This window comes from Populus trichocarpa, chromosome 1 (genome assembly GCF_000002775.5).
Source record: "Populus trichocarpa isolate Nisqually-1 chromosome 1, P.trichocarpa_v4.1, whole genome shotgun sequence".
In the NCBI taxonomy this organism is placed as follows: domain Eukaryota; kingdom Viridiplantae; phylum Streptophyta; class Magnoliopsida; order Malpighiales; family Salicaceae; genus Populus; species Populus trichocarpa.
Genome location: NC_037285.2, coordinates 14,298,466 through 14,442,644, shown reverse-complemented (window position 1 = coordinate 14,442,644; position 144,179 = coordinate 14,298,466). Strand labels below are relative to the sequence as shown.

The window sequence follows — 144,179 nt, the reverse complement described above, 5'->3', positions numbered from 1 at the left end:
AAAGAAAAATTATCTAACAAAGCCATAAAATGTCTTTTTAAGGTTCTTATAGACCTTATTAACTATAATATCTCTTAACTTAGCCTCTTCTATTATACCTCTCAATTCAATCCTTCTTCCATCCTTCTTAAATAAGATCTTCATTTTTATGAAATTAAACAAGATAGGTAAGTACAATCTCAACTAGTTTACCCTCAATACCATGTCATATTTATCTAACTTCCAAATCCTAAGATCTGCATGAAACTCATAATCTTGTATGAACTATTAAAATCCTGGACTATAGGCATCACACTTCATAATGTTTCCATTAACAATAGTAACTATCAACACTGTTGTTTTTACCATCACAACCTTAATTTGCAGCATCGCTTGCTTATCAATGAAGTTATGAGTGTTTCCACTATATATTAGTATTACCAGCTCATTTCTTTGATACCCACCCCTGATTCAAATAGTATTATGAGTATATCTATATGTCAAAGCATGTAAAAATAGTCTATATTCCTCAATTCCATCTTCTTTTATTTTTCTATTCTTCTACTTTAAAAAAATATTCTTTACTATCCTTTAATCCTTTTATTATATTTAGTCTTTTTATTACACATCTATGGCCAAGAGTAAACTTCTCTCCACACTTAAAACACAATCCAAGTTTGGATTAAAAGGATTATCATATGCTTGTTTTGAGTTTGTCAACAATTCTCCTTTATATTGATTAAAAGGTTTCGATTGGTAATTACCTGACAATCTGTCAAAGCCATTCACTGAAGAAGTTCTTAAGATCATTATATTTCTCTTGGTGATTGCGTCATTGGATTTTTCCTGCCATTTAACCTATTCAAAGGCTTATTGTAGTGTAGTTGGCTTGAGAATCTTTAACATAGGCTTGATATCTTTATTAAGTACACTTATAAAACTAGACACATAATAAGCTTTTGGTAGAGAGGGATTGAGTATACTCATTAAAGACTGAAGTTCTTTAAACTTCTCTACATATTCCTCTACATTTTTTTTCTTGTTCTAGCTTGTTGAACTCCTCTACCACATCATTTTGATTTCCAAACCTTATACACATTGCCTTAGTGAATTCATACCAGTTGGATAAATCATCCTTTCACACCAAGAATCCTTCATACCAAATATCAACCTTGCCTTCCATGTACAAGATAACAATCTCTACCTATTGATCAACAAGTATGAAATGTATTTTAAAGAATCTCTTATATTTTCTTATCCAACCACGAGGATTATCTCCAGAAAAAATAAACAATTCTACCCTTGGCAATATTGTTCTACTTTCTTCTTAAATTCCCAGAACATCTCTCCCATTGCTATTATGGTGAAACAAATTGTGTCCTTCCACAGTGGCTCCTTCCTTCCATGCTGACCATCCAAATTAGCCTTGAAAGAATTCAAAGTTGACAACACCGTGTCCAATTGTGATTGCAATTGTTCCACCTTCTTGCACAATTCATCTCCTTACACTTTTATTTTTATTCGAATCTCCTACATTTCTTCGTTGATATGTTTATTGTGCTCTTTTAGAGCTCTTAGTATGTTATTGTCTATCATGGTGGGTTAGAAGTCTTTGTGTGGATCTTCTTTGACTTTGAACCCAAATTGTGAAGGAAGGCCTTGACAATGGAATTAATAGAAAAGAAAGATTGAGAGATAGATAAGTAGAGAGAAGAAGCTTGTAATTTTTATAGAAAAGGAGTTCTCATCAATTACTTGCTTAACATATTTTCTTCATCATGTATTTATACTAGCACAACTCTGTTTAATATTTGACAGCTAATGTTCATCCTTACTTCCTCAACATATTTTCTACATCATGTATTTATACTAGCACAACTCTGTTTAATCTTTGACAGATAATGTTCATCCTTAGCTGCTACTATTGCTTTCTTCTAGCTTATGTAACAAAGTTTTTAATAGTAAGTATTTGTTATTGAAAACCATAAACTTATTGAGGGCGGATAATGTTAATTATAGGAATGCTGCACCAATTTTGCATAGCAGATAGGAGAATGTAAACTTCTCCAGGTGGAGCTAATTTCCGTCAATCAATCATCAGAAATTTAAGAGGCATAAGAAGTACAAAGGTGTCATATTGGAGCAATGGTTTTCAATCATACTTGAGAGAGATAGCTTGGACTCCTTGTTCAATTCAAAGAGAACAAAAGAGACAATAATTTTCATTCCTGTGGACGATGGATAAATTTTAATACAACGAATCCAAGAATTAATCAAGTTCAAATTGTATGTCCTCTTTGATAAACACAGATTAAAAGATTTTTTCTCCCAGATTTCAGATTAAACAAGTCAGTACTGGTGGTAGTAGGGAATGGACAACTCATTTTCCTGAACATATTGGTTGATGGGACCCCTAATATGTATGGACTAGGCTAGAATGAGCATGCAGATGCCAAAAGAGAAATACGTTTCTGCTAGTTTCTAATTCTGCAGTTGTGGAGCCAAAAGCACATGTATATTGAACATGCTACCAGTCAAACAAGCAAGTCTACAAATCCCAAACATGTTTCTTTCAAGGGAAAGAGCAAAATAATGATCAAAGGAAGCAAAAGACAGGAATCCTCTGGTGGCCCTACATTATTAATCCCACACCTTCAGAGCGAACAAAAAAAAAAAAAAAAACCCTTCCCCCGGGCACAATTTCATCATTTGAGGCAAGAAAGGCATTGATGACCCACGAACAAGTACTGTTTTCGTCATATTACAAAGATCCATTATTGAGACTTCAATCATCTGCAAAACATAAGTATCCTGTTATACAAAGACAAAAAAAAAAAAAATAATAAGGTACAAGAAGCTAGAGTAACACAAATTAAATTCGTTTACTATATTATTGAGATGATATTATTCTTACCAGAAGTGTGAGGTCTTGAACTGGATGCAAGATCAAGCCAAGAGTCTGCGTCCTTTGGTTCCCATTCATCAAAGAAATGGTGCAATGGCTTCAGGGTTTCAGTTTCTTTCTCCAACTTGATTGACCTTGTTGCTGATGACTTGATAATATCAGTGCCCAAAACAAAGCAGTGCTGCCCTGGTTGTTGCTGCTCTTCTTTAGAAGTATCAGCAAAGGTTTGAAACTGTGACAGTGAGTAACCTTTGTAGGAACTCATTGTCAATTGGTTATATGAATCTTGAACACCTCTTGCACTCCCTAAACCATCTGGAAAGAAAGCTCTCTCATCCACATCCTCCCTCATTCCATGATAATACCTTATAATTCATGCAAAAAAAAAAAAAAAAAAAACTTAAGCCATCATGAAAACAAAGAAATCAAAATATGCATTAGATTTGTTTCCTGAACTTACACACACCTGTGCTCTTTGTCAACTTGAGGAGAAGATCCAGACTCCAAAAACAGGTTGTGAGGGGTGCTATTTAGAGGTGAAAAACCAGAATCAGGAGGTCCAGAAGATGAAGAATGAGGATAAAGGAAGGGGTTAAGGAAGGTTCCATGCGAAGGGTTTTGATGGGCATAAACTTCAGATTCCGCAGATGAAGGGTGAGAGAAAGAATAAGAGGAGCTGGAGGGTGAAATAGTGGGGTTAGAGAGGTTTCTGTTGATTGATGTTAAAGGAATTGTTGTTGCTGTTGTAGTAGTACTTGAAGTAAGTTCCACAGGCTTTCTTGAACGGCTTCTGCCTCTGTGCATGTGCCTCTCACAATATTTTGAGTCTGGGTATGCTTCCTTTGAGCACCTCCATTTTTTTCCATCCGTTCTTCTGCACCTTCCTGGCTCTGGGTCTGCTTTTCTGCCAAAACCCGCCTGAAAACAACCCCACCCAACTGCAAAAACACACAGTCCCAACTTTCTTTCTGAACACTTGCTTTTTTAAAAAAAAAAAAACATTCAAAGCAATAGGTACAGATCAACTTACTAGGTTGGTGAGGGAAGAGTCTTGATGCCAAAGAAGATCCCAAGCTTCTTTTGACAGAATAGAGGAGTTCTGGCGGGACAGGAACACCAGAGACCATGTATTTGTAAATGAGAGCTTGGTGTTCAAGCTCTTGCCATTGAGTTGCAGTGAAAGGAAACCTATTTCTGGAAATTGTTGTATTCAACATATTTGAGTGAAAAAAGATGCCCAAAAGAACCAATTAAAAGGATTCGCAAGTTGTCAATTATAGAGAGATTTCAGAGACAAAAGGAGGGTTTTTTTTTTGGTTCTAGTTGGCCTGATAGTTTTTAAGGGTATTTTCTCAGTCAATTACTTGCAGAATCATCTTCTGTGAATGAATAGAGAAACTAATGGCTGTGATACATAATACTGCTGCCACCTCCTCTCTCCCTCTAGCACTGAGTGAGTCTGCTCTTATTTACGACTGCACCTCTGTTGCTTCTGCTGCTACTGTTGTTCTTGTCCCTGACATCGTTGCATAAATCCATAAAAAAATGACCAAAAAAAGTACTAAAATCTGAAAACAATTAAATATCGAGCTTTAGGGTTAACCTTGTAAGCATCTTTGGTTTTGCTTTCTCCACATTGTGGAGACATGGAAATGAGTGCCGCGTCTATTATCTGTAGGAGTGCATTTAGCAATCCTTTCCATCGTGTTTAAGAGAAGGCATAACGCTTGTGTCATATCTACACATCCTGATACATATGAGAGATTTGAAGTATGCTAGCTAATGCCAGACTTTAGTTATTGTACAGACCACTAGGTTGGTGAGTTTTTTCATTTAATTTACATTTCGTTTTTTTCACAAAGAAACCTTGTAGACAGTATGTGTGGTTACATACGAGCATGTGATTGTGCTGTTAAACTTTTTTGTTCATTAATTACATGTTTATGCACTATTCAGCTCCACAGCATTTGTCCTAATTAAAGTTCACCAGTTTTTGCAACTCAGTTAACTAGCAAAGCCAACGATTGGTTTAGATCATGAATATAAATTGAAGTTTAGAAGTGTAGTTTCGTAAACTAAATGAATGTAATTATTTGGGTTGCAAAATAGCAGCGGCAGTGGGTGGGGGAGTGAAGATGCCATAATATTGCAAGGGAGAAACTGTTGGTTAGAGGGAGGTCTGAACTTGTTTAGCAGAAAGCGAAGGACCCTTTTTTCTCTTCCATAGGTGGAAGTGATTGGCGGCAGGTGGCAGGGAAGTGCACTGAGGAGGAGGAGGAGGAGGAGCCGAGGGGGGGACAGTTTACTCTTCTGTACAGTACTGTTTCTCTGCCCCAAACACATGCCTGTCCTCCTTTATTTTGCCTCAACAACTCAGCTTTTCATTCATTTACCCAAGTTTTCCTGAATTAGTTTTTCTTTTAACACATCTCTTTCCATATTAGCTACTCAGTCTTCCTTCACTGTGAAGCACATTTTTTGTAGGGTTGCCTGTAAGTAATTTGCAGTCTCGCAGATACAGGTGTAGTGCTCACCTGGGATCTTTTGACTGGGAGCCAGGCCTTACTTAGTATGTTACATCCCTGCAAACAGCAGCATTCTTTCTTCAATCTCACAGCACAGTCAAACAAACACCTCTATTCTATTCTATTCTATTCTACCAAAAAGACAAAAACCATTATTACTGTACTGGGATTTGAAATGTCCCACTTATAGTTTGGTTCCTCCTTGACCATCCTAGTCTTTTTATACAGTTTTTCAGTGGGTTAGAACCCAAATTATAATGCGAGGAGACTCACCATCTAAATCAATAATTAAAAATCGAGTAACACTGTTTCTTTCTTAAGATGAGTTTTCATGACAAAGTTCTCAATATGGCAGTCAAGCTACATGCTACACATATGACTTCTCTTCTATCCCAACACCCACAATTCTTTATCAATTATTATGTTTTGGGCTCTGTTGGTTTTAATTTTTCCCCATCGGAGTCTTGTTAATTTGATCCCGCTGCTTTATCAGCAGATCAGATGCTCAATAGAATTGTTTACTGAAAACTAAAAAAATGGGATTGCCTTGTGAAGGTATAATTGCTGCATTTTTAACGTTTATCCGAGAACTATATTTTATCTTACACTAAATGATCTTGTTCAAGAGAGTTTGGCTAAGAGTGGACGGTGGGATGGAATTGAAATCAAAGCTTTAATTCTCACTTAGTTTTTCATAGGCGCGCCATTTACTTCATCAAATTAATGATTTGGCATTTGGGTTTTTTAGATAAACTAGTTAACGATATAACTAGAGCTAGTTAGGTAGATCTCTCATTGCTAGTAATAAATTCTGACATTGAGATCTTTATTGTTTCATCCTTTTAACGGAATGAGAAGAGAAAACACAGGGAAAGTGTTCATGTTAATATGCTTTAACTAGTAAAGTTACTTACAGCTGTTTAACCTTGATTTTAGTTAGTTAACCTGTGTTAGGAAAAATAATAATTAATTATAGTTAGATTAAAAGGTGATTAAGATGAATAAATGTAAGGTTGAGATGTGTTAGTTCTTTGTATATATATATGTTTCAATGTTCTGGAGGTATGTATGGAAAAATAAAAGGAAAAGAAAAAAGTTACAGTGTTTTATCTCCCGTTATTCATGCTATCATATCTAGCAGAAAATTGCAGACTTGTTTTAATCATTAAAACCTGCATTTTGATGTTGTTTTAACCACATACAAGCTAATAATTTAGTCAACAGTAGTAGTATCAAGTTATGGTATAGAGCTTAGATTGAAGAAAGATGAGTTTGCAGGTGAAATCAAGTAAAATAAACTGATTTACAAGAGATGGCCAAGGCAAACAACTTAAACTAGAGTTCTGTCCAGCCTTCTATGTTTGCAAGAGAAAATTATGAATTTAAAAGCATAAAGATAAAGAATTTGCTCATTTCACTTGATTTGTGAGAGGTGATATAGACTGAATTTGAGGAGCTTGAATCAATAGAAAACTGATCCATAGCACAAGTTAGAGTTTTAAAGGATAGAAGGGGTAGATATGAGATGAATGATATGGGGTGCTATATTATTTTTTTAGTATTGAGGTTTACTAAGATGATGGAGGAGTTTTTATTTGTCAAAAGAAGTTTGTTAAAAGAATTTTAAAAAAATTTAGAATGTTTTGTTGTAAACCTGTTGATGTGCATTTGGTGGTGAATTCAAAGTTAATAAAAGATAATGAAAGAAAAAAGGTGAAAGTTATTTTTTATAGAAGTTTGGTTGGAAATCTATTGTACTACTTGACAATTACAAGACATGATGCAATGTTTATAGTAAGTTTGCTTTCCAAGTTCATGAATTTTCCAAGATGCTTTTATGTTAGAGCTGTTATAAGAATGCATAGATACATTCAAGGCACTATATAGTTTGGGATTATATTTGACAGAATTTCTTAACTAAAATTGATTGGATCTTATAATAGTGATTGATGTGGATGTGCTAATGATATGAAATACTTTAGGCTATGCTTTTTATATATGTATTGGTTCTGGTGTGTTTACTTGGTGTTTGAAGAACCAATAATCAGTGGCTCAATCATCTGTTGAAGCTGAATATTTTACACCTGGTTTAACTACTCAGCAAGCTATTTAGTTGAGAAGAATTATGAAAAATGTAGGTGAAAAACAATAAGAGCTTACAAAAAAAATTTGTGATAATAAATTATTTATAACAATGACAAGGAATTCATTTTTTCATAGTCCAAGCACATTGCACTTAAACATCATTTTATTCATGAAGCAATTGAGGAAGAAGAGAATGATATGGATTTTTACAAATCAGAAGAGTAAGTGGTTGGTATCTTTATAAAAGTATTGCCAAAGGATAAATTTTAAAAGTTCAGAAATGTATTAGGAGTTCAAGTTCAGCATATTTAGTGGGGAAAGTTAAGGTTAATATATTTTAACTAGTAAAATTATTATGACAACTATTTAACCTTAACTTTAGTTAGTTAACTTGTGATAGAAAGAAAGTAAAGCCATATGCCCAGTAATAGCCAAACAACTCTGAAAGTTTAGGTCAATCAATCTTTACACATCAAAAAGAAAGGTGAGGAGTCTATCCAATGTCTTCATTACATCCAATCCACCAAGCCCTAGTATGGACTTTCTCTATAGAATAGTCTTCATTATCCCTCTTTTTTCCTCACTTAGAATGGGAAAACAGAAATAGACATAATCCAATTTAAGATTGGAGAAGATATCTTCCACCCTAGTAGATGTAGGAGCTTGGTTGGAGGACCCAGGAAGCAAGTAAATAGGGCTCATGGGAGTAAGAATGCTATGTGGAGGAGGAACAATATCAGAATTTGAGGGGATGAAGACCCTCCTTTTCTTCCATTAAGAGGCAGCCTCCAATATGACCGAGATTGGTGTTAGCACCCCGGGGGCCCTTGATATGGGAGAATGAGACCACTATTTTTCCTTTTGGCATACCTCATCAACAAGAATGCTAGTTATAGGGATGTCCCTAGTGACATCCTTAGTTTAGATCATTGCGATCTTCTTGATTTTCATTTGAATTGAAGATCTAAATCTTCGCCTTTGTATTAATAGTTGATTATCTTCATAAGAGGAGATGCTAATAGGAGAAGGCCACTGAATTCAGATCCAACGATCCCAAGTAAGGATCATGCACAAAGAAACAGTCAGGAAATGAAAGACATAGAAAAAAAACATATAAATGCAAGATTACTTAAAGCATTGTATAGCCTTTTAGCCATACAATCGATATCATATTCAGTATAGAGGTTGTTCAACCTGGTACACACCATCTCCTCCTTCATGCCCAAGAAGGGTTTCTCATTCACACCCGCTGAATGATGGGTACAACCCTAGATTGGACTATATTCATCTTAAGGTCTGGTTGTGTTATCAAACCTCATTATCACTCATTGCTCTCTTCATTTTTTTATCGAAGGACTTTCTTCTTCATAGGCCTAATTCATCAATTCATAAAAGTAAAAAACCAAGGGATCGTATGTCCCCCTTCAATATTACTAATCAAAGTATAACACTACCCAAATACCCTGACTATAGGCTTCTCATTCAAAATCCTCAATAACTTTTAAATGAGGATTAAATGATCCACCTATTAGGATGAATCTGAGCAGGACTAAGGTTGTAGCATCTCAAACATCCCTTACAAATCCTTGTAAGGGAAACGAGTACCCAAAATTGTATAGACATATGGGGCAGTAATGATAATATTACCCCCATCATATTTGTTGGTGACCTGAAAAATACGATCACCGGTTTTAGGGATGACCACTGTATAATCTCTTGGCTGACTAGCATTGGCCAAGGTTACTTGGTCCTAAGTCACTGAACTTCGTATGTCATCCACAGATGTCATAGGCAACCTCAATTGTCCCATCAAATTTGAAACCTTTTGGAAATGTCATCAACCTATTTCCAGTAGACGAAGGTTAAGTATCATCCCTCTCAGATCTAGGGCCAATCCTTATAGTCGAAGATTTTCGATGAGTGATTTTAGTTTTAGGTCTAAACTTGAAATTACCTTCAAGAGATACATTTCTCTTCCCTTTTCTAGAAATCATAATGGTAGAGGGAAGAAAAGATTGAAAGAGGTTTTAAGTAAGCAAAATGAAAGTAGATCTAGTTTATCTAGCTAGAGACATCCTCTATGCTGTCAAATGACTCTTTTCTTATGAAAAATTGGAAATTTCTAAGTCAGAGAATACTGGAAAAAAGGTTTATCAAAAGTAAAATAAGGGGAGAAAGATAAGAATGAAAGACATAAGGCACCGCATTATAACCTAAAGAGGGCCAAAAGCCAGCGATATTTATTATGCGTTGCTGGTTGGTCTTCCAAAAACAAATTATTTCCTTTTCCTTAGAAAATCTTTTTAAATCAACAACGCCTAAAATGCCTCTTTCTAAAGAAAGATAAGATGTGTATTGACCAATTATCTCCCTAAAAATCTCTTAAGCCTCTAATATAAGATTACATATTAAAGTCTTATGGGGCAACTGAAGAGTCAATATTTTTTTGTTATAGATTTTTATAAATAGAAATAATCTTAAAAACAAAATAGGTTTGGCGAACATGTTAGACCCAAAGAACTTAGACTTAGTAGTTAGCTGAACCTAATGTAGTATGGGTATGGTAAACACGCCAAACCCAAAGAACTTGGCTTGACAGTCAGCCAAGTCCAACGTAGTGTGGGTTTGGCACACATGTAAGACCCAAAAAACATGGTCTTAGCAATCAGTCAAGCCCAATATTGTATGGGTTTGACAAACATGCTAGACCCAAAGAACTTGAACTTGGTAGTTAGTCAAGCCTAAGATAGATTGGGTATGGAAAACACGCTAGACCTAAAGAACTTGACCTTGGAAGACAGCCAAACCCAAGGTAGCATAGGTCTGGAAAACACGTCAAACTCAATGAACTTGAACTTGGCATTCAGCCAAGCTCAAGGTAGCATGACTCTAGTAAACTCGTCATACCCAAAGTACTTGGGTTTGGCAGTTAGGAAAGCCCAAGGTAATGTGTGTTTGACAAGTATGCCTAATCTAAATCATATGGATTCAACCATCACCAACTTTTAAGGCTATATGCCTAATTCTAAACGAACCCCTAAAATAAAGATATTGAAAGCATGATAAACTATTATGTCTTTCCATCTAGAATAATTATGGGAATCATTCATATCTGATGTAATGATTTTCCTATACTCATAGGTGTATACAAGATCTCTTAAGGGACCTCCTATACTTATTATTTCATTAATGATATATAAGAAATATTTGTTCCCCATTAATGTTGCCACAAGCAGGGGACTTTCATGTCCTTTTCTTTTCTGAAAACAATAAAGTTTAGATGGTATAAACACCCATAAACCATTCAGGTAAAGGTTTAGAACATTTTATCTCTTGAGATAAACTTATATATATTTCAAAGCATTAGCCATCTTAAAACTCAAGAATAAACATCTTTGTTCCTTGAATTTAAAGCTATTTTAAGTCATTTATTGTCTTTCCTATAAATATATTAACTTTATCATCGAAGGGATTTTTTAAGTCCCCCTGATTGGGACTATTTTTTGTATTTACTCAAGCTTTTACCATAAATCTGAAATTCCTTAGTCTAAAGAGAAGAAATTCAAGTATCTGAACATATTGATTAACAACTATCTCAAACACTAAATAACTCATACTTTATTTATCTTGGATTTCATGACATCATCATAACCACAGTAATTGCCTGCAACCATTGTTGATTTTTAAGTGATAAATTGCACCTACCAATATAGAAGATGACTAGAAAGGTAGTTCACGATATGCCATGAGCCTGCTGAAATCTTTTCCATTGTAAAAAAGAATGCTAAGGAAACACAAGTGTTCCCAAAAAAGAAAAAAAAATAGAGACTAGGGTCATTAACTTAATTGGATTCAATAAGCTTGCATAATTTTTATAATATGAATAAAAAATGCAATAACAATAAAGAAAGTAATAAAAAAAAGGTAAAAAAAACCCAACACAAACCCATCTGGGTTAGCTTGTCAAATCTGCGACTTGGTCATGATGATGGGGTAACCTCGTCGAAAGCAAATTAAATAAACCAATGCAACTCAATTATTAAAAAACTTAATATCAAAGGGGGAAATTAAAAAAAAATGTAATGGAAAAAAAAAGATTTGAGTCAGTTTAATCCATTGACATTACCACTTTTGGTATTAAATTAAGATAATCCCATAAAAAAAGGCAAAAAAAACAAGGCAAATAGCAATTCCTAGTAAATTAAAAGATGAATAATGAAATGAGGAAAAAAATCAAATTTAGTAAAGAACCTAAAAAAAAAAGTTGAAGTCAACTCGTGTTAATATTTGAAACATATGACCCAGGTCATGAAGCCGGGACTGACCTTATAAAAGAAAAACCCTAAAAAATAATGATTAAAATTCTCAAACACAAAATAATAAAGGATCAAATTGAAGAAAAGAATAATAAAAAAGAATCTACAATAAAACAAATAGTAATAAAAAGAAAGATGATCAAATTTGACATAAAAATAAATTGAAATAAAATGTTGAGAGATGAAATTGAAAACAAAATTCAATTAGGAAAAGGATAAAAAAGAAATAAATAGCAATTAAAAGATTGAGGATAAAATTTGATATAAAAATTAAATGAAATCAAATGATGAAGGAAGAAAATGAAGAAACAAAATAAATCTATAAAAGATAAAAATAAAATAAGTAGCAATCAAAAGAATAAGAATCAAATTATATATATAAAAAAACAAATAAAAGGAAACTTTTGTATTTTACCAAGGAAAATAGAGGAAAAAAAAAGGGATAAGAAGAAAAAAGTTCACTAAAATCATACCGTCAGTCCACTACCGATACATGCCTTGCCATTGACACCAATAAGATCTCAAAGTGTTGCTCCTAGCACCATCGAGGAAACAACAGTGTTTGACCGCTGGAGAAGCCTACATGCACCGTCCAAAAGCAGAGGGCTCCTCTCACTCGCTAACACGAGCTTTTCATGTGCCAACCACATTTTCTTTTAAAATATATTTTATATATGTTAAAACACCCAATTTCCTTTGAGTCTATTTAATAATTATATAAAAAACCATATTAAAATGATGAAAACACCTTTGGATGAAAGTTAAAGAAAATAAAATTTCAAGGGGAGTTAACTAACCATGTGCAAAAACAAAAAAGATGAAAAGTAAAAAAAATCCTTGTCCCAAGTTAAATTTATTTATTTATTTTAAAAGTAAATTAGTAATTCCACTGTGTAACAAAAATATGAAGATATCTATTTATCCCAATTTAACTTGATAATGCAAATTGAACCTCATGAAAAGACTATTTTACCCCTCATTTTGCTCTTCTTTTACTTATACTATGGAGGGAAAAATGCATTACACTATAGCAATCCACAATGCAATAAGTCTTGCTTCACAATACATCACTAATGCCTCGGGTTTTTTATATAATTTGAGAAGTTTTTTTTTCTTTACTTTTATGCATGAGTTTTTTTGAACAATAAATATTTTTCTTAGTTATTTTTATTTCTTCTTTTTCAATAGAGGAATTTTATTTTTTTTCTATTTTATTTTTCTTATTCATTATTACTAGGGTTTTCTAGTTTTACACACACACACACACATATAAAGAGTTGAAATAGCATTTTAAGAAGTGAAACATGAATTAATAAAATTAAGTATTTTGAAAGTTTTCTTATAGTTATGGTGTTATTGGTAGTAACACCCAATTATTATTTGCTTCTAACTATGTTAGTTTGTATTAGAACCCAATGATTCCTAGTGGTTTTGGTTTTGTTATGTGCTGTCGAATCATCATGATTGGAGTCATAAAGGATGTGTATCATACCTCAATGATTTTAGTGGTTATTTGTTGTATGATGTTATTAAAAATCTTGATGGTGGGATCTATGATAAGACTACGCATACTCAAAATGATGTTTGTGGTGGAGGATAATTTCTGATGAGATCTAAACTCGAAAACAAGTTCTTTCTAACTCGATGGAGACTAATGCAAGAAATTTTTTAGGAACATAAATATTTTCCCTAGTTATTTTTATTTCTTCTTTTCAATTTAGGAATTTTATTTATTCTATATCATTATTCTTTTCTAGTTTTCATATTTGAAGAATAATTTTTCTATTTTATTTTTCCTAATTACATGTTAATAGGTTTTTTTTATTTTTTCTATATAAATAGTTGTAATAGTCTTTTTACATGTAAAACATGAATGAATAAAATTAAATATTTGAAGAGTTTTCTCATAATTATGATATTCTTGGTATTTAATCATTTTAACTTATAACAAATCTCCATAACTTTTTGTTATCGATGTATTAGACCGTCTAAAAGATAAGAAAAAAATGTATAAGGAAGAAGAATAGAAAAGGAGGCGCTGAAATGTGATGAATCTGAAAAGTCTAGCAAAACAGCCAATAAATAGGCTAAGCTACAAAGATGCAAAATATATCTAAAACTATAGAGAGCTTATGCAAAATATATCTAAAACAACCGATAAATATGATGAATCTGGAAAGTGAAAGAATGAAGTATGGTATCTCACTTTATGATTATCCACACAACTATGTATGTGTTTGATGTCCTTCATCCAACATCTAAAAAAACTGTTCGAAAGTAAAAGCATGAAGTATGGTATATATCTCACTCTATGATATTGAAGGTTTTGATGAATTGAATATGAAATTATTATATTTGGATTGTGTGAAAAGCTTACTAGATATGTTTTTATATCATATGGATAATTTTAAGTTAATAAAAAAAAAAACATGGTTATATTAAACGATATGTTTAATAAAAATAATAATATTTTTTTATCTGACTATATTGAATCGATACCAAATTTTTCTAAAAGGTTCAACATGTCCAAATCTATAATAAGCTTAAAAGATATTATTTTCTTTTAGTTTTATTATTTTCTCATTTAATTTTATATTCTTGAGCCTTAACTTCAAATTTTATTTTTATTTCTCCTATCTAATTAGAGATTTTAATTATTATTTTTTTCTAGTGAAGGTTGGTTTTTGACGATTGTAATTCTCTTTCAAGGGATACAATGCTACTAATATAAATATTTAGTAATAAAATAACTATTAGGGTTATTTTTATGTTAAGACTCTTTTATAAAGTATTGTCATTATTGTTGTAAAACTCACTGTAACCCACTTCCCTTTTCCAGTGCCATCTTTCACTCTAAGAATATTATCACCTGAAACGTTAATATTCATCCATCTGTCTTTCTTAACACAGGATTGCATTACATCGTTAATATAAATTATATTTTAAAAATACATCTAATAATATAAAATATTAAATTAAATTAATTTTTTTGATATAAAAGTTATTATAACTAAATAATCACGAGTTTAAATCTTATTATTTTTATTTATTTAATAATATAAATTTATACAAGTTTTAAATTTAAAAAACTTTAATTTAAAAAAATATATTAGTTTATAAATAATATCAAACTACAGCGAATAATTTAAAATTTAAAGATTGAATTGATTCTACAATTCCTCAAACCTAACTTAATGATTTCAATACTGTGTGCCTTCCTGTAATTGCTTCAAAGATTATAATCCTTAACCATCCTGCTCCAAGTCTCTTCAAATTCAAAAATTTCTATGAATTCATAGTTTCATACACGACTCTCTTCGACATCTTCTTTGTTGCTTTGTATTGTGCGAACGCTCCAAGTTTCTCAAGGATTTTTTTCATAATATGCCAAAGAAAATGACAATGATGAGAATTCGGAAACTATTCTTTAACTGCATCTTGAATAGCTGGACATTGGTTATGGTAATAATTGCTTTTGAAGCATGAACTGACATACGTTGCAATCATGGCACCAAACCAGATGTACAATGTCTTTGTCTTCCTCTGAAAGTAAGTCACATCCAAGAAACACTGTGTGCTTATGATCATGATTAACTCCAGAAAATGCAGCAAATGGCATGTCGTACCTGTTAATTGAGTACGTTGTGTCAAAATAGATGACATCAACGAATGACTCACAGGCTGCAATCGACCCAAATTACGTTCTTTAATCGACCGTCAGCATCCATATCAGACAAATGCAAGAAAATTATATGCATGGGATAAAAAGAATTGCTTGTGCCTAGCTTGATCATTTATCTCTTCAACTGTTAATGGATGAAAACCCTTCCTCCAAGTTATATCTGCTTTATCATTCATCCCAAGTCTTCTCTTGATGTGGGGATTCATCTTATTACAAGGATAAAATCGTGCCTTCCGTACTGGGCTAAGAGCATGATTATGTTCGAAACAGACCAGATAAAGTGAATTTTCTATTGCTGTCGACGATTATGACATTAATCCTATCCTTTGAAACCTTGTTTAACCGATGGTGCTGTAGACACCCTTTTCCCTTCTCTGGTTCTTGCATGAGAATAATTTTTTTGCTCTCCGTCATCCTTGTAATGCCAAATCCTTCTTTCTGACCATACTCCACGTGAAAGTGATAAACTTTAAGGGTTTTCGGGAGTGAAATAGTTTGGTAGTGGTTGTTTTTTAAAATATTTTTTGTTGGGAAAAAGATTAAAATAATATATATTTTTTATTTTTTAAAATTTATTTTTGAAATTAAAACATCAAAATGATCCAAAAACACTAAAATAAACTAACTTAAACCAAAAAAAAATCAAATTTTAATTAAAAACAGATTGAAACTCACTCTTAAATAGTACTTTCATCTTTGAAATTGAAACAATCCGAGTCTTTGGATAAACTGCATCATTAGAATTTTATTCCATGTAACTTTATCATATTAAGCGCTATCAAGAGTTTTGACTTGTAAAAAATTAGAGAATTGTAAAGGTTTTGATTTGTAATAAACTCTGTTACCATTTGTTTCTTATTTGTGATAATTGGTTTCGGATTCTAATGATTATTGGTGGTTAGTTGTGAGCTGTTATTGAAAATTGTGGTGATGGAACTTATGACAAGGTAATCAACATAAAGGGTTAGAGATCAATAATAAGATGACCCATATAAAAATATTGAAAATCCATAATAGGATGACTCACACATAAAAGAATCATTGAGTTTTTAACTGAGGAAGTTCTACTCAAAGAAGGTTTTGTTATTCGTCTTTATAGTTTCAACTGAACAGGTTCTACCTCACGAATAATTTGAACTCGAGCACAAGTTTCTTCCAACAAATGAAGATTGATGAAGGTTCTTTTTGGAAAATAAATATTTCCCTTAATTATTGTTATTTTTTCAGATTGGAACTATATCGAGCAAATTAGAATAATAATGAAATCTTAAAAGCCTAGCAAATTACAAAAGAATAAAGATAAGAATAAAAAAATTATATAAAGATGTCAAGTGTAGAGTGATAAATATTTAAAGTGTAAAAAATAAAAAATAATATTTTTTCCAAAAAAAGTGTAAAAAAAAGGAAAAACTAAAAAAAAATATTACAAACAATAAAGATAAGAAAAAAATGGTGATAAATAAACCAAGTGTAAAATGATAAAAATATCAAGTATAAAGAGAAAAAAACTTTAAAAAAAAATTCTAAAAAAAACTTGAAAATTACAATTTTGCCAGCCGCCACAGTAAAACAATTGGTAAAATCTATAATTATATTATTTTTGCAGGAAAACATCATTTCCTTTTAGTATATGTATATTTTTTTTCTTTGATTTTCCAATAGACCTTGGATTATAAAGCATAAGTTAGTTTAATTTTGCCCCTGCAATCCTCATGAATTGTTAAAGAAATCCATCTTGACTAGTTTCCGCCCAATCTTATTTTATTTTTATTTTTATGTTATCAACAAGGAGAAGCGGTTCTAAAAAAAAAAAAAGACTAAGCCCAAAATTACAAGCATAGAGGCCTGATTGAGCCCTACTGGTCCCAAACAAAGGCTGGTATCATACAACAATACCCAGCCCAATAACGATCACACCTATTAAGAGATAAGCTAAACCAATTTCATGGAGGTGCGTCCAAACCAGGCTACGATTTATTAAACAATTTATAAATACACTAGCTGCGTTTTATTGATATGAGAAATCTAATATTAAAAAATAAAATTAGATTTAAAAATAAATAAGTTAAACCAATTAAATTTAATGTTCCTGATTCTAATTAATTGCATTTTATGTGTTTAAAAAAAAAACCCGAGCTAATTAGGTTAACTACCAAGTTCAAGATTCACGTCATGAAAATAGAATAACCTGATAAAAAAAATATAATATTAAAAGATAAAATTAAAAAAAAAACATAAATAAAAAATTAAAATAAAAACAATTTGTGCAAACAAGGTTAAAGTGAGGTTTTCACTATAGATTACTATAGTGAAAACCCATATATTTTAGTATATTATACCAGCTAACAAACCCGGCCCGTGTTATGCTGTGGGTTAAATAAAAAGTTTTTTTACATCTAAAAAATATACAGATCAATTTAATACATTGTATTTTTAATTCATTTTTTAATTAATTAAGTGATTATAATTTTATTGTATTTGATGACAAAAATTATTATTATTATTATTATTATCAGCATAGTAATAACACTGAAAAATATAATCTAGTTTATTAAAGAACATAATATAGTCTATTAGAGCATAGGTAGCCACTTCTTAATGAATCACTGCCCACAAATCTTCCCCCACCACTCCCAAAAGTCCCCACTATCCATGAACAAAAACATCAATTAAATGCATTTGTAATCCTATTTGAAGACTACCTACAATGATCTGGCCTTCGCTTGAAAGGGAAAAAAAAAATTATACGATTAATTAGTTCCGTTATCGATTTCTCCCCAACTATAGCAAGAAAAAAAACACTAAAAGAAGATTTGAAAGCAAATTAAACATTTAATGGGTTGAGTTCCCTTCATGCTAAAGCGATGTTCCTTTAGAAAAGCCAAAGAGTCTTATTCCCATTTACCATTTTCCATAATCATGTGTATAATTTTCCCATAATCACCACAGCCATGGATTTTTTCTTGCTGCTCACTGTTTCATTTACTATAGTATTAATTCAATGTATTCTTTTTCTATTATTAATGTAAGTGTCTGGGTCAGCTTATACGTATTTCGACTATTTCTAAAAATTCTGAAGTTAACGACGATGTAAGTCTCAAGTAACTCTAAAAAAACTTGAACTTATAATCATTAAAAAATAAATTTAAGATTTTACCAGTTAAATTAATATATTAAGAGTTAATTCAATGTATCCTTAAGTTAGGCATGACATGTACTTTTCATAGAAACTTATACGGGACCATACAAATGGCTGCTAAAAGCAGAAGGCCTAATTGCCTATTATGGTGAGTTTGTACTATCATCTTATAAATCATCATCAGCTAGGATCAACATATGTTTTAATCTTTTAAGAAATATTCTCGATGTTGACTTTCAGTGGTCCTGGGTGTTTTTAATCTTCATAGTTGCCATTACTCTTCTAGATTAAGGTAAACTATCGCTATAAACATCATTTTACCTCTTGATAAAATTGATTGGTAATTTAGAATCCAACCCAAAAGGTAGAAAATTAATACCTACCCCGCGTAGAAGAAGACGACACAATAAAGAGTTGCCGCAATTGGCAATGGTATAGACGCAATAACAACCCTAAATTTTTCTATAAAAGATAGACTGCAACACCATAAAAAAAAATTACTATGTGAACAATATAAAAGGTTGAGGAAAAAAAAAGGGAGCATTTTCATAAGGACATGATAAAAATAGAATCTAAAAACATTGATTATTGCGAGAAATGATGTAGACCCCGTATAAATGTAAGATTGAAAATAGTAAGATCTCGATGAGAGATGAAAATCGAGATAAGAAAGAATAAATAAATAATGATAATAACAATAATTGTGATGTATAATGGAGGAGATGACCTACATAAAATGAATTTTAATTTAGAATTGATCATAACGACGACGAAACCGGTAACGCGTTTTGATTGATAAAATAATAACAAAAATGATAAAATATTTCTAAGAAATAAGTGAGGTAATAAAGAATAAACTATAAGAAAGAATAGTGCAACGAAAAAACAGGACAGAAGGTGCAAGCACTAGTTAAAAATCAGTGACGTTACCTTGCAACAATAATAAGCCTGATAAATAAATAAAGGTCGGAATTTTAAAATAAATATATTTCAAAATAATAAAACAACCCTAAGGGTTTGGAGGATAATTGATATAACTTATGTGTGGATCGAACAAGAAAACTTGGATTGTTGATGAAAAGTCATGAACTGATCAATTTTACGCTAAAGAGTAAAGCTTTCAATCCAACTGTCACATCAGGATGAAATTCTGCATGGAGTCTATTAATATGTTGTCCTACCTTGGTTTTAGATCTCAATTGAATCAGAGTTTGGTAAGGACTAGCGATTTAAGCAGAAAACCGGATAGTTTACTTGAAAAATAAAATAAAATATATAAAGGCATAAATAAGGAACAAAATTGTAGTTAATGAAACAATTTCCTTTAAAACAACAAAGAAGTTGGATGAGCCAACCTATAGGAGGTAGTACGCTCGGCCAATCACATCTCTAGCATCAACCATTGAATTGTGCTTTGTTTTGGATATATTGTTCTTTTCACCGGCCTCTATCATATGATCGAAGGGATTTTGCAAGATCATTTTCTGTTTGGTTTTGGAATTGTGTTGGTGTTAGAATTTATGGAAGATATAGTGGTAAAATATGTTCTTGTTGTTAATATTGCTATGTATAAATTGTGTATTTTTTGTATGAGGAGAAGGATGATTATGGTGTAAGAATAGGAAATAACATTATTATATGAACATGTTGAATGATTAAAAGGCTAACTTGTATAGGTTGTGTGGATGTGAATGGGATGGAACCATGATTAAAAGGTATATTAACCAAATATTTTTTATCCAACCTTAATCTCAACTACAGTTTTAACTATACATTTAATTTATAAAATGAATTTTAATTAAAACTAATTTTTATAAAACTAATTTTTTCAAACTACAACTATAAAAGATATCAAACACCTTTATTCCATAAATTAGCTGATCAAGTCCGGGCGTCGATTGGCTAAAGTCAAGTTAGGCTCATTGCATATCAGACATATATCAGACATGCAAGCAATCGAGAGAATATATTGTGAAAATGGGAATCCACCGAAAACTTCATAAAATAAACATCAAATTTGCGAGGGGAAAGTAAAAATAAATAAATAAATAAATAGTTCATGTCAAGGAGAGTGGTCAATTAATTATTTGCAAATAGCCTTTTTTTGGATTCGAGGAAACCTCACTATTCGAAAAACGTATTTTGTGGGCCTAGTGAACGAGTAAAACTCCAGCTGTCTCATGTTCTTACAAGAGGTGCACGAATAGCCGCTCCTTGGTCCTCCTGAAAAACCAGGAAACAATGAAATCCCAAACCTGCTAAACACAGTTATTTCAGCGCAGTTTTGCTCACTCCTCATCGAGGAGATCAAGTTGTGCAGATTAGCTAGCTAGGGTCTGCAGATTGATGCTCTTACCAGAAAACACCCATTTCATCAGTGCATAAAGCAAGCAACTTCCCTGTCAAAATATGACCAAACAAATTACCATTCTTCATCTATAAACAATAATTCTTAGCCATTTTTACTGCAGTTTTACCGTCTTTTAAAAATTAGAAGCGGAAGAGTACGTAATTATGTAATAAAATTACTATATATATATAATAAAATTACCAATTATTTTCCAACTCATCAGTTATACGGAATTGAACTCTATATCCTAGCTAGCTAGCTAGCATTGTCCATTCACCGTTAATGCAGAGAAGCTCATGCCAAGTAGTGAGCACTGTCTTCTACTATCCTGGGTGGATATAAGACTTGGCATGAGTTAGGGGAATTCTTCCAGCCACTCAAAATTTCCGTGGATACTATTTAGTACAGCAAGACTTTAATGGATGCTATCTGGGCTTTTTAGCTGTCATGTTGTCTTGTTAGAACTCACTCTTTCCTTCCCATGTGCTTGCTATATATTGGACCACAAATTGATGATTTCCTAATCACCTCTTCCCTTCAACTAAAGTACTTCAGTCAGAAGCTGCACTTTACTGTTATCCACAAAAATTAGTTGATTAATTAAACTAGTAAGCATGAATTGTTCAATTTATTATTATAAGAATTTATTTAAAAAAAATCAAGAAAAACAGGTTTAAAATTATTAACATGTAATTTTACATATCTTGATAAATTTATAATCAAATTCAAAATTCAAAATCACATAAAAAATTTAAATACAAACATGGCATACATACTAATCACATAATATATCTATGTTTGAATTAAGATAAAAATATTTTTGTGATTGTTGAAATACTTTAAAATAATAAAGTTTTTATTCTTATTAAGGATGAATTTTTTTGACAAAATTACTAGTATTAATTACCCATTATAAAAACAAAATTAAAACCTTAACCGGTAAAAAATAACCAAATTCATGCTAGTGCCCATGTTCAAACATGCATGTGTGGGTTAATTAAACTCATACTATTTTGTTTAAGTTTATTTATGACTTTCCAACTTTTAAATAAATAAACTATCACATATTTTTGTATTTTTTCTAAGTGAAATAGAGAGTTTTGAGTTTCACAATAAACATCCTAACTAAGGGATTTTAAGATTTATTTTTTATTTATCCATGATTTATTTTAATTATATTAATTTTTTTATGTTAAAGAACTTATATAAAAAAATAATTTTGAATAAAATTTTGATCCAAAAAAAAATAAATAAAACCTACTTTAAATTGGATCTCAAATATACCAATTAACCATCTTCTATTAAAACAAATCCCAACATATTTGTCCAATCATAAAGGAGAATTTTCAACTCTATATATACATATCATCACAATATTAGCTTTGCAACACTCTAGCCAAAGAATGACTGTATCATTCATGTCATTATATATATAATTGACAATTGTTAGCCAAAATTCCTTTAATTTTTAGCAATGCCTTGTTAGAATTGTATTTTCGTTGAGACAATGGTCTAAATCAGGTTTTTCCAAATGCTTAATTCTTCATACCTCTGATATTATTTGATGAGTAATTGAGTAGCCAACAAACAAAAGGAATAAACCTTTTGAATTGATTACAATATATTATTATTAATAAACAAAAAGAAAATTCTTGTTGTTTTGCATAAGCATGAACGGGACTCCCAGCACAAATTAAAAGTGTGGTCCTAGCATGTCCAATTTGCACCATACCCATGCCAGGATGGCAGTTGTGTACAAGTTCTATATAAACCTAACAAAACATCCAGAAAACACACTCAAAATCCAATAACCAATAGCATTTTGGTGAAAATGCTTCTCTTTGTCTGTCTCTTTGCTCTCCTATTTTCTTCCTCCTCCCATGCAGCTGATTTCTGTGTTGCAAAACTAAAGGGTGCAGGAAATCCTGCAGGGTATGCCTGCAGAATGCCCTCAAAGGTCACAGTCGATGATTTTGTGTTTACTGGCCTTGGCGTTGCTGGTAACACTACCAACATTATCAGTGCTGCCGTGACCCCAGCTTTTGTACAGCAATTTCCCGGTGTAAATGGGCTTGGTCTATCCATGGCTCGACTAGACCTAGCACCAGCTGGTGTTATCCCAATGCACACTCACCCTGGTGCATCCGAAGTATTATTTGTTGTGCAAGGTAAGATCACTGCTGGATTCATCTCCAGCTTGGCGAACACTGTATACGTAAAGACTCTTAAGAAGGGTGATGTTATGGTGTTTCCACGAGGACTGCTTCACTTTCAAATAAATGATGGTGAGATAAATGCAGTCGCTGTTGTTAGCTTCAGTGACCCTGATCCTGGCCTCCAAATCACTGATTTTGCGTTCTTTGCCAATAACTTGTCCTCAGAGTTGTTGGAGAAATCCACTTTTCTTGATGATGCTCAGGTTAAAAAGCTCAAGAAAGTTCTTGGTGGGACTGGCTAGGCTAGCTTACTAAAAACTGTTTCATCCATTTCTTCATGTGTTTTCATTAGACTAGTTAATGTGGTTGTGTTCTCATCAATTGTTTTTCATTTTTTGCAATTTTGTTTCGTTTTAAATTTGAAAGCTCCAATTGATCTAGTGTATACAATGTTTCGCATAGCCAAAATTTAGAGCACAAGAATCTAGTTTCTATTTTATATGGACAGTCCCGTGTTCCTTCCAGCAAGAAAGAAAAGAGAATGCTGCAGTTTTATGTTAGATTCTTCAGGAAATGGAAAAAAAAAATCCAAGTACTGCTGGATTCATGTATTTTCATGCAAGCTAAGACAATACGAGTACAGATTTTATTGGAAAAGAAGTTAGGCAATGCTAGGCCACTGGATAATGATAAGCTTATCCTTTCTTTTTATGACTTGAAGCGACTATGCAATTGAAAAGGCATTATAGAGATAAGGATATAGGGCAATCAATTCAGATAACAATTTCTAATGGTTATTGTTGAGTAAAAAATACGATGTCATGTAGATCATCAGTAGGCATGGATAACCCTAATGCAGCTTGGTAGGTCTACTGAGGGGGTGTTTCGAATTGTAGGTTGACTATGCTTTTGAAAATATTGAAAAAAAAAATTGGCAATAAATTAATTTTATTTTTTTATATTTTTGGATTGTTTTTAATATGCTGATATCAAAAATAATTTTTAAATAAAAAAATTATTTGGATACATTTCCAAAAAAAAAAAATTAAAAATAATTAACTTCTATCACACTCTCAAACAGACACTTATTATAGGAAGTTGTGTAAGCTTATTATAGGAAGTTGTGTGAGCATTTAATACTAAGTTCTAATCGTACAAAGAATAGATGGAGGAATTTTTTATATATGTTCTGATAAATTGTATGAATGTCATATAGAGAGGACTTGATACTTTCAACTTTGTTTATATATTGTGAGGGATCTGACATTTACTTAACACAAGTTCCTTTGCATTACTTTGATATTATTGAAATGCATTATCCAAATCGGGTAATACGATAGTTTGAGCTATCACAGCATATAACGGATTATGTTGATACCGGAGATAAGCTACACAATATTAGTCGCTAAGGTAAGCACGGAGAGAATAGGTTGGTAATTTACGCATTTTACCTTGATCTCTAGGATGTTAGGAGATATCGTGTTTTCAAGGATCAGTAACCAACGATTGATATAAATGCATACATGACATGATATATGTTCATTACATGTCGTTTCATTACACCGACCTAATCGCGTTTCCTTAGACATCCACGTAACCCGATGCATTATGCCCCTGGTATCCAAGATAGAATCAATTGGTATGTCATATTGTTTTACATTTATTAAATAGAAGAATAATTTTATTGTGGATGATGATTACTAATTTATTTTTAATGTATGTGTATAGATTACTTACTTGATACAGAAAGCTCGGAAAACAGCAACAATTATCCGTGAAGGTGTCAATAAGATGGGATATATTGTGACCAACACCATGCTCAATTTATGTTATGGCAGACTTCAAGATTTTAGGAAGGTTGAGCGTTTTGAAGCAACATTAGCAAAAGATGAGATTGTTTATCACGGGATTGTTGGAGATGTTGGCCCGTCCAAGAGCGTTCCAGACCTGTCCACGAGCGACCTAGGTCCATCCACGTGCTGAGATGATATAAGTCCTTCTCAAGCCTATATGAATATTACAAACCCGACTTCAAGTTGAACGAGCTGATGAGATTATTAGATATAATTACATATTATTATATGTTATGATAATTGTGAATAGATATATATTTAATTTAATTTTTAATAAAATGTTATGTTGTCTTAATTATTAGTGTACATTTGTTATTTGCGATTAAATATGTTATATGTTATTTATGTGAATTATGTTTTAATGATGAAAAACTGGTTATTTGTGATTATATAAATTTTTGTCTCGATCCTGGACCCTTTTGTTAAAGAAGTTATAGTTATCAGCTGTAAAACATAAGTTGCAGATGTCACGACTCTCTAACTAGATTCCTAATTATTATTTTTACCTATGTTTACAAATTAATTTATTTAAATATACTAACTTACCAAAACACAGGGGAAACTGGGGTCAAGGACTTTTTGTCCAGGCTTGTAGCTTCATGTGCATCTTTGTTTATGCTTTGCAACTTCAGGAGTGTGCTGCCTGGGTTACATGGACACCCCAAGCCCAGTCTGAAGATTATACCAATGGCCAATATAATGTGTGTGGACTCAAAAGAACTCGGGTCTTGGATGCCTGCATGGAGAGGATTTGGTCTTTGGGCGTTTTCTATGTCTCATGGACTTGACGGTGAGGAATGCAAATCCTAGGCCCAATCCAGAGTCCATTAGTGGGGCAGCGATCTTGAGCCGAATAATGTGATGCTGATCTCGGGCTCGTCAATATTTTTTTTTTAATTTAACGTGGGTGTCCGGGCCAGCTTGCGCGCACCTGAAGTTAACGACCATGTAAGCCTCCAGTGGCCATCATATGAGCAACCACAGGGCTCGAACCTGAGACCACAGATGGAGCAAACCTCTTGATCCCAAGTTCTTACCACTCGTCAATATTTTTTCTTTTAATTTGTTGTGGTTGTTGACGTTCTTATGATTTTTCCTATGCTTAACCAATATTAATTCTTTCCGTAGAACAGTGCAATAAGCCTAAATATAGAGAAAAAAAATTCCTTAATTTTAAAAAAATATTTTTCACTCAAAAACACATTAAATAATTCTTATCTAATACTAGAAAGATATAGTAAAATGACATTATCAATCTAAGAACTTATTCGAGAGTGTAGTAGTTGTGTTTTTTACTTGAAAATATATTAAAATAATATATTTTTTTATTTTTTAAAAATAATTTTTGACATTAGCACATGAAAACAATTCAGAAATATTTAAAAAATTAATTTTAAACAAAAAAAATCAAGGTTATGAGAAATATAATTTTAACTGTGTTATTAAACAAGATATATATATATATATATATATATATATATATATATATATATATATATATATATATAAACAATTTGGATCTTAAGGTTAAAAATTCTACAAATCAACCTAATGCATAATTATTTATAAAGAAATCGATAATATTATCATAAAAAATACTTGTTTGAAACAATGGCATGATTATTTTTTTCTTAGCAACATGTTTTTTGAATAAAAAACAATGATAATTAAAATAAAAGTTTGTTAAAAATTCAATTACGTAGAAGAAATATAACTCTTCAATCTAAATCCTATTTCCTTATTAATACATGGTCTTGTTGTTTTAACAAAAGCAATTTGAAACACTGATTTTTAAATAAAAATTTATTATGATTTTAAAAGTAAATTTAAATGAAAATAATATCTGAGTATTTTATATGTAATTAAAGAAAAAAAATCAATTAACATAATAAAATCATATCAAAATTCAATTAAAAATAACAAAAAAAAACTACTTTCATTGTTTCAATTAAAAATAATTGAACATTCATGAACACATTTTTATTTTTCTTTTCATATTATTTATATAATAATTAAAAACAATTACTTAAATACTATGAAAAAATAATTTAAATACCATCCTGATTGAATCTAGCTGACTTTAATGTAATGAAATGTAATGATTGGGTTTGCTTGTCTAACAATTCAAAGTTACAAGAATATTTTGAACATTTTCTTTATAATTTGCTTTGCTTTTCTATACAAGCACCAGATGCTTAAAGCTTCCTTCTTTCTGCTAACATAATCCCTTGAAAGAAGGGTAAACTGTACATAATCTCCTTCAACCATTGCTGAAATTAATTTTAATTCCTAAACTAAAAATTCCAGATTTAACTTAGTCTACTGTTAAACAATCTGTTCAAGGATGAAATACCTTGCTTGCATGTCGGAATTTGGAACACTTTTTCTCTGCATTCTCTTTGCTTTAGTACTCCTGAAAGTGCACAAGACAACCAGCCATCATACACGCTTTCGCTGCTGCTATGAGATGCCTTTTTCAGTTTCACACTCAATCCCATGATTCCATATCAAGCCGCAAGGTAAAGCTTGACATTGCCATGGAAGAGTGCTTGACAACTTGCTATAAATCAGATGCAACTACGGAACACCTAGAAGTGAAACCTTTCAGAAACTGATCATAAGCAGACCCGTCCACTAAAGTTGAGCTTCATGCCCTGTTTCCATCACTCCCCAGATTCCACATCGGGAGTGAGTGAGGAAGATCTTAGCTGTATAAATTCCAGGAAAAATGACCCTCAAAGCGATTCATGAGCCTAGCAATTGTGGGTTCCGCGGTGCTGAAGTTCACCAGTGGTGCACAAAGCTGAAGATCTTTGGACACCTTTCCCTTCTCTGGCATCGTGGCTCAGGGCAGACACAATCATACTGCTTACTCCCTGGAAGACAACAAGCTGTGCTTAAGACAAGTGCTTGGTTATTACTCAGAATTGCAGTGCCTCGGAACTCCAATTCCTCTTGTTCTTGTCAATTCCACTGTTTATTTCTGGAATTATCAAGTATGGAGAGAAAACTTGGGTTCTCACGTGCTCAACTACCAAGCAAATATTAGAAACTTTCACTCAGCAGCTTCTTTGAAGGAACCAAGGAGCCAACATCCTCCTACTGGTCAATAATCTCCATCAAGCTGCTTACTCAAAGTTCGTAGAGGTTGAGCTCGGATTCATGTATGACATGCTCTACGTACATTAAATTGTCCATTGTTTATTCTCAACCGGGAATCTTTCTTCATACTATTAGCTTCTCGTCCTATATTGCGGCATTTCTCAATCATGCCTCCTTGCAAGAGGAGACATGTCTGTGACTTGTTTCTGGAGGAGGCTTCTTCTAGGGAAACTATCCTCCAACATAAAATATTGGATCAACAATCCACTAGTGGAGCTTTAGTTCCGGCAAGCCACATTGCAGATATAATTTACCTTTCGATTTCTGTAGTAAGGATTCATGATCATAATCCTTCAAATTTCCAAGTGAAAGTACATTTGTTGGTATAGAATATTAGAGCAGACGTGAAAATTTATAGCCTGTGTTGAATTAAAAATATAAAAGACCATCATCCACCAGCAGGTTCTTGCTCTTACCGACCTAGAATACTGTCTAGTTGAAGAAGGGAGCATGGCTGCATACAATAAATGGTGGAAAATATCTAGAGCAGACAGATTATCTGCCATGAGTATTCACTCAGACACAATATCTGCCATACCAAAGCAAATCTACACTGATGCTTAACACTGCTCATGAGCTAGTTATTAAGTTTCTACCTTTGTTTTCTGTTAGTGGTTCTTCTTGAGCCTCATAACCATTGTTTCAGAATAAGTAGCCTCCTAATCTGAGGCAAGCTTCATGTCATGTATAGATTTTGTTTTTTCATGCTAATTGCATACTGAAACCTTTATGTACTTGAATGATAAAATGGGATTGAAATTTTCTGTTATCATACCTTGGCAGATAGAAATTAATTCAATTATCTCTGCATTTACTGTGTTTTTCTTTTCTTTCTTCTTCTTTATAGAATATGACCATCTTCGGGAAGAAAGTGTTACAAACAAAGCTAAATCAAATTTTACCCACATCTCAAGCAACTAAAGTTTACTCAAAACAGCGAAAAAATGTCCGGGTTTTGAGAGTTCCTGATGAATACAACACATTTAGAGTATGCTGCTCAAACATATATCTTTTACAGAAATGCTAAATGATCACAAGACTTGACATCATCTGTTCTTTCAGCCTGGTAAGAAAAAAGAAATGAAATCTGTTCATCAGAAAAAGGAAAATTACGATCATTTGAAGTTTCTTGCAATGTTTAGTTTTATTCGAGAACCTCAGGCAACAAAAATTGGAATAAAATAAAAAAGAAAGGATTTGATTACAGACAGCAGGTTACTATTTACCTGAAAATAACAAAGCAACAATGGAAGAGTCAAAACTGAGAATTGATTTGGTCGAGGCTCATACCACTTTGGGCGGGCTCCAGTTATAGAACAAGAGGGCTCTTAACAAATTCTAAGCAACAATGGGGTATCTTCCATGGCAGTCCAAAACTAGAAACTTGGTTGTAGTGGATAGGTCTATTTCAATCCAGAGACAAAACCATACCACAAATGGTACAAAACAGAACCAAACATGAAGTTGCAATTTTAAATTAGCAAAGACCGAGTTTGCCGTCTCTTGAGAATCCAAATAGTCAACACCAATCACAATTCCCCAAGGCTCTTTCTGCGAACATCATCGTTGCATAGATCTCAACCACTCTGACATAACAAGAGAATAAGTTAATAACAAAAACAAAACAAGAGTTCATGTTCTGTAATCTCTATCTCCTATGGCTTAAATAAAACATCACAACCTCCAAATGAACAGCACACCGAGCCCTATAGAATATGCTCTCTACCGTCTCCTTCCAGAAAGAGAAATTAAGTCTACGAGATCTGTCCTCTGTTCCATTGCACCTTTTCCATCCTGTGTCAAGCAGAAAATGACCATTGAAGAATCAGAGCCAAGCCATACATCAGATCACGTATTGGATTGGCTAGAGGATTCAGTATCGTTCGTGCCATCTTTCTTTGATGATCCGTACAGCACAGCCGATACCAATCCCTATCAATGGTGGGATCAAGCAGAAGAGTTTTACCAGGATCTAGTCAACACCAACGCTAGTCTCAGCAGCAGCATAACCACAAGCACCACCACAAATATCAATACAACTAGCCTAGTACCACCAATTACTCCCACCTTATCTAATCACCCACAATCGACCACTTCAAACAAGAAACGGAAAGATCCTGAAGACCCGGTTACCAAAACGTCCCAGAATCATCATCAGAGAAAGAATCCAAATAATTGGATAAACAAGAAACAGCAAGATGGTGAAGCAGTGGTAGTAGTGAAAAAATCAAATGGAAATAAGAAAACCACCAACAAGGGTACAGGTATTAACGGCAATAACGGTAACAACAAGGAAGGGAGATGGGCAGAACAGTTACTCAATCCTTGTGCAGCCGCTATCCCTATTGGAAACATGTCACGGGTGCAGCACCTTCTGTATGTACTCCATGAGCTAGCCTCATTAACTGGCGATGCTAACCACAGGCTAGCAGCTTATGGTCTTCGAGCACTGACTCACCACCTATCATCCTCCTCAAGCTTGTCCTCAGCATCTACAGGAACCATTACTTTTGCTTCTACTGAGCCAAAGTTCTTTCAAAAATCTTTACTCAAATTCTACGAGGTGAGTCCTTGGTTTGCCTTCCCTCACAACATTGCTAATGCATCTATCCTTCAAGTTCTTGCACAGGAACAAGATCCTAGGCGAAACCTTCATGTTCTTGATATTGGGGTATCCCATGGTGTACAGTGGCCTACACTTCTTGAGGCCTTGACTCGCCGTCCTGGAGGACCTCCTCCTCTAGTACGCATCACAGTCATCACGGCCGCTTCTGAAAATGATCAAACCACTGAGACCCCGTTTTCAATAGGTCCACCTGGAGACAATTTTTCCTCCAGACTACTAGGTTTTGCCAAGTCTATGAACATCAATTTGCAAATCAAAAGGCTTGATAACCACTCATTACAAAAACTTAGTGGACGAATAATAGACACCAAACCCGACGAAGCATTAATAGTTTGTGCGCAATTCAGACTCCATCATTTAAACCACAACACACCAGATGAAAGAACTGAGTTCTTGAGAGTTCTGAGAAGGTTGGAGCCAAAAGGCGTGATACTCACCGAAAACAATATGGATTGTAGCTGCAACAGTTGTGGGGATTTTGCAACAGGATTTTCAAGGAGAGTAGAGTATTTATGGAGGTTTTTGGACTCAACAAGCTCAGCTTTCAAAGGCCGAGAGAGTGTCGAAAGACGGATGATGGAAGGCGAGGCAGCGAAGGCCTTGACAAATCGTGGAGAGATGAATGAAGGAAAAGAAAAATGGTGTGAGAGGATGAGAGGGGTGGGATTTGTTGGCGAGTTGTTTGGAGAAGACGCCATTGATGGAGCTCGAGCACTGTTGAGGAAGTATGATAGTAACTGGGAGATGAGAGGGGAAGGGAAAGATGGCTGTGTGGGGTTATGGTGGAAAGGGCAGCCTGTTTCTTTTTGTTCACTATGGAAGTTGGATATGAAAGGAAGTGAGTCGAAACTTTAGCAGTATCTTGTTCTCTTCATGTAAATGTGTGATGTTTTTCTGGTAGACTATGGAAGTGCTTCTGTTACATATCGTCTTTGATATTTTTAGTGATGATATTACACAAGTGCAGCACAAAACATTTGCTCCTTTCCGAGCACTATGTAACCTACTCTACCTTCTCCTTCGACAGGGGTCGATAACAATGACAAATTCCCTTCCAATCTCGACCTTTCCCATCATAGATGCAATTACGAAAAACCAATTAATTGGCTCTTGAGACTGTTTTCACCGACCGAGATGGCTGATATCTGCCAGTTTTTCTCAAAAAGGAAAGCAGTACTTGCCTTGACAAACGAAGAAAGTGTCATTGATGAGAAATCGAGAACAGAAGAAAATCCACCAATATAGCTACGAACAAGAAAAATAACCCAAAAATTTGGTAATGTTTGGAAGAGTAGTTCGACCATGCCTTTTTAAATTAGTAATTTTTAAGAAAATATTTACATTAATATATTTTTTTAGTATTTTATTATTATTTTAGTATGCTGATATTAAAAATATATATATTTTTTAATGTATTTTTAAATAAAAAAACACAAATTCTAAACATGACGTAAATCCCCTGACAGTACGCAAGGACGGGCTGTTCCAAACACATTAAGACCACAATGGCCCTTAGAACTTGGCATAAAATGGTAGGTCGTCGGGTTTTTCTTTTCTTGAAGTCATTTTCGGTTTTTCCTGACTAGTATTATCATCATCCTTGTAGTGTTTCGTTAGGGTAGTTTAAATGCGAGTAATATGGACCGAGCTCTATTCCTAGACATGGAAATTAATTGAGCTACCTTCTATACCATAGATATACTCTTCATACAGCGTTATGTTACATAAAACAGTAATTCTCTGTCACTCAACATTCAAAAACCCTGATAGAATTTCGGATTGCCTGCCTACAGAGAGGGCATTTGGGGGATACCTCACTTTCAACTGATATAGCACAGAAATGACAGCATGCAAGATGCCCACAGGGAATGAATGCAGATCGCCTTCTCCTCGTTAAGCAGATCACACACAACTGTCCATCTGGCACATCTCCTGCTTCATCTTCATCAATCCGAGAGACATCTGCATCAATGGTAGTATGGTTCGGCAGGTGAGAGTGTCTTTGCCTCCACGCTTGCCATTTATTCCAGTTCCTAAAAACAAATTGTTCTTAATGATTAAGATAATGAATCAGATCTGATAGCTAGAACTTGATTGATTATTTCTGTTCATAATTCAGCCGTGACAGATAAGCATCAATTTTTTTCCCTATTGACATGTGACTGAAATAGAAATCCAAGTGAAAGGCAAGAAAAGGGGCAAACACTTCTGCAGCAAATAATCTTTAGCAGAAACTACTATACCTCATAACAGCGAAGCCAAGGACCCCAATTGAAAGTGAACCAAGAACAATACCACTCCATAGCTGTATTTTCGCCTTGAAGGCAAGATCTGCCACCATTTGATCTTTGGTAATGTCAGCCCTGCAACAACCCAGAAGAAAAGTTATTTCATTGACAATGCTCCAAGAAGAGGAGAGAGAATATAATATCATTGATTTCATTCAGATACTCAAGTCGTGGACAATAGGAGACTGATTGAAAAAAACATTCAATGATCCACCATGGCTTCATGGGGTAAGCACCCCAACATAGTTTTTGAACCCAACAAGTAAATTGTCATTCTCACGCACCACCATCATCAATGTTAACAGCAATGAATTAATGTAATCTCAACACAATCCCATATGCAAGGGGAAGATGTAAATCACAATTGTAATGCATGTCTAACTACAAAACCCAACAGGCTATTTTCCAAACTAAGTCACTTACAGAAAATAGGGAAGATCCTTGCAAGATTTTATCTCAGGAATTCCTTTTTTAGAATTGCAAATGCCAACAGCACTGATACACTTCCCTAATGGCAGGATTTTCTCCTCGTGAAGCACCCCAACCTTCAAAACAGAACAGATTATGCTGTCAGGCCTAGCAAGGACATCTAAAGGAGAAATGCAACAGCAGAAATAAAGCAATACCGAAAGCAATATGAGTTAAAGACGCATTAAAATTATTTTAAGAAAGATAAAGCAGCACCTAGAATTACCAAATTTGGAACTCACAGGGTATTCATGACCAAAAAGTGCCTGAATGAATGTATAACGAGAAGCAGCAATGCGTTGCAACTGATGATAAACAGTTGTAAGAGGTAGGGGGTGTGCTGATCCGACCATGTTCACGATAACATAATCAGACCGTGGCCATTGAGCACCTTCAACTAGTATAAAAGGAACCTATCAAATAAACAACAATGCATAAGGTTAGTCCTTCCCATCAAATCCACGAAATAACCCACTTGACAGACACTCAATCCACTGAACAATCTAAGAGAAGCAAAAATCTCCATAAAATGACCCAAGGAAAGAAAATTGGCAAGTTAAAAGAATTCACCGTTCTTAATAAGGTTGTTTCTTGTTCTTTCAAAGATCTGCCAAAGATAGCCCGCAACTCGGAAGTCCATCCTAAAAAGCCCTTCCATTCGTTGTATATACACTGACAAACATAAACCGAAAACATGTACATATGTATATTAGCCTTTCTTGCAACTTGTGAAATAATCAGAGAAACAGCCAACAAGACTCCCAAAACAGAGCTTTCGACTTCAGTTCCTTGTCAATCTAAACAAATGCAAAACTTTTAGTCCTGCCCAATAATCAAGTAATGCCTGTGTAACAATCTAAACCTTCCTTATATACACAGAATCTTACAAATATCAGTCTCTATCACCTCCCAATTTCTGTTCTGTTTTTTCTTCTAAGGAAAAAAATGAAAGCCGCAGCAGACTACAAATTCTGGGTTGCAAAAAATAACAATAAATAAACATTAAATAAATAAAAGAGTACGTACAGTTTGAGTTTTTTGAAGAATAACCGCCTTATAAGCAGAATTATGAGAAAGCAAGACCTTAGGGGGTCTAAAGCTCTCCTTCCATGTCCATTCAACGGCTGATTTAGCCTCAACGATTCCTTTGACAATTACGAGGTTATGCTCATGGTCCTGGTGGTCTTGATCGTGATTTTGAAGGAGCGATCGGAGGTCGGAGACGGAAAGAGTGGGTGCCTTGCTGATTTTGGCAAGGGATTTGGAATTTGCAGTGTAATTGAGAATTGCACGTACGGCGGCGTAGGCAAGAGCTGCCCCGAGAATTGCTCCGTCGAAGGAGAGAGCAAGTTGGGATAGCAGGGCGGCCAGTGCTTGCTCATGGGAACGTGATGACATTTTTGTTTGTATAGGGGCTTGTTGTTCATGTTTTATTTATTTATTTATTTATTTATTATTACGGTGGCATTGGGAAGAGGTGTCTTGCGTCGGATGGCTATGATACAGATTTCTTGATATTTATATTTAATATATTATTTATTAGGTAAAAAAAATCAATATTTATATGAATTATTATTTATTATTTAATAAAAATAAAATAATTAATATATATAGTTGAGTAGGTATCAATTAAATTCAAATTAAATTACCCCAAATACAAAAAGCATCTATTTTTTCACTAAAAAACAAAATAATAATTTTACTTGAACAATCAACAGTAATTTGTGGGGGTGAAAAACACACACCATAGGTTTTTGTTAATAAAGTAGTAATACCACTTCTGTTTTTTCTTTTATGGTCATAGTTGGGGCCTCACAGCCCAAGAACAAGACAAAAATTCAAACGATAGTTTACTGAGATTTATAACAGCAAGATCATCCTTCCCATGCCATTCTCAACCTCAGCACGACAAGAAAGAGTAAATCGGTTTGATAGCAGAAACCCTTTTGTCTTACTGGATTATAATCTGGTAGAAAAATCTTACATGATATAATTCCTAATACACTTGACTGAGACTGGATTTTTCAGAAACTGATGGGATATCCCATTTGGATCGACCCAAAACAAATGATGTTATCAGATCATTCACAGCATCGGGCGACTCTATATTGGCCGCATGGCCTATATCCTTGATTATCTTTACCCTTGATTTTGGTCCCAGATGCCTGTGATCAACAACAATCAACAATGGAGTTTTAATAATGGTCACTTCCGAATGAAATTCGTAAATGGTGAAGGCTTGAAAAACTAGCACTAATGTGTATACAATTTACCTCTGCAATTGATAGGCCAAGTTTACTGGGAACACATTATCCTGATCACCCCATATTAGCAGTGTTTCCTTGAAACAGCGAATAGCAGAAAATGGAGATTAATTAACAGCAGTTGTTTTCACTCGAAATGATTCCTAAAAGTTGAAAACAAAGCATACCTGTGTTAGAATGGGAAGGCTTATATCAGCTTTTTTGGCCAGCAAGTGCTCCAGTAGCTCTAATTTTTCCTTTCTCTGATGATTAACCATTGCCTAGAAAATTAAAACCTGAGGATTTTATCAGTTCTAAACTAAATCCCACGGTAATTATCAACAAAACCATATTCTAGCAGGCATGCATCAATTAAACATAGAATTATGTAGTTGATCTAAACTCAACCCACATTGATAAACTCCTGAAGGAATATATCAGGAAGCCACCTCAAGGGCTTGCACTTGTATACTGATAGGTTCACTAAGAACCTTAGATCTTGTGGATGTTCAGGCAAAAGTATCGCTGCTGGATCTCTTCCAATTTTCTTGATCTGCTCCTCTATCTGATCATCACTGGAAACTACCCCACTACTCACAATCACGACCTTCTCCACCTCCTCTGGAAAAATTTCAGCAATCCGATATGCCACAAACCCTCCATAGCTAATTGAGTACACAGAGAACCTGTCTACGCCCAATCTTTTCAAACATTCAGCCAAACACCTTGCTTGAAAAGTATCAGTTCGGCCTGATCTCTTCGAAGAAGACTTGCCGAAAAACAATAAATCTGGAACATACAAATTAAAGTTTTGCGACAGAGAACGCACTTGATAGACAAATTGCCACCGCGCATCACCACCATAGCCATGGATCATGACTAGATTAGGTTTGTTGAACCTCCTATGATTGGAGGTCCAAAAATGCATCGTGGTTTGATCGTCTAAATCAATGGTGAAAGGTGAAAGGCCACATAACCTGAAGTACAATGAAATCACTGTATCAACTATGGTGAAAAAGATCGGAATCCGTTTCAGGCAAAAGAAACCGGTTTGGAGGTACCGAAAAATGGCCACCGCGGTGGAGAGATAGAAGGTGAAAGGGTGCAAAAGCTTGGTCGAGTCCATGGAGAGATCTTTGGGATTGGGATTAAAATGTTATGTTGTACTCTTATTAGTAGAACTTGAAGCCAACATGATGAGGTGGATTGATAAAAGAAAAAATTAATCTGATGGGCATGCGATTGCCAAATACTATCAAACAAAAATAAAACATAGAATACTCCATGAACACATCTACTTGTGTTCGTATCCCATGATTCCTTCACTCCTGTCAGGAACATGTCTCAAATATATATAGTAAGCTATATTTTATGTACTTTCTTTTATGCAAACCTTACACGTTTTACTTTTCACCAGAAAAATAACAATAACAAAAAACGAATATTTGAATAACTAAATTATTTTATATACTAATTTTCAAAAAAATTGCTGATTAAAAGTGATGCGTGCAATACACTTAGGAATGAACCCAAAAGTCATGCAAACATTACAGGTTCATCTAACTTGAAGAAATGAAGAAACATAAAGCCGTGATATCATCAATTTAAAGGGTACGGCCATATAGATTTTTACATATAGAAGATTATGTTCATATCAGAATAAAATTTAGCAGAAGTTTATGGTAACTTTTTTTATTTTCTGTGAAAGAGGCATGGTGAACTCATAGATTAATGAGGAAACGATGTTACAGTGAAAACAGAGCCACGGGAGCATTGAAATTTATTGTAAGTTTAGAGTAACATTTGTCATGTCCTGCTCCACGGTGATTTGCCATTTGGCATATTCAGAAAAAAATCAGCACCAAAACTGCTCAGAAATCTGTGAAAACTGTTTTCAAGTTTCAACTATTCGATTGCATTCAAAATAGAACAATGGATATGGGGGATGCGGGCACCGGGCAGTAAAGAGTCCACTTGGCAATGTTTCCTCAATCATATACTGTGTCTTTGGTGGGTTCTAACTATATACAACCTTAAAAAGATTTAAGTTGAGTGGTGCGCTTTATGGACTTGTTGTAGGAAAACTCAGTTTGTGACGAGGCAACATCCCACTACTTTTGCTTTGTTTTCTTCTGAGCTACTTAGAAGAATCCTTTAACTTCGGTTCACCACTTTTGGTTTGTTTTCTTCTAAGCTACTTAGAAGTAGCTTAGAAGAATCCTTAAACTTCGGTTCACTATTTCAATTTGATCATATGTGTAAGGATGATAGGCATTGCTAAAATTCAATTGAATTCCCAACCCCCCGGAAGACTCTTTCAAAAATTATTTATAAACTTGGTATCCTATTAATAAATTTAGGAGTCTTATACAAATGAATAGTCATTTTTAAAAAGATGATGAGAAATACAAGAAGCATCCATAGTTTTTCTACATGCAATAAAATAAGTCATTTAAGAAACCTACTAGATAGGTTGTCTGCGCATTACCGCGGACTACTTCTAGAAACGCATGCTACTTTTAATTGTAAGATAATTGAAAGAAAAAAAATATTTTCTAAGCATGCAATCAAGAAATGATAGTATTAAAAGGTATTTGATTTGGTTTTCAAGCAACAAATATATAACATACAAAAAACTTGCTTAAACTATCTCGAATTTCATATAAGAATTAAATTGTAAAATGTTAAGGGACAACAATCTAACATAGTTATTATTTGAGCAACTCAACAAAAAGAGTATAAAAGCCCAACTTTTGAGTGAGAAGTGAAGTCTTAGTGACTGTTAACAAGTAAAGAGTAACAAATATTTGTCAACTTCTTCTTACTACAAGGACATGAATAACTTAGTTAAGTGTCTGCAAAAATATTTTATGTATCTATCTATGTGTCTAAACTCAATATATAAAATGAGTATGTATATACCTCAAACACTCGTCCTAGAAAGTACATTTTTCTCCTAAAAGAAAGCAACCTAAAAGCACCTAAAGCCTTTAAACTTTCTTGGACAAGCATTGGTCAAATAGTTTCTTCCACCAAATTCTGCATATATATCAAAAAAAAAACTCTTAAATGTAAATAACTCAATAACTATTGTGTAAAGTAATGGAAAAAAATCATCAACAATAAACAAAAATAAAATTGAGAAAACCAAGTGAGAAATGAAGATCAAGATATCTAACATCGCAACACGGGTAATTTATCTGGTCATGTTTAATGAATTCCTCTATCAAAATAAATTTATAATAGAAAAACACATAAAATTTATAATAGAAACCAACACACACATAAAATTTATTAAACAATAATTAAAAAAAAAACAATGCAAGGCTACCTCCTAAAAAATTATGCAAATTATCAAATCACGTAAAATAAAAGTTCAAGGATCATTATAAAAAAATTTAAAAATTCATTCACAATGAATTGTTGATACACAATAAAAAAAAACTAATGAATTTTAATTTTTGTTATAATAATTCAACACACAACCAAAATAGAATCAATAGCATGTTGGGTACAAGCAAACCTAACATCAAGTCAATGCTAACATCCACTGAATGAGAATTTGATATGGGTAATGAGTGTACAAAACAACATTGATGAGAGTGTCATTGGACTGTTAATAGATATTAAATCTCTTCATAAATCACGTCATAAATCACGTCACTTGACTCGATAACTTAATACAATAAGAGGAGACCAAGGCCAGCATCTGTCACGTTCAAGGTGACCCTTGCAATTCAAATCATAAATAATATTTTTCCAATGGAAACATTCTAAAACACACAACCACAAACTACAAAACAAGGAATCATTAAAAAGTATGCAGTCATCTCACTTGCCATTACCAACCACCTTATAATAAATTTACCCAATGGAAGAATCTCTTAGGTATAAATTCTAAAAAGTATCAAAACCCATGACCTTACCTTGATGAGCATGGCGCCGAGGAGAAAAATGACCTTAGGATACCTATCGAGCATGCCACCAACTCAACTTTTAGTGCTTATTGATGTACTCTAACGGCTTACGATTAGTGGTAAGGATGCAATCATTATGCACCAAATAATGTTATCAATACTTCATTGACCGAGCAAAAGGATAAAACTTAAGATCATGGATGGAGTAGTTCTTCTTGGATTTTGATAGTTTTTCATTGAAAAAACGACATGGGATATCCCTCTTAGTCAGGACACCTCCAATTCCTAAACTCGAGGAATCATAATCAACCACAAATAGCCTATCAAAATCAAAAAGGGGAAAGGACAAGAGTTTCAATCTTTTGCTTTACCTGCTACAAGGTGGCGTTTTCTATCTCCATTAACTAGAAAGTACACCCTTTGAAAAACTCAACGATAGGTGTGATCAAAGAGCTGAAATTATGGATGAACTGACTATAAGAAAAGGTCAACCCGTTGAAAATCTTTACCACTTGCCATTTTTTTTTAGAACTAGAAAGGTTAGGATTGCACAAGGGTTCATAATCGTCATATTGTGTCCCTTTTTCAGAACTCTACCACTTGTAACTTTGTAGACTTTTTAGTTACGTTGGTTTAGACAACAAGCTCTTTACCCATGTTCGTTTCAGCCATATAAACCACCCCTTTTTTTAGGCGATAACACCAAACATTTCTGCTTTCAGTTCTGACAAAAAAAGATTTCAGAATCGGAGTGTCCCATAGGGAGATTAGGGAGCTACATGACCGAGTCTCGGTGGGCAGGTTCATCATGCATCAGCTAGGCAGAATGAAACCATAGGTTTCCCGTTACGTCAATGAAAGAAATGTCTTTCTAACAGGCTAATGGCAATTTTTTTCACACGACCAAAGGTCATTGCATTAATTTTATGAGAAATTATTAGGTGAACTTGATTGTTAATTGTTGAAGGATATGTCATTCTATTTAGCAAAACATCAACTTTAAATAAACAAACAACTACAGTTATAAACAAGATCAAGGGAGGGAAATATATATATATATAATGAGTGATTAATTTATTTTCATGAAATTCTCTTTTTTTATTGCTGTTATATTAATGAAGACAACATCAGCGTTAGTTGGGAAATAAGCTTATGGTACCGAACTTCAGGAAATAAGCTTAAAAAAAAAACAGTGTGTGCTAAAGAACTCCAGAAGAAATTATAGAAAAATTAAAAAGACTTGGCAAGATTACTGAATTGCAACTTTAACATTAGATGAAGCCCAGGAGAATCCCCTCATTCGTGACTGAACTTTTTGTCGTTGAACAAATTTCCTGTAGTGCCAACGTCCTGGGTAAAGGATCATTTTTTTCAGCTCCTTTGCGTGCTTGGAACTGAAATCAACTCCCTAATGTGAAATCTTCAAGGGCTCGACAACTGACCTTAAGATGTTTCATCCCATGAAAAACTTCAAGATTCAGCTTTTTCAGACGAGGAAATGATGATTCCGTAAATAAGTCCAAGAGGGACGATTGTTCATGCAAATCCACCAGCGAAAGTGACAACGTTTGGAGTGATTGAAACCCGCCAGTCATGACTTTGGAAGGAAGTAATTTGACACCAGCTTCAAGATTCAGAGATTTCAATTTGAAAACACATAAAGAATAACTCCTTATTTGTTAAATAATATTTATCTAAGATTATTAAGGGTAGAATAGTATTTTCAGTTTAACCTATATATAATTCATTCGTATTTAGGTTAACTTAAGCACTCATAATAAACAGATTATTGAGAATTTTAACCTTCTTTTATATTTGATCTGAATTAATTTAACATGGTATCAGAGTCTAGTTGATCGAACCCTTGGCTTGCTAATTTTATGGAACTCGTTGCCCCTGTAGAAATCATGTTCACCAATGTCAGAGTCACTGCTAGTATCAAAATCGTTATCATCATCCACTTCATTCCATGTAGGATGTTCCAGCACGCTCAATGCATTTCTTTGAAGCTTAACTTCAAATTCATTTTTCAAAACATCAGACATGGGTTGTTTGACATATTAAAAGATGGAGGATGAAGATCAAGTTTTGTGCTTGCGGCTGAAAAATTAATATCTGAACCTTTATTTTGGATTCTTCAGCTTCTGCAATTTGGTATTTCTGTCATGTCTCTGCAATTGTTTTGGTATTTCATCTTCTCTTCAATTTCTGCAATTTGGTATTTGCGTTCAGTTTCTGTAATTTTTTTTGGAGTGATATTTTGTCTTCCGTTTTTGCAAAATCTGGTATTTCGACTTTCCTCCAGCTTCTGCAATTTGGTATTTTTGTTCTGTCTCTGCAATTATTTTGGTATTTCATCTTCTCTTCAGTTTCTGTAATTTTATTTGGAGTGATATTTTGTCTTCCGTTTCTGCAAAATCTGGTATTTCGACTTTCCTTAAGCTTCTACAATTTGGTAGTTATGTTCTGTCTCTGCAATTGTTTTGGTATTTCATCTTCTCTTCAGTTTCTGCAATTTGGTATTTGGTATTTCTGTTCTGTCTCTGCAATTGTTTTGGTATTTCGTCTTCTCTTCAGTTTCTTCAATTTGGTATTTGCGTTCAGTTTCCTTCAGCTTCTGCTATGGCATCTACTACCAAAGAGATTGTTTGGTTACATTGGTTACTTGTTGATATGAGAGTTTTCTTTTCTCATCCTACTCCTATGTATTGTGACAACCAGAGTTCTATTCAGATTGCTCACAACTTGGTTTTTCATAAGCGAGCTAAGCACATTGAAATCGATTGTCATCTTACTCATCATCATCTCAAGCATGGCACCATTACTTTGTCTTTTGTTCCTTCTTCCTTGCAGATTGCATATTTCTTTACCAAGGCACATTTCATCTCTCATTTTTGTTTTCTAGTTGGCAAACTCTCGATGCTTGTAGCTGCTGCATCATTAGTTTGAGGGGAGATGTTAAATAATATTTATCTAGTCTTATTTATTAAGGGTAGAATAGTATTTTCAGTTTAACCTATATATAATTTCTTTGTATTTAGGTTAACTTAAGCACTCATAATAAATAGATTATTGAGAATTCTAACCTCCTTTTATATTTGATCTGAATTACTTTAACACTTATAACCTCACAGGGGAAATTAAGGTAATCATCAGTAGTAACCTCCACATCAAGTTCATGAACATTATGCCTAATTGCATTATTGATCAAACAATTTAGATGCAAAGGCTCAAGTATGCTTTAAACCGAAGGGTTCTTAGACCAAAATGCTTGTCCCGGTGGGCTAAAACACTGGTGATGATGCTCAATGACAGATTGATATGATCTTTTTTAGTTAAGTTTTGTTGGATAACAAGCGGCAATAGTAGGGCTCATGGTGGTGAAATCAAGATCAGGGAATGAAGACCATAGAGATCTCCATATATCGTTTTGATAAGATGCTGGTTTGAGCAATGAGTTTAATAGGAAGTGAGAGCGGAATGTGATGGAGGGTAGGGTCAGGGAGATCACTGATTCTGTTAATGTAATGGTTACCTTCATCTTTTGCCGCAAACCCAATGAGCTTCTTGCGTTTGGAAGGTCTTGTTTCCATTACAGAACAATGCATTAATGGCGGTTTGTTAGATTGATTCTTTCATGAGTTGCAGATTCTTATGGTTTCCAAAATACGTAGTGTTGAATCTCTCAGCGTTTTTAGCTAGTTTAGATTAGGGCTTGAAAGTTTCCAAAGAGTGAACTCTGAGGTAGGAACGTGAAGAGCGCATGAGCATGTTTTTTCAGTTTACACTATCCTTCATTTTTTAAAGTGAAAAGAATTCTTGAAAACAATTATAATGCCTCGTGTTGTAACCTTCTTCCTCTCTAATTCTAGAATATAAATTATACTCAATATGCCACATCCAATAATTTATTTAATAAATATAATGAGATTTGAGTTTTTCACGTAGCAATATTAATTAAATCAATTTAAATAAAAACATATGATAAAAAGATAGATTAGAGAATAAACCTAAATTGAAGAACAAATTACAAGCAATTAAATTAAATTTAGACTTATTCTAAAATATAAGAACAAAGTAAAGTAGTCTTTCTACTTTATATTGATTGGATCTAGCTAGCTTTATTAGCTTTACTTAAAACAGATGTATCTTTCTCAATTGTTTTAATAAGATGATTGATTTTTATTACAAAAATATGCATATGATTCTGAATTATAATATGGCTAATTAAAATATAAAATTATAATTTTAAAATAGAACCAACAAAGTTGAAGTAGAAAACATTGACCAAGAAATATAAAATTTATGCAACTGGCTTTAATACATGATATAAATTGACAATTTATCAAATCAATTTTTCTTTTCCTTTTTTATTCACCAAACTGAACTCTTTATTTTTCTCTTTAAATGTTTGGGTACTTAAAAATTAAGTTTTTCTTTCTTGCAAGATCAACAAGCATTAGACAACTCTAATTCCTACCTTATCTCTCGAATCATTTGTCACTGTATTATTGCTTCAGCAAAGCATTTTGATATTAGAATTTATTTGTTAAACATGGTTTTTCTCATTTTTCAATGCAAAACAAATATTAAAATATAAATTAATAGAAAAACATTCTTTTTACTGGAAGAAAAAATATTTTAACTTTGTAGAGATGAAAATAATTTCATTCATATTACCAGCTCGTAATATTCATAACATCTAAACTTAATATTATTTCAATAATTATTAACAGCACCACCTTCAACACTACCAGTGTGGTTGCGGTTGCTTTTCAAATAACTTTTCGTGCCGAAATGCATGTCAATGATGTTTTTTTATTTTTAAAAAATCATTTTTGACATCAGCACATCAAAACGATCTCAAACATACAAAACATATTAAATTTTAGCAAAAAAAAAATTGAATTTTTTAGGAATGCGGTTTGCACTGCGTTCCCAAACGGTTTCTACAACAATAACTATTCCACTATCAGCTCCACTTTAACATCATCATCATCACTCCATTATCAACCACCACCATCAATGTCATTACAAATACTATTTCTTTACCAATATAACTACTATTTTATCATCATTCTATCATAACCCTCCAACACCACACTATCATCAAAAGAACAACCAACAACAACAACATTTGGTTATCAATGTAACCATTACATCATCACTATTTTCATAATTCTTATATATTATTACTTCAACATTATTATTATCGTAACAACAATCTCTATTGCAAATCTTTGTTGTCGTCATTACTATCTTTACCTTATTAAATTAACCACCAAAATAATCATTATTTTATCACCAGTGTCACCATCATTATTCTCACAAAAATCATCATCCTATAACTACCACCACTATCATTAATATTATCTCAATCACTACCACAAATGCTATCACCAACACCACTACTATCATTACATATATCACCAAGACCACAAGTCCACAACTTTTCTCATCTTATTATCATCATTCAAAAACCATCGATGAAAAATAATTTATTTTATAGAAAAATATTTTTCTCAATATGTTCAAATAATGATAAATAACTTATGAAAAAAAATCTTTTTAAGAAAATATTTTATCCAAACAAATAAACATAATAAATCCCCAACACTAACAAAATCTTTCCCCAAGCACTCCTCGATAAAACATGAAGGCTTTAACAAGAATTTTACATCGTGATAAGACCAAGACTCCAATATTACCTAATTTATCCGCACAAGAGGATTAAGTTAATCAACTTTTTTTTTTTCTTTAATAAGATGATTAATTTTTAAGTACAACACATGTATATCATTCTACATTATAATATCGCTAAAATATAAAATTGAGATTTTAAAATAGAACCAACAAGGTTAAAGTAGAAAACATTGACCAAGACAACAAAATTTATACGATAGACTTTAATATGAAAGTCACACATGATCCTTCTAGTATAAATTCACAATTTGCCAAATCAATTTTTTTTTTATTCTATTATCTTTTACAAAATTAAACTCTTTATTTTTTGCTTTAAATGTTTGAGAACTCAAAAAAATATCAACTCCTACTTTATCTTTTACAGCTTATCTCTTAGTTACCCAATAGGATTTAGTCGACTCCTGACTTATCTCTTACAGTTTGTTTGGAATCAAATCACATGTGAAATTGAATTCAATTTCACGTGTGATTTGAATTTAATTGATAACTTATTACAATTCTTATATTTAGAATAAAATACTAAATCACATAATTGAATTCAATTATATTGTTTGGAATGTCTATGCAATTGAATTGAATTAGTAATTTTGACTATTTTTCCTTTAACTTATATTCAACAGGACTAGAAAGTTATTTATTTATATTTTGTATTACAAGAGATTTAGTTATCTTCTCTCCACTCCAAAAGAATATTTTTCCCCCATCTTTGTAGCATTGACAAATAAAGAAGCTAGTCCTTTAAAAATATCAGTGAAAAGGGCAACTAACAATTTTCCTTTGAATTTATTCACACTGAAGGTATTGTTTTCTTGAAGAACTTGGCAATTCATTGCATACAAAACCTTCAAGTTAGGTGATAATGATAATAATCTAGAAACTGCAATAGGACCAATATCAGTTCTTGAAACATCCAATCCGATCAGTTTAGGCAGCTTGTACCAAGGATGTGAGACCACACCACACTTCATATTTGATGTCCCAGCAACAAACCTTGAAACCATGGCAGCACCAGCCCATAAATGTTTAGTGGTTGTTAAAGATTGCTTCAAGAGCTATCAAGATTTTGTTATGTTAATCTTTTAGTTGCAGCAACAATAAATGGTTGTCCTAGTCTTTAGGAGTTGTTAGTCTATTAGTTGATTAGCAGACCATAGCATGATTTGGTGCTATAAGTTAGCAATTCAGTTTATTTCATTTACTATATATTTGTAAGGATTGCTTTCAATTAGTAAGCAATCAATTCATCTCAGTTCAATAAAACAATATACAAGAGTTTGTTATCTTTAATTGTCTTCTTATTATCTTTCTCCACTTAAATGCTTTTAATTGGTATCAGAGCTATTTTCTAAAGGGACTTGTAATGGAAGTTGAAGCAAGTCTTTTCTCATATTACCTCTTCTATTTTTTATGAAGAGAATTATCAATTTTGAGCAGTGAAAATGAAAACTTATTTGAAGGCCTTAGATCTTTGGGAAGCTATTTAAAAGGATTATGATGTTCCTCAATGACCAAATAATTCAACCATAACCTTGATCAAAGGCCACAAAAAGAGAAAATCAAAAGCAAAAGCATGTATGTTTGATGCTGTTTCAACAACCATTTTCACAAGAATAATGTCTCTTATTTTTACCATTTGAGGAGGAGCACACAGCTTTTTCAATAAAGTTTAATAACACAAAAGTGTGGCATAAAAGGTTGGGACATTGTCATCAATAACGAATGCTTGGTATAAAGAAGAATGATGTTGTAAAAGGTGTGCCTCTATTTACTAATCAATTACCAAACTGTCAAGCCTGTTAGTTTGGTAAGCAAAGCAAGAAACCATTTCCAAAATCAACTTGGAGATCTGCACAAAAACTCTAGTTAATCCATACTGATATGATTGACCCTCTAAAAACACCTTCAGTAAAAGGTCTATTACATTCTTTTCATTGATGACTTTACTAGAATGTGTTGGATTTTTTTTATGAAATACAAATCAGAAGTAGTTGGGATCTTTTGGAGAGTCAAGAAAAATATAGAGAATCAGAGTAGATGCAGAATTCAAGTCATTAGATCTAACAATGGTAAAGAATATGCTTCATTAGAGTTTAAACTATACTGTGAAGATGTTGGCATTGAACATCAACTCAAAGCTTCTTACACTCCAGAACAAAATGGAGTCAGTGAGAGGAAAAACGGATACATAATGGAGATGGTCAGATGCATGCTATATTTGAAGGATTTGCCCAAGATGTTTTGAGCAAAAGCAGCTAACACAACTGTTTTTCTTCATAATCGACTTCCAATAAAAATTTTGGAAGAAAATACATCATTTGAAGCTTGGTATAATTACAAACCATCACTAAGCTTTCTTAAAAAAATTTGCAGCATATGTTTTGTTCACGTTCCACAGATCAAGAGGGATAAGCTTGACAAAAAGGTTACACCAGGTATTTTTATAGGCTATATTTTTGTTTTTAAAGCCTACAAAGTATAACATCCTCAAACTCAGAAGATGGTCATTACAAGAGATGTTCATTTCCATGAAGAGGAACAATGAGACTAGAAAGACTCACAAAACAACAAGTTGTTTGGAGATGAAGATAAATCTCAATAGCAAGATGAATCAATTGATGATTCACCAATCAGAGGCACAAGATCCCTTTCAGACATTTATCAAAGGAGAAACGTAGCAATCTGAACCAAAAGGAAATGAAGAAGCTCACCAGGACTCTAGATGGTAGAAAGAAATGGAAGAGGAGATATCAATGATCCAAAAAAACTGCACCTGGGAACTGGTTGATAGACCACTAGAAAAAAACATCATTGGTGTAAAGTGGGTGTTCAGAACTAAACTAAATACAGATAGTTCCATCAAAAACATAAAGTCAGGTTGGTTGTTAAGGGGTTTACTCAGATATTTGGTGTTGATTATTCAGATATTTTAAACATCATTGGTGTAAAGTGGGTGTTCAGAACTAAACTAAATACAGATAGTTCCATCAAAAACATAAAGTCAGGTTGGTTGTTAAGGGGTTTATTCAGATATTTGGTCTTGATTATTCAGATATTTTTGCTCCTATAGTAAGAATGGACACCATCATACTATTATTTGTTATTGCTACACACAAGAATTGGAAGGTATTTTTTTTAGACGTTTAGTCAGCTTTCTTAAATGGTATTCTGCAAGAAGAGATTTATACTGAACAACTAGCTGGGTTTGTGATTAAAGGAAAAAAAAAGATAAAGTTTACTTGCTAAAAAAGGCTCTCTATGGATTAAAGTAAGCACCTAGAGCCTGGTATAGCAGAATTGATGATTATCTGATAAGCTTTGGCTTTCGAAAAAGCTTGTCTGAAGCAACTCTTTATGTAAAAAAGACTAACAATGATATTCTCATGATATCACTCTATGTTAATGATCTTCTAGTGACAAGAAGCAATGCAAAACAAGTTGAATAATTCGAGCAGAAGATGATGCAAGCTTTTGAAATGACTGATATTGGCCTCATGACATACTTTCTTGGAATGGAAATCAAGCAAAACAAGAATGAAATATTCATCTACCAGAAGAAGTATGCAAAGGAAATTTTGAAGAAATTTTATATGGAGAAATGCAAACCAACAACCACTCCAATGAATCAAAAAGACAAGTTCAGCAAAGAAAATGGAACCGATAGAGTTGATGAAGAGAAGTTCGGAAGCTTAATTGGTTGTTTGATGTATCTAACGGCAACCAGTCCTAATATACTTTATGCCACAAGTTTTCTATATCATTTCATGCATTGTCCAACTGAAATACATTTAAGAGAAGCCAAACGAATTCTAAGATACATCAAAGGAATAGTCAGTTTTGGTGTTCAATTTCAGAGGAGTCAAAAGCTAAAATTCTATGGCTTTTCTAACAGTGATTGGGGTGGATTTATTGATGACATGAAAAGTACTTATGAATTCTGTTTCAACTTAGGATCAGGAATGTTTTCATGGTCATCCAAGAAGCAAAACATTGTGGCACAATCCACTGTAGAAGCAAAATTTATTACAGCAGCAGTAGTAGTGAATCAAGCATTGTGGATTCAGAAGATTCTATGTGATTTGCACATAGAGGAGAAAGAAATAACAGGGATCTCAGTGGACAATCAAGCAGCCATAGCAATTTCTCACAATCTAGTGTTTCATGGAAAAATCAAACACTTTAACATCAAACTCTATTTTTTACGAGAGGTGCAGAAAAATGGTGATGTTATGTTGATCTATTGTAAGTTTGAAGATCAACTAGCTGACTTGTTTGTTAAACCTCTTCCAGTAAGTAGGTTTGAGTTTCTAAGATAAAAGATTGGAATTTGTAACTCCTAAAGCAATGAGGAGTGTTGAAGATTGCTTTAAGAGCTGTCAAGATTCTGTTATGTTAATCTTTTAGTTGCAGCAACAATAAATGGTTGTCCTAGTCTTTAGGAGTTGTTAATCTGTTAGTTTGTTAACACATCATAGCATGATTTGGTGCTATAAGTTAGCAATTCAGTTTATTTCATTTACTATATATTTATAAGGATTGCTTTCAATCAGTAAGTAATCAATTCATCTCAGTTCAATAAAACAGTATACAAGAGTTTGTTGTCTTTAACTTTCTTCTTACTTTTTTTCTCCACTTAAATACTTTCAGCGGTATTTATAACAACACCTCATAGTGCCTTAAACTTCCATTTCTTTTTACTCTCCAAGATAGTATTACATCTATCTGCCACCTTATCTTCCTCGGGCTCTTGCTATCTCTGTTTTGCACCAAACACACCTTAGATTCCTGTAATAGCCCACTACTCCTCTTTAAACCCCCACAATTCATAAGTTTAAGAGAGAAAAAATGGGATTCAATATAGTGATTGAAAAACATTTATGAGAAATAAGATTAACAAAAGAAAAAGAAATAATGAGCTCTAGAAATATGCCACCGAGAGTGGATGAGATTGAAAAGTCAGGAGTTAAATCTATTGAGAATAGAGTTTAGAATTGTGAATTTCTTGGACACGTATCAAATCCTGGCATTTTTTTATGAGATTGAGGGGGAAGGAGTTTAAGTGGAAATGGTAAACGTAAAACTACTTGTGATGGGTATCAAGGTTTTTATTGAGGAAAAGAAAGATAATAGTTTTAGAATAATATTTTTGGTGTTAATTTTTAGAGTAATTTATTTGCAAATCAAAAGGTCTCTCTTCTTATTTACTTTTTTCTATTGTTTATGATTTGAATTCCATTTGGAATTCAAATCAATACTCTCAAAAATATTTTTTTCAGTATTTTATTTTTTTAGAGAGAAAAATATCTTCATTCATACTACCAACTCACAATATGAATAACATCATAACTTAACTATTTCAATAACCACTAACATCACCATCATCATCATTATCACAATAATAATCACTCCACCACCAGCTCCACTTCAAAATCACCACCACCATCACTCTAATATCAACCACCACCATCAATGTCAATACAAATACCATCTTTTTACCAATATAACTACCATTTTATCATCATTTTGTCATAACCCTCCAACACCACACCACAACCAAAAGAACAACCACCAACCACGACACTTAGTTATCAGTGTCATTATTAATTCAACTCCATTACTACCACAATAACAATCTTCATTGTTAATCGTCGTCGTCGCCAATACCCACTACCTTGTTATTAAATTAACCACCAAAACAACCATTATTTTATCATTGCTGCCACCATTATTATTGTCATAAAAATCATCATTTTACAATGACCACTACTATCATCAACATTATCGCAATCACTACCATAAATGCTACCACTACAACCACCATAATTATTTCTATCATCAACTTCACAACTTTTCTTATTATATTATCATCATTAAGAAACCATCAATGAAAAACAAATTTTTTTATAAAAAAAAAAAAAAACTCCTTGATATCTTCAAATAATGAAAAATAACTTACGAAAAAATCTATTTCAAGTAAATATTTGAGGCAGAACCAAACATTCCATAGTGAGCATCCATTCTCATTTCTAGAACTGTCACACACAGTAGTCATACATGTACATACCATCTAGGATCTACTAATTCTCGTTATGCGACTTTAGACAAGGTATCTAGCTAACATAAAATATCAGTTTTGTGCTCTTGTTGGATCAGGAAAAGGTAAATTTCTCTAGCACCTAGCACCTGCTTGCCAAAGAAAAGGGGTACAGCTAGCATTGCTTTATATATAGTTACTTGATGAAAAAACAAACCCTCAGTATTGCTTTTTGCTTATTTACAAGTGAACGCAGAATTGAATAACTGAGAGATACCTTACTTGCAAAGTTGTGCAATCTCCCTCTTTACCACTTTTTTAACCTTTCCTGAGGGTTTGTCTTCACTATGTAGCTCTTTACCTTGCTTTCCTTCTCACTTTTTGGACGGCTGTTAATTTGTCTATCTATTACTTTTGTCATCAGACCACAAGCTATCCACATAGATTCCTGCTGTTTTCCACCTTCTCCTTCCTATAAATCCAGCGCTTCAAGTGGACATAGCCCACTGAGCTGGTTCTTCTACTAGAAAAACCTACCTTGATAAGGAATTAATAGTTCATTGAGCCTCACCAATATGGCCACATATGCCTACAGTGCTGCCAGCCGAAACTCATCACAAAGAGCATTAGCCATGGTGTTGGCTCTCGCATCAGCTGTGGTGCTATCACCATTGTATGTTAAGCGAAAGAACGACCATACGGGTTATTTTAATCATGAGACAAAATGGAGCTCTGGCTTTGTTCTTCCAATGGTGCTTGCTGGGCTAATAATTGCTATTAGGACAACTTCCTCTTCCATGTCAGTCCATAGAGGTGCTGCGGCTTCGTTCATTCCGTCTCCAGATCCCTCTTGGGTGCTTAGAATTGGGAGCTCTTCTTGGGGACTTGCTGGAGTGTTAGTGATGCTTGTGCTTGTGCTATCATGGCAAGACTCGGTTCAAGAATTCTTCTGGAGATAAAAGAAGGAGATCTAATTTTGTTCTTAGTATAGGCTATATATGTTTGTTGTTTTGGTTGGAATAGTATTAATTAACCTTATCATAGTTTCATCTTCTCCAAGTTCAAATTAATATTGTGAATTTCTAAGAAAATCTTGTTGGCGATTTTCATTGATCGATCATGAACGAGCTAGGATTTGTTTGTCTGGGCTGCCCGTAGCCTTGTATGAGCACGTCCATAAGAATTAATGGTATCGCCTAAAGTCAAAAGTTTATATTAGTCCTTCTACTCTTAATTTTGCAATACTGTAGCCTTTCTGCCTTATGTGTAATAACGTCAACATTCTACTACTAAAATTCTTTTTCTTTGATTCTCCCATTAACATCTATTAGAAACTTCCGTTAGATCCTTCCGTTAGCTAGACATGATTAATTACATGCTGGCATGTGTACTTATTATACTATTAATCACAAACGGCATCCTTGTACTCTTTATGACTTAAGAACTATTATTTCAAAAAAAAAACCCCAAATATTAAGAAAAAGAAATAATCAAAACTTTGAAAAAGAAATAAAATTTCAAATTTTGAAAAAATCCTACAAAATCAAAATTAAAATAATTAAAATTGTGATTTTTTTTCATTTTAAAAAAATATTAAAAAAAACTCTTAACATCCATTAAAAATGGTGTTAAATTCTTTCGTTAACTCTACCACATGCTGACTTGTGTATTTATTGTATTAATAATCACAAATTTCATCCTTCTACTCTTTACATTTTAAAAAAATATTATGTCAAAAAAATCCCAAATATTAGAAAATAAAAATAACCAAAACATTGAAAAAGAAATAAAAGTTCAAATTTTGAAAAAATACCTAGAAATTCAAAATTAAGATAATCAAACTTTTGAGTTTTTTTCATATTTAATAAAAACAATTATTCAAATTTCAATTATTCTGATTTTTCCAATTTGGGATGTCAACTTTATCAAACATGTAAGATCATTTGCAAAAGTTCAAAGCGCAGGAACCACATTAAGAAAAAATCTTAACATCCATTAAAAATAGTGTTAAATCCTTCCATTAACTCTACCACATGATTAATCTCATGCTGACATGTGTATTTATTATAACATATCTCATCCTTCTACTCTTTACATCTCAAAAAATATTATTTCAAAAAACTGTTCAAATATTAGGAATTTAAAATAATCAAAACTTTGAAAAAGAAATAGTAGTTCAAAATTCAAAAAAAAATGCCCAAAAGTTCAAAATTATGAATTTTTGTGCATTTCTAAATAACTTTTTTAATTAAAAACTCAATTATTTTGATTTCGTAGGATACTCAAACTTTTTCAGGTTCAAAAAATATTATTTCAAAAACCTATTCAAATATTAGAAATTTTTTCAGGTTTTTAGGACAACATACTCAAATTTTTTCATGCAGATCAGACATTATTTTTTATGCCAATAATATTATTTATCTCTAACATTTTCACAAATAAAAAGCATAGCATGATATAATAATCAACACCATCATAGATATTTTTATTTATTTTTATCTTTAAAATAAAATGAGTAATTTTTCATTTAAAAAAAGCATCACTTCTCTTTTTTTATGATTTTTTTTAAGTGAAAGCTATTATATCTTTATAAAAACCATTTTCACTCTCAACCTAATTTTTAAAAACATTCTTAAATATATTTTATATATTAATAGAGATTTGCTTTAAAACAAAACGATAAAAACATAGAAAAGACAGAAGGGAGAGAGACTTCATTTAATTTTATTTTATTTCACATTAAGGAAACGTACATCATTTCGTATTTGTGTTTATAGCTAAACTGTGTTTTTGAAAAAAATTAAGTTTTTTTCATTTTAAATTTATTTTTTTTATTTTTTTAGATGGTGTGTTAATATACAAATATTAAAAATAAAAAATTATTTTAATATATTTTTAGATAAAAAAAATATTTTTACAGCTATCTCCGCTGGCTAAAGATTAAATATTAACGGGCCACCATATTTAGAAGCGTTGGGCCCAATCAGTCGTATGCTGGCTTTAGGACAATGGGCTTCCTCAACGAAAACGATTTCTACGTGTAATGCTTCGGTTTGTTTCTCTACTTCCCTTCCCTTTCTGTTTTCTTCTTCGCACTCTCGCTCTCTGTAACTACATGGATTCACAATTGAATAATAGCAACAGAGAGTAATTTACTAAAATCTCTCCCAACAAGTCCTTGTTCCTTGGGATCAGCCCCAATCTCATTTCCAAGGTTAGTGCCTCAGTTGTCTCGCCTTCACTTTTGAATCGATCCCATCTAAGTATTTCATTTTTCTGTTTCGTTTTTTGAAATTTGTTTGAAGCAGCCAAAACCCACTTGTTAATTTCAGATGCGGTTTAGTTTTTTATTATTATTATTTATCTACGAATTATTGATCTTTCTTTTCTCTGCAAAGAAATTCATTTACTCCATATTGATAAGCTTGTACTTACAATCTTGTAGCATTTTAATACTTGCCCGACATTAGACCTAGAAGATATATATATATATATATATATATATATATATAGGATTTTTAAGGTGTTGTATGTGAAATTGCAATGGAGAAAATCGCCCCCAGCATGTTGGGTTTTGTTTTGTGGGTTATATCCTTCGCTTGAATACTTAAACAATTGAAAAGGCACGATAACAGCATAGCATTCAAAAACTTTCTTAAGCCTTTGGGCAGTCTTAAAGCTTACAGCAGGTATTCTGCGTTACGGAGATTTAGGGTCAAACCTGATTATCCATGTGATGGACCCTTGTACTAGCACACGGGTCTCTGTTTGCAAGCTGATTTAGTTGGTACAAGGTTTTAATTTTTCGGTTGTTTGGTTGATTTCGTATAAGACATATCCTGCTGGGCAAAAAGGATGTGTGTTGTGTTGTGTTGTGTTGTGTTGTGTTGTGTTGTGTTGGTTCTGTCTTTGGAGGTTTCTAATGTTGGCTTGTAATGCATGTTACAGACAAGCAGAGAGTATGGCGGAGGGAGAAGAAGACATGCCAAGGGATGCCAAGATTGTGAAATCATTGCTTAAATCAATGGGTGTCGAGGATTATGAACCTCGTGTTGTGCATCAGTTTTTGGAGTTGTGGTATCGTTATGTTGTTGATGTGTTGACAGATGCACAGGTTTATTCAGAGCATGCTAACAAAACTGCAATTGACTGTGATGATGTCAAGCTTGCTATTCAATCTAAAGTCAATTTCAGCTTCTCGCAACCCCCACCTAGAGAGGTAAGTGGCTATCCGTTGGATGATAAACCTCCTCCCCTTACTTGTTTTTTGACTCTTGACCATTGATCTTCAAATGATAGAACTTGCATGGACTCCCTTATTTCATTGCCTTCTCTCCCACTACCTGATTTTCAGTATTACTTTGGAATAGTGTTTGCTCGGTCGAAATGGAGCAAGTTTTAATATTGGTAAACTATCTTCATTTTTCCTCGAGTACGATATGATTCTTTTAACACATGTTAGCTGTAGATGGCGCAATCTTTTTTGTGATCAGTTACTATATTTGTTTTCTTCATCTCATGTAGAGGTTCAAGAAATGATGCCTAACATAAAAAAAATATATAATGATTCCTAACATCTTAAAGTTACCAATCTTCAGGTTTTACTAGAGTTGGCCAGAAATAGGAACAAAATCCCATTGCCTAAGTCAATAGCTGGGCCTGGTATCCCTCTTCCACCCGAGCAGGACACGTTGATCAGTCCAAACTATCAACTTGCTATCCCAAAGAAGCGGACGGCCCAGGCAATAGAAGAGACAGAGGAGGATGAAGAGAGTGCTGATCCCAACCAATCACAAGAACAGAAGACGGATCCTCCACAGCTTACTCCTCAAAGAGTATCCTTTCCTCTCACCAAACGTCCCAAGTGAGAATTATATATACTGCAACGTAGGATTCCAAGACATTCTCTTGACCTGAGAAGAATGAGCCCGTGTGAAAAGGAATTAAGGACGAACTATTGGATCATTGTAAAATTGAAGTCTTTATGTGAATGCTATGTGTTTTGGATTATTATGATTTTATTAGCTATAGGTTCCAAGTCATGTCTTCCATTAGTTGTTCAAGCAGTATGAATTCTCCTGATTCGAGTACACTCTTTACCCGGCTCAAGTTTGAATTATGTGATATGAGAATTGCTCTGATATAGTTCGGTTGACTTGGATAATTGATAAAAGTATATAAAAGTATAGTTTAATTTTATTTTATTTTTTCATGATATTTTTTTTAATATTAACATTATGATATGGTAGATTAATTTAGGCTTTGCAACTTAACCTGCAAAATCTACAACTCAAATCACGGACTCCAGTGGATTTAACAACTTTGTTTGTTTTTTTAAATTATTTTTTACTTAATGATATAATAACTAAAATAGATAAAAGTAAAATTGATCACTAACGAAATTTTGATATGTTTGTTTGATACTATAATAACCTCGTAAAAAACAAAACTGAAATAAATTATGAAAATTAATTTAATATCAATCAAATATTTAAGAATGAAATTGAAAAATAAAAGTAAAAAAAAATTCAGTGAAAATAATAAATATCACAAGATGGAATTAAAAAGAGAACTATTTGGTATTGTTAGTACACACAACCTAGCGAGTTAATTGTGAAATCTCTTAACTTAAACTCCATGCCTAGCTTGATTTTAGAATTAACTAGGATGAGAATTGCTTTTATGTGATCCAGTTGACCTGATGAGTCCAAAGCTAACTAGGACAACCAGTAAAAACATGGTTTGATTTAAAAAAAATCAATATGATATTTTTTTTTAATATCGAAACAATTTAGGCTTCACAACTTAACTCTTGGATTTCACTAGATTTAAAAACTTTATTTTTTAAAATTAATTTTTTTAATGATATAATAACAAAAATAAACATTTGTATAATTGAGTATCAACCAAATATCGAAATGTTTGTTTAAAAATATGATAAGCTCATAGAAAAAAATTCAAAATAAATTATGATCAATTTAAAATCAACAAAATATTTGAAGAATAAAATTGAAAGAAAGAAGCTAAAAAGCATTTATTGGAAAAATGCATAAAAAATTAAGCAACAATCAAATATTGGGATATTTATATAAAACTGTGATAAATTTATAGAAAAAAAAATTATAATTCAACAATATGCTGAATAATAAAATTGAAAGAAAGAAGCTAAATTTTTTTAAAAAAATGCATAAAAAGAAAAAAATATAAAATAAAATAAAAAAGTCACTTCCTTCACTGTTTATATTAATGAACAATAAGAGGCGAGGGAACTCAAGTTTTCTAGTGTTTGTTTGAAAGTATACTAGAAGTTGCTTTTTAATATGTTTTTCACTTAATAATGTATTAAAATATATTTTTTATTTATTTTTAAATTTTATTTTTGACATCAGCACATCAAAACGGTCCAAAAACAAAAAAAATAATTAATTTGAATCTAAAAAGATTCAAAAATTTACAAAAATATAGTTAGACCGCAATGTTAAACAAAATCTTAGTGTAGTGGTTAATTATTTGGTAAGCCCATCTTGCAAATCACATATTAGTTTTTCTTTAGTTGTTTTTCAAAATGTTTTTTCTCATAAATACATCAAAATAATATTTTTATTTTTTAAATTTTATTTTTGATATCCATATATTAAAATAATCTAAAATTACTAAAAAAAAATTAATTAAAAAAAAATATCATAAAAAACAGGTGAACCCAGTCTGTCTCTTCACATAAAAGAAGCATGGAAGAACTTGTTGATGTAGCCTCATAACTAGTGAGACTGGGCAGCAAGTTCCCATGGAATAGCGCCATAAAACATGTAGCTGGCGTCTACCTGTCCAATACGCATGACAGTTTTCACATTTAACTTTACAGAGACAGAATAACTTGAACGTTCTATACTGACTCAACATTGAAAGTGATGGGTGTCAGTGGCACAATGGTAAATTGGAAATAGAAGGCGAATGGCTGCTGCAACAACGCCTCCGTCTGCATTTCCTTCAAAACATCAATCTAAATCCAAATAACAAGACCAAACTAGAGCGGAGAATAATAAGATTCACGATAATCACAAGAATTCATAGTGGGGAAGTGAGAAAATAAATCTTTGTTGATCGTTTTGAGTCCAGTTAGCCATGGCCTTTTTCATACCAGAACCATATAACTGTTCTGTACAAACATCTGCATGTCCAAGAATAACCAATTGTCACTAAATGGGGTATATACTATTTATCGGTCTATAAGCAATGGGTCAACTTCTCTATCCAACAGTGCCGCTAACAGCAGGAACTGTGCTTGAAACAGGGGCTGAGCCACGTTCATACATGCGCTGAATCTCTTCCCTGTAGTCGGACAAAGATTTGTCAGGTATAGCTGGAGTTAGCTCCACGACATCCCCCATCTTTAGCTTGCAAGTCACATCATACACTGGCCGATGGTTCAGCCTTGGCCTCAACTCTTCCTTCACGGGAAACCCATATGGGGACCATCTTGAACTCGTACGCCCAGCCCTTTCCAGCAGATCCATCACTGTTGAGTTTGCAGGAAACTCTTGCACAGACATCTGCAATATTCACAAAGCATGCATATTCAGTAAAGGACTAGTCAACAATTTACTTTTCTTTGTTCACTCACTTTGACTGGAGATGCCGCAACCCCTAGTGCCTATTATGAGCCAAGCTTCTTCTCATTACATTAAACCATACATGGAAGGAGCCTAACCTTATCACTCTCAATCATAATGACGAAGACAGGTCCATCTTGCCCACAGTGAGGCTTGTAAGAATATGGGCAGCCATCAGAATGTGAAGGGAATGTGCATGGAGGCTTTATGGAATCACCACAGCCAATGAAAGAATGATCTTTGCTCATTGTCTCGCACTGCCAGGTTATGACCCATCTTGCCCACTCAACCATCTGAAGCACAAATGAGGAGTGCTTGCTATCACCTTCCTTGTACCTCCAATGAGCTGCAAATCCAAACTCTGCTTGCAGATGCATCTCCCTTGTTCGAATCTGAACTTCAAGTGGCACTGTGCCCTCACCCATTACTACTGTATGAAGAGATCGATACCTGCAAATAAAAATCAAAGTTTGAAAAGAACAATACATTCGATAGCAACCACCAATAACAAGCCAAAGCCAAAACATACCCATTGAACTTCGGATTATTTATATAGTCTTTGAATTTTCCAGGTACTTCGGACCATAAACGCTGAACAACTCTCAATGCTCTATAGCAGTCTTCGTTATTTTCGACAATCAGACGCAACCCATGAATATCATGGATCTGATCCATGTTCAGCTTTTTCCTACACAAATTTAAACTCTCTTGTTAGAAAAACACACAGAATGATAATTGCACAAAAAACTAATAAGTTGATCTCATAGTTCGTTGTCAATTCAGAACTTGTGAAAAACTTTTCCACCTTAAGAATTTGAGGGGCACAACCATAAATTTTGGTTAAATAATTGTTTTAATCTAACTATCTTATCTGTCCGTGCTTCAGAAGCCCTAGAGTTGATGCAAGAGCTATAGCCCTAGTAATCAAAGTAATGACCAACTGAATGAACACTCCACGCCCAAGTGTGTGAGTGAGAGAGAGAGAGAGAGCGTACTTCAACATTTTGCAATAAGTGCTATATAAGCTTTTATGCCTTCCAGATAGATCGTAAGAAATGGCTTCATCCGTAAGAGCTTTCTCTAATTTCTCTTTAGCAGAAGCAATCATTGCCTCATCAAAAGAGTCCACAAGTCTAGCAGACAAATCTTTGTGCTGATCTGGGTTGAGATGCTTAAAACAAAGATTTTCCAACTGCTCTTTCCAACTGGAGATTCCTAAACGGTTGGCCAAGGGAGCAAATATCTCCGAAGTCTCTTTAGCAAATCTCTGTTGCTTCACCAAAGGCAATGCATCTAGCGTCATCATATTATGCAATCGATCAGCTAATTTAATCAGGACAGCCCTAGCATCTGCCATGGCAAGGAACATGGTGTGCAAGCGATCTGCCTCGACAGTTTTGCTTGCTGTATTGTTCTCACGAGCAAGCTTGCTCAGTTGGCTAAGCTTAGAGACCTGAGTGAATGTAACAGAGAACTAGATCAGAAGTTTGTAGATACTAGATCAACAGAAATGTATGGACTACATCAACCAAGGAAACTTCTTACAATTTCTTTCCAAGTTTCTCGTCTTTCAAGTGATGGGCCTCAAAAATGCAAGTAAAAAATGAATTCCAAATTTTGATCAATCTCTGCTGCTGTCAGATGCTCCTGACTTTTAAATATATTTTTTTAAAAAAATAAAGCTACTGCAGATCGAGTTCCATTTTCTACATTTAGCCTACGACCATATTCGTCATAAACAGTAAGCAGCAACTATCTCATCCTAGATGAAATAATGGAGTTGCAGACAAAGTCCAAAAACACTTCTTATATTAGTCCAATGTAGCTTCCATTTTAGAAAGAAACGTGCATGAAAAAAAAAACCTAATTGGTAGACAATATATATTAAGAAAAACTCATTAAAGTACATGAGAAATTCTGTCTCTTACCCCTTCAACCAAATCAGCCACCCCAGCTCCAAATGTTTTAAATATGTGGTCATAGCTTATGAAAGAATCATCCAAAGTGTCATGTAAAAGCCCTGCAGCAACCACTGTGGAATTGGCACCAATGATCGCAAGCAGAACTGCAGTCTCTACACAATGCTGCAAATAAGGATCCCCACTGGCTCGCATCTATAAGAAAACAACATAAAAAAATTCTCAAGAACACGAAACAAAAATTTAGAACAACAAAATCCAATAATAATTCTAACTTTTACCTGTCCCCTATGTGCTTTCTCAGCCTCATGAAAAGCCTTGATCACAAAATCATCACAAAAAATTGTGTGCCTTGATTGTGCGCCAAACAACAGCTCCTTAGCATAAGGCTCATAATTAGCGTCCACACAACTATCCTCCATACTAAAAGTCAATTCATCCACAACAACAGAAGATGAATCTTCATCAATACCATTATTGTGAACCTCAAAACTCGGAGAATCATAATCAACACAAGACCCTAATGCATTCCTCACAAACCCATTAAAGAGCCCATTAGCCCCACTGCGAAACGACCCATGAATTGAACTCTGAAAACCCACATCACAACCACTCCTTTCTCTAGCAATCCTCGTAGGAGGACTACTAGAACAAGAGACTTGACCTTGCAGAACCGAAACCGGACTTTGATCCCTCTTTATAGAAGACCCAGCAAGGCATTTACTTGGTGTGTAGCAAAATGAACTACTCAATTCCTTCAATTCGTCTCCTCTATCATGCCACCCCAGCTCCTCTCTATCACCCGAAAATGATGCATGTTTCACTGCTGGGGATGAAAACAAACGAGATAAACCACCAACAATTGGTTTCTGAGAGGAAGATGCACTAGACGAAGCTGTTGATGAAGATCTTGAATTCAATTCAAAATCATAATTTGCGTGTGCGTTGATTTGGCATGGATATGGTGTTGAACACACGCTACTAGGTGGGCTCGCGTATAAAGCTATTGTTGGGACTGCCATGGCTGTATAATGACCAGATTTTTCTCAAAAACAACACCCCAGAATCCCAGATCAAGCAAAAAGATTTTGCTTTCTCAAATTTTAACAAAGACCCACTATTTTTCTCTAAAAACCCATAAATTTTATAAGGATTTTATGAAGATTCGGTGAATTTTTTGAAAGACCCAATTAGATCAGGATTGGTTATAAATAAGAAAAGTATACAAAAAACCGAAAATTCAAGTGAGTTTTCGTTAACAGTTTTGGAGGTGAGGAGGAGGAGGAGGAGAAATAAAGCTAGAATTAATGCGTATGTACAGATTTATAAAGGTTTGATTTATTTATTTTTTTGACTTTTTAAGGGAAGAACACTAAAGGACATGAAATCAAAGAGAAAGAATTTACAGAAATTTTAATTTAACAAAAGAAAAAATAGAGAGTCAAAAGAAAGTTAGGATTTGTATTTTGTACAGGTACTGGGAGAGAAAGAATGTTCTTCTTTTGTGAAAATCTCACTGTTCCTCTCTCTCTCTCACCTCTGGTCTTAATTTGTTTAGAAGCCAGAGGAAGGAACAGTAAAAGTACGGAAATATCCTTAGTAAAAAACCAAGTTAACGGAATTGGTTGTTTGGGTTGCCCAATAAGTTTGGGTGTTTTTCCAGCGAAAAAAAGAATTTAGAAAATAATACAGTTCGGTAGAAACAACAGTTTTGAAGTGCGGTATTTTCATTTGAAGAGGGAGGAAAAGAAAAAAAAAAGAATAATACTATAGTCACATTAAAATTATTATAATAATATTATTATTAATATTATTAAAAAAAATTGATTAGACAGATCTAATAACATTAAAAAAAAATTATCAATAACAACTAAAATAGATTATACTCATTGTTTAGAAACAAAAAACAATGGATGATTTAATTTATTTGAGCGCGGCTATAATTTATAACCCTTTTTAATATTATTAAATTAATTTTTTCAATATTTTTTTATCTTAAAAATATCATTATTGAAATTTTAGTGTATAAGATCTCATTATTTCTCTCTTTTTTTTCTCTCTTTCAAAAACTCATTTTGTCCACTTATTTAAAAAGTCATACTTTATTACTGTAATTTTTACCAAACCATGCTGTTTTTTTAAAAAATATATATATTTATATTTAGATTGATACCGCTAAATATAATTGATGTTTCTCCTTTCAAAACCAACAAACCAATTCAAAGAACAAAAGTAACTGTTTTAGCAATTACACAAGTAAAAAAAGCTATTTTTTAAAAAAGAAAAATAGATCTATTTAAAAAAAAAAATCCACAAATATATAAAGGAGTCTGAGTTTATGAAAAAGAGAGAAATAATAGTTTCTATAACAGTATCTCATATTTCTTGAATAAAGTCGGTTCCTTGATATTGTATTTTTAAAAGAATTCTTAATTAAACAAACTATCTCGTAGTTTTAATTAATTAATTAATTAACTAGATGCCACTCAAGAAAAAAAAAAAGTATATATTAGGGTGAAGCTACGAGAATTGGAGATGTCCATAATTCCCAAGTCATTATCGTGTAAATCCATGTTATCAGGCTCAAAGGTAACGGGGTGACACGATAGTATTAAATAATTGGATCTGTTTTTTTGTATTTTATGGCTAATTCAAAGGCAAAAATAATTTTTTATGTTATCCATTGCAACGATACGAATCTGTCAACTTGCAATCAGTGATTCAGTGTTTTTTTAAATTTCAATTTTTTTCTTTTAAATTAATTTTTTATATATTTAGATTATTTAATGTGTTAATATTAAAAATAAATCTTAAAAAATAAAAAATATTATTTAATGTATTTAAAAAAAATAACTATTATTATTATTGCAGACACCTTCCCAATCTATCATGGCAAACGAGCATATTAGTTTATGACTATTTTTTAAAAAAAATATTATACAGGAGAAGTAGGTGTTTGAAATCCGTCGAGAAAAGAAAGAAATATTAATATAAACGAAATTCTTCATAGTCAATTTATATATGTTGACATGATCGTTGAGTGTCTTATGCTGATATTATTGTTGTTAAAATATAATTTATATATTAGATAGTCAAAAAAAAATTATTTTACAGTGAAAAAATAAAAAGTTTTGTTGTATACGAGGGATGGAAAGCTAAAATTAATATATATATATATATATATATATATATATATATATATATATATATAATGGACCTGTTACTTGAGAATCTGGTATTACCTTATCATAAATGATTTTTATTATTAATTTTAAAATTAATTAAATCAAGTTAATTAATTAATTTTTCTGAATTAATTAATCTAATAATTATATATGGCATCTCCTACCAAGTTATTCAAATAATTTAAATAAAAATTTATTTTTTAAATTTCATAGACATATTGGTCTGAATATAAAGAAAAATTAAAGAGAAAAAAATTATTTCTAATTAATTTTTATAATACACATTAGTTTGAAGAGGTGTCCTTCTAAATTTTAGAAACAAATTAATTTGAAAATATATTATTATTATTAATAAAAATTAATTAGAAATAATCTTCTTCTCTTTAATTTTTCTTTATAAACTCTTTGATTATATTTATAAAAGATAAAACAAAACTTTTTAATAAATTTATAAAATTTATTATTTATAAATTTAAAATTTTATTATATGCAGCAAATATAATAATCGCAATGAATATATTGAAATAGTCATGCATCAAAACCTGTTTGGTGTACTCACGTACATTATAATTATAATATCGAATTCAGACCAATCATCTTTATTGTATTTTATTAACGATGACTCGATCACAAATTTTGGACACGACACGTGTGAATAAAATATAAAGCAATAAGTGTAAAAATAATGCAAAATGTAGAAGTTTCTTTACCGTTGTCATGTCCAAGTCAGTCCAGAAATTATATTATGTTAAAAAGTCCCGGGGTGTGAGATGCTTGCGATTAAATAATTGGATTTGTTTTATTCATTATTATTATTTTTTTATTGCTAATTTCAATACAACACCAAAGTTTAATGTTATTTTATGTCACCCTTATCCTTTTAACTCAAAATATTTTTGTATTTATTTATTTTTTAAAAAGAATTCATATAAAAAAATTCAAATATCTAACTCTTACTTAATACCATTGAACTAATTTAGCTTTTTTCATATGAAAAAAAATATATTTTAAGCTTTTAAAATTAAAAAAATATATATTAATAGGTTTTATTTATGAAAAATTTCACAAGGTTATATTATATATGACATATATAGTTATATTTTATAAAATAAGCTATATATAAATATAGAATATAATAAAAAAATTCATCATTACACTTTTTAGATTTTATTCTTTTATTGTAAGTGATTAAATATTTATATTTAATACTTTTTATATATTAGATAAATTTGAAAAAAAAATTAATTCATTAATAAATTATTTTCCAGTTCATTTTTCATAACATAACCAAATACTGGAAAGTGTTTTCCAGTTTATTTTTCATAACACTACCAAACATCAAAAAATAATTCACTTTCCAGTAATTTACTTTCCAAGAAAACCACTTTCCAAAAAAAAACTACTTTCCAGCAAATAAACGGGGCCTTAATTTCCCGTACTATAAAGGAAAGTAAAGGAAAAATATAAAAACTAACATTAAATCAGGCCAAGGAAGTTTGGAAGGTTATTGAGAATATTATAGATGTTATTTTTTAAGGTAATTTTTACTTGAAAATATATTTAAAAAATATATTTTTAATATTAGCATATTAAAAAAATCTAAAAACACTATAAAAATTTTAAATAAATAAATTTTAACGAAGAATGGATACATGCTAATCATGCTCTCTATCTTTTTCACTAATAATAATATTAGTACCAGTGACTAATATTATTATCGATGGCGGAGAAAAAAAAGATTTTATCCGGGTATTATGAAACAATCTAAAAAATCCAATTCAATTAATTACAAAAAAAATGTTCTTATAAAAAGTTTTTATTTAATTATAAAAGGTTCTTATATGATTAATAGTAAATCATGAAAGATTAAGCGCAAAAAAAAAAAAGCATCGGCACTCTTGGAAATAACAAGAGTCTTTTTGTGAGTTCAATTCCTACCGGATATATGCCACTAAGACCCTCCAACAAATTTGAAAGTACAAGTTAGATGGCGTTTTAAAATATATATTTTTTATAAATATATTAAAATAATATATTTTATTTATTTATTAAAATTTATTTTTAATATTAATACGTTAAAATAATCTAAAAATACTAAAAAAAATTAAAAAAATAATATTCACGATCTAAAAGTACAAGCAATAGCATCAAAATGATGCTTTTGGCGTAATTTATAAATACATTAAAATAATATATTTGGCTTGGAGATGTGGTGGTTTTTTATCAAAAGTACAATATCTTTTAAGCATAAATCACACCTCTAAAAACTACGAAAAACATACTTTTTACTCAAAAAAACATAAATTTACTCAAAAAAGCACAAGTTATCTCCCATTCAAACCTCCTCTGGAGTATAAGTGTGCCAAACGTGCACAACTACTTGTACTTGCTATGCTACTCTTCTTGAGTGACTTGTTAACTAATCATATGCATCCTCAATGTTTATTAATTATTTTCTATTCTGTCGTTGAAAAGGCATTAGCATGGGAACTACTCCATGGTACGATTGTCTCCTTCATGTGCTCAAAAATATGATGAAAGTAGCTTTTAGAAGTACTTTTTTTTTTGGGTAAATATTTTTTATTTAAAAATATATTAAAATAGTATATATATATTTTAAAAAACTATTTCTAATATTAGCGCATTAAAATGATTTAAAAACATCAAAAAATATTAATTTGAAACAAAAAAAATTAAAAAAATTAAATTTTTTTTAAAAATACTTTTGAAACGTAAAAACAAATATGTTAACTAAGTATGCAAGAATCATTTTTAGAGGTGATTTAAATATTTTTTATTTAAAAATATATTAAAATAATATATATATATATATATATATATTTAAAAAAACAATTTTTAATATCAATGCATTAAAATAATTTAAAAACATAAAAAAAAAAATTGAAATAAAAAATTAAAAAAAAATTAATTTTTTTTTAAAATATTTTTAAAACGTAAAAACAAACATGTTAGCTAAGTATGCAAGAATTACTTTTACGAATGATGAATACACTGAATCTGTATTATTTGTTTTTGAAAAAAAAAGGATTTTTTTTAATGTGTGATGTTTGTAGCCCACTAGAATAAAAAGAAAATATTACCAAACACCCAAATATTCGATTCATTAGCACAGGCAAATATTTGAGTATGGCTTGTATAAATAACAAAGAAAATTCGTATAATCCATATATTTCACAATCAAGTCCCTGGAATTCCACCGTGCCAGGTTCATAACCCTTTTTACAAGTGAGTCAAGTGTTCGAGTTTTGGATTTATTCCGTGCGAAGAATGAGAACGCTGATTTTATTTCGATGCTAAGAATAATGTTATACACGACAGGTTTTCTATGAATCACAGATCAATGGGAAGGGCTTTTCTATATTGACTCTGGCTGGGGGGGGGACCGTTTCCCCTAAAAAAAAAAAAAAACCTACAACGAGTCAAAATAGTGATTAGGAATGTGGTCTAAACTAAGCACTATTGAGTAAAATATTGATTTTTTTTTTGTTTAAATTTTTTTCTAATGGTTTGAATAGTTTTGATGTTTTAATATAAAAATTAAAATTAAAAAAATTAATATATTTTCAAGTGAAAATAATCACCATTACAATACCAAATACGGTATAAAATAAAAAAAATTATAAAACAGAAAAGTTTAAACTATCAAGATATTTTAAACTTGATATTTGTCATCATCTTATTATTTAAAATTTGTAAATTATTTCAAAATCATGTGTTCATTATTAACACTGTAAAAAAATGTCAACTATTTATATTTTTTGTTGAAAAATAATTGCCTAATATTTTTTATAGTTATATAATAATTGATGAATTTTGTATGAATTGTCAAAGAACTACAATTCAAAATACCTAATGGAACATTAATTAAATAAAAAAAATCTAATTCTCAAAAATTAAAAGATAAAATAATTTGGTAGGTTGTCATATTTTGATATATATTATCGTATTTCTCATGCAACTTTTATGAATGTTAACATTCGTAAATCGTATATCTTTTCATATTTTTATATTTTATTGATTTTTTATTGAGAAAAGAAATTAAGAATCGTATAAAATTTTATTTATTTTTTTGTTCAGGATTTTATTATAATCCATTGTGTTTAATCTTCGGCTCTGCCACTGATTTTTTAATGTAAGGGTATTTTTGCTTGGAAATTATACCATGGTTTGTAATTTAACCTTTGTCCAGTGGTTGTAATTGCGAAATTTAGAAATATAGTAAAAAGAATAATTGAAATTCCAGTTTCATATAATATTTCTTAAATAAAAAGAGAGAAGGAATTTTATAGACCTTACACATTAAACTTTTATTTGAATTATTTTTTCACATGCAAAGATATTATGAAAGGGTACTATTGAGATTTGGCATGTAGTTTACATGTCCGCCCTCCACCACGACCTTCCTTGCTAGAGATTCTCTAGAACTTGAGAGACCATGGTAAGGAAAGGACAGAACTACCTCTCACAATTCCTTGATTCTTTCATTGTCTTTTTATGTCATGTTCAGTTTCCGTGAAGGCTGTCACCAACACGTGGCGTGTCTCCGCCCGCCATTTTAGCCACGTGGTCAACCTTTCCCGCGCACAAAGTGCCCTGAATGACGGCTATTAGGTGAGGGTTTTGTTTCGGTGCGGCCACAGTCCGTCACGCTCGGCTCACGTGTTAATTGAATGGCCGGACTCAGCTCCGTATTTTGAGCTCTCATGGATGTGAACAGAACGAATCTGGTCCGTTGATTTCACAAAATCTCATGCCGACGCCATTGAAGTCAGTGAGTTGAATGGCTCTGATTTGTATACTGTTTTTTATGGGTGGGCATTTTTGCGGTGGCCTGTGACAGTGACGTGGAAATTTTTGTTTTTGTGGTTAAAAATGTTTTTTAAAAATATTTAGTTTTTATTTTTTAAAAATTAATTTTTTTGATGTTTTAAAATTATTTTGATGTTAAAAATAATTTTTTAAAAATAAAAAATATTATTTAAATATATTTTCGAGTAAAAAATTACTTTAAAAAATAATATTTATTATATTCTCACCAAATCCCGAGAGTTAAAAACTGACGAATCAAAATAAAAATATTACTTCACTTATTTTTTTTTTAATTTATCAAAACTGGCATTGAAAAAATGTTTCATTTTCTTTTATCATATTTCTTTAGATAACTCAGAGTGAATAAATTAAAATGAATGGAGATAGATGTTAAAAATGCAAAACTTAATTACTAATTGTTGTTTTTCACTTAAACTACCTATAGTGTTTCAACGTTATTGTGGAATACTTTTTAAAATATATCTCTATTTAATTATATAATAATTCATATAGATATTTGTAAAAAAAGTGAAAGAATTATAAAGAAAAAATATATATTTTTAACCAAAATTGTATTTTTTTTTATGTAATTGATAATAGCATATTTTTTAATATCAACAACATAGTTTATTAAATAAAAATAATGCAATTAAAAATAATATTCGTAAGGATTCTAATGAATTTAACTAAAAAAATAAAAAAAAATTATTCAAGTGTTTTTTTTATTTTGATAAAAATATGCATTTTTTCCATAAGTATTATTTTTTAAATAAAAAACTTATTATCATTAAAGTAAGTTTTAGTTAAAAATAAAAGAAGAACTCATAAATAAAATATTTTTACGTGCTTGTATAGAAGAATATAAAAATTACAAATTTGAGAAAATTATATAAATATTTACACTAAAAAATATTAATATATATATATATACACATATATTATTAAATATTAATACAAAACAATTTTAAAAAATGACGGCTTCACGCTCGATGCACGTGTTAATTGAATGCCAGACTCAGCTCCGCATTTTGAGCTCTCATGAATGAGACCAGCACGAATCTGGTCCGTTGATTTCACGAAATCTTATGTCGACACCATTGGAGCCAGTGAATTGAATGGCTCTGATTTGTATACTATTCTTTATTGGAAGTCATTTTTAAGGTGGACTGCGATAGTGACGTGGAAGATTAAAATGTTTGTTGGTAGTCCAATTACTTTTAAAAAAAAATTAAAATTATTATTTTATATTTTTAAATTATTTTGATTTATTAATGTTAAAAATAAATTTTTTAAAAAATATTATTTTGATATATTTTTAGGTAAAAAATATTTTAAATAAAATAAACAATGCATCATACACCTATGTAACGACATGTAGTTTTCAAGTTAAAATTTAGACCGTCAAATTTTAAAATTTTAAAAACCTAATTTTTATTTTTTTTAACCTAAAAGCACATTAAAATAGCCTATAAAATTTTATAAAACAATTTCCAACTTTTATAAAACAATTTCCAACCTTTTACATCATATAATGAGCATAAAAACCATAAATCAAAATAAAAACCACAAGTCCTAATTTTTCTTTTTCTTTTTTAGATAAATAAAATTGCCTCCATTTAACTCTTATATCTAAATGAACCAATTGACCTTAAGATTATATATATATATATTTTTTAATAGCTAGAATATGGCTACTTGAACATTGTCTCTCCTCTCTCTCTCTTATAATTACTTTATCTCTTCTCCTTAAACATTCAGGATTAAAATGTGATAAAAATAAAATTTATAACTAAAATGTAATTTTTTTTAAAAAAATCAAATTTAAAAAAAAAGATTTCAAGAACCAGAATAAAGTTTTCAATGCCCTTTGAACAGTAAAAACCAAAACGAATGTATTATCCATATTATATTTGGTACTTATTATTTTGATTTTTTAAATTATAGGCTAAAATTCTATTTTTATATTATTGAATTTTAATTCAATATCAAAATATTTTACGACATCTTAAATGTACTAGAGTATACAAATCAAAATAAATTCTAAAACATAAAACCAAGGCAACATAAATTAAGAAAAACTAAATTGAAAAAAATAAATCCAATGATTATATATTATATAATTTTTCTAAGTTTTTCAAGGATAAAAATAAAAAGACCATTGTGGATTGTATAATGCTATGTGAAGTGAAACAATCCACAACAGATGGTACACTAAAAACTCAATATCTTTTAAATTTTGTTTATAATTATAATTATAATTACCAATGTTTACAGAAAAAGAAAAAAAACAATGAATGCTTTGTTATTGTTCTATTTTCATATATATAACTTTTAGCTTCTTTTAATTCAAAACTAGTAGTTGATTAATATTGTTTCTTTGCTTTAATTAAAAAAAACTAATGAACTCTATTCTCGTAAAACAAGAAAAGAAAAGAAAAAAAAAACAGTGGTATTATTTTTACTCCAACAACTTGCTATTTTCACTTCATCATTGATCAAAAAGATTAAAATAAACTTATTTAATGTGTTTATTATAATCAATTACAATTTCAAATTTAACAAACTTTAAATTAGTTTTCTTTATATTCTTAAACATACAGGGACAGAGCCTTTTATAAGGCTAAAGAGGGTTGTAGCCCAGATAACAAAAAACTTAACAACCAACTTTTCCTTTATCTTTTATGTAGCAAACCTAAATACCGTCCACTTTCCCTTGCAACACTAATTAATTAGCAGTCATTAGCCGCCCACTTAATTTCCCTTGCAACACTAATTAATTAGTTATATTTTACAGCAAACCTACCTAAATATAAATAATTAATTGGTTCACATGTCATCCAAGTAATTTGGAGTTTTAGCTTTTTTCTTCTCAACAATATACAATTTTATCTTGGATTTTGAAGAAGAATCTATACAGAGAGCTGCAAGAGTGTAAAATCATCAGGTAAGAATTTACAAGCCCTAACTTTTCATTTTGAATTCAATGTTTCACATTCATTATAGTAGATTGTTAGTGGAATAAACAGTAGACTGCACCCTAGAAATGGACGGATGCTAACACACTAGTACTAATAATTTACTAGTTATTTCAAAGTTAAGTTCTCCAAATTTCCCAGTAGTCTGCATCACTAGTTTATCCTTGTATATTCTACATTTCATGAATATTCTATTGTGACATTAGTATCTTTTCATCTTGCACCTGACTTCCCTAATCCCTTTTACTTGAATAGATTATAAATTATAATGGAAAATCAAGAAAGCAAGAGAGGAAAAACTATGTTTTCATTCTTTAAACCAAACGAACAAACATCAACCAGTAAATGACATTCTCCATCCAATGTTGATATCTCAAATCGTAGTGAACGCCCTTTCAAATCTTAAAGAGTTGAAATTGATGTTAATACTCTTGAACGAGATCCTAGGTTACGAATTCCAGTATGGAAACATCCTATTAATCAACAAGATAAAATTAGAAGAGCTTATATCAAAATGGGTCTATATCAACCTAAGTTAGCAGAGTATCCAATGACTGAATCAGGGAGACAGTATTGTCGATTTCAATACACTTGATTTGATCAATTTCCTTGGCTAGAGTACTTTCCATCAAAGGATGCAGTATTTTGTTTTCCATACTTTATCTTTGAAAACAAAGTGCCTCGTCATTTCACATTCACCACCGAAAGGCTTTAGAAGTTGGAAGAGGGTTATTGATGGGGTTAGATGTGTTTTTTTGATGCATATGAGAAGTCCCACTTCACCACATAATAATGATGTTAAATCTGCTAAAGATTTAATGAAAGTAGGTAGACATATTGATAAAGTGTTGAATGCACAAACTGTTGAAGAAGTTCAGAAAAATCGGTTGAGATTTACGACAACAATTGAAAATGTTTGATGGCTTAGCTTACAAGCATGTGCATTTAGAGGTCATAATGAATCTTCGGCTTCTAATAATCGAGGCAATTTTTTGGAGATGATAAGACTTATAGGGAGATTGAATGTTGACATTGATGATGTTGTCTTAGAAAAAGCTTCGAAAAATGCAAAGTATACCTCGCCGACTATTCAGAAAGAGATTTTGCATATTCTCATGAACAAAGTGAGGAAAAAGATTTGTGAAGAAGTTAGAGATGCAAAGTTTTGTATTTTGATTGACAAAGCCAAAGATGCATCAAATAAAGAACAAATAGCTATTGTTTTGAGATTTATTGACATTCAGGGTTTTGTACGAGAGTGTTTTTTTGGTATTATGCATGTTTCAGAATTTAGATACTACTTCTTTAACACTTAAAAAAGAAATTTGAGATGTGCTCGCTTGATATAACTTATATATTTTCAATATACGAGGTCAATGGTATGATGGTGCTAGCAATATGCGTGGTGCATGGAATGAACTACAAGCTCTATTTCTCAGAGATTGTCCTTATGCATATTATGTACATTGCTTTGCTCACCGACTACAATTGACATTAGTTGCAGCAACTGGAAATGAGATTTCTTTTTGGTTATTTTTCTTAAAATTGACAACCATTATCAACTTTATTTGTGCTTCTCCCAAATGTCATACTAAGTTACATTATGCTCAGGCTATAGAAATTGCACATATAGTAGCTACTGGAGAATGTGAGACTGGTAGAGGGGCTAATCAAATTGGTAATTTATATCGAAGTGGAACTACTCGCTAGAGCTCTCATTTTGATTCTATTTGCAGCTTAATAGATATGTATGATGCAACTATTACTGTGCTTGAAAGTATAGTTCAAGAAGGATCTTCTAATTCTATACATGGAGAAGCTGGTGGTTGTTTGATTGTGATGAAATCTTTTGAATTTATATTCATCTTATATTTGATGCATAAAATAATGAGGATTACTGATTTACTTTGTCGAGCTTTGCAGCAAAAATCTCTTGAAATCTTAAATGCAATGGATCTTGTATCAACTACTAAAACATTACTTCAAACTTTGAGAAATGCCAGATTTGATCTTCTCCTTGCAAATGTGCAATCTGTTTATACAAAATATGAGATTGACATACCATATATAAATGCTTCGTATAAAAAAGCTACAGGTCGTTCATGTCAACAACAAGGTTCAGTGACAATTTACCAGCATTATCATTATGATATATTTAACTCAATAATAGATTTTTAGTTGGAAGAATTAAATTCTAGATTCGATGATGGTACAATGGAACTCCTTGTACTTAACTTTGCTTTAGAACCTAAGGACAACTTTAAATCATTTAAAGCTGATGCTATTTATAAGCTTGCTGAGAAATTTTATCCTAAAGATTTCAATGAACAAGAGATGTATTATTTGAGATCTCAGCTAAAACATTATCAGATTGATGTGATTCATCATGAGAGCTTTCAGAATATGTCTACCATTTCTGAATTATGTCGAGGATTACCTGAAACAAATAATTGCAACACTATCATTTGATTGACATGTTGATTCGTCTTGTTTTGACTTTGCCTGTTTCCACTGCCACTACATAGCGGGCATTTTCAGCTATGAAACATGTTAAAACTGTGCTTTGCAATAAAATGGAAGAGGAGTTCTTAGCAGATTCTATGATAATTTACATTGAACGAGAGCTTGTTGAAGATATTGATTCGGATTCGATCATAAATGAATTCTATTATACAAAACATCGAAGGGTGCAACTTTGATAGTATAATTTATTTTTATTTTGAATTTTATGTACTTTAAATTTTTTTATATATATTTTGCGTTATGTATTTGAATTAAAACTTTATTGTTAACTTGACAAATTTATATATCCGAGTAAATGATTGATCTTAAAAAATAATTTATGTGTATTTATGTCATAGCTCAGGACAAGAAAAATTCCTGGCTTCGCCCCTACGTACATAGATACATATGTATATGTACAAGACAAACAATTCGTGGTGGAACTAGAGTGACGGGTCCAATAAAGCTGAAGGATTTTTTTTATATATAACCTAGCTTAAAAATATATGCTGGTAAAAAACTAGCCACTCTATTTTCTCTCTTTACACATCCCATACCAAAAACTCTATCCATCCCTTTCTTCCATCAAAACAAACTTACATGGAAAAAGTTTCAAATTCAGCTTATAGATTTGTTGTCGGATACTTAGAGAATTTAAAAAATTAGTCATGTCATATTAAGAAGGTGGATGGAATGCAAACTTTTAAAGAAATTATAAATACTCAATTGCGTATTAAAACCTCATTAAATATTATTTTGTTGGCTCACATTTCAAGCATGGGTATTTAAAGTACATGATGAACGACCAGAATAAAAAAAATCAAGGTAATTTTCTTGAAATGATAGAACTCTTAGCATCATACAATGGACAAGTAGGTGCTCTTATTTTGGATAATGCGTCACAAAATGCTAAATACACGTTACATCAAATTCAAAAGTAAATCTTACATGTCTTTACTAGAAATGTTCAGTCTTTCATTCGTCGTGAGATTGGTGATGCAAAATTTTATTTGATTGTTGATAAAGCTCGAGATGAATTCAGAAAAGAGAAAATAACCCCTGTTATTAGGTTTGTTGATAGAAGTGGATTTATACAAGAATATTTGTTTGCATATAATGCATGTTAAAGATACAACTGCTTTAACTCTTAAGAAAGAGATTTTCTCTGTTTTATCTCAACATAATCTTGATATTCAAAATATTAGAGGTCAAGGGTATGACTGTGTTAGTAATATACATGGAGAGTGGAATGAATTGTAAATTTTATTCATTAAAGATTGTCTTTATGCATATTACGTACATTGATTAACTCATCAATTACAATTGGCTCTAATTGTTGTAGCTATTAAAGTATATGATATTCACACTTTCTTTCAAAAATTGATTTTTACTATCAACATTGTTAGTGCTTCTTGAAAGCACAATGATGAATTGCAGGCTTATCAAGCAGCTTAAATTGAACATTTCATTATTATTAGTGAGATTGAAACAGGTAAAAGAGTTAATCAAGTAGGTGGTTTGCAGCGACCAAAGATAGTAGATGAAGTTCACACTTCAAATCAACTTCCACTCTGATAAAAATATATAGGGCAACTTGCTTGGTTCTTGAGAAAATTACTTCAAATGGATCTACTTATCCCCAACGCAGTGATGAAGCTTTTGCGATTATATTGCCAATGTCATTTGTTTTTGCATTCATCTTACATGTAATGAAGAATATTGTGAGAATTATTGATATGGTTTGTCCAGCTTTGCAACAAAATCTCAAGATATTTTAAATGTTATGCATTTGGTATCTACCACATAGACATTGATTCAAAAGTTAAGAGATAATAGTTAGGAAACTCTCTTAGAAGAAGTGACATTATTTTGTAAGCATCAAGACATTGAAGCTCTTAATATGAAAGCTTGTTTTTTTTTATTTTTAATGTGGGATGATCTCACCGAAAAAATAAATAAAATTAGTGACAGACAATCGAGCTTCTTATGTTGAGCGCAACTTTGGATCCAAAAAATACCTATACATTATTCAATGTTGAACATATATGCAAACTTGTTGATAAGTTCTATCCTAAGATTTTTCTGACCAAGAAAAAATTTAGTTGAAATTCTAGTTGCATCATTATGAGTTTGATGTACCAAATCATCCAAAGTTAAAAAGTTTGTCATTAATTGCTGATTTATGCCAAGGATCGGTAGAAACTAGAAAATCAACAATTTATCCACTAATTGATAGATTGATTCAGCTTATTTTGACTTTTCTTGTTTCAACGACAACTACTAACCAAGCTTTTTCAGCAATGAATATTGGTAAAACAAAACTTTGCATGTGGATGGAGGATGATTTCTTGCATATTATTTGATTATTTATATAGAAAAAGACATTGGTGGAAAATTTTCAATAGATATGATAATTTATTATTTATATTTTATGAAAGAACGACATGCACAATTAAAATAAATATGTAAGAAACTTTATTTATTATTTTGTTTTTATTGTACTTTATTTCAAAAAATTCACCAAACAAAAATAATACTTCGTTTTAACTATTGTTTCTTATAAATTTTTATGTTTATATTTGATGGGAATGAAGACCAACAAAATTAGAGTGGTGGATCCATTATAAAAATGAAATTAATTTCATATCATTGATTTAATTTGGTATTTCTCTCAGTCTCTTAGCTCGTACAAAGGCCGTTCTATATTTATAGTAAGTTTTTACATTGCTGATCTTGTCTATAATAAATTTTGTATCGTTTTATATTTTTCTTTGCATAAAACTAAATTATGTGGTGTTTTTATGTTTATAATTCATGTATGATAGATTAGAAAAAAAATTATATCTTGTTATATTAGTTTTGCCCCGCCCTAAAAGATTATCCTAGCTCCACCAGCATGCAAACAGCAGACTACACATAAATAATTTTGAATTTACTCTTAGAAATTATGAGTCCAGTAAAAATATTTCTTTTCTAATGAATGAGTTGTTATTGTAATTTTTATAAATAAGTCATTCGGTAAATCATGATCCTTTAATTTGTTTTATGAAAAAATTATATATTATAAATCATAAACTAAAAATGTTTGGTAATTATAGATGCTGAAAGTTAGATCCTCTGTAATATATTATTTGAAGAAAAACATATATTAAAGTACAAAACCCGGACCAATTAAAAATAAAATATTTTATTATTTTTATTTTTATGTTGTAATGAATTTGCTATTAGAAGCATATGTTAGAAAATAAAAATGTTTGGTAATTATAGATTCCGACAGTTAGATCCTCCAGAATATATTATTTGATGAGAAACAATATTTATATTAAAGTAAAAAAAATTCATACCAATTAAAAATAAAATAAAAATCTTGAAATAATAGGGCATCTTTTGTTGTGTAATATTTTTTAATCATCTCATTGTTGGTTTTTAAGGAACATTCACATTATTCATTTAAAAAAAAAATAGTGAAGTTACGGAATAAAAATAACATTATAAAAAAAAAACATCCCAGAAAATTCTTACTTACAGCCAAAGCAAAATAACCAGCATCAGCATATATATTCCGTGCTTGTTTGAGAGTGTAATTATTATTGTTTTTTAAAATATTTTTTATGTTGAAATATATTAAAATAATATATTTTTTATTTTTTAAAAATTATTTTTAACATCAGCTCATCAAAACAATTCAAAATATATAAAAAAATTAATTTTTTTTAAAATTAAATTTTGTAAAAAATAGTAATTCACTACACGACTTCTGATACCTTTTCTATTTACTTTAATATAGCGTAGCATAGTCCGATGCATTAACCCCAACACAGCATAGCTCAACAATATTGAAAGAACTCATAAATCATTCACCTGGCTTAATTTCAAACACACGCAATTAAACTTATTGCGCATGGATTTTTTTTAATGGTTATTTTATTGATCAAATGCAAATAGCATCGTGGAAGCCCAATAAACTTGGTTATTCATGCAAGGCAATGTAAGGGTGTCTTTGTTATACGGTAAATTCATGGTTTTCAAAAAAAAACAAAAAATATTTTTAGACTGTTTTGATATGATAATATAAAAATTAAAAAAATTAAAAAAATTAATTTAATATATTTTCAAGTGAAAAATACTTTAAAAAACAACCGCTACCACAATAACAAACAATGCCTAAGATTAAATGTATGATTAAAACTTAAAAGTTTAAAGAGCTGTTCGGGAACGCGTTTAGAGCCGTGTTTCCCAAACAATTGTTTTTTTGCTTAAAATTAATTTTTTTATGTTTTTTTGATCGTTTTGATATACTGATGTCAAAAATAATTTTTTAAAATAAAAAAAATATTATTTTAAGATATTTTTAAATAAAAAACACATAAAAAATAATTATTACTACATTTAAAAATAATTTTTTAAAATAAAAAATATTATTTTTATATAATTTTAAATAAAAAATATTTTAAGAAATAATTATTACTGGATTCTCAAATAAATATTCTGGATAAGTATATGCCCGACAGTACAGAAGGGTGAAGTGGTTGATTCTCTCTAACTGATTAGATCGCAATGAGTCCTCCCTTGGTGACTGATCTGGTAAGGAAAAGCATTCCAAACAAGCTTCCTACGTGTCAATGAATGCATGAATAAGCCAATTATATTTGCGTACGAGGGAGGGTGTGAGGTGTCGTGAAAACGTGGAAGCCTCATCCGTGCATGTGCTTGAATTGGCTACGGGGGACTTTGCGGGTACGCTACCCTTCAATCAGACGATGCCTCTCTGTCCCAAACTCTCGTGTACGTGCCTCTAATTTGTTGTCTTCCTCCTCGTATCAAAATCATTAGTTTGTTCTTATCAAAAACAAAGAGGAGGACGAAAAAAAAAACATTATTTAGTTTGTTTGATACACAACATGGGAAAGAAATCCAATAGTTTGCTGATTATATATAGTTTTCTTTTTTATCTTCTCGAGATCTTTTGTTTGTAAGTGCATGCATGTAAAATAGCCATTTGGAGTGCCCTTCCTTATCCCATTGGACAAAAGATTCATACTAATTCTAGATTTACAAATCAACGCTTTAAATCAATTAAAACATTTTTATGTAAGGAAAAAAAAAATCTATATTATTGAGAGGTTAAACTCTCTCACTTTTCTCCTTCTTATTTTTAATTAGTACTTGTTTGCATGAGTGGCGTGTGAAAACTACACCAAGAACTTTAATTTTTAAAAATAATATAAATTATATAATTTAGGTCTTATAAGTTTTTTAAAAATTATTTTTAGTATAAAAGTTTATTTGTAGTATTTTTCGGTTCATAATTAAATAGAGAAGTTGTTACATTCCAGTGAAGAGAAAAAAAGTTAATTCTTTAAGCCATTTATTGTCACCAAATTAGTTTTTCTTAGTGTTCATGGGTTTCATGAGATGAGAGGGGCTTGATGGTGGTTATTTAGAGCCTCAAAGTCGCTTGAAAAAACATATCAAAGCTGAGAAAGTTGAAATTAACCCGATTTAATTTCAAGTTCTTGGATTTTTTTAGGTATTTTCAGTTGGTTTTTAGGTGTTTTATGGATATTAGTGAAGTGTTTTTGTATTGAAATGATTTAAAAATAAGGTTTTTCAAAAAAAAAAAAACATCGCCTTGCATTTCTAGCCACCATGGTGGTGGTTGAAATCTAAGTTTATAGATGACATGTTGTTTGTCTTAGTGGATGGTATCTCGTATGCTTATTTTTTTTAAAAAAATTCCTCATCCCTTAAAAATATAAAAAAATAAAATAAAACAAGCTCAAACCTCCGTGTAAATTTTTGAAGAGCTTAAAAGTAAAGGAACTGGAATGAAATTTTTCAAAAAAACACATGCATATGATTTTATATTCTCAAGCAGGACCTAGTAGATCAAATTTCACACAACACGATCAGTTTCTTGTTACAATCAAGCTCGATTCGATCATGATAGAGATAAACATGAACATAATCATCTTCTGAGGTTTCCAAGTTAATAAGTTCACATGTCATGTTCAAGAACTTCTTCATATCTGGAAAGATAGAGATGGACCTAACATAGACTTCAATAAAATACCTTCTATGATTTTTATACTTTTCGATGGAATCTTAGCTTCTCTCTTCATGCAGCTTTCCTTCCATGGTGAAGAGTTCGAGCTTCCTTTTTTTTTTTTTTTATGGAAAAGAAAAATATTCACAAGGCACTGTGCTAGTGATTTTGTCGATTCCAATGAATAAATATTGTTAGAAATAACATGTGAACTATAGAATTCAATTAATTATGAAAAAAAGATTCAAATTAAACAGTTTCTGAAAAATAAAAAAATATGATGGAGATCTTCACTGACTTAAAATATTTATGCACACAAAGTTTATAAAAACTGATCTAACATTTATGTTTTTTTTTCCATGTTCCCACCAAATCGATTCATGGTCCAAAAGGAGAAAAAAAAATTAAAAAAGGAAGAAGAAACAGAAGAGTATTTGGCAGTGTAGTTGCAGTTGCTTTTTAAATAATTTTTTGTGCCGGAATACATGTGAATGATTTTTTTTATTTTTTAAAAATAATTTTTAACATCAGCACATCAAAACGATCTAAAATATATAAAACATATTAAATTTTAATAAAAAAATAAATAAAAATTTAAATTTTTTAGAAACACACGCGTTCCAAACATATTCGAAATCGGTTCATCTAAAAGCTAAAACTCTTGTACATCGGACCTTTTTAGATGATCGGCTTGTGTTTTTGTTCTTAGTTTTAACGGAACTGAGCCTAAAATCGTTGGGTTCCACTTAGTTTGGACTGGAGAATTGGCTTGAGTTCTGACCTTCGCTTTGTATTGTGTACGGACCCATGGGCTTTCATCCATTTATTTTTCTGCTTTTCCATTGCTTTATTTTATTTTATTTTGTTTTGTTTTTTTCTCTTTTTTACACCGATAAAAATAGAGAAATAATTAGAGTAAAATATTTCAAATAAAAGTAAAATAATGACAATAATAAAAGGGCTCAAATTTCCTGGAAGAGAAAAACAGATTTGCTAAAGAATAATAATTTCTTATAAAAAAAAAATACTGCTGTGATACATGAGAAGAAAATAATAAGTTATTAGACCGGTGGAATCCATCGATAATCTCACACTTGATAGGATATTTTTTATAGAACATAAATGCATCGAAATAAACAAGGGAGGAATAGTAAAATAGAAGACCAAGAAAATTAGTAGCGGGGGGTGGTGAAATTGCTAGTGAGAGCTCGATTCATTTTAGATGTCACTGGAGCATTAATCGGGATTGGATTAATTTTTTTTTTTAGCAGAAAAAAATTAAATTATATAAGGGTTAATTTGATATAATCCGTCTAACTTTACGAGTTCAAAGACAACCATGATATATAATAAAAATATAGTATAACTCAAAAAAAAAATTAAAATAATATTTTTTTTAATATTAAAACGACAATATATTTGAATGATTTAGATCAACCCGGGTTAACCTATCAAATTCATAACCCTAATCATGAGTCCATAATAACCCTATATAGAGCAAATTGAAATAAATTATAAATAATAATTCTCAATATACCCATTTTTGTAGGATGTACAAAAAAATTCAATTAAAAAAAGACTTGAGTCAACCTGAGTTAATCTGCCAAATTCGTGACTTAGGTCATGAGACTGACATAACCTCATGAAAATAAAATCAAAGCAAATTATGAAACCTAATTCTCAATCAATCCAATGTTAAAGCATGAATTGTTTTTTGAAAAAAAACAATTAAAAAAAAGACATAAAAAAATAAATTCAGTCAACTCAAGTTAACCCGTCAAACTCGTAACTCAGGTCATGATACCAGAATAACCTAATAGAAAATTAACTGAAAAATAATTAGAGTTAATCTGCGTTAACCTATCAAATCCACGACTTGGTTCATAAGGTTATGATGACTCGATAAAAAATAAATCAAAATAAATTATAAAAACACAACTATCAATCAACTCAATGTTAAATGATGAAATTGAAAAAAAAAATTTAAAAATGAATAAGAAAAATAAAAAAATCAACTTGGTTTAACTCGCTAAACCTGTGACTCGGATCATGAAACTTGATTAATCTTATAAAAAACAAACTAAAACAAATCATGAACCTTTATTCCAGATCAAAAAATTATTAAAAGATAAAATTAAAAAAATTAATTAAAAAAAAGAAAAAACATAAGTAACAGAGTTAACCCATCAACTATGACTCGGATCATGAGACTACGATAATCTTATAAAATTAAAATTAAAAAAACTCATAAAACTCATTATGTAACAAACCAAAAATCAAAATGCAGGATTGCAATTGAAATTAAGAATAAAAAACCCAAAACAAAACTCAATTGAAATAAATAGTATTTTGTGAGGTGATGTAAAATCAAAACATCATCTTTTTTAGAATTTGTTTATTAATTAGTGATGTTTAAGTGTTGTTGTGCGGATACTTTTTATAATTTATTTTTTAGTTAATTATATAACAAAAAAAATAAAAATTTATAGAAAAATAATGAATAAAATTGTGAAATGAAAAATGTATTTGATTTTCAAAACTATTTTTTATTCATGTAATTCTTTTCTTGTTTTTATGATAAAAAGATATTTTTAATTAGAAATGTTGTTTATTGAATAAAAAGTAAAATCAATAAGAAAAAGAGTGTTTAAAATAAAAACTGAACCAACTTTTTATTTGGTTCAAGAACTGAATTCAAGGTTTGGTGGGTAAAGTAATATATTGCCACAATATTGTATAAAAATTTATTTTCAAAGTTTATCATTTTAACAAATGTGTTTACCAAACTATAAATTAATCTCAATTCAAACTTCTATTTTTTTTTTTTTGAATTCGTTGCCTTTATCAGCACAAGGACAGTGGCAGTGATTTGATATATCTTAGACTCAGACTCCTCTCTTCTTCCTGCTCTTAATACCTATTTATACACTTTTAATTTATTTTCAGCACAATTCTCTTCCCTTCCTCTGAAGCTTACTAAACTATAACTATAAATTAATCTCAATCCAAACACGGTCTACGGATTTCTCCTCTTCAACCCACAGAAACCCTTACTCAAACCCACACCAGTGACGCACATAGTTATAAAAGATCTCTGAAATCACCATCAGCTAAGCTTCTTCTCATAACCCTTAAATTTAAACTGAAAAGACTCAAACTTTGGTATTGGGCTCTCGTGCTCTCTTTAAATTTCTCCAAACCCTAAAAAAGCATTCAAATTTTATTGGTTTTTGATTCGTAAATTAGTTTTAATCAATGGATGATGTTGAAAAAGCAATACTTATAAGTTTTGATGAATCGGGAGCTATAGATTCAGCCCTAAAATCACAAGCAGTCTCTTTCTGTCAGCAAATTAAGGAAACCCCAACTGTATGCCGCCTTTGCATTGAGAAGTTGTGTTTTTGCAGGCTTGTTCAGGTTCAGTTTTGGTGTTTACAGACTTTACATGAGCTTGTTAGGGTTAAGTATGCTCTGTTGAGTTTACAAGAGAAGGATTTCATGAGGAAATCCGTGTTTTCTATGTGCTGTTTTGAGGCTATTGATGATCACAATAATAATGCTGTAAGGATTTTAGAGGGCGGTCCTGCATTTATAAAGAATAAGCTTGCTCAGGTTTTTGTTGCTTTGGTTTATTTTGAGTACCCTTTAACTTGGTCTTCGGTGTTTGTTGATTTTTTGCCTCATTTGAGAAAAGGGGCGGTGGTTATTGATATGTTCTGTAGGATTTTGAATGCTTTGGATGATGAATTGATTAGTTTAGATTTCCCACGGACATCTGAGGAGATGGGGGTTGCAGGGCGGGTTAAGGATGCTATGAGGCAGCAATGCATAACACAAATAGTGACTTTTTGGTATGACGTTGTATCTATGTATTGGAATTCTGATCCGGACCTTTGTTCTGGTGTGTTAGATTCGATGAGGAGGTATATTTCATGGATTGATATTGGGTTGATTGTGAATGATCTATTTATTCCATTATTATTTCAGCTGATTTTAGTTGATGGGGGATCTGATCAGCTTCAAGGTGCTGCTGCTGGGTGTGTTTTGGCTGTGGTTTCCAAGCGGATGGATCACCAATCGAAGTTATCAATATTGCAAAGTCTTCAGATAAATAGGGTTTTTGGGTTGGTAACTGGAGATGGTGACTCGGAGTTGGTATCAAAAGTAGCTACATTAATTACCGGGTATGCTGCTGAGGTTTTACAGTGCTATAAATGGGTGAATACAGACGATGCTAAGGGTGTTTCTCTTGAGCTTTTGAATGAAGTTTTGCCATCTGTTTTTTATGCAATGCGAAACTTTGAGGTGGGCACCACATTTAGTATTGTGCAATTCCTTTCGTGTTATGTTGCCACTATGAAGAGCCTTTCTCCATTGAGGGAGAAACAACTGCGTCAAGTGGGTCAGATATTGGAAGTGATATGTGCACGAATTCGTTATGATCCTATCTACCGTGATAATCTTGATATGCTGGATAAGATTGGGAGAGAGGAGGAAGAAAGGATGGCGGAATCTAGAAAGGATCTATTCTTGTTGTTGCGTAGTGTGGGTCGTGTGGCCCCAGATGTTACTCAAATATTTATCAGAAATTCTTTAGCCAGTTCTATCTCATCCATGTCAGAAAGAAATGTTGAAGAGGTGGAAGCTTCTCTTTCTCTTTTGCATGCACTTGGAGAGTCATTGAGTGATGATGCCATAAAAACTGGAAGTGGACTGTTGCATGAATTGGTGCCAAACCTCCTCTCGACAAGGTTTCCGTGTCATTCTAACAGGTTAGTTGCACTTGTGTATTTGGAGACTATAACTAGATATATGAAGTTTGTTCAGGAGAATACCCGTTATGTCCCCGTGGTTTTGGCTGCATTTCTGGATGAGAGAGGAATACACCACCCAAACTTCCATGTGAGTCGTAGAGCTAGTTATCTGTTCATGAGGGTTGTGAGGTTGCTGAAAGCAAAGCTTGTGCCTTTCATAGAGAAAATTTTGCAGGTAGTAAGACAACCATAGTCTTGTTTTATAGTAATCAATGATCTATAAAACTTCTTCTCATATATATTCTTCGATCTTGATTACTGGTTATTCTTCAAATTGACAGAGCCTCCAAGATACAGTAGCCAGGTTTACAACTATGAATCATTTATCGAATGAATTTTCAGGATCTGAGGATGGTATCCACATCTTTGAGGTACTCGAACTATGCCTTGTGTTCTCTTCTTAATTTTTTAACTTTTGGTTTTGAATAAACATACAATGGAGACATGCATCATATATTGGCATACAGGTAAATAGATATTTTTGAATATGTACAGAATTTCCATAGAGTGCGATGGTACTTTGGTTTCTTCTGATATTTGTGGTGGGTATTCACAGGCAATTGGTCTATTAATTGGGATGGAAGATCTACCGCCGGAAAAGCAATCTGATTATCTATCTTCGTTGCTCACTCCTCTTTGTCATCAGGTTACAGTTAGATTTGAAGTTTCCTAAAACATTTATTCTACTATTCCTTTCTCCTGCTCATATTTTTTAATGGGTTTACTTACACTTGCATTTAAAATTGTTCTTGGAATGGCTTCTGAAGAGCTTACTCAAATATGCACCCGGGCCTGATGGCATCTACACTGACATTCTTATAAATGCTTCTGAAGTATTCTTGTTTGATCCAGGTGGAGGCATTACTCATAAATGCCAATGTACTGAACCCAGAAGAATCTCCAGTGAAAATTGCTAATATTCAGCAAATAATCATGGCAATTAATGCCCTCAGCAAGGTTCCTTTTTCCTTTGGCTTTCTGAATTCAACTTCATGCTCATTTCCCTCTTCAATATAATATGTTTTTCATTCTATTTTACTTTGTTGTTGGTGATGGGGTGGATATTTTTTAATCACTTGTAATTAATCGACAGCTTATAATCACATGAATTTTTTGCATACTAGGTTTTCTCACTTTCCTGATTATATTTTTTTGTCATTATTGCTTGGATACAAAATAGCATGTTTATGGCTTCTTTACACCAGTTTTTGGTTCTTCATTTGATTCTCAACTTCAAAGACATGCAATGTGAAAATTCCTTTTCTGACCCAGGGCTTTAGTGAGCGCCTGGTAACCACGAGTCGCCCTGCAATAGGAGTCATGTTTAAGAAGGTTGGTATTTCAGATCTTTTGTTTTTGTTTCTTGCATCACGTGCTATCTCTGGTTTGGTCACCTTTTGCAATCCAATAAGTTCACAAATCCCTCTCTATCTATGATATTACATAATTGTCATCATCATCGTTACGATTAAGAACTTTTGAGTCATGCGTGATATCTTGCCTATGGCCTGGTTGGTTTGATATTTCCCCCCTTGTCTCAGAGTGTGGTGGACTGTTTGTGTATTTATTCATTTACCTCCTATACTTATGGGATGGCAGTTTTGCTGTGCTGCCATCCATCTTCTTGTTTTATTCCTTTTCTTTGAATTCCTAATTTAGGTCTTCTATTTTTTTCATTATTGTAATATCTATGGTGAGAAATTGAGAATGGATTGTTACATTGCCTATCAATAGATTCCAGGATCTGCTAGATGCAACTGGAGAAATGCCAGAACAGAAATTCTGTCATTGCATCTCTTTCCTTTTTGTTGAAGTTTTATTTTCTCTCTTTGTGATCCAGACATTGGACATTCTCCTCCAAATACTTGTTGTATTTCCAAAGATAGAGCCTTTACGGAATAAGGTGAGAATTGGATATGGAGCCATTGAAGCGGTTTTTTTTTTTTTTGGATATTTTGTTGGCTTTACATATTGCCTAAAGATAGCATTCATTGTATTCAGGTTACATCCTTCATTCATCGTATGGTAGATACTTTAGGAGCATCTGTATTTCCTTGCCTTCCAAAGGCATTGGGACAATTGCTTGCAGAAAGTGAGGTAAAAAGAAAACAATTCCCAGTCTATAGATTCCACTCTTACATCTAATATTGATGAAATGTCTTTTTGGTTGCGTTTTGTTGATTACCATTATTAATAGTCTTCTCATTTTTAAGTAATCCTGAGTGCTCTTTGGCATGATAATGAAATTAGATTTTTGATTTTTTACCTTACTTATGTGGTCTATGGTTGATGTTCCGGGACAGGAGCAGTGAATTTACCTGATTGCAAAACCCACATCAAGTTTAGGAGGGGTCCATGTTTTGGTGGGGTGTTTTTACATGCAGTTCTGTTATGATAATGCCCTAAAAACTGTCTGCAAAATTATTCAAGCATGGAAAATCCCCATAATTTTGTTCTTCACCAATTGACAATGGAATTGCCATGTCAAGATATTTGACCCACTAAGAAGCAATTTGGCCTTGTTTTATTGAATTAGTAGAACAATGTTGATTGTCATATAATAATACCAGGTACAAAGCTGGTGCAGGACAGGTTTGAGTTTCTGTTACTAGTGTTTTACAGCGGGCCCGGGCTTGGACACTATTGGAATGAAGTGTCTAGATTAAAGAAGAAAGGGATTGGAGTTTGGAAACCGAGTTGAGAATGAGTGTAAAAAACTAAAATGCATAAATTCTAGAAATAATGCAATTGCACTTTTTGAAAGACTATATAGCTATAATACATGGAGAGAGGGTTAATGCTCCCTCTACAAGAGATTATTAGATACTACTGGTAGAGCGCTTCCTCACTCATATAAAAGTGGGATCCATGGATAGTTATCAGCTACACTAGGAGTACCTAATAATTTCTTAGTGCAACAAGGACCCGGGTTCCCAAATAAGAGAGTATATTAGACTGCCAAATAAAGGTTATTTTTTTTTCCAGTCATGCATCTAGGATAAAAGAACCTATACAGGGAGGCTTAAAACATTTATCGATTACTGAAATAGAAACCATGACCTATAAACTTCCAGGAAATATTAAATTACTGAAATACCCCTGCAAATCTGAAATTACAAGATATTCCTGAATTATGGAATTGAATAAAGCCACATAAAACTAATCTGTTCGTTTCCTGCATCATGAGCAGGTGCATTTTGAGAATTTATGTTTTGTAGCAGTAGAGCGTTTAATTTACTCCCAACTTGAGCTTGCATGAATGTGGTGGTGTAACACAAGGAAATGATCCCATCTTGTAACTTCTATTGCACGCATTAAATGTTAAAGTTTTCTCGCATTCAACTTCTTTATGATAACATTAGAAAAAAGTGACTGTTTCTCCCAATGTGATGGGGAAAACTTTAAGCAACTCGACATGGACATCTTTTGGAACATGTAAACCACATAAAAATGTTAATTGTATTAACGTTTTTTACATTTTCTCTTGTGAAATGAATGCCTGATTCTAGATTATGTATTTTATTGTAGCCAAAGGAAATGGTTGGGTTTCTTGTTCTGCTCAATCAGCTTATATGCAAATTCAACACCTCGATGCATCACATAGTGGAGGAAGTTTTTCCAGCTATTGCTAGTAGAATCTTTAGGATAGTCTCAACTAAAGAATTGCCTTCAGGAGATGGAATCAGTTCTGAGGTATGAAAATACTATCTAAAGATATTTAAATTAACCCCTAGGGTGTAGTTAACATTCTCCTCCCAAGATTCTCTTTTAAGCAAATGATGGATGTATTTTTAGCATCATTACATTAGTTTCCCAGACATTATTAAAGTTTTGGTGCTTAAAGCTCAAATGTTATCTTATGTGTGCTTGGATGGTTATTTTCCCGACTGTTGCGAGCTGCTATCCTATATTACTTCTACTTTTGTTTGCATCAAATTGTTTGATAAACTTCTAAAGTTGGTTCTCCTCTTAAGCAACATAATAGTCGCCAGCACATTTTCTCTCTCATCATGGTGAAAGGAGTTTTTCATTTATAGTAACCCTTGTCAACATTCTTTTCTAAAGCTGAGATGTTATGTGCTATCTTGAAAAAGGACCACTTGACTTATTTTGCAGGAAATTCGTGAATTACAAGAACTCCAGAAAACATTTTACACATTTCTTCATGTGATAACCACACACGATCTATCTTCAGTCTTCCTTTCAACCAAGAGTAGGGGCTACTTGGATAAAATGATGCATTTGCTACTGCACTCAGCATGCAATCACAAGGATATTCTTGTGAGAAAGGTGCATCTGATACATCCTTTATTTTGCCTACTGAAGTTTTGGATCTTCTGATTATTAGTGTTGTTGTGAACTTAAAGTGTCATTTTATCCCTCTTAATTCAGGCGTGCGTGCAGATATTCATTAGGTTAATTAAAGACTGGTGTACAAGGCCTTATGGTGAAGAAAAGGTTTGTCTTCCTCTAAGATATCATTCTTAGTGGCTTTTATGTCAAGGATTTTCTTTTCTTCACTTTAATGGAGTTGAATATTTAGGTACCTGGTTTCCAAAGGTTTATAATCGATGGCTTTGCGATGAACTGTTGTTTTGACAGCGCGCTTGACAAATCCTTTGAGTTCCATGATGCAAATACTGTAAGAACTGTTCGATCAATTTTGATATCAGTGCTGTTCCTTCTAAAAACAAAGATATGGTCTTGAAAGTTGCACTTTATCAGTCTTTTTCCCCAATTCGCATTTCATACCTTTTCTGCTCCAGCTTATTGATCATCATTCACATCCCATTTGTATTAGTTTTATAATTGAGTGTTTGATGTTGCTTGCCTGTTGAATAATTTCTTGCCTAGTTATTAATAAATGTTTTTGAAATTGCTGTTCTGATTCTGTCTGGCAGCTCATTCTGTTTGGAGAAATTGTACTTGCTCAGAAGGTTATGTACGAGAAGTTTGGTGATGATTTTCTTGCTCATTTTGTAACAAAATGCTTTACTTCTGCACATTGCCCTCAAGATTTAGCTTCACAATATTGCCAAAAGTTGCAGGTAACAAAATAGTGCTCCATATCTTACTAAGTTGTTGGAAGTGTGTGGAAGTGCGTGGAAGTGCATTTTGTCCATCCACATATATTGTGGGATCTGTCCCACTTTTATTCTTGCTTGAGTATTTATTTTTTCTGTGGTTTTCAAATCATTTTATATTTTAGCTGTGGTCTAGGGGAGATTATATTCATTTTGGGATATATTTCATAAGTTTGATCAAACTCTGGTCCACTTGGGGATTGTTCTCCAAACTTTTTAGTGACATGATAATTTTAGTCAAAGGATAAAATTTGATGTCCTTATGCATGCAGAGGTGAGCCTTTCCTGGTGCTAAATTCCTGCACGGAATTTCCACCCTGACTTTTGTCAACTCAGTAATTGGATCTGGGACTTAGTTTGACCCTGGTTACAGGATACAGATTAGTGCAGATGTTTGGGTTTTGATGCATTATGGACAAGATTTAAGCCCATGGTCTTGGAATTAAAAGGTTTTTTCAAGTGTAATTTCTCGTGTATTTTGATGGAAGAAGGGGGGAATGGAAAGGTTATGGTTTTTAAGGAGAGAAGGAAATGATAACGAGTGGCAAGATAATTATTTTCTCATTCCTTGGATGTATGGAAGGAAGTTGGAAATGTCATCTAACTTTCCTTGTCTTGTTGAAAGGGTGTTTAATTATATATTTGTATCTTTCTTCGCTGGAGGTTGGAGAGGATTGAAGTGTAATGCTGGAAACACAAGTCAAAGATTATAAACTCAATTCCCTTCCTTTAACCCTTGAATTTTGGGTATTGGGATTTTAACATTTGAGCGAATTGTATGTCAAACCCTCCAATCCCCTTTTTCTCCCTTAAAATAAAGCCCCTTCTAGACAAAGCTTGAAGGGTTTGATCTCTGTTTTTCTTTCCCTTCTCTCAAAACCTTCTTATCGAAGCCTAGTGTCAAGCATGTATGTTTGAGAAAGGACTGAGGTTGGTTATTTAAGCTCTTAGATAGATCTTGTTATTGAAATTTCAGGATTAATTTGTTAGGAAGATTTTTCTTACATGCACTGAAAATTTAGGTTCCTGGAAATGTTTGTTTGAAGCAAGCATTTGGTTTTGAACATCTTTGCTTTATATTTCAATGAATCAGGCTAACAAGTTGAATGCAGCTAATAAGTATCACCAAAAACTGATGCGTGTATCATTAAAGTTTTATCTCTAAATGGGTGTACGAATGGTCAAATCTGGTTTAATTGCTCCAATTTTTCTTTGTGCTTCTGATGTTTGTATGTGCAGGGTAATGATATGAAGGCATTGAGATCATTCTACCAGTCACACATCGAGAATTTACGATTTCAACAGAATGGAAGCCTAGTTTTCAAATAGCAAGAATTAGCATGATTTTTGTGGGAAATGAAAATCGTTGTTTTGCCTAATTGTTCCGTGATATATATTTTTGTGCAACAATCCAATACCTGTTCACCAAAGGTGTTGCAAGGCCTGGATATCAGCTGCCTGTTATCTTGTTGGAGTATATTCTTTATACGCGCTGCTCTTACACAAGTGAATGTGCAGGCTCTTCATGTAAATAGAATATTGAGTTTATTGTATGGGGAACGAGGTATTTTATAGACTGAATTCCTTTACATGTTGGTCCAATGTAGGTTGATTATTGCTTTCTGAAATTGATTTTTGTGGAGTCATTGATTTGATCTCACTTATTGTGCAGTTGTATATTTCCGGCAACAGTTTCTTTATCGTGAATAAGCTGGTTTGGACGAGCAGCTTATTTTTTTGGGCGGATGCATGTAATCAAAAGTCAGCTGTCTAGGTATTTAAAATAAATGGCAAGAGGTTTTGAAGGGCCATATTTTGCAGGAAAAAACGAAATTTTGTTTGGGAATTTGTTGTGTTTTGTTATTTACTTATTTCGTTCTCATCCATTCTAATTGAGTGCCTGCTAAACCCTTTCCACGTTGGGGAAGAGTAGCTGAAATTCTCTTTTATTTAGTTAGAATCTTGGGAATCAGAAAATGAAATATTTGCTACTTTGCTTACAGGGGGAAATTCTCTTTGAAGTTGAACATCTTTAATCAGACTTCACTTCAGTAGCTATCCACACACAAAATAATTTTCTTTCATATAGGGGGGGAGAGATTACTATACAGCATGAGGACTTCAATTTTACACCAAGTCTCCAAAGAAGAAGAGGCAATGCTAAAAAAATAAATAAATAAGATACTATAGCTTTAATGAACAAAAGCTCAAACATGCTGAATGATGTTATGTGGGATCAGTTTTTTTTTTTTTTTAAAGATTGCAAGCGTTTTCAACTAAAGTTATTTACTTCAATCACAAGAGTGCTGAAATTCCCCGCTCAAAGCGCAGCCGCACTCCCTGTGCGAAGCTATTTTCACCAACTTTAGAGATACTAGATCGTCAAGCCCATTGAGGAGCACAAATTCTGGTAACATTCCCCAGGTTCAACAATGTGATTTTATTTTTTTCCCCTGCCTTTTCAAATCTAAGGAATTTCCCTAAGTGAAGGACTCATCCTGAGAACCCCAATTCATTTTGGACCGAGAGCTGTTGTATCACTATCAACTCATTTTAAGGGCCTTGCATATTTAGATAGTAAAATCACAATTTAGTTTTGTTAATCTTTTATCTAGAATAGAATAGACAGAATTGGTGAGAATTTGTTTTATTTTGTTTGGTTTTTTAAATGATATGAGATATACCAACCATTCTGGCCAAAATAGAACAAAATTGACAATTCGGCGCTAACAAATTAGTTTACACTAGTAGTTTTATAGACTTGAGTTGAGAGGTGATAGTTTTGGTCCTGTGTGGGATGAACTTGGTCAGAAGTTGCAACTCTTTTCAATGAAATCTAGCAGTGTGATTACCATTGATCACTGTGCCTTTCGAATAATAACAAAATATATTTCACATGCTTTTGTGGTATTACGTATATACACTGTCAGCAAATATATTTCCTTTTTATTTTATCTTTTAAATTAAGTAGGGTGTGTTTTGCACTACTTGAAATCATGATGAAATTATCTTTTCGCAGAACATTTTAGTAACATCAACTTTTAACAGGTCCTTCTGTATTAATTTTTATTGTTCGCCTTATTATCTGCACACATTGATATATACGTTATTGCACAAAGACAAAAACAAAATTACTGTAGAATTAAGGTGGCTATGTCCTTGGTTGTACCTTTTTTTCCGAACCTAGTCATGCCTTAAATGATTTTATGTTAAGGTTTTCTTCCTTAACAAGTTCATAAGAAAGAGGATTGAGAGGTAGAAGAAAGGGAGATTGAGAGAGAGTTCTGTAAATCTTTACAGAAAGACAATTCATTCATTACTTGCTCTCCAAGCTTTACAATCACTGTATTTGTTCTTCCTCATGCTAGCAAACTAACAGTGCCTAACTAATAACTATTAACAACTTCTTCAACTATTTTCCAACTAATTCTATCACGTGAGAATTATTAACAGCACATGCTGAATCATTGCTGTTATTTACAAATACATGTTTATTTACTTCTATGCTACAGTGGCTATTCTGTGTTATCTTACTAGAGCTGCCATTTCTTCATGGTGTTGTGGCATTCTATGGGGGAAACTTCTCTAGGTTCCATCCAGTTCTATGGAAGGCGCCATAGAAAGCACAATGGCATGGCCATTGACAATGGAGGCCTATTAAGATTATGAAATTTATGAGGACGTTTCTAGGTTCTTGCCAGCAAACTTATCGCTTGGCACCTCGGTGTGAGCCATTGTAGGTAATCTTGAATATGCTTTTTTTCTCCCAACTGGAATGACATTTTTTTCTTGGTTGCTTCATGTTTGTACCCTTTTTCCTTGACAACAAGAGAGAAAAAACCTTCCCCTTATCCGTGAATCACATATTCTTACAGTACCAATGGGAAAGGATTAATTTTTGATGATGAAAATAATCCAACCCTTTTCTTCTTTTAACACAGTAAGAAACATAGTCTACGGGCCCTGTTCTTGTTAAATTACAACGCGTATTCAATATTTTTCATCCTATTCTGATCATTTTGGTGCGTTCACTAAAGAAACATATGATGAAGAAAAGAAGAAGAAGAAGAAGAAGAAGCAAATATGCGTAGACCATAAAATCGTCATGTGTGAAGAGTCTGTGATGGCCAAGAAAGGGGGGCGTGAACTGTATACTCATAGGAAGACGATAAAATCTTTATGCACTAATTGTTATCATTTATTTTCATAGATAGCGATCTTGCACATCATTGTCAAGAAAACCACCGTTAAAATTCCTAATTTTCTTGCTTAATATATCTTGGAGTAGAGGGAGGCTAGCTTGGTGAGCAAGAGAAAAATACTGGATATAAGAGAAGAATGAAAAAAAAAATCCAGGAAATATGGATTGCTTATATAGCTTTAAATCTCCTTGCAAATCAAAAAAAGATTTCATCACCAATTACCGATACTTCGAACCTAAAATTGAAGCTAGCTATTAACACTTATTCAATATAAAAAAGACAAATGTGATCGAAACAGAAACGTTGATAGTAAATAACAGAGAAGAAAACACACGGTCATGGAAGAATGACCCAAGGACGAGCAAGTGGCACCCAAGGCTACATGAAACGAAGACTTTGATTAGAAAAGGGCTTAAGAAGGATCACACCGTCCACTTTCTTTGCTTATGTCAAACAAAACGTTTGAATTTCGTGGCGAAGATGGGGACACTTCAGCGGTTAAATTACGTCCAAAACTCTTTCTAGCTGTCCACTTCACTTTATTGCTGGGCATTGTGTAAAAGGACGTACGGGACATTGTTATTTCGTATTCTTACTTATTTTTTAAAATATTTTTTATTTAAAAATTTATTAAAATAGTATTTTTTAAAAAATTATTTTTAATATCAACGTATTAAAATAATCTAAAAATATAAAAAATTAAATTTAAATAAAAAAATTTTAAATTTTAAAAAAACATGATTTGAACCGTATTTCAAAAAAAAAAAAAATATCAAACACAACTATTTATACTTTAAATATATTTTTTTTTAACAAAATGCTATGCCAAAAGCCATTATTCTGACCTCTGCGGGGATCAAGATTAGGTAAGTTTCTCTTTTATATATTTTGTTACATTTCAGTTCACGATACAATTTATAAAAAAATTGGTTAAGACTTGAATTTTGTTAGCTAAACAATTGACAATCCTTCAAGTTTGCGAGGCTGTTTAAACACTATTGAAAAAATTTAAAATTTTTTATTTATTTTTATTTAAAATTAATTTTTTATGTGTATTTTCAAATCGTTCTATTATGCTAATGTTAAAAATAAATTTAAAAAATAAAAAAATATATAATTTCAATATATTTCTAAATAAAAAATACTTTTAACCGCTATTATAATACTAAACAAACTCTTATTATTAGTATTGCATTCATCACTTTCTCTATTTTTGAACTTTTAATAGATATACTTTACAATTAATTATAATTATACAACACTTAGAGCGTGTTTGGCAGTGTGGTTGCGGGTGCTTTTCAAATAACTTTTCGTGCCAAAATACATGCCAATGATGTTTTTTCATTTTTTAAAAATCATTTTTGACATCAGCACATCAAAATGATCCAAAACATACAAACCATATTAAATTTTAACAAAAAAAAAAATTTCAAATTTTTTGGGAACGCGGCCGCAGCCGCGTTCCCAAACATGCTCTTAGTACGTATGGGTGTTTTAAAACTAGATCGGATTGGTCAATTGAATTAGAAAATTGGTGAATCGACTATTTATATATATAGCTTACCTCCTACTTATAGACCATAAATGAAATATAAACCAAATAAGTGAAAATTATTGAAAGAAGTTAAATTCAATATATCAAATAATAAAAAAATCATTTTGTATTATAATTATAAGAGAGATTACTGTGAGTTTGCATAGTGATTTCTCCTCTTTTTTTTTTTTTTTGTTTTTATTTTTATTTTGGTCTTTAGTTTTTTTTATTCGGTTCTTTAATGTTGTATTGATTTTATATTTGGATTGTTGAAAATTAAACATTGTAATTTTTTTTATTTGTTTTATATGGTGTTATTCTGACCTTATAACTTGGCTCGTGGATTTGATATGCTAACTATATTTGACTCGAGTAATTTTTTTTAGTTATATTTTATTTTTATTTTTATTTTAATTTCATGATTTAATACTGAGTTGTTTAAAAATTAAATTTCATAATTTTATTTTATTTTGCAAGCTTTCTTTTTGTGCACATTATCATTATCATATTTTTTAAAGATGATTTGTTTATTGTCGTTGCTTTTTGCCATTATCATGTAATTAAATGAAACCACTTTATAAAACTCAATTATGTCTATGATGGAGTCATCGTACTTTTCATATTTCTTTAAAACACAGTAAAACCTATAACATTACTTTTTATGTTAATTGATTTTTTAGTTCTACCCGTGGCATAGTATAAACCACTTCCATACTAAATATTTAAAGCTTATGCAAATATATCAAGTTAGAAAGGGTTATAAAAAGGTTATTTTGGGTGGTCCAGGACAAGTTTTAATTGGTAGGGTTAGACCTAAACACACAGTCATAAAATTTAGGGACCGAAATATAAGTTAGGCATATGTTGGCGTAGTCGTCGCAGGAGTTGCTGGTGGGGTGTCACTGTTTCTATACCCATAATTTTATAATTTTAAAGGTAAAGCATGCAAGATTTTTCTCTAACTTGCTACATGAGCTCAAAGCTATGTTTGCGGTCCTTTATATATATATAGTTTAAAGCTCTTGAAATTTTGAGGAGACTTGATCTAAACCTTTCATGGGGGATTTTGAAGGTTTGAAAAGGACAGCTCAAAGCAGGGGCACATTCATTAACTTAATTTAGTTTAACCTATGCTACGATATTGCAATTCCAGTCCTTCTGTCGTTACTCGCATTTCTTGGCGGGGACCGTGTAAACAAGGCTAAATTCAATATCTTGATGGGTTGATCGATGATGTTGCTGATGTTGATTTAGGGTGGAAAAATCTAAATACCTTTTTCCCAAGAAATTAAGAGGCAGATGATGTAGAGATTTGGATAGAAGGGTCTCTACGTTCCTAATTTACAAATTAAATAAACTATTAAACAATATAGCCATGGAATATTGCAAGCAGCAGCCTTTGTGTTTTAAGAATATTTTTAAATAATTTAATTTTAAATTATTTTGATAGGTTAATGTTAAAAATAAATTTTTTAAATAAAAAAAATATTATTTTAATATATATTTTAAAAAAAATATTTTAAAAAAAACCATTACAACAATTCCAAATATTCTTTAATACTTGTTAAATCCATATCTGCTCTATTATAGGTTGTCATGTCAAGCACCTCTAAATCGAAAACAAATCACATATCAATTTGCTAGAGAACCCGCCATGCGATTTGAGCCGGCGGAACTCGTCGGCTAGTGGTGACCATATTAATAATAGCTAGCTTAATACAAAATGGAATTTATAGAAAAACAAAAAAACCCAGATGGGTTTATCATATTATAGATGTTAATCATAATTAGAATTAAGTAATAGGGATATGCAAAGTGGAGATTTGCCGTGGAAAGTTTGTTTTTGTGTTTTTATAAAATTTAAGTTTTTTTATTTGTTTTTAATTTTTTTTTGTTCTTAGATTATTGTATTAATATTAAAAATAAAATTTAAATATAAAATAAATATTACTTTAATGAATTTTTAAATAAAAAATATTTTAAATTACTACAATTTAACAATTAAAAATGACAGAAATCTCGTATAAGTTTATCTGTGTCTGTGCATGTAGACAGAAGTTTGATATTTTTTTTTTTAATAATACGGACCATTATAAAAGCGTGCCTGCTTTTCAAAGTCATGGATTCCCTACGAATTATCTAGGGATAGAGACTTTGGAAGAAGTTGAAGAAAAAAAAAAGAATAACAAGAGAATTCCAACATTTGCCACGAAGGAAAGCTACGTGATTGGTTAGCATTTTTAGATTGAGATGCTTTAAAGTTTGGCACGGTTTTTTTTTTTAAAAAAATTATTTTAAATACCATATGAAAATAATTTAAAGATATAAAAAAAATTAATTTTTTAAAAAAACTTCAAGAATCATGAAACGCGGTGCAACCAGAAAAGTCCTAATCCTTTTTTCTGCCTTCCCATGTCCAAGAAGCTGGTACGCATTCTACCAGCACCACAAATCCTATTTTCTTAATCTTCTTCCTTCACTTTTCTCATAAGATAATTTAGCCAGCAGTGCTGAGTAATCCAGGAAAGGTCGTATATATACACATCAAACTTCAGATGGAAGCCTACGACATACCTTGAATAGATATTAGATCACAATGGTTCTCAAAAAGTTCACATGGAAATCAATACTCCCAGGATGTCTCAAAAGCGAGAGCTCATCTTACCCAGAGCCAAAACAAATATGTTCCCAGAGACTATCAATATCCGACTTCAGCAATCCTGGTTCGCCAATCTCATTCAGTGACCTATCCAGTTCTATATTTAACCTTCATGTTTTCGCTCTGAAAGAGTTAAGAACAATAACACATGAGTTCTCAAAAAGCAATTATCTGGGGGAAGGTGGATTTGGAGCTGTATACAAAGGTTTCATTGACGACAAGCTCAGGCCGGGATTAAAGGCTCAGCCTGTGGCTGTCAAGGCATTGGATCCGGATGGCTCTCAAGGACATAGAGAGTGGCTGGTAAGCAAATAGAGTTAATTCAATATATATAGTCCATGGAGTAGGCTAGAATCTTTAGATTTTCTGATGAAAACATGAGAGCATGCATGACCAGTGTTTTCAATTTTGTAGGCCGAAGTCATCTTTCTTGGGCAATTAAAGCATCGCCATCTTGTGAACTTGATCGGCTACTGCTGCGAGGATGAGCATCGGCTTCTTGTGTATGAATACGTAGAGCGAGGCAACCTAGAGGACAAACTATTCTACAGTATGTATTCACTTATTGGAATACTGCAGAAATAAATTTATTTTTGATGGATTAGATAAACCATCAGCTTCGTTTTAATCCACATTATTGAAAGAAATACCACGCTAGAAATGTTTCTTTGATCCCATTCGCGGTTGCATATATATGTTCTTGACGTGTTTGAATTGACGCAGGATATTCTGCAGCCTTGCCTTGGTTAACAAGACTAAAGATTGCAGTCGGAGCAGCGAAAGGGCTTGCCTTCCTCCATGAAGAAGAAAAACCAGTCATATATCGTGATTTTAAGGCTTCAAATGTCTTGTTAGACTCGGTAATCATTTCTCTTCCAGCATTAATTTAATGTATTGCAAACATGCTGCTCTTTGTTTCAAACAGAGTTACGTTCTAATTAACAAAATTAGACATGTTCGTATCTCAGGACTATAATGCAAAGCTTTCAGATTTTGGCCTGGCAACGGATGGTCCTGAAGGAGATCGCACACACATTACAACGCCTGTTATGGGAACTGAAGGCTATGCTGCTCCGGAATACATAATGACAGGTGATTCAAGCTGATGTTTTCACTATCAATAGTAGTAGGAAGATTTGGCATGACTAATTAACAGTGATGGTATTTCTCAGGTCATTTAACAACCATGAGTGATGTATTCAGCTTCGGAGTGGTACTCTTAGAGCTTCTTACTGGTAGACGATCCGTGGACAAGAACCTTCCGAATAGAGAGCAGAACCTAGTAAAGTGGGCAAGACCGCAGTTGAAGGATCCCCGTAAGCTAGAACAAATCATGGACCCAAGACTTGAAGGCCAGTATTCGACCGAGGGTGCGAGAAAGGCAGCAGGATTGGCGTACCAGTGTTTGAGTCACCATTCCAAATCAAGACCAACTATGAGCACTGTTGTCAGGACCTTGGAGCAGTTACTTGACTTAACTGACACTCCAACTGGAACCTTTGTGTATATTGTTCCAACTGAAGGCAAAATCCTTGGTGGTGTAGAAAAGAAGGGAAACGAAGGCAAAAATGAATGTGACGAGATCAAAAACGGAAACAAATGTGAAGGAAAGGAGGTGGGGATTAAAGAGAAGGGCCGTGAACAAAACCAAAGAGGTCGCCGGCACAGACGTAGGGCGAAGTCATTGAGGTATAGAGCTGTGCATTCTGATACAGCTTTGTATAAAACCTTAGGAACTGGTTTGTACTTTCCCAGGAACTAGAGGAAATTCGCAAATAGGCATAGATCAGCTTTACTGATCAGCATTCCGTACATTTGGGTTACCTTCCTTTTTTTTTTTCTTCTCCGAGGAAGTTTCCATGCAGGAGTGGTTCGGTGTGGGCTCAGGAAATCTTGTACTCGTATAATTATATAGGATTCACACTAAATTAATAATATACTTGGTTTAGCCAGAACTGCTGACTTTGAGCCTTGACAACTAGTTCCATAGTTCATACTCTCACATAGAAACAAATACAATTCATTTTTAAGTACATTTTTTTCCCACAAAAAGATTCATTTAAACCCCTTTCCATCTTCTAAAGCATAGTTATTATAGCGTATTAATAGTCATTTCAGTTCGAGATCCGAGTTATAGATCAAAAATTGATCATGGTAAATCTATATTTTCATTTAGAAAAACCTTCTAAAAAGTATTATTTTAATAAAAAAATAGATTTTTCATGGACCTAACTTAAATCAATGAATTATTAATTGACCCAGCCGGATCTTATAATTAAAACCTAATGCATGACTCAAACCCAAATCCTCGGTGCTTGTCTTTTTCACGGGGCACCTATGTACTAGCCGGCCTACCTAATGGTTGATAATAAAACTTGGGATTGCCAATCTCAAGGTCATGATTGAAAATCTTAAAATTTGGTGAGATCAGTTAATGAAGTCGAAAAAACTAAAAACAAGTTTGACCTTTTCACGGCTCTTTCATACTCCTATTTGAGAGGTGCGTACGTGTTGTGTTATGTTCCTAGACTAGTCATCTTTGGTAAATATACATGATGGATCACATGAATTTCCATTATGAATGTGCTCCTTGCCAACTTGTAAAAGAGGAATTCAGGTGGGCGGTCGAGGCAGCGCAACCATGCCCAACATCTTGTGGCGGCACGGCACCCTTATTTTGTTGTTCCAGGACCGTCGGGCGCCGCTAGCCTTCCGGTGAAACGAAAAGACAAGAGACAAAGAAAATAAAATACCAGCCCTAGAAATACGATTTTCTGAGGAGAACTTGACTGCAATTGATCGAAAGTTGAAAATCTTAAATCGCAATGCTTACCTATGATTTTTGACCGAAGACTGTAGGCATGTATAATAGCACTATCGAACACCGGAAAGAGACCATTCTATTAAGTTCAAACAAGAGAGAAGGAATTCATCTAACCTGTTCAAAATCTACGCTACAAATTCCATGGCAGTAGTCTTGCAGACCGCAACTTAGTTTGAACCATTCATTTTTCATCACTCCCACCAACCCACCAAAAGTTGAGTCAGATGAAAGGTGATCGATCGCAGTCTCGCAGATATATTGGGATGACAATAATTTCCATTGATTGAGTCTATATCATATCCATTATATATCTAGAGAAAAAGATTATGTAATACAGTTTTGAATATTTATTTAGATATTTATTATTCAAGTATTATTTATTTTTAAATATAAAATAAAAAAGAAATATATATATATATATGACACTATTGTATACCCTATTCATTACTTATCTACTAAAATAATTATTAAAAAAAAATTCATCCATTTAGATCGATTCATCAGCAGCAGGCAATTGGGTAATATTTTCAAAAGTAATTACAACTAAAAATCTCCATTATTTATCACTAGGCAACAAGCTTGTTATTCATTGCAGGTCATACCGAAAAAAAATTTCAATGTAAAAAAAAAAATACATGTTAATATCTTTTTTATTTGCAAGTAATTGTTTTTAAATATAAACTCAAAGTTTGATGTGAACAAAGTATAAATTTTTTAATTACTAACTCAAAATTTGATATCTATAAAGAAGTTTTTTTAAAATATCGAGATAATGATATTTTTTATTGATATCTAGATTAACTTAAGCTAATTCATCAAATAAGTAACCTGAATCATAGAATCAAATGGTTTAATAACATTATTTTTTTAAAATAATTTTTATTTAATTAAATGATAATAAAAAAACACATAAGCAATTATATATAATTTTAAAAAGATAATAATGGGTTGTAAAAAAAAACTTGTTTATATTACATAAAAATTGTTATAATCTTATTAAAAATAAAGTAAAAATTGAATTGTATTTGAGAAAATAATATATAAAACATATTATTAATTAATTTAATAAATTAAAATATTTATAAATTATAACATTTAAAATTAATTATTTTTTTTAAAATTAAATTAAATTAAAAAAAATAAAACACTTCATATGCACATGCTCGGTAGCGTTGAAAGCCAAGCCCTATAAAAGGGGTGGTTTTAATTAAAAAGCCTAAGTGTGCCTAGGCCAAGAAGCCTAGGCATGCAACTGGGTTTTTTTTTATTAATTTGTTTTTTAAATAAATTACATGTTATGTGTTTTTTTTAAATTAATATGGGTGTTCGGATCAGCTTGCGTGCACTTGGATTAATTTTACTGGCCTTAAAGTTAACGATCATGTAAGTCTCTAGTGACCTTGAGGAGACTCAAACTCGTAACCATTGGAGAGCAAACCTAAGATCTGATTAGATGAATTACCCTTCATGGTTGTGCTTTTTTATTTTTGAATGGACAAAAGGTTGCTTACTATTATCTTTTTAGATTAGGTGACCAAAAAATAACAATCCAAGATTTTGGAATTCAAAAAGCTTATTTTCAAGTTGATTTTACCTGAATTTTTTTTTTAAAAAAAAACACCATAAAACTTCCATAAATCGCTCAAAAACTAAAAATCATATGAATAAAAAAAATCTAAACAGACTTGATCTACCTTTTCATGTATTTATAGAAAAACATTATCACTATCAAACTCTTCTTGTTGAATATAACATGTTAATATTAAAGATCGATTATTTTGATTGTCAGAATGTAGTCAATGGAATATTTTCTTTCTCATTTACTATTTTTAACGATTTTCTCTTTACTCTCTTAGACCCCGTTTGTTTGATGGAAATTACTTTTCTTTGGAAAGTGGTTTTCTATAAAGTGAATTATTTTCTGATGTTTGGTAGTGTTATGAAAAATAAGTTGGAAAATATTTTTCAGTGTTTAGTTATGTCATGAAAAATAACTTATTAATATTTTTTTCAAGTTTATTAAAATAATAAGGAACAAAGCTTACAAATTAAAAAGTTGAATGAGAATGAAATTGAAAAAAAAATTAATTTCATAAATTATCTTGAATAAAATAAATAACAATCAAAATAATAAAGATCAAATATAACAGATAAAAAAATTAAAAAATTAAAAAATTAAAATAATAATAACTACATTTTCATAAGTTATTTCAAATAAAATAAGTAAAAATCAAATGAATGAGGACTAAATTTGATAGATAAAAAATTTCAATTAAAAAATAGTAAGAGAAAAACAAATAACAATTATAAAAATAAGGACCAAAGTTAATATAAAAATCAAATTAAATCAAATTCTAAGGGGTGAAATTAAAAATAAAAGATTCAAAACAAAATATATAGCAATTAAAAGTTTGAGGATCAAATTTGTTATAATCAGCAAATAATATGATATTTCTAAATTTTTCACAACTTCTGGAAAGTGTTTTCCGCCCAAAATAAAAGGAAAATATTTTCCTGAAAACCAAGGGGCCGTTTGTTTCTTGGAGAGTGGTTTCTGGAAAACCACTTTCCAAACTTTCCTGTGTTTGTTTGCTATTAGAAAAGTTGGTCAACAGAAAATATTTTCCGGTAAATGAAAAACACTTTCCAGTCAAAGAAAAATTTGGCTTGGTTTCCAGGAAAGTGTTTTCCTTTTATTTTGGGTGGAAAACACTTTCCGGAAGTTGTAAAAAATTAGAAATGTCATATTATTTGCTGATTATATCAAATTTGGTCCTCAAACTTTTGATTGCTATATATATATATATATATATATATATATATATTGTTTTGAATATTTGTTTTTCAATTTCATCCCTTAGAATTTAATTTTTATATTAATTTTGGTCCTCATTTTTATAATTGTTATTTGCTTTTCCCTTATCATTTTTTAATTGAAATTTTTTATCTATCAAATTTGGTCCTCATTCTTTTGATTGTTATTTATTTTATTTGAAATAATTTATGAAATGTTAATTATTATTATTTTAATTTCTTCATCTTTTAAATTTTTTATTTTTTAGATTTGATTTCTATTATTTTGATTATTATTTATTTTATTTGAGATAATTTATGAAATTATATTTTTTTTCAATTTCATTCTCATTCAACTTTTTAATTTGTAAGATTTGTTCCTCATTATTTTAATAAACTTGAAAAAAATAAAACATTAAAAATTTATTTTCCAGCTCATTTTCCATGACATAACCAAACACTGGAAATTGTTTTCTAACTTATTTTTCATTACACTACCAAACATCGGAAAATAATTCACTTTTCCGGAATTCACTTTCCAAAAGAAAACTACTTTCCAGCAAACAAACGGGGCCCAAGCTAAATTTTCTTTTGACAAGATAATGTTTTTTATTTATCAATTTTTCTAATAGCAAACAAATATAAGAAAATTTAGAAAATAGTTTTCAGAAAATTACTTTCTGCCAAACAAACGAGGCCTTAAACTCAATGATTAATATATAAAATAAATGAAATTTTGAACTAAAAAGAATAATTTTCAAACTAAATAGAAACAAGAAAAGTTTGACAAAATCTCAAGGTGAAAAATAAAGTAAGATGAAAAGGTAACAAAGCCCTTGGTTTCACATGTAATTTCAATTTGGGCCATTGAATCGTCAATATTTTTCAATCAATAGGATCAAATTTGTTTTCGTAAAATTGATGAATCGAACATGGAGACTTTTTTTGATACCCTAAGAATCTCATGGCAAAGTAATTGAAACAAATTCTCAGATCAAAATCCAAAACATTGTAGTGTGCAAAGATAAAATTAAAAAAAAAAAAACTTGAAGGACTGAGAAGAACAGAACAGTCTTCTAGTAAAATCACCAAATCTTTTAGGTTTAATTTAGTTACTGATAAAACTAAAAACTAAGATCACAGAACACACTTCCAATGGATGCAAAAAATTGAAGTGAACGTGGTATGACAAAATGCGGCGACAGACGGCGGGTAGTTCACCACTAGGACAGCTATATACTTTGACCTTCAGGGAAGCATATTGGTGTTGGAAGACTTTAAACACAGGTAGAATCTCTCTAGTTTGGTTCCAGAAGGAGGGCCATCAAACCATCTGTAAAACAACGAATCAATGTGCTCAACTCGAATTGCCTTGCCAGCAGACAGTTCTAAATTTCGGATTTTGACAAAACCTTGTATTCATATTCTAATTTGATCTTTCAAACATTATATATAGGATTGATATAATGTTTGAAAGATCAGATTGGAATTCCACTGCCTCATTTATCATGTAGAAAAACACAGTCATTCAAAATAATTGGAGCTACTGCTACATCAGTAGAGTATTTTCTAACATTCAAAGTTACAGCAAATTTGCAGCCAGAAATGGAAGAGGAAAATATTCAAACAGAAAACCGTTCTGTAAACAACTGCACATTTGTTAGAATACGTGGTTTCCCCAGATAGAAAATGATTCAACTTGTAGCAGCAGCCATAACTCAAGTGAACGCAGTTGAGCTTCCTCAGCAATGATGGTGCCTCATCTTTTGACAAAAGCGACACCGGTTATTTGGCCTGGTTTCCACCACATTTTGCAATCCGGCTGTAAGCCAAAAAAGAGAGAACACACTGAAATTTGTGAAATGAAGCATGTTACAAGTAAAACAAATAGAGGGAAATAGAGAAAAGTTACATTTTTTCTTGTAAGTCAAATATTCTGGGACTTCGCAGCCAAAAGCTTAGTGGTACATGGTGGAAACAGAGGACATAGATTTCTTTGCTTCTTCCTCGCTGCATATATGGCACAAAGCAAGTCTCAAGCCAAAAACTGAACAAAATATGCAAAAAGGATAAGCGAATAGACATAAAGATTATGTGCCAATATCATCTCTTCCTAATCGATGATTATGTAACGAGACATAGTTTCATAGTAATTAATTTACAGTCTTGGTTATTAACAATTACCATAAACAATAAACACATTACTAAGTAATCTAATGTCATTAAAGTGCAGGTGATTGAAACTTGTTCTCAATGGTTTGATTATCAGTGGGTGTTCACTCCATAATTCTTTCAATTAAACCTCTCAGGATTTGAAGTTTTCAGAAGAAAGCCAAGTGACTTTACAAATTAAACTAGCTGGAACTCCACAAACTCATCAAAACCTTAAGAAATTGTTATTTTTGCTAACAGTTTAGCACGCAGTTTTGTTGTTGTTATTATTATTATTATAAATACTTTTAAAAAGCACAAGGAAATATTGTTCCTCACATACTGTGGACTACTCATGGGCACCATGGATTTATAGTGCCCATGAGTTTTTTTTTTCCATTTTTTTTATTTTAATTTTGCCTTTTAAAGGCCTAATTAAAGTTTAAACTGGCTAAAATTGTTAAGTAAAGGTGAAATTGAAAGCAAAAGTACTAAAATAGAACTCTAGAAGAAGATGAGTGGTGTTTTAAAATTTTTTAAAATCTTCAACTGAGTTCTCATTCTTTACTAATTATAACAATTGAGTCCCTCAAAGTTTTAAACTTTCAGTAAAAAACAATTTTGGTCCAAAACTTCTTTTTATTTTTGTTAGTTTCTGATTTGAGAAAGGAGAGATAAAGTCATTGGTTTTCAACAATAAAAAAAGAAAGATGTCATTGACACTAATTCTAACCACCAAAAAGATCGATCTTTATGTCAAATGGTTCCATATAATAAGGGGAGTTCAACTTAGATTTTTTTACCTTCAAAATGCATAAAAAAAAATTTGAGCTCAAAAGTTTTTTGGTTTTAGGTTGATTTTGGTTTTTTGAGGCCATTGATTTATTTAACAAGGTTTCTAGGGTGTTTTATAGGTATTTTGGGTTGAAAATTATGTTTTTGGGTCAAAAAAACCTTCGACCCTGATTTTCTAACCACCTTAGTGGTCAGAATTTGAGCAAAATAAAACAACACGTCATTTGATTTATTTATTTTTTTCAATAAAATAGGGTGGAAGACATGCCTTCCACGCCATTTGTAATAAAAAAAAAATAAAGGCCCAAGTGCGCGGATCCTTACTAAGACAATGTTTGTTTTTGCAGTTCAATCATGCTTTTGAAAAAAAATAAATTTTTCTTTTTACTTCAAATAATTTTTTTATGTTTTTAATTTTTTTGATGTGCTGATATCAAAAATAAATTTAAAAAAATAAAAAAATATTATTTTTATGTATTTCAAAGTAAAAAACACTTTGAAAAATAACTCTCATTACAATCCCTAACACCGTCTAAATAGTCAGGCGGGTTGACCTTGATTGTGAGGCCCAAGAATATTTGGTCTTTTCATTTTTCTTTTATCTAATTATTTTTATATGTTTTTTTTTAAAATATTATTTTTTATTTATATTTAAATTAGTACCTCTTTTCTTTTTATTTTGTTTATATAGTCTCTTTTAAATGACGATTATTTTTTAGTTAATTTGTATGCATTTAGGTCTTAAAAACTCGTGTTGCAAGGTTAAATATCTTGATTTATACATGTCTATTAATTTTTTCATTTTAGTCTTTATTTATTATTAATGATTTTATTTCTCAGTTTCTTACACATATTATTTTCTATTTATTTGATTACATGTATATATAAATTTTTTAATTTATACTTATAATTATTTACAAATAAATAAATATTAGAAACACTTGTATATATAATTTTTATATAAAAAAATAATTGACCCGTGGAGTGAAATAGCTAGTCTTTTCTATCCAATGTCATGTTTGTATTGTTTTTTATTCGGAAATGTATTAAAACAAAATTTTTTACTTTTTAAAATTATTTGTAATATCATCATATCTAAATAATTTAAAAATATTAATTTAAAATAAAAAAATTAAAAAAATTAAATTTTTTTCAAATACACTTTTTTAAAACGTAACGCAAAAATACAGGCAGGGGCCGCTGCACGACGGTAATCTGTGATTATGTCCATGTAATTCCTCTCTTTTCAGCGAATCAAGCTCGTGTAATAATTGAAATTAGGCAATCGTGCGTCACGTGGCAAACAGACAGTTGATTTGCTGGCATGTTCACATAGAAGACAGTTTTGATTTGACACCATGAACAGTATCTAAGCAGCTTCCTTTACCGAAGCTACTTTTTTCTTTTTTCTTAACAAAACAAACGATAATTGAACTAGCAGTCTACCACCCCGTGCTGTCTGCTCTGCAATGGAAATCACGTTGGGTACCTTTTCCTTTCATACATGGTTTGGAAAAAGCTCGTGTAAAAGCTGCGTGAGAATCGTGGTTTTCAAAAAAATCGCGTTGTAAATAACAATATTTTAAGAAAATTGCTAAAATAGGATGCCACAATTTCAAGAAAGAGAAAGCGAATGTTTGTTATTGCGGTAGCTGTTGTGATTGTAATTTGAAAAAAAATTATTTTATAAAAAGTACTTTTAATTGAGGTTGGTTTGAAAAAATAGATGTTTGGTTAAAACTGTGGTTAAAATTGAGGTTGAAAAAAAATAGTTTAATGTGTTTGGTTAATAATGTTTTTAAAATTGAGGTTATAAAATAATTTTAAAAAATATATATTAATATTGATAGTTTTTAATTTAAATATTGTAAATTTAACTTTTGTTATTACATCATGAAATAAATAATATTTTATATAAAATATTTTTTATTGTTCCATTAAAATATCTACAATTCCATCACGTATGAAATACATCCGACAAGGACTACAGTTTTTTTGGTTTTTTAAGCGCGCAATAACATCAGGTAAAATATAATCAAGAACGAAATTGGGATTGCAATCAAATTCTGCAAATGCTACTTTATCAAGCGATCTCTGTCTAATTTATGTATTGTCATTAAATAATATTAAACACTAGTTTTTCGAATAAAAAACAATTAAAAAATTAAAAATAATTTTTATTTTACTGAGTTGGACCTGGTTCAATGTATTTTAAGTTTTGAACCGGAACCGGTCCAACCGGAACTGTATGCATGTTACATTGTTCATGCTAATTAATTAGCATGAACAGTGTAACATGCATACAGTATACAGTGTATGCAAGTTACACTGGCATGCTAATTAATTAGCATGCAGTGCGTAAATATGTTGGCTATTGTTTACTGTTCAAACAAAAGCAGCCGGATGCTGCTTCGTGATTTCTGAGTTATGAACAGTCAACAACGTTTTTTTCTGTAACCAAACAGATATTTGCTGCGTTTTATTTCAACCGCAGCCGTAGCCGCGTAGACAAACGGAGCCAAAGAAGAAAATTAAATTTTAATGATATCACTTTTAATACTATTAAAAAATTTCAATAAAACAAATCTAAAGATACTATAAAATGTCATTAATAATAATAATTAGAATGGATCACACACATAACCTAAAGATTAACCGTTATTTTTTTTATTTTTTATTTGTTGTGTTTTGAAATAAGAGGGAACTTTTTTTAAAAAAAAAATAAGTCCTCCAAGTTTGTTGCTTTTCTATTTTAGTCCTTGGACCTTTATTTCCTTCATTTTTGGCCAATTTCAACCCATTTCTCTTTATTTCATTCAATTTCATCCCTAATTGCATTAAAATGGTCCCTCAATATCTACATCTTTTCCAATTCAATCTTTATCTTTCCAATTTTCAATTACCTAGCCAATTTCAACTCTTTTCTCTCAATTTCATTTCTAATTGCATTTTTTTATCTTTCTTTTTTCAATTTGTATTTTTTTCTTTTTTCTTTTATATATTTCTTTATTGATTGAAATTCATATTTTTTATTATGTTTATTTATATCTATATATATTTTTTGAAATATTTTTTTTTACTTTTTTGAATTAATTTCTCTCTCTCTCTCTCTTGATATTTGAGAGGAATAAAAAAACTGGGTTATAACAATACATATCCTAATCAAGAGGCTACCTTCTATGATCTCGTTTTTATTAATTTATGATCACACTCCTCACGATTCTTTAGATTCTTTAACACCATTAATTATCAGGTTAATTTTATTTAGGCAATATTTTTTATTATATGTTCTTGAACATTTCTTTTCTAGGAAAACTTCATTATCACTTACTACATGAGCATATCTTTTTTTTTTTGTCATTTTTAAGCCATGTTAATTATCGGTGAAAAGAGCTTAATAAGAGAAACTCCATGATTTAATAGTGACACAGAGCCACCGTTAAATTTAATGCTTGCTTGATGACGACGGTGAGTGTGGTGGCATTTGTTGTTCAATGGAAGGAGGAGGTTGAAGAAAGAGAGAAAAGTGATATAGAAGTCCAGTGATGGAAGTGCTGGGCTGAAATACAAGCCTAGGGCCGATCTGAGCTCAGCTTCTATTTGCAAATTAAACTTCTGGAAGAGCAGATTTTGCTGAAAAAGGCTAAAAGCCCACATATCAAGGGCTATATTGTGAGCCCAACCTTAAATTCTCCCATATGGATTAAACGATTGACAAGAAGTTGGATCCGTGGATTTTCATTTTTTAAACAGTTTAAATGTTTTTTAGGGTCAAGAATTAAATTTTAATTTCTGAAAATACTATAAAAATAAATCAAGGTTAATCATTTGATTTAAAATTCTAAAATGAAAAAAAAAACTTAATACTAACTTTTTTTAAATACTCATTTGCCTATTTTTTTAGAAACATTTGAAGAAATAAGACAAAGATAATGAGGGTAATATAAAAAAATATTATTTAAATTTTATCAAATTCAAATATATAAATTTATTTTATTTATGAAGTAAATTTAAATAAAATATTATAATTAAATTTAAATAAAATATTATAATTAAATTCAATCACAATAGATAATTGATTCCAAAAATATCTAAGATGTTAACTTATTGATTTACTAAATGACACACCATTGTTTCTTCCCTTGAAACAAAATAAATAAATAACAATGCATTAAAAATATTTCCGCTAATATCAAATCTCGAATATGGACTATCACATTTAAATTTTCATGAATAAATTATTCTTTCAATTCCACGTTAAAGAAGTAGAGAATTTCCAATTTCTTTCTCATTACACTAACACTACTTTTCATAAATAGTTAAAGAAGTTTACTTCCTTTTTTGGGTCCAAGCTTTGGCATAAATGCACATAAAAATCATGAAAATTTTCTGAATGTATCATATTAATGTAGGTACGTGCCTTTAAAATTATATATATATATATATATATATATATATATATAAGAATTTAGTTTTAGCTGATAAAACAAAGCTGAAAATCAACTAGCACCTTGGCTCGACGTAATTGGCACATTTTCTTGTCATTAAGTGGCGAAAGCTACTCATGTGAACACAACGCTAAAAGGGAATCGACTACATTGTTCTTGAAAATTGATTCAATTTTTAATTAATTAAATAGGATGATCATGTACATTAGGGCTCGGATTTTTATGCATAAATAAACCAATTTCCAAATTCCAACCATATCTTCACCTAACAATTTCTTGCCTGGATAAATACAATATATCATGTATTACTAACTTTTAAGAAAACGAGAAACCAACAAGTGGTAGTCAAAATAAGAGGTAATGCCCCCAATAAGTGGTGTTTGTGTGTGTATTCCAAGAGTGTGTGAATCATATTGTATATATATAAAAAAAAACCTAAATGTTATACAAATATATCTATAATTTTACAAATATATATTTGGTTTAGGTGAATTTTAAATGGGTTTTAAAATATTTATATCTTACTCATTACCCATAAAATAAAATAATAATCTAAAAAATATTTATATATTCAGGTTTGGGTATCTATTAAATTTGTATTAAATTATCATCTTAAATATCTCACTACGAAGACAACCTGGGTTTAGGAGCAATGACTACAAGATTCCTAGTATTATAGATGTGGTCTTATATCTATCTTTGCATATTTTATTACATTTAATCTATTTTTAAAATCTACATCACATGATTTGCTCATGATAAAGTTTATATTTTATGTATCCAAAATACTCATTATTAAAAAAAATTAAAATTCCAAGAATTGTTTTGTTTTTTTCTCAAAGCTTGCCACATGTACAACTTATTAAATCTCAATTTATTGAAACCTAATTAGAATCTCAAATCTTACTCTAAATCTTTTAACGAGAGTACTTCTGGATATAAAAAATCTAAATTTTATTAAATGCAAGTCACGTGATGTATTTCCATTAGTTTTGAAGACCTAAATTATATATTAGAGACGCAAAGAATTTCAAGGATTGATTAGATGTAATTAAAAATATATAAGAACAAATTATTGGATACAAAAAAACGTATGAACTTTGTACCTCGTACCATTAGCCATAGATACGAAAGAAAAAACAATATTTCTATATTTGTGATTTTAATACGGTGCTTATGTTTTTAATTTTAATATAATGCAATTAAAACTTAATTATTTCATAGCATGTGATCATCATATAAATAATTTAATCGTAATCATCAAGTTCTCTACAAAACTATACTTTTTTCATTTTGTTAATTGTTAATAACACCCTAGCCTTCTTCTACGCTGTGCTGTGGTGTTTGTATATGCTTGAATTTAGAAGAAATGATGGCCAGCTGCATTAACACACAATTAAAACCTCTCAGTTTAATTAGAACCGATGAAGAGTAATTAAAAGAAAAAAAGAGGATTAGTGTCTCGCTTTTCAGCCCCATGTTGGCTAATCTGCTGCTGAAGTATACCAGCCAACCTCCTGCACTCCAATAAATCAATCAGATATATGCTAAAACGCCTGTTGAGTCCATGTTATTATATGTCTCTCCTTGTTTGATTCTTCCTCGAGATTTCCACATGCATTCTTCTTCGACTTGCTTGTCGCTTGAATTCTTACTCGACCACTCTCTCTTTTGACCGCTCGATTTGTTTATGTTTATGTTTATGGTAGTGTGTCTCTCAGCTATGCTCTTCGAGATCAAATTGAATTTTCAATTCCTTTTAAAAATGATTTTGAAACGAAAAAACGAAAGGGGTTTATCGATCGGAGTTTATCTCCCAATGCTCCGTGCGTTGTCAAACAAATTTTAGGCATATTCTTGGAGCTTCTCTGTGTCTACCTTTCTGCCTGCTCTGTTTCCTCATGTGATGTACAGTTCCTGGTGGAAAAATCTATTTCCCATCGAACACAAATCCATTTCTAGCCTTCGAAATGAAAGTAAGAGGAGGAAATTAAAGTATTGTGTATTAATATTATAAGCAACGGAAACACATTATTGATAGGGATTGCAAGTACTAATAGAATACACCTTTCACCATAAAAGTGCCACCAAAGCTAGCACAGTACTATGATCACAGCATTACAAAAAGAAATTATTGAAACCCCAGCATCAATTATTTGAAGTGGATATCCTGGAAACAAGTTACTTGGGGTAAACATGAGCTGGAAGACGAGGCTCGGCGACAGCAACAAGGGGGTATTTCTTCGGTGTGGAGAGCCCAAAGATTTCCTCCATGCTCAACTCCTCCTTCCTCACGCCATCAGGTAATCTCCATTTAAATCCATGAAGAAGATTTGACAAAGTTGCTTGAATCACCTTTAGTCCTAAAGGATATCCAGGACACATCCTCCTTCCAGCTCCAAATGGCAGTAGCTCATAATCGTGACCTCTAACATCAATAGAATTACCAATGAATCTCTCAGGGCAAAATTCATCAGGCTTGTCCCAGACCTTGGGATCTCTTCCTATGGTCCATACATTAACAAGGACACGAGAGCCTTTTTTAATGTCGTAACCATTAACGTTGATATCCTCTCGTGCTTCTCTAGGGACTAACATTGGTGCCACAGGGTGCAAACGCATAACCTCCTTGGCAATGGCATATATATATGGCAAATTAACCATGTCTTTCTCTTCCACCCATCTTTCTCTTCCAATTACCCTATCTAGCTCTTCGGATGCTTTCTCAAAAACCTCTGGCTTTCTCAAGATTTCTGAGATTGCCCATTCCACGGTCACTGCAGAGCTCTCAGTTCCACCAGCAATCAAGTCCTGAGAATTAATGAATTTTATATTGTTAATGGTTGTTAAAATTGCTGTGGTCCATCGTTATCATCAAGAAAGTGACCAAAGATAGATAGATACTAGTGCAAGTGAGGAATTTTTCCCTCTTCGTTGTACTAACCTAAGCATTGTAGGGTCAATCAACGTAATTAAAGACCAACAGTTAGAAAACAAACGCTGTACCTGTGAAAATGCCTTGACACCATGTCTTTCAAGCTTGACCTCAAGATTAGGATCAGAAGCAAGCTGCAAAAGGACGTCGACCATATCCTTGGGCTCCCAATTCTCGTCTTCTGTCTTTCTCCTACTTTCGTGCTCATCCAACACATGCTCCATAAACTTGTCAAACTTCTTGGACAAAACCTTCATTCTCTTAATGTACCCTTGCAAATCCAAGAAAGCAATCCAAGGGATTGAGTCCCCGATATCCAACACCCCATTAAGCAAGAACAACTCATCAAGCATTTCCTTGAACTCCTCTGGTGTCACTATCTCCTTCTCATTTTCAGAACTCTTAACAGTGTACTTTTTTCCTAACACCATGCGGCTAATTACATTAAGACTCACATCTGTAAGGTGATCTTTTAGATTAATAGGCCTGCCACTTGATTTGTGAAGAGTTTTAAGGAGTGCTTTCAACTCCTCTACACGAATGTACTCGTATGACTCAAGGCGCTTAGCACTAAAAAGTTCCATTAAGCACATTTTACGCGCTTGACGCCAATAAGGTCCATACGGAGACCATGTAATATCTGAGTAATTATAGGTGGTGTATTTGCCTGCAGCTGTTTTGGGGCGGCCAGAGAAGATAACATCATGGGTTTTGAGGATGGTTTTTGCCATTTCAACGGAAGAGCCAACAACAACTGGGAATGATCCAAACTGGACTTGCATAATGGGGCCATATTTTTGGGAGAGGGCATGGAGGGAACGGTGTGGGAGTTCGCCTATGAGATTGAGGTTTCCAATTATTGGCCAGGGTTTTGGGCCAGGTGGAAGTTTGAGTTTGCGGCGGCGGAGACGGCTGGCTAGCAGGATAAGGGATACAGTGGCGAGCCATGCAAAGGCATAGGACACCCAAGTCTCCATTTTGCTTGTTTGGGGCTTGCTTGTGGTGGATGTAAAGAAAGATTTGGCGGTGATACAAGTAGCAGGGGGTTACAGTTATTTATAGCAGAGAAAAGCAGAGCATGTGTCTTCTGAGATTCTGAGTTTTTTCTTGTTGACTGGTTAGTTGGCAACTTGGCACTGCTGCTGTCCCTATTGCCCAGTACGACAAGCTTAGAGTTGGTAAGCCAATGGTAGAAAATCATGTGGGCCCATTTTCAAGCAACTGTTGACCCCACAAGCTTCGTTACGGAGGCATTTCGACAGTTAATTTTTGTGGTTTTTCACTCTCAGCCAAGAGGCATTTTCAGTCAGCTTCTTCTTGCTCGGGATGCTCCTTGAATCAAAATGACTGTAGGTATTTACTACTGATTTTTTTTTTCTAATTTTCTGTCATTTGTTTGGAACAAAACATATGTATCTTCATTATCATTAATTGAAAATTAAAATCCTTTTTCAAAAATATGTTATCTATTTCTCGAAATTCTCTATTAAAAAAACTAAAAAAGGTTAGTTTTGAAATTCTTCTTTATAAAAGAAATGAGGATTTTACTTGGATCAATGCCCATTTTCTTTTTATTATTCTCAATGTAAACCAAAATAATCCTTTCTTTAATTAAAAATTATATTTAATAAAAAAATCTCTTTATTTTCCATCAAGAAATCCTTTTAGAATAAATAATAAATAAAAACTGTTTCTAATTTTTAAAATAAACACGGCTTAAAGTTTCCTTTGAAACTTCTTACATGCATGGCTACCCAGCTTTGCTTTGCTTGTAATTGCAGTGATAGTTATTTTTTATTTAAAAATATATTTATATAATATATATTTTTTATTTTTTAAAATTTATTTTTAACATTAATATATTAAATCTATCCAAAATCATAAAAAATAAATAAAAATAAAAATCTTATTGATTCTTACCATTACAATTTACATGAGAGGATGGTGGATCCTTAATTTAACTGAAAGCCAGTCGTACTAGTTTGACAAGTAGATGCTTTTTGGGAAATTTGCATTTTATTGTTTGGCCTAGCCGATGGACCTTGATATCGAAATCCGGCACCTTCCTTCACCGATCAATAATAATTTAAGATGTTAACTCTAAAATTTAAATAAAAAAAATAAGAAAATAAATTATCTTTATTAATCATCAGACCAACCTATTGAAGTTACTAATATTCTTGTTGATTATATATACTACTTGAATATCTCTATTAAGTTCATTACTCATATTTGATTTTAAAATCTAAATATTGATTTTTTAAAAGTAAACAAAAGCGAAGAAAATGAAGCTTCTCTCAAAAAGGGAAGAAGACTCGAGCATTTACTATTAACTTTAGAATAAGAAAATGTTTTGAAATCGACTTGATTCAACGCAGGCGGCCGATGGCTGAATAATCTCCGATTGAGAGTATCTTTCGTCGAAGTGAGGAAATCAGTGTGAGGCGTGACATGAAAGTGAGTATTTTGATTTTTAAAAATATATGGTTGTTGGGGAAAGTTCCTTTCATTTTCTTTCCGAACACCAGTCATTTCAACCACTCCTCCGAGTTTATGTTCACACTTGCTCTGTAAAATGGACTAAAAGGGTTTGAGGTTCCAACTCCGTCCTTTGTTACATTGAGTTTTTAGTTATAAAACTCGATCAGGGAGTTAATCAGGTTACATGTTTACTAGATCAATCCAGATCAACTTGGATAAAAAATCAAAACATATATTAATATAATTATTTTGATATAAAATATTACATTAACATATATGATTGAAGCACAATATAAAGATTTTCTTTGAAGGAGTTTGTTATTGGATCAAAATATTTTTTATTTTAAAATATATTGAAATAATTTGTAGAATTTATTTTTAACATCAGCATATTAAAACAATTAAAAATATAAAAAAATTTAATTTTTTTAAAAAATAAACACAAAAATTAACGGAATCTTTAACAAATATAAATAATTCATGTTGCTCTAGGTCCAGTGGTTGCGAGGCCTGCCCAACTTTTTGATGGAAAGGAGTTCACGAAGCGTGGAAAGCTGATTCGGAGACCAAAACCAAACCGAAAACACGAGGCTGCATTATGAGAACAGGATACAAATACTTACTTCTGTCAATTCTTGAAAATTATTTTTAAAATGACGTTAATACCAGATTACTTTTTTAAACAATAAGTCAAACTATCTAAAATGTAAACACACTACAAATTATGAATAATGCCCACTGACAAGACAATGCGTTTTTTTGGGATAATTATCAAAACTTTCTTATATTTTTTTTTAAAATATATATATATATAATTGAAGAACAAAATACTATACATACATTTGAAAAGTTTTGATTTGGAGTTTTATAGATTAAAAAAAATATACTGATTTACGTAAAAATATTTTTGAGGCTTTATAACTTTTATTATATTTGAAAAAATACTTTCAATTATTTACATTATTTATATAATTATATGTGTGAGTGAGTGAGAGATGTGATATGATGATTTTTCCTTCAAAACAAACTCGTTTTTCTTCTTTTAATTATAGTTGTAGTTTGGAATATGATCGGTTTAAAATATAATATTATGGTACCACAGTTATGTATTTTATATTATAAAAAATAATATAAATATTGTAAATATATATATTATTATAGATATATGATATTGTAACATATTTTTGTGTATAAATATTATCTCATGGATAATTAATACCATGATCTTAAAAATAAGCCTATATATAACCCTTGATCGACAAATTCCCCACCATCATCATCGGAACTTAGAACTTTCATCCCAGGAAAATAAAGATCTTTTTTTCGACATAGATATTGAAGGCGTTGGTAATTAGATTCAGAAAACAAATTAATATATTGAATTAAATATGTATGTGCTTCGGCATGTCCATATATTATATATCAAGATTCTGAACCGTCTAGGTGGTGGTCCAGTGGTAAAAACTTGGGATCAAGAGGTTTGCTCTCTCTGTGGTCTCAGGTTCGAGCCTTGTGGTTGCTCATATGATGGCCACTGGAGGCTTACATGGTCGTTAACTTTAGAACCAGTAGGATTAATCAAGGTACGTGCAAGTTAGCCGAACACTCACGTTAAATTAAAAAAAAATTATGGAAAAAAGACGTCCTGTAGCTTTTCTTTCTTGAGGATGATGCCAAATCCGCAGTGGTTCAGTTTGCACAGTATTCAATGTGATTTAAAACCAGTTTGCACAGTATTCAATGTGATTTAAAACCAGTTTGCACAGTATTCAATGTGATTATCTTCAATGTTGAATATAATTATTTGCATAGTTTTCAACTCTTCATTGTTTGAATTAATTATTTGAACAATTTTCAATTTAGTGGTCCTCAACCCTTTCTGATATCCCATCCACCCATTGTCCCGAGGATGCTGTCGACAGAGTTGCTGGGTTTTTTTATTATTATTAATTTAATATTTTTAATAATTTTAATGTATTGTTATTAAAAATAAAAAAAATAAAAAGTTATTTTAATATTTATTTTCAAGAAAGAAACCTTAATCTCTACTTTTTATTTTTATTTTTAGATTAAAATTGATGTCCGGAGCAAACTTGTGTACATATCGACTAATCTCACGGACCTTGAAGTTAACGACCATATAAACTTCTATTTTACCTTGAAATTTGTGGGACTCGAACTGGTGACTTTTAGAAAGCAAACTCATGACCTGACCTGTTGAGCTATACCCCTCAAGGTTCCTTAATCTCTACTCTTTGTATTTACATGTCCTTGTTATCTTGAAAACAACTGACAACCCAATAATTTAGAATCATTAGATCAATTGAATTGAATTTAGTTTTTATTTGGTATTGCATTTCAAATGGGATAGGAAAAAAAAAATTTTAAAAATTAAATTTATTTTTTTTAATGTTCTGATATCAAAAATATTTTTTTAAAAAATAAATTATTTTAATATATTTTAAAATTTTTTAAATAAAAAATACTTTAAAAAATAAAAACTTAATCATGAGCCCACAATTTTTATATATAAATCATGCAGAATAATAAATTCAAGAGAATCGCTCCTCTCTCTTTTCCAGTGCAATTAATTCACAGATTCCCTTTTCAAACAGATTAAGATTCTTTCTTTTTTTTTAATCAATCACACATTTCACACTCTACTAGATACTAAAATCGAGAAAAAAAAATTGAATTATAATAAAAAAGAATTTTTAAAAAAAAAAGAGAGAGGAAAACATGTGGCAAGGGAACACTACCTCAGAGCAGTCACACATGGTCCTGGTAATAACAAATCCCATGTCATGTGACAAAAACATCGGTTGATGGAATAAAAATTAAAAAGAGAGAAAATAACTCTACTTATCCTGATATCTTTTGAATTATGCATCTAAATTAATTAAAATTATAACTCTCTCTCTCAAAAATCTCTCGTGCTCACACCTTTATTTTATTTTAAAAAAATTATTATTTTTTAAAAAATATTTTTAATATCATTACATTAAAATAATCTAAAAATATATAAAAAAAATTTAATAAAAAAATTTAAAATTAAAAAAAAACACAATTTACATTGCCTTTTAAAATAAACTACACTTGGTTTGTGTGCCACTACTTACACAAGTAATGAGACTAGATCTTGATACTTCAATCGATATGATGACATTGACATAATTTTGAAAAATCCCTCCATAAAAAGAATCCAAGTCTCTCCCTTGATTTCTTTACAATAACCTTTGCCATTTTTATTTATCTCTCTTGATTCTCACACCAACATTTCCCCTTTTTTTTCTATTGCCATTGTCATGGATCACTTTTAATATGATTAATAGAGTTCTTAACTCTCTAAAAGCTAATATTTAGGTGATGTTGAAGTTGTCTAGTCATTGAGCTATCATTCCAATCATATAAGATTTCAATTTTATCCATAATTTTTTTTTTTTTTTGAAGTTGATGGAATATCTTTATAGAGAATAGGATATCACGAGTGGGTATAACTAGATTAGTGACTTGGGCTACGCTGAAGGTCGGAATAAATTTTTTTTACCATAAAAAAATGTTCATGCGATGATAACATTTTTAAAAAAGCATGAAAATACAATAATCGGGTCATTGACTTGATTTGATCAAATAAACTTGACTAATTTAATAATATTATAAAAAATAATCAACAATATATAAACAAAACAAAATAAAAATTAGTCAAAGTCAACCTGGGTTAACCCACTACACTCGTGACTTAGCACATGAGACCAGGATAATTCTAAAGAAAGGAAAGAGAAAAATTAATGAAGCATAATCCTAATATTGAATGATGAAATTGAGAAAAAAAATCAATTGTAAAATAAGACCTAAAAAAGAATTAAATCAACTCGGGCTAACCTTTTAAACTCATGACTCGGGTCCTGAGATTGAGATTACCCCAAAGAAGGCAAACTCAAAAAAACTATGAACCAAATTCCCGATTAACAAAATACCGAGGGATGAAATTGAAAACAAAATTTTCAATAAAAAAGGATCTAAAACAAAACAAATAACAACCAAAAGAATAAGGAATAAATTTGACATAAAAATAAAATTTAATCAAATGTTGAGGGATGAAATTAAAAAAAAATCAATTAAGAAAATAATTCAAAACAAAACAAATAATGATCAAAAGAACGAGAATCAAATATGACAGATTGAAAACTCTGAGGATGAGATTGAAAAAAAATAATTTTATAAATTATTTCAAATGAACAAATAGTAATAAAAAAAGAGGGGTTAGATCTAAAAGGACAACAAATTGAAATGTTACTTTCAAAATTTAGAGGGTCAGACGTGGAAATTAAGGATGACATAGAGAGAGAGATCATTGGCGCCAAACCGGAGAACTGTTGGCCACACGTGTCACCCATGAAAAAAAGAGCTGCCAAGATTATTCAAACACCGCCATGGAAGCCAATGTTTGGACATCGAGCGATGTCACATGCGTCATTCAAAGAGTGCGAATGAACTCAACACGCACCAACCAATTTTTTTAATGCATATTTTGTATTTATTAAAAGACTAAATTGCCTATAAATCAACTTGATAATAACTAAAAAAAACCAACATGAAAATGCAAAAAAGCTTCTAAAAGCAAGTTAAAGAATTTTTTTATTAAAAGTAATTTAATCAATTCACCATGCTTAAAAAAAATAAAAAATCCCTAGCCTCAAGTTAAATTCATTTTTCTTTTAAGAGTAAGTTAGTCATTTTATTATACCTTTAAAAGTTAAAAAGACCAGAATGTCTCTAATCAGTTTGGTAATGACTAATTGATCTTAGAGAAAAGACTGCATTACCCCTATAACTAGCTCATTAATTGTTTTTTGGAAGGGAAAAATAATAATTACATTGTTGTGGTGAATAGTAACGTGTGTTTAGGTGAAAAATGAATTCATCTTAACTTTCATTTTTTACTAGATCGGTGACCCGTTGTGAAAAACCGCTAAATTATAATCTGAGTAAAATAAATAAAGTACCGGATATATTAAATAAAAGGATTTCAAGTATTGTAATTGGATACAATAGAATAAAATATAACATGTTATGGTGTGAATTAAGTAAAAAGAAGAGTTGAGTGACAAAAATAGAAATGAGAAGAAATGAGGGCCAATGTGTAAATAGGTAAAAGTTAGACTATAAATGCTCCATTTTTTCTCTTTTGGCCGCGAGCTTGAAACAAAAAGAGGGGGGGAAGAATTGTGTGATTTTTCTACTTAAATTCTCATTGATTTCACTAATTAAAGTGAGTAATTAGAGTGATTAACTTAATTAAACATCAAGAGGGGGTGATTTTAAGGTGGTGAGTGCATTGGAGGAAGGATTTCAAGCTAGAGTTTGAAGAGGGAGAAGAAGAGAACTTGATTTTTGTTGCATTCTTTCCTTAAATCCTTATCAAAGTGAGGTAAATAACATACTCCAAATGATTAATTCCTTTAATTTTATGTTTGATGAAGGATTATGCAAAATTATGATTATGTGAAGTTGTGGATTTATGTTATAATTTATAGGAATAATGCAAATTATGTTTGAACCATGTTAGAAAGCATGAATCATGATTGGGTAGGTGTTTAATTTTAAATAAAAGAAACAAAAATTATTTTTCCCCATGTTAATTGAATATTTGGCCAAAAGATGAATAATTTAGGGGATTTGAGGTTTAATACAATTGTTTGGAAAATATGGAAAGATAAAGGTTTATAAGTGTTATTATACGAATGGAGTAAGAATTTTTCAAAGAGAAAAGAAAAATCTTCACTTCCTTCCTTGGGGTTATTTTCGGCTAAATGGAGAAGAAAAATTAGAAAATGGAGTTCTAATAATATTATTGAGTAATCTTGCCAAATTAAAGACAATTGATGTTGATATGTTAAATTGAATATGGACTTTTGTGAAAAAATAAGTAAATGTTTCAAAAGAGGGGGTTTATCCTCCTTGAATTAAAAGTCAATTAAACTTAATTAAAGATGTTGTATTTAATTAAAGAATATGTAATGGGTATTAGAATTTCACCGGTTCGAATGAATGAACAATGACAAAGTAATTTTTGTTGGTACAGAGGAGGCCGCAGGATTTAATCAGCAACAATGAACCTCTTCACGCGCACAGACACCAGGTAGGTGTTCGACACTTCGGAGTAATTAATTAGTTTATATTTTTTATTGTAGAAGGAATTTTATAGATTGTAAATTCTAGTGCTGGTTACTGTAAAGAATGCCCTGTTGAATGGGCAAGTCTTGAAAAATTATTTCCTGGTTACTGGAAATAATGCCATGTTGAATGGGCAAGCCTTGAAACATTATTTCCTGGTTACTGGAAATAATGCCCTGACAAATGGGCAAGCCTTGAAGATTATTTTCCTGGTTACTGGAAGTAATGCCCTGTTGAATGGGTAAGCCTTGAAGATTATTTCCTGATTACTGGAAATAATGCCCTGTTGAATGGGTAAGCCTTGAAATAATGCCCCTGTTGAATGGGTAAGCCTTGAAATAATGCCATGTTGAATGGCCATATTAAGAAAATTAATTTACGAATTAATGGGATAATCACTCGATATAAAATAGATTAATTGTAAAACTTTGAACTTAAATATGCTGGTTTGTGGAAGACACTTTTGATATTTTTATTTTAGTAGATTTATCTCTATGTCTAGAAGAGAATTTATGAAATTAGAAATTTCAAAAAAAAAATAAGACAATTTATTCGATGATATGAAAGTCACTTTAATGTATATGAATAGTTAGTCCTTAATCAATTACTTATTGAAATGTGGAATTTTTAATCATGTTTAATGCGATTATGTTTTTAGATACATCGCACCCTCGATCTGAAAAGTAGATGCTTGGATAAATAATTTTGTTATGTAATTAATGTAATTGGAAAAACTAATATTTTGTTGTAATATACTTCCATATCTAAAAATTGTAATGTTTAGCTTATTATCTTGTGTATGATGTAATTTATAATGTTATTATTATTAAGTTGAATTATGGTTGGTTATATATCTATTTTGAGACATATACTTAAAAAAGAAAAAGAAAAAAAAAGAGACGATACATGTTATGAATTTATTAGCTTTTATCATAGTGTTCTATAGAAAATAGAATTGAGATATTGAAATATGCTTGAGTTTTGAAAGTCCAAATTATAAGACGAATATTGTGATTGATGTTACAGGTTGAGAAATGATTGAGTCGATAACTTGGTATCTAAATAATATAAAGAAAACTCCGCTGAAATTTCAAGAATATATATATGGTGCCAGTAAAGATGTTTTTATTTTTTATTTTTTATTTTAATTTTAATGGTGCTAGTAAAGATGTCTAGTAAATGCTATGAAATTTGGTTTCTTGTTGCTTCTTTGTATGTTGTCATCTATCTTATACATCTCTCAAATACCCACATGGTAAATACAATTCTCTTTCTATTGAGTTCTATATTAATCATTATCGTAACAACATCTTCATACAAGAATAATCAATCAAAAAAGAGCAGCTGGGTTACAACTCAGATTCTATTTGGTTTTTATTTTAAAATAAATTTTTTAAAATTTAAATTTTTTTTAAAAAAATTTTATTTCAAATGAATTTTTTTAGTGTTTTAATATCATTTTGATATATTAATGTTAAAAATAATTTTTTTAAGATAAAAAAATTATTATTTTAATATATTTTCAAATAAAAAATACTTTAACAAATAATTCTCACTACACTCAACGCAACCCTCGAAACACTCTCAAAACCATAGTTTTGAAACCCGGCCTGGCCCGGGGATGGAACCAGGCCGGGTTTAAAAAAAAAATAGGGAAAAGCAAAACCCGAGGTGACCTGATGATCTGGTTGATCCGGTAAGACCCGGTCAAAAACCTGATTGCAATCCGTTAACTTATGTTTTTTTTTATTGAAACAATGTTGTTTTAATTTAAAAAAAATAATTAACCTAAACGATTTGATAATCCAATCAAAATTTAGAATCAGATCTTAAACTTAATTAATTATCAGATTGGGTTTAAAAATTATGATGAAAAAACAATGGTGGTGCTGGACAGAGTTTTTGAAAGCAATCCAGTAAAAAAGTCCTAGTTTTGACGGTGTTATTCACGCAGGGCATGATGCCCTTTTATCAATTTGGGCTGGGGTCCAATAACTTAACCCGTCAGAGGCACCAAGTACCCCCTGTAATCTCTCCCTGTAATGGAGATGCACAGGTGATGTCACAAGCAAGCTATGGAGGAGAGCAACACAAGACAATACTAGTATTATTTCGAGAGAGAAAGGCTGAAACAAGCTAATAATTCCATTTACACGGAGTAGAGATGCGGCGGAAGTCGAGGCTCAGCAACAGCGACAAGCGGGTTCTTCTTGGGAGTAGAAAGTGCGAAGATTTCTTCCATATCCAAGTCCTCTTTCTTCATGCCTTTAGGCAATTTCCAATTAAATCCATGCAAGAGATTTGCCACACTCGATTGAATTATCTTTAACCCAAGAGGGTACCCAACGCAAATCCTCTTGCCAGCTCCGAAGGGCATTAGCTTAAAGTTTTGACCTTCAACTTCAATCTCCTCACCGAGAAATCTCTCCGGACAAAATTCATTAGGGTTGTCCCATATCTTAGGATCCCTCCCAATGGTCCATACATTCACCATCACAACAGTGCCTTTTGGAATATCATAGCCAGAAATTTGAACGTCTTCACGGGCAACTCTTGGGACCAGTAATGGCGACACATTGTGTAGACGCATGGTCTCTTTCATGATTGCAGTAACATAAGGTAAGTCAACGATGTCTTTTTCTTCTACCCATCTTTCTCTTCCGATTACTCTATCTAGCTCTTCTGTTGCCTTCTCAAAAATCTCTGGCTTCTTCAAAAGCTCGGCTAGCGCCCATTCTGCTGTCACTGCAGTGCTCTCAGTTCCGCCCGCAATCAAGTCCTGATTAAAAATAGAATTTACTATGAGAACTAGCCCGATTAATTTCGTTGGAATGGAATGAATATGCTCTTATGGCACAAATTGAAAACGTGAAGAGTTGTACAATAGTTAAGGAAACAAAAAACTATACTGTACAAAAAATAATTAAAATTTTAAAAATAATTTTTAAACACAAGAAAAGACATGCTCTACAGGCACAGGAAATAAGTCAAGGGATGGACATGGTGCCCTACAGGCACGGCACGCGTTTTCTTTTTCTTTTTTGTCCACCACTGCGTGCAAGCAGTCGATAGAAAGTCCATTTATATATCCACAAAAAAACAAGCTTGTGGTTGTTAGGAAAAAAAAGAAAAAAAGACGAGAAATTAATTTGCTTCAAATAATAAAAGAAGAGTTGTCCATAAAACATACCAGCGTGAGGGCCTTCACTCCGGTTCTTCCGAATTCGACATCAAGACTAGGATCATCGGAAAGTTGTAAGAGGATATCCATCATATCCTTAGCCACATAGTTCTTAACCCCATTTCTCCTAGCATCGTGTTCCTCCAGTTCATGCTCTATAAACCTGTCAACCTTTTTGGCCACAGCCTTCATTTTCTTGATGTTCCCTTGCAAATCGAAGTAAGAGAGCCAAGGGATCCAATCCCCTATTTCTAACACCCCATTGAGCACGAACAACTCATCTAAGATTTTCTTAAACTCATGTGGTGTATACACTCCCTTCCCTTTTTCCGATTCAAGTGTGTAGTTTCTCCCTAACACCAACCGACTAATCACGCTAAGACTCAAGTCTGAAAACTTCTCTCTCGTTTTGAAAGGAGTTCCGCTCGTCTTGTAAAGACTTTTTAGCAGGGAATGCAGCTCCTCTACACGCACATGCTGGTAAAAATCAAGGCGTTTTGGACTAAAAATTTCCATGTTGCAAAACTTGCGCAGGTGGCTCCAATAAGGCCCATATTGTGACCATGTAATGTCGGAGTAATTATAGGTGGTGTATTTACCTGCAGCGATTTTGGGCCGATCGGCAAGGCTAATGTCATGGGTTTTGAGGATGGCTTCAGCCACTTCAGCGGAAGAGCCTACAACCACGGGGATTGACCCAAATTTGATTTGCATAATGGGTCCATATTTCTTGGCAAGTTCGTGAAGGGAGCGGTGGGGAAGTGGACCTATAAGGTTGAAGTTTCCGATTATAGGCCATGGTTTTGGGCCTGGTGGAAGTTTTAGTTTACGGCTGAAAAGGCGGCGAGAGAGGAGGATTAGCACTACGGTGGCAAGACCAGCGGCGGTATAAGTAATCGCTGGCGGAGGAGGATTGTCCATTTGTCGGTGCTTGTGGTGGTAATGTGGATCTTCAGTGACAAGAGTGTTAGGGTGATGTGTTACTTATAGTAGAAAGAAATGTGCCTGTGTAGTGTCACTTTGCATAGCCAAGTTACATGTCATCATGCTGTAATTTAAATTGATTTTTTTATTCTTTTTTTAACATAAATCGAATCTGACAAACGATGGTTGTTGAGCAATTGTTTATATTATTATTATTATTATTATTATTATTTCTTTTCCCATTGACGCGATGGTTGTTAGACTTGTGTGCGATATTGATACAATGGTTGTTGGGAAATTATTGTTCTGTTTTAACTTTTCTTCTCTCTGATCCGTACTATGGTTGTTCTGCAATTTTTAGAGTAGAACCAGTACATGGAATAATTATTTTTTAATATAAAAGAATTTAACATCATAAAGAATTTTTAACTATATTATTAAGCTTGATTAAATAGATTAATTTTAAAATCGTTAGATTTAACTTTTTATATAACTCAAATTTTCAATTAAATTATGTGGAACAAACTTAATTTAAATTGATTGATTTCATAGATCCAAATACAATCTTAAATATAATCAATAAAAACATAACTTAACTTAAAAAAATAATTTAAATGACAATTTTATTTAAATATTAAGACAGTGACATATTAGATCGACATCGGTCCCCCTATGACCTGGTCATGGACTATATTGAGTTTAATAATTTTTTTATAAATTTTTTTAATTAATTATATAATGAAAATAGATGCTCACAAAATTGAACATCAATCTAAAATTAAAAATTTATTTTAAACAATTATCCTGATTGAATAACCATTATTGATATTAGCAATTGTTTAAGATCATTGTTATTCCTATTAGCAATTTATTAATAAAATTGCCCATTCAGGGTTGAATAGAGTGTACTATTTTTCTAATATTTTTTTACCATGGGTTATATCTTGAAATCTGTTACCAAATTATATGTCTATTTGGGAGTGTAGTTGCGGTTGCTTTTCAAAATATTTTTTTATTCTGAAATGCATCAAAATGATGATTTTTTATTTTTTAAAAAATTATTTTTGGGATCAGCGTATCAAAACATAAAAAAAATTAATTTTTAGTAAAAAAAAATTTGATTTTTTTGGAAACGCAGGTTGGCCTGCGTTTCCAAATGCTTTCTGTGTTAATTTGATAAAAGACCTAGAAAATTATGTCAAAGAACCATCTCAACCCAATAGCTTAAGTTGTTAGGTGAGGCCCCAAGATATGATTTATATTATTTTCTAACACACCCTTTCAAGTGAAAGCCTTTTGGGCTTGAAACCTGCATAGACTCACATTATCTTGTGTTTAATTTTTATCAAATAAATAAGAATAGTGAGATTCGAACTCGCGACCGCTTGATCATCAAAGCTCTGATACCATGTTAGAGAACCATCTCAACCCAATAACTTAAACTGTTAGATAAGACCCCAAGATATAATTTATATTATTTCCTAATTAATTGGAGATAACATGCTTGTGTTTTTTTAAGTACACCTATCAGTTTAAAAATAATAATCATTTTATATTTTATCAATATAAATTAAAATATTTATCAATTGTTTTCACATATCACAGAAACATGAAATTGTATTTGTATTTAACTATGGAGGAGATATATGAAATCATGAAACATCCAGAAATCAAAATTAATAATATTATTTCGTTTCAATAGAAAAGAATGGGGACCCTTTATCCTCCATTATTCAATGGAAAGCACCTCGCGGGGTTCAAAATATTTGGAGCATCTTAAACAGTCCTCGCATCACAAAGAAAGCTATGGCAAAAAGATCGCTTGACTTGACCACATGATGTGACACTTTATATTATATATATAAAAGAATTCCGCATCAGCAAAGGTGTGCATTTCACGCTTTGACTAGGAAGTTTTAACACTTAAAAATTTCTTTAATTTTTAAAGTATTTTTTTATTTAAAATATATTAATTAAAAAAAATTAATTTTATATAAAAATAACTTTAAAAATTTTCAAAATCCTTTGATATCAAGCCTGATAATATATTTTTTTTAGATTAATGTGGATATCCAGACCAGTTTGCGCGTACCTTAACTAATCCCACAAGCTATAAAGTTAACGATCATGTAAGGTTTTAATGGCCGTAAAGTTTATAAGACTTGAACTGGTGATATCTGAAAAGCAAATTCATGATCTAACCAGTTAAGCTACACTTTTTTAAGGTTATCATTCTATATTCTTATATTTCTTATGATAATGTATTTCTTATACTTTGATAAATTCACTCAAATCCTCCCTTATATCAAGCACGCTAATTTGTGAATTAATATGGAAGAAATCTCTATTAGTTTTTTTTTTTGGGACTCGAAAAATGGCATGCCAATGAAAGTGGAAGATCTCCTTTATACGTGAAATTATGCAGACAGTCATGATAAATTTCTTATATGAGAATTATTTTAAAGTTGTAATAATGTTACAGTCATGATAAATGTTTTTCTATTTTTTTGGAAAAATCGATGGGGTCAATCTTTTTTTTTAATTATTATTAATATGGGTGTCCGGGCCAGCTTGTGCGCACTCGACTAATCCCACGGGCCCTGAAGTTAACGACTATGTAAGCCTCTAGTGGCCATCATATTAGCAACCACATGACTCGAATCTGAAACAACAGAGAAAACAAACCTCTTAACCCTAAATTTTTATCACGGAGCTACCTACTATATATATATATATATATATATATATATATATATATAGTTGATGGGGTCAATCTCTTACATACAAGCTTGGTATCATTTAGATTTTAAGTTTTCTTTTCACGCTTTTGAGATATGAACAAAATAAATTTATTACAACTTTAAAATCTCACTCTATTTGATTTAAAAAATAATAATAATTGCAGCAGCCCGTTTTCGGTTCTTACACTTCCAGAAACAAGAGCACAAATAGAAAATGGAAACACAAAAAAAAAAATAGCAAACAACAATATCTTAGAAGAACTCATTGTGCTTTAATTATAGCTTATTTAGGATGATAATTTGGTACAGCTTCATTCTTTTTTTCACACTTTCCTATTTGTTTTTGTGTTTTAAATTTTTTAACTTTAAATTAATATTTTTTTGATATTTTTATATTATTTCAACACGTTGATATCAAAAATAATTTTTTAAAATAAAAAATATTTTAAAAAATAATTACAAATACACTTTCATACAGTAAAAGAAAGAGAGGCAGCAGGGTTTTGTAGCCCACAAAAACCAGTTCTGTCTTCCAAAAAAAAATTGAAACTGTCAATTCTTTGTTTTTTTTTTTCTTAAAAAAAAAAGACTACGTAAATTGGTAATTTCTGGAGAGTTAGGTAAAGGATGGTGTTTCATGCTCAATGTTATGAACCTGTCAGCACGTTACTCACTTTCATCCAGAAAGTAGTTTCTTTAGGCTTTTGCTGAATATATAATGGCAATTACTCTTTGAACCTTTTGAGTTTTGAGCATAATGCCAAAAACATGGTTGTTGAACCAAAATTATTACTCCGCCACATGGGCCCATACGTACAACGAAAGAACATGATTCTTCACAACATTATAGATTTTATTTTAATCTTATTAGAATATACACATTATTCATTCTTCTTAGATTTTATTCTTTTTATTTCTCATTGCTTTGATTTAAGTTTTCATACTTAGATTCCTGATGACCCGCTACATTATTATTTTATATAAAACAAATCAAAATATATTATTAAATTTATTTTTCAATCAATCTAATATTAAAGAATGTATTTTTTTTTAAAAAAATCAATTTGAAAAGAGATTCAAAACAAATGATTCAAGTCAATCCGAGTCAACTTACCAAAAGCATAACCCGGGTCATGAAACTAATATAACTTCATTAAAAAAATCAAAATAAATTAAGAAGTCTATTTTTCAATTAATCAAATATTGAAGGATGAAATTAAAAAAAAATAATTAAAAAAAACACAAAAAAATGACTCGAGTAAACTTGGGTTATCTTGTCAACCCATGACCCGGATCATAAGACTGAGACAACCTCATAGTAAAAAAACAAAAAAAATAACCCGAATCAACTTACCAAACTCACAATCCAGGTCATAAGACTAGCTAATACCGAGAAAGAAAATCAAAACAAATTATGAAGCTCATTCTCAATAAATTCATTGTTGAATGATGAAATTGAAAAAAAAATTATTCTAATAAAAAAACACAATAAAATAACTTGAGTCTAACCGGGATAACTCTCAAAATCTGTGATCTAGATCATAAGACCGAGATAACCTCATAAAAAGTAAACAAAAAAAACCATAAAGCCTAATTCCCAAACACTTTTTGAGTCTATGAATTTCCCTTTCTTTTATAGCCATAAGATATAGCATGCATTACGTAATTTTAAAAATCTTTTTTAATTAAACAAGCGACTTGAATCAATAAGTGATGCTCTCAAAACGTGAAGAGCCTTTTCATAAAGGTCATGGCTTCACGAACTAAGTTATTGGTTATTATGCATGCTGATAAAATAATTGCTCAAAAAAAATAATTTTTCTTGGCAAAACCTCGAATCTTGAGTCAAACCTCTTGCGGTTAAAATCCATAGAAGGACACTTTATCATTTACCATCAAATAATATACCCAAAATGAGAGATTAAAATTAACACAAATAATCATAAAAGAGTCAAATAAACTATTTTAAATTTACACCGAGTCAATTTACAATTTTAATATGCAAAATAATCAAAGAATTGCATGCATTGAATGATGATGTATGTTGCGTCTTTGATCAAATTAATTTTCAAAATACTCAAAACTAGAATCCTTTTTGTTATCATTTCAACAATGAGATATGAATGAGCATGATTTTTGAAAGTCAAGGCTAGCTCTCGAGAAAAGGGTTATTATGTGAAAGCAAGTGGTTCATTGATAGGTCTCGGACAATCATTTATGAAAACAATGCAAAGAAACCTGGTTAAAGCAATTTATAATGCTCATAAAAGAAAAGAAGAGTAATTTTTAGATGTATGGTTTGAATAACCAAGAGAGATCACATGATTGCTTGGAGCGCTATCCTTATTCTAAAGTCTATATGTCATATACAATACTATGTTACAAATGCAGCCAGAACTATAATGCATTATATGGACACAAAAATGTAGGAATGGCCTACTCTCGGTACCGACTCCAACTTTGAGCGGCCTAAAAATACCTAATTAATAAACTACAGGGGCAAGTTCCATGCCGCTACTCGAGTCCAGGTTTATTTTGGCTTATATTGACACGCTATTTGGGACACCTCTACATGTAACTCCAGGTCCTGAACTAGGGGCTAGTAATTCATATGGCAGCACCCCTGCACCACACCGGTGCTTAAGGCGAGGATCAGCATTCCTTCTGTCTATCTCCTTCTCGATCTGCTGAATCTCTGCCGAGAACTCATAAAATGCCTCGATTATTTCAGCATCGCCTGACCATATTGACGGCTGTTGTCGTTCCCCTATGTACTCCTCGTCCGGTGAGTGTGTTGATAATATGTCCACCACAGCCATGAATTTTGTTGCTTGCAATAAACTTGGCAGTGCCAATAGGTAATATTTTTGTGGATCAGCCAGGAAATTTGCATACTCGGGGTCATTTTCTTCGGGAATTAATCTTCTCATTAGGGGCGGTCTATTAGGCACATAACCACCATAGGGGTACTGCCCAAAATTGAGCGCGGCATGCTGTGCGGATGCAAGCCAGATGATGGTGGTGAGGATCGAGACAAGATCGTCAGTGGTTTCCAGCTTGGGCCACCAGTCAGCATCACGAAGATCGAAATGACCTACATTGATGGACTCAGAATACCATGCTTGTAGCTCCTTGTCATTACAAACCAAGCTTGAATCTGGGTAGTAACGCTCAACATAGGTGCGAACCCAGTTCTCGATTGCAGACCAGATTAGTAGCCCATCTTGGGCATATGGGTAGTCCTCAATTAGAAGCTTTAGACCGTGTGGTTGTGTTGGGTCAGGTACTGCCATACCCCTGCAACGGTGACAAAGATAAACTCATGTTAAATGCAAAGTTTCTACAAATACATGCTTAATCTCTGATCCATGCTGACCCTATCTTTGCGTGCTTAGGGGAATAGTGTTTAGGAGCTGTTTATAGATGCCCATAAAAAGTAGTGCTTAGTAAATGTACCTGCGAATGAGATCGGCAGGGAGGCCTTCCTTGTCAAAACGCCAAGAGCTTTTGTAGGCAGCTGCGCTGATCTCCATACAATAGCGGCCGGGAGTGAAGCAAGACTCAATAACACCATCAGCATTGATTAAGTTTTGGCGGGCTAAGGCATTGATCTCTAGTGTATATCTCATGTGTGGATCCAAAAGTTTGAAAATAGGATGCATTGCACTCATTTGCCTGTGCGCTGCTAGTATAAATGGCTCCAGGGAAGCATGTGTACGTAACCTATAATCATCATAACATTTCCATTAATCCGCCAACATCTAAAAAACCATGCATCATTGTTCAAGCAACTTAATGGTCATCCTTTGACAACTTGAGTTATTCAACTTAATCATTGTTCTTACCAGTGATTGACAAGCTGGTGAACACCAGCATCGTTGGAGCAAACATGAGCCTTAGCGAGTTGCCAAACCCAATTGCTAGTTGCATCCATAGGAGGTGTAACCACACGCTTTGATCGGGAATTTGGCCCCGCTGGTGGGAGGCTAAGCTCTATAGCGATGGGCTTAAGTGTCCCAAGAGGCGTCAAGAAAAACATGGTACGAGTTGCATACGCTTTTCTACCATCAAGGGCATTAATCCGGTCCAAAAATGGGAGATAAGCATCATGGTAATCAATTATAAACAGTTTGTTTTCCTCCAAGGCCTGCAAAAGTGATATAATAAACAATAATATTTAGAGGCGGCATGATTAAGAACAAGTGCATTAAGCATAAGATCTAACGAGCAATATCAAAAAAGAAAGAAGAAAGTAAAGAACAAAAACACACGTGATAATGCAAGTCTTTTTTAATATAACAAAAGGAAAGAAGGAAATTTATGATTATCACCTGCGAAACGGACAAGCCATTAAGATGGCCCAGAATGTGTTCCTCCTTGAAAGCGGATTCTTGCGGACCGTAAATTTCAGGATCAAGATTGCTTTTTGGTGGAAAAACCTTGAGGCTCTCAATGCTAACTGGGTTAACTCCTGAGACGGCTTGACGAGCAAATTCGTCGTCTCTCAACCAGGCAAACTTGTCCCCTGCAACAGTGTGAATCACATTATTGTAGATTTTGGGTTTTGAGTAATTAATTATGTTTTGATGCTTACACGTGAATTGTGAGTTTACAGGAAATCCACTTTGGACATAAAGAACTGTGCAGTGCCATTAAGGCATTGAAAACTCACAAACACGTTTTTTAATACATCCAAGATTGGTTCCCGATTAGGCATCCGACAAAGGGAAATGGACAAATCACTGGTGAACTTTTTCTCTCTTGTAATCAAATGCTAGACACGAATATTCTTCCTTGCGAACAGCTACGAAAACCGGACTATCAACCTTTTCTTTCTTCTAAAACTTTTTGAGCGTGCATGACTTGGATCCCACTAATGATGGCAAATGCGTGGTGGGCTGCCAGGATATTTACCTGTGATTTTTATTTATTTATTTATTTAGTGGTTTTTTTTTTGTTGGTATTTTCATGTTAGTATAATTTTAATGGCATAAATCAAGTAAACTTCAAGAACCGATTAAAAACAAGCCATCCACATCTCAGGAACCGAACTCTAATGAATCATACGATCAAAATTCTGGCTATATAGAAAATTTAACAAGTGAGTTTACCTAGTGAATTATACAATCAAGATTAATTCTATGTCTATATATCTTGTTTTAAAGCTAAATATATTGTATGGTCTAAAAGTTCCATAGTTCTTATGATCTTAAATGAAACAGGTGAATAAAAAATGCAACACTGGAAAACGAATGATGCAAAAAAAAAAAAAACAGGAATCAAGTGTACTCACTGGAAAGGATCTTTGGCGTGTCATATTTGAGCAATCCCTCACTAGATTCTTGTATCTTAGTAACCACTTTGGGCAATGGTAGGTTCTTCCAGATTTCATCTTGCAACCCTACTTTAAGAAGAAGCCCTTCTTTGTAGAGAATATCAATGTCTGAGAAGCCACTGAAGTCATGATTTTCAGCAGAAATGGTTGCCTTGAGGGATGGTATTATGTTATGAAGCACTGATTTAAGCCTCCCAGCTGAGAAAGTGTTTTTCTTAGACTCCTCAAATTGTTCATCTCTAGGCACGTATAGTGGCAATGGCTTCTCCACTCGGCTCTCTGCAGTGATATCTGGTGCGCATGCAAGAAATTGTTCAGCAATTACACATGCAACAGAGATCGAGATGTCTAATCGGTAACCAACATAATTAACCACATTTTCTTTTCCTGGACTCGTAAGTTCGAATTATCAAATTATAGGGGGGAAAATGGCAAGACCACACTAACCAGAGTCCATTGGGAGGCGACCAGTACGGCATCGTCTTGGGAATGGGATTTTTTTACCGCCAAGACTTGGTCTAGTCAAGTTAACGCTCTTGTCTGGATTTCCCAAATCATTGTACACATCGAAGTCGTAAATCCTATCTGACAATTTTCTAACTCCTTTTCCATCGCCCCTAAGATCCCTCAGTTCCTTCTCTCTCAATGCTCGAAGCCCAGCTGGTGTCTCACTTGGTAAATATGGCTGCTCAAATGAAGACCACGCACAATAATTATTAAAAATATAAATAAATAAAAATTCTACTTCATGAGTACAGTCTAAGTGGGCCCACAATTAGCCTATCTTAATCGAAGTACATGAGACCATTCTCCTAATAAAATTTACAAACAAGAGGAGCATGATCCATGCACAGCACATTCAAGGACTTTTGAAGGTATCAGTGATCAGATGACAGTTGTCTTAAACAGTTACGATACATTAATACAAACAAACTGAACCGACAGATCTATCATGTGCAAGCTCGTGTAAGGAAGACGGAAGTTATTACTTTTCACATCAAAGTACAGATTGGTTGAATCTACATTTTAGTGGGGCGGCTTTTTGATATATATGTTTTTTAAAATATTAAAAATATTAATTAAAAATAAAAAAAATCATATTTTAATAAAAAACAGGTTGGACTCCAACCCTAGCTTTAGTTTCTATTTTTTTTTTTAAAAAAAAAACAGAGACAAGTTCTTGCCCTAGTGACCCATCCATATTCTAGTTGCTTGAGGCTCATGGGTTCATGGTCTTTTCAAGAGAGTGACCCGTCCAATTATAGGGGAATCAAAATAAAGGTGTTGTTGCCAATTTACTTTTTCCTCAAGGTTTGTCAGCAAAGTGGGCATTCCACTACTTATTTTTAAAGTGACGTGTGTATGGAGATTCAATTTTCCTTTTTTTTAACTCAGTCAAACTAAATTAATATCCTGCTGGGAAGAACTGGTAGTAATCTCTTGCTGATCACTTCAACCTTAACCCCTCATCCTCCCCTCTTGAAAGACGAGGAAAAAAAATTATGATCAGAGTCCCACGCAAGCAAAACCAATCTTTAAAAAAACAAGACGGCAAAAAGGAGGAGTTGAAAATTCAAATGTCAGCAGGTTCTGATTTGTTCTACTCCCTCATTTGCATAGAAGTCAAAACCTAACTGCATCGATTTAATATCTGGTTTGACCTTTATGGATCGTATATTATTGAGCAACAACATACAAAATTTTTTTTAAAAAAAAATCAAATCTAACCATATCTTGCTTTTTCCAAAAGGGCATAATTCCGAGAAGGAAAAAAAAACAAAAAAGCGACACATACCTTATTAGAGAAAAGAATTCTCTTCCCAGGATGATCTTTCTTAGATTGTATCCATGAGTTGCAAGGGAAATGGACTGGACCACAAGCAAAACCTTCAATGGTGATACTCTCCATGAAAAACTCCTGTTGATGCTTGTTGCTCACTGTGATTGCCCCAGGCACACCGAAATTTGAGTCAACTGTAAATTCAGCAGTGTAATGGACCCTCTCAGCTTTAAGATTTGATTTCTTTGACCAGTCTCTCAACGCAGCTGGCTTGCTCCTCTTTGGTTCCTTGCTTTCTACAAGAACCAATTAAGATCATTGTTGAATTATAAGTATGATCTAAACAAAATAGGCGGGTCTTTAAGGGCGTAATTAATTGTGTTAAACATGTAAATCAAGCTAGGTTCTTTATAACACAACAAAGAAAACTGAAAACTGAACGATCACTGATCATTACTAAGAATCCCAAGAGCAGTGCTAATGATCGATGATCACCCTTTTATTTAGTACCCAGAAAGAGAAATACGATTTGCTTGACTTACTTGGATCAACATCAGTGCTAATAAGCTCCAAAACAACATTTCTCCCAATCTTGTCAGTGAAAGAATCCAACTGCTTCACAATAGTCGCCTTCAAGTCCTCCTTGTGCTTGTTTCTCACAGTCACCACAGCTCTCACCTTGAAATTCACTGCCTTTTCAGGCACAGTAGTTTTGTTGTTGGTCTTAATTATATCTTCACTAATAGCTGCCACAGGAGCCCTCACGGCTCTCTTTAACTGCTCCTGTCTTCTAATTTGTTGCGAAGGCACCAAAACTGGACTCCCCAAGAACTGGTTCCTCTTAACCATTCCTACCCTTTGGTTCGTCAACATTTTTGACGTTGGTAAAAATGATGATCCATCAATCAAACGACCCCCAATGATTTCTGTAGCTAGTGCCATCCTGTTTCTCTCCCTCTTTTTTTCTCTTCAAAGGCTGTATGCTTCCGCGGAGATGAGAGAAAATGGGTGTCGAAGACCAAGAAAGAGGAGGTCGGTAAGAGAGCAATGGATGCGCTGGAGGTCTGTGAAGACTGCTTTTTATTTCTCTTTGATGAATCTTTATGTGCCTCTGTGTGACCTTATTTATACATGTGTAACATCTTACGAAGCCAGAACGAAAATGATGTGTCCCATAAAGCATTTCTCACCGTCCACACGTTTTTCAAATTATTTAATTTTGTTATTTTGAATCGCCTTTTCTTATTTATTTATTTATTTATTTTTATGCAGAGAGTATTTGTATTTTGAAGGCTAAACTGGCTGCTGGGTCAAAAACGAGTTTTCTCGAGTAAAATAGAGACGCGGTTACGGAGGGAAGGCGAAGTGAAAGTGGGGAGGTGTTCTCCGGAGAAGGACATGCATGTCCTTGTCTTGCACTAAAATTGACAACCATGTCCTACCGCATTAATTCAAATTAGATATAAAAAATGATAATAATTAAATCGGTAATAAATGATGTTCATTTAATTTTATTTAGATTTAAGTTTTAAGGAAGCTGGGAACAAAAGTTGTTAAACTCCCCTTTTTTTTTTTTAACTAGAATTAGTGGGGGTTTTTTTAACAAATAATAAAATTATAAAAGAGACATGTATTTTTTTCATCAAAAATATTTTGTTGATTCATGTGATTTTTTAATTCTTGACAATAAAGTGGGGTTTTTTATTTATTATTATCATCATAATTCAATTGTCCTCCTGGCGTGATTAATTTAAAAAGACTAGGGTACGATATATCGTATAGGGACATAAATGCCATTAAGGGAAGAGTAGAGGGCATGTTTGCTGGTGTTGGAAAGCTTAAAGCAGCAAATGTTGGCATGCTTGAATTCCTTTTCGCACGTGTAAGCACCGTAGAGCTTCCTATGTTGACTGAATAATAGATAGTATATCTCACATGCGACCAGTTTGGCAGCCAAAAATGCTTTCATTCTCTTCTGTACCGCCAAACAAAGAAAAAAATAAATAAATATATAATATCAAGTTAATTTTGCGAAGAAGTTTCACTAGTCTGACTCCGACAGGCAGCTTCAGAGCAAGGGAGGAAAAGTATACTAGTTCATCACTATCTCAGAATTTGAGAAAAACAAATCATTCATTCATTCATTATCTGAAAAGAACTACTTTTTTTTCCCTTTAAAACAATTATGCCAAATCTGAAATAATATTAGGCTTGTGATTTTTTTTTAATCTAGTATATACCGGAGATAAGTGTTAAACTGCTAAAAAACTAATTTAAAACTTGAGTTTATATATATATAAATATAAAATCCAAATGGAGGGGAATGTTCCTAGCGTTTTCCTAAAAGTAAATGTTTCTTGACCTAGGATTCAGTCCTCCTAAAAAGAGTTCATTTTTTTTAATCTTCTCTACTGGGATATTATACATAAAGGTTAGGTAAAAGCAAAAGGAGAAGACTACATTCTCAAATGCAATCTGATTTGATAACCATCAGTCAGCATATATATATATATTGTGTGTGAGGGAGAGGGAGAGGGAGAAGCTATAAAAGAAAAAAGAAATAAATGAAATGATAATGAATATATAAAGAATAAAGATGTAAAATATATATATATATATATATATATATATATATATATATATATATATATATATATATATATAATAATCATAGTGATGTTGCATCTCTTAGTGGTAAATTTGGAAAGCAAATTAGAATAATTAAGAGTATAAATTAGACTGGGATCGATCAACTCCTAAATAAAACAATGAAAGAAGATAATAATATATTAATTTCCGAAAATGCAAGAATCGTTCTGTTACTTTCCGACCGAATTCAGCCAATATAGTTTGTCTCAGAATCGTCTTGATTGGTGACTGTTGTAATTGATCTGGTCCGCATTCTTCCTTTGAACTTAATTCTAAGGAGAAAAGTTTTGGTTTTAGGTGGACAGTCGTTGGTGTTCGTCAATTATTTCTCTGGTCGATCAATCAGCCACTTGGCTGATCCAAAGTGTTTATTTTAGCTACAAATACTGATGCAAAACTATATATAAGATAAAGACTTGAAAGTTCAATTTGATAATATATATATATATATAAGATAAAGACTTGAAAGTTCAATTTGATAATTTAATGAATTCTAAAGTAATTTTATCATTTTAATATCTTTGTTTTCATTTGCTTTTTAAGTGAAATATATTTTGAGTTTTAATAGTTAAAATAAAGTATCAATACAATATTATATTAATTTATGATAATTTAAGAAGCTTATTCTATATTATTTAATTAGGATTTGCTTATTGTTTAAATAGGCTTATAACTATAAAAAAATACGATTAACTTATTTTAAAAAAAATTATAATCGGGTATATATTATTTAGGAGGCAAAGTAAGATTCCATATTAGTATTTTTAGCAATTTTCTTGTATTCGCTAGCAAATTATAAATGCTAGCATTGTGTGATGGGTATAATAGTTGACCAAAAAAAAAATTAAATAGTTTATACTTATAGGATAGACGGTCTAATATATCCTTATATAATTAGACAAATTTTCAATATAACTATAAATTTTCATTTGTGTCTATTATATCCATGTATGGTATCCAACCATGTAATATAACTTTTTATCAAGTTTTTTTTTTCAAATTAATATATTATATTTTTTTTAAAATATTGTTCAAGCTATACTAAAATATAATTTCAGAATTAAAAAAAAATCTTATTTCTTAATATTTTAATGGTTAAATATTTTTAAATTTGTTAGTTTTAAAAACATTTTAAGCAATTTTTCTGTGATATTATTATGTAACTTAAAGAGAACTTCTTAAATGAAATATATAAATATAAAACTTGATATATTGAAAAATTAAAGACTTTACAATAGTGTAATATATCCAATTAAGAAGTTGATTACTAAGCTTGTGGGCCAAGCTGATATCTCAAATAAATAGTTAATTTTTTGATTTTAGTGATTTAATCCGTTATTTTTAATCAATGTAGTTAGTAAATAATCTTGATATTTGTAATTGAAAACTCTCTAATGTTTAAATGAGTATCGGTTAAGAGAAAAAACAATTATTTTCAAGAGAAGAATTCTTAGAATAGATATACGGAGCAGAGAAATTAAACATATCCTTAAAAGATTCATAAATATGAAGTTATTATATACTCATTATTTGATTTGATGGTCTCGGCAAATAAAATTGGTAGAAAAACGATTTTGGTGTCACTAAGCCGGTGTTTAATAATAGAAAACATGGAGCCCTTTACAATGGACAACCAGCACACAGTAATGAATCAACAATTTAATTTAAGCATGCGATAAAGAAGGATCACTGCACCCAATGGTGTGTTGTCCAATGTCGAGAAAAGTCAACAAACTTCATTTGTTTAATTAAGAGACCTCTTCTTGTTTGCACGCCAAAAGAATTTCGCATTCCTCCTTGAGTGTCATACTTAGCAATTGACCACTTATCCCCAATTTTGACGTTCTGACCAATAAAATTAACACTTTCACTCTTCCATTATTTTGACCAATTCTTTAGCTTAATGGGAACAGAAACTGTACACACACACCCGCACCAGTTCCTAATTTATTTTTGTTCTATTTTACTTTCAGAACTTATTATCATCGTTATCATCATCAATAATACCATCCTTTTTTGTCTCTAAAGTTTCATTATAATTGATGTCATGTAATTCATTATAATGTTGTTTGGAATTGTGTTTTAAATAATGTTTTATGAAAATTTAAATTTTTATAACTATTTTTTTTATAATTTTAGATCGTTTTGATTTATAGTTGTTAAAAATAATTTTTAAAAATAAAAAAGTATTATATTAATATATTTTTAAATAAAAAACATTTTAAAAAACAATCTTTATTAATCTCTCAGACAACCTATAAAAAACAACCTGTAAAAAAACTTCTAAAAGGGACACTCCCATGAACATAATCATTTCCCTACTCAAACATAAATGAAGGAAAACACGAAACATTGACTTCCAAATAAAATTCAGAAATTAAATAATCAAACTCTATCATCTCTCTCGTTCTTTGAGGTCGGGTCTTGTCCAGGTCCTCAAACTCTCACCAAGTCTCCATGCCTAAAGTCGCTTGTTTTAACCGAAGATTTGTGCTTGTTGACCATCATTTTCTCATTCTCCATTTCCTTTCTTCTATTTTCTCGAGTCTGTAAACATTCAGCTCATTCTCATCACAAACCCATCAACGATGAATTAACCAATGATGGTTTCAGTCCTTGTTGTTTCATCAATCGGCGATTCTCGAAAATTCAGAATAATTCTAAACAAATTAGCTCCATATATTTTCACACAAGCATCTCAGGAGCACAGAGCACCGGTTGGTTATCGGAAATTCGGACTTTTCAGACACAGAATTCCTGCCTGCTGACTGCTGTAGAGATGAAGCCGTAGTTAATTGAAAACTAAAAAGCAGTGGCATTTAAGTTGTTGAAAAATCACCAGAGATTTGTCAATTTATCAAATCTTCAAACACAGCTTGGAGGCGTTCATTCCACATCATAACTTGATATTTCTCTCTACTATTCTTTATAACGACTATTATGATCGTAATATATATACAGTGGGAGCCACATAGGGGCAATTACCCTCTTAATTATTATTTTTTAATTTCAAAATATTTTTTTATATTAAAATATTAATATAATAGCTTATAATTTTCTTTGTTAACAATTAATTGATCCAAGCTTTTTTCTTTTTTTACTATTGTCCTTGTCTCTCTTTCTTTTATAAAATTTCTTTTCAAGCCTTAAACTATTAATTAGTTAAGCAAGTAACCTCTTATACTTTATGCTTTAAGAAAGTTTCTTTATCTTTTCTATTTGTTTCATTATTTAATTTTAGTTTTATTTTTTTTATAATTAGTTATTGAAAATGTTAGGGTTTATAATAATAATTTATGGGTTTGTTGAATTAATATGTGTATGGGTAATATTATATGCTAATGGATATGAATTGAAATGAGTTTTAATGATTTGATAAGTATTTTGCTATGAATTTCATATGGAAAATGATGATGATGAATTTACTAGTGATTAAAAATGAAATACAAGACAACTAAAAAAATTACGGATATAATAGATAAATTAAAAAGAAAACGTTTAATATTTATGTTTAATCCACTTGTACAAAACAACAAGTCAGCAAGAACAACATCAATTTATATCCTTTTAAGCTATGATTTTAGATGCTATGTATCATATGTCAGCATAGAATTGTTGTCAAGAACTTTCCTAGTTCTTGGAAGATTTAGAAATAGATAAATAAAAGTTTGTTGTATATGAAAGATATTTTTAATGGGATTAAAAATAAAATCATTATGAAGCTTTAAAATATAAAATCTTGAAGAGAACAATTATAATGTAAGTTTTTTCATTTTAAAAATATTCTTAAATTAATTTTGCTTGACTTGAGTTGGTACATATATTTTAAATTAATTTCTATATATAACACATGTCTGTATAGTATATAATATCAAATATATATATATATATATATATATATATATAAAATTTTAAATACTAAAATAATTTTTTATGTTACTTTGAAAATAACAAGAAGAAGAGAAGAAAGATGATGAAAGAGTTATATTTCAAGAACTTTATTAAATCTTCAAGTGGTTCGAGTATTTATAATATTTTTTTAATAATATATTTTGAAGAATCTAACTTGTAAAGTAGAGATTGTTATCTATAATTACTATATTTTTAGTTCCTGATATATATTTTTAATAAATAAGTCATTATATCTGAAAAAATAGTAAATTAATAGTAATAATTT

General features: G+C 31.7%; 12 protein-coding genes across 18 annotated transcripts; 5 read left to right on the top strand and 7 right to left on the bottom strand.

The window, feature by feature from the left end:
• Positions 1 to 2,417: 2,417 nt before the first annotated feature.
• LOC7490947 (growth-regulating factor 5) lies at positions 2,418 to 4,684 on the bottom strand. Of its 2 annotated transcripts, none has more exons than XM_002298057.4 (5): positions 4,488 to 4,684; positions 3,915 to 4,400; positions 3,351 to 3,822; positions 2,894 to 3,249; positions 2,418 to 2,790 (listed from the first exon to the last, which is right to left on the bottom strand). In XM_002298057.4, exons 2-5 carry the CDS (start codon positions 4,099 to 4,101, stop codon positions 2,765 to 2,767), a joined length of 1,041 nt encoding a protein of 346 aa, XP_002298093.3. In that variant the 5' UTR covers positions 4,102 to 4,400; positions 4,488 to 4,684; the 3' UTR covers positions 2,418 to 2,764. The 2 variants fall into 2 exon arrangements, with proteins under 2 accessions (XP_002298093.3, XP_024450079.1); XM_024594311.2 differs by having other exon boundaries at positions 2,424 to 2,772; positions 4,488 to 4,680.
• Positions 4,685 to 22,763: 18,079 nt separating this feature from the next.
• Positions 22,764 to 23,636, top strand: LOC7490946 (auxin-binding protein ABP19a). The gene has a single exon (XM_002299555.4). The coding sequence runs from the start codon at positions 22,813 to 22,815 to the stop codon at positions 23,437 to 23,439; it is 627 nt and encodes a 208-aa protein (XP_002299591.3). The 5' UTR covers positions 22,764 to 22,812; the 3' UTR covers positions 23,440 to 23,636.
• A 6,141-nt stretch (positions 23,637 to 29,777) lies between these two features.
• Positions 29,778 to 31,836, top strand: LOC7478102 (protein NODULATION SIGNALING PATHWAY 1). Its single transcript, XM_002299553.4, has one exon. It carries the CDS (start codon positions 29,840 to 29,842, stop codon positions 31,631 to 31,633), a length of 1,794 nt encoding a protein of 597 aa, XP_002299589.2. The 5' UTR covers positions 29,778 to 29,839; the 3' UTR covers positions 31,634 to 31,836.
• Positions 31,837 to 32,441: 605 nt separating this feature from the next.
• On the bottom strand, positions 32,442 to 34,961 carry LOC7478101 (E3 ubiquitin-protein ligase SPL2). Its single transcript, XM_002298056.4, has 6 exons — positions 34,561 to 34,961; positions 34,105 to 34,206; positions 33,777 to 33,947; positions 33,490 to 33,611; positions 33,022 to 33,141; positions 32,442 to 32,811 (listed from the first exon to the last, which is right to left on the bottom strand). Exons 1-6 carry the CDS (start codon positions 34,930 to 34,932, stop codon positions 32,526 to 32,528), a joined length of 1,173 nt encoding a protein of 390 aa, XP_002298092.4. The 5' UTR covers positions 34,933 to 34,961; the 3' UTR covers positions 32,442 to 32,525.
• A 406-nt stretch (positions 34,962 to 35,367) lies between these two features.
• Positions 35,368 to 37,108, bottom strand: LOC7478100 (uncharacterized). Its single transcript, XM_002298055.4, has 4 exons — positions 36,190 to 37,108; positions 35,966 to 36,058; positions 35,808 to 35,875; positions 35,368 to 35,699 (listed from the first exon to the last, which is right to left on the bottom strand). The coding sequence occupies exons 1-4, from the start codon at positions 36,901 to 36,903 to the stop codon at positions 35,531 to 35,533; spliced, it is 1,044 nt and encodes a 347-aa protein (XP_002298091.2). The 5' UTR covers positions 36,904 to 37,108; the 3' UTR covers positions 35,368 to 35,530.
• A 17,365-nt stretch (positions 37,109 to 54,473) lies between these two features.
• Positions 54,474 to 56,627, top strand: LOC7478099 (transcription initiation factor TFIID subunit 9). The gene is made up of 3 exons (XM_002299551.4): positions 54,474 to 54,642; positions 55,377 to 55,647; positions 56,027 to 56,627. Exons 2-3 carry the CDS (start codon positions 55,390 to 55,392, stop codon positions 56,294 to 56,296), a joined length of 528 nt encoding a protein of 175 aa, XP_002299587.3. The 5' UTR covers positions 54,474 to 54,642; positions 55,377 to 55,389; the 3' UTR covers positions 56,297 to 56,627.
• A 1,869-nt stretch (positions 56,628 to 58,496) lies between these two features.
• Positions 58,497 to 62,493, bottom strand: LOC7490942 (probable GTP diphosphokinase RSH2, chloroplastic). The gene is made up of 6 exons (XM_002298053.4): positions 61,239 to 62,493; positions 60,967 to 61,152; positions 60,034 to 60,491; positions 59,568 to 59,726; positions 59,137 to 59,488; positions 58,497 to 58,978 (listed from the first exon to the last, which is right to left on the bottom strand). Exons 1-6 carry the CDS (start codon positions 61,977 to 61,979, stop codon positions 58,676 to 58,678), a joined length of 2,199 nt encoding a protein of 732 aa, XP_002298089.3. The 5' UTR covers positions 61,980 to 62,493; the 3' UTR covers positions 58,497 to 58,675.
• Positions 62,494 to 83,374: 20,881 nt separating this feature from the next.
• LOC18094721 (exportin-T) lies at positions 83,375 to 92,393 on the top strand. 6 transcript variants are annotated; one of them, XR_002979901.2, is made up of 14 exons: positions 83,376 to 85,484; positions 85,591 to 85,680; positions 85,866 to 85,955; positions 86,162 to 86,266; positions 86,582 to 86,641; positions 87,150 to 87,212; positions 87,311 to 87,406; positions 88,838 to 89,002; positions 89,426 to 89,599; positions 89,714 to 89,767; positions 89,853 to 89,951; positions 90,211 to 90,357; positions 91,633 to 91,957; positions 92,066 to 92,393. XR_002979901.2 is itself a non-coding variant. In XM_024593722.2 (13 exons), the coding sequence occupies exons 1-13, from the start codon at positions 83,751 to 83,753 to the stop codon at positions 91,720 to 91,722; spliced, it is 2,979 nt and encodes a 992-aa protein (XP_024449490.2). In that variant the 5' UTR covers positions 83,377 to 83,750; the 3' UTR covers positions 91,723 to 92,393. The 6 variants fall into 6 exon arrangements, 3 of the variants coding, with proteins under 3 accessions (XP_052303126.1, XP_052303125.1, XP_024449490.2); XR_002979900.2 differs by having other exon boundaries at positions 83,377 to 85,484; positions 89,702 to 89,767; XR_002979902.2 differs by lacking the exon at positions 88,838 to 89,002 and having other exon boundaries at positions 89,702 to 89,767.
• Positions 92,394 to 98,493: 6,100 nt separating this feature from the next.
• On the top strand, positions 98,494 to 100,743 carry LOC18094720 (putative receptor-like protein kinase At1g72540). Its single transcript, XM_006369074.3, has 5 exons — positions 98,494 to 99,091; positions 99,203 to 99,338; positions 99,512 to 99,648; positions 99,757 to 99,880; positions 99,961 to 100,743. Exons 1-5 carry the CDS (start codon positions 98,726 to 98,728, stop codon positions 100,548 to 100,550), a joined length of 1,353 nt encoding a protein of 450 aa, XP_006369136.1. The 5' UTR covers positions 98,494 to 98,725; the 3' UTR covers positions 100,551 to 100,743.
• A 13,033-nt stretch (positions 100,744 to 113,776) lies between these two features.
• Positions 113,777 to 115,777, bottom strand: LOC18094719 (trimethyltridecatetraene synthase). Its single transcript, XM_006369073.3, has 2 exons — positions 114,806 to 115,777; positions 113,777 to 114,610 (listed from the first exon to the last, which is right to left on the bottom strand). Exons 1-2 carry the CDS (start codon positions 115,709 to 115,711, stop codon positions 113,981 to 113,983), a joined length of 1,536 nt encoding a protein of 511 aa, XP_006369135.1. The 5' UTR covers positions 115,712 to 115,777; the 3' UTR covers positions 113,777 to 113,980.
• A 9,702-nt stretch (positions 115,778 to 125,479) lies between these two features.
• On the bottom strand, positions 125,480 to 127,545 carry LOC18094718 (trimethyltridecatetraene synthase). The gene is made up of 2 exons (XM_006369072.3): positions 126,583 to 127,545; positions 125,480 to 126,171 (listed from the first exon to the last, which is right to left on the bottom strand). The coding sequence occupies exons 1-2, from the start codon at positions 127,492 to 127,494 to the stop codon at positions 125,542 to 125,544; spliced, it is 1,542 nt and encodes a 513-aa protein (XP_006369134.1). The 5' UTR covers positions 127,495 to 127,545; the 3' UTR covers positions 125,480 to 125,541.
• Positions 127,546 to 132,504: 4,959 nt separating this feature from the next.
• On the bottom strand, positions 132,505 to 138,453 carry LOC18094717 (linoleate 13S-lipoxygenase 3-1, chloroplastic). Its single transcript, XM_006369070.3, has 8 exons — positions 137,896 to 138,453; positions 137,369 to 137,649; positions 136,021 to 136,258; positions 135,532 to 135,864; positions 134,570 to 134,763; positions 134,084 to 134,385; positions 133,695 to 133,961; positions 132,505 to 133,535 (listed from the first exon to the last, which is right to left on the bottom strand). Exons 1-8 carry the CDS (start codon positions 138,293 to 138,295, stop codon positions 132,779 to 132,781), a joined length of 2,772 nt encoding a protein of 923 aa, XP_006369132.1. The 5' UTR covers positions 138,296 to 138,453; the 3' UTR covers positions 132,505 to 132,778.
• Between the last annotated feature and the right edge of the window lie 5,726 nt (positions 138,454 to 144,179).

Excerpts from the sequence above, each read along its gene's own strand:
- LOC7490947 (XM_002298057.4), bottom strand. The coding sequence starts at position 4,101 with ATGTTGAATACAACAATTTCCAGAAATAGGTTTCCTTTCACTGCAACT. Across the intron at positions 3,823-3,914 it reads ACTCTTCCCTCACCAACCTA|TTGGGTGGGGTTGTTTTCAG; the intron begins GTAAGTTGATCT and ends GTGTTTTTGCAG. Across the intron at positions 2,791-2,893 it reads TTCAAGACCTCACACTTCTG|GATACTTATGTTTTGCAGAT; the intron begins GTAAGAATAATA and ends TTTGTATAACAG.
- LOC7490946 (XM_002299555.4), top strand. The coding sequence starts at position 22,813 with ATGCTTCTCTTTGTCTGTCTCTTTGCTCTCCTATTTTCTTCCTCCTCC.
- LOC7478102 (XM_002299553.4), top strand. The coding sequence starts at position 29,840 with ATGAACAGCACACCGAGCCCTATAGAATATGCTCTCTACCGTCTCCTT.
- LOC7478101 (XM_002298056.4), bottom strand. The coding sequence starts at position 34,932 with ATGTCATCACGTTCCCATGAGCAAGCACTGGCCGCCCTGCTATCCCAA. Across the intron at positions 33,948-34,104 it reads AAACAACCTTATTAAGAACG|GTTCCTTTTATACTAGTTGA; the intron begins GTGAATTCTTTT and ends TTTATTTGATAG. Across the intron at positions 33,612-33,776 it reads TTTTTGGTCATGAATACCCT|GTTGGGGTGCTTCACGAGGA; the intron begins GTGAGTTCCAAA and ends TCTGTTTTGAAG.
- LOC7478100 (XM_002298055.4), bottom strand. The coding sequence starts at position 36,903 with ATGGACTCGACCAAGCTTTTGCACCCTTTCACCTTCTATCTCTCCACC. Across the intron at positions 35,876-35,965 it reads GCCTTCCCATTCTAACACAG|GAAACACTGCTAATATGGGG; the intron begins GTATGCTTTGTT and ends CGCTGTTTCAAG. Across the intron at positions 35,700-35,807 it reads TTGGCCTATCAATTGCAGAG|GCATCTGGGACCAAAATCAA; the intron begins GTAAATTGTATA and ends TGTTGATCACAG.
- LOC7478099 (XM_002299551.4), top strand. The coding sequence starts at position 55,390 with ATGGCGGAGGGAGAAGAAGACATGCCAAGGGATGCCAAGATTGTGAAA. Across the intron at positions 55,648-56,026 it reads CGCAACCCCCACCTAGAGAG|GTTTTACTAGAGTTGGCCAG; the intron begins GTAAGTGGCTAT and ends ACCAATCTTCAG.
- LOC7490942 (XM_002298053.4), bottom strand. The coding sequence starts at position 61,979 with ATGGCAGTCCCAACAATAGCTTTATACGCGAGCCCACCTAGTAGCGTG. Across the intron at positions 59,489-59,567 it reads AATAATCCGAAGTTCAATGG|GTATCGATCTCTTCATACAG; the intron begins GTATGTTTTGGC and ends TTTTATTTGCAG. Across the intron at positions 58,979-59,136 it reads TTATGATTGAGAGTGATAAG|ATGTCTGTGCAAGAGTTTCC; the intron begins GTTAGGCTCCTT and ends TGAATATTGCAG.
- LOC18094721 (XM_024593722.2), top strand. The coding sequence starts at position 83,751 with ATGGATGATGTTGAAAAAGCAATACTTATAAGTTTTGATGAATCGGGA. Across the intron at positions 85,681-85,865 it reads ATGGTATCCACATCTTTGAG|GCAATTGGTCTATTAATTGG; the intron begins GTACTCGAACTA and ends GGGTATTCACAG. Across the intron at positions 86,642-87,149 it reads TAGGAGTCATGTTTAAGAAG|ACATTGGACATTCTCCTCCA; the intron begins GTTGGTATTTCA and ends TTTGTGATCCAG.
- LOC18094720 (XM_006369074.3), top strand. The coding sequence starts at position 98,726 with ATGGTTCTCAAAAAGTTCACATGGAAATCAATACTCCCAGGATGTCTC. Across the intron at positions 99,092-99,202 it reads AAGGACATAGAGAGTGGCTG|GCCGAAGTCATCTTTCTTGG; the intron begins GTAAGCAAATAG and ends TCAATTTTGTAG. Across the intron at positions 99,881-99,960 it reads TCCGGAATACATAATGACAG|GTCATTTAACAACCATGAGT; the intron begins GTGATTCAAGCT and ends GGTATTTCTCAG.
- LOC18094719 (XM_006369073.3), bottom strand. The coding sequence starts at position 115,711 with ATGGAGACTTGGGTGTCCTATGCCTTTGCATGGCTCGCCACTGTATCC. Across the intron at positions 114,611-114,805 it reads GTGTCAAGGCATTTTCACAG|GACTTGATTGCTGGTGGAAC; the intron begins GTACAGCGTTTG and ends ATTAATTCTCAG.
- LOC18094718 (XM_006369072.3), bottom strand. The coding sequence starts at position 127,494 with ATGGACAATCCTCCTCCGCCAGCGATTACTTATACCGCCGCTGGTCTT. Across the intron at positions 126,172-126,582 it reads GAGTGAAGGCCCTCACGCTG|GACTTGATTGCGGGCGGAAC; the intron begins GTATGTTTTATG and ends ATTTTTAATCAG.
- LOC18094717 (XM_006369070.3), bottom strand. The coding sequence starts at position 138,295 with ATGGCACTAGCTACAGAAATCATTGGGGGTCGTTTGATTGATGGATCA. Across the intron at positions 135,865-136,020 it reads TCGCCTCCCAATGGACTCTG|ATATCACTGCAGAGAGCCGA; the intron begins GTTAGTGTGGTC and ends CATGCGCACCAG. Across the intron at positions 134,386-134,569 it reads ATGGCTTGTCCGTTTCGCAG|GCCTTGGAGGAAAACAAACT; the intron begins GTGATAATCATA and ends TCACTTTTGCAG.